Below are 144179 nucleotides of genomic sequence, written 5' to 3' on the forward strand. Positions count from 1 at the left end.
CAGTTTCCAGGAGTACTGGTTACATATTTTGTAGAATGTCCCTGATATGGTTTGGCTGTGTCCCCACCCAAATTTCATCTTGAATTGTAGCTCCCATAATTCCCATGTGTTGTGGGAGGAGCCCAGTGGGAGATAATTGAATCATGGGGGCGGTTTCCCCCAGGCTGTTCTCATGGTAGTGAACAAGTCTTGTGAGATCTGATGCTTTTATAAGGGGAAACCCCTTTCACTTACTCTCATATCCTCTCTTGCCTATTGCCATGTAAGACATGGCTTTTGCCTTCCGCCATGATTGTGAGGCCTCCCAGCCATGTGGAACTGTGAGTCCATTAAACCTCTTTTTCTTTATAAATTATCCAATCTCAGATGTGTGTTTATCAACAGTGTGAAAATGGACTAATACAGTACCTTAATTGGGATTCACCTGAATTTTTTTTTTTAATATGATTAGACTGGTATCATGAGTTTTTGAGAGCAAGACCACAAAGACGCAATGCCATTCTCATCGCATGTTACTAAGGGACATGACTTAACACGGTTGATGTTGACCTTGATCAGCTGGCTGAGGTGGTGTTTGTCAGGTTGTTCCGCTATAAATGTGCCTTTTTTTCCCTCTCTCCCCGCTGGACTCTTAGGAAGGAAACCACTATGTGTGGCCTGCAGTTGAGTAATGGGGAATTATGCTCTACCTCCTGGAGCGTGGAGTGTCTACACAAATTATTTGGAATTCTGCTGTAGGGAGATTTGGCTATTCTCCCCCGTAACTTATTTATTTTGTCATTTATTTGTATCAGCATAGTCTCTTGGATACGTACTTTATACTTTGGGGTATAATCCAATACTACTTTATTTATGTTGCTCAAATTGCTCTAGCTTTGGCCATGAGAAGCTCTTTCCATTGGCCAATTGCAATTTTAACCCAAACAAATGTTCTGATATCTTTCTACCTAAGAGTATGAACCAGAGTCAGGAGAACTGCGGGTCGTTTGTCACGCCATCTCTACCACAAATTTTTGTGTCACTTTGGTAAAAGCTCAATTTGTCTTCCCTTTTCTTCACCTGTATAGTGAACTTAACACCATCTGCTTCCCTTCGCCTCTGCTGTGGCTGTGAAAGTGTAGTGAGATGACAAGTAGGACAGGACTCTGGAAAATTAAAAACAAAAACCAAGAAACATGCAAATCCAAAGCCTCACTTAAAATCTCCACTTCTTTTTCTCACTTGCATCTATAGAGCTTCACAATTCAAGCACACAATAAATATTTTCATATTTTCTGAGTAAATGAATGAGTGAAAATGCATACAGGCTTCTGAGCTGTAACAGCAGATAAGTAAGGGGGAAGAAGGGCCACAGGCCAGGTATGCTGGAGCATACTGGCTCCAGCTCAACTCATTTCAGAGTGATTTTGCAAACTTTGCAGGTAGGCCTGTGATGGGTATATTAGGCCATTTTCTTTTCGTTTCGTTTCTTTTCTTTTTTGAGACAGAGTCTCGCTCTGTCTCCCAGGTTGGAGTACAATGGCGCAATCTCTGCTCACTGCAACCTCTGCCTCCCGGGTTCAAGCAATTCTTCACCCCAGCCTCCTGAGTAGCTGGGATTACAGGCGCTCACCAGCATGCCTGGCTAATTTTTTTGTATTTTTAATGGAGATGGGGTTTCACCATCTTGGCCAGGCTGGTCTTGAACTCCTGACCTCGTGATCCACCCACTTCGGCCTCCCAAAGTGCTGGGATTACAGGCGTGAGCCACCGCACCCGGCTGTATTAGTCCATTTTCACACTGCTATGAAGAAATACCTGAGACTGGGTAATTTATACAGAAAAAGAGGTTTAATGGAGTCACAGTGCCACATGCCTGTGGAGGCCTCACAATCATGGTGGAAGGCGAAGGAGAATGTAGTAGTTTGTTTTCACACTGCTGATAAAGACATACCTGAGACTAGGCAATTTATACGAGAGAGGTTTAATGGACTTACTGTTCCACGTGGCTGGGGAGGCCTCACAATCAAGGCAGAAGGCAAGGAGGAATAGATCACTTCTTACACAGATGACAGCAGGGCAGAAGAGCTTGTGCAGGGAAACTCTCATTTTTAAAACCACCAGATCTCCTGAGACTTATTCACTACCATGAGAACAGCATGGGAAAGATCCACCCCCATGATTCAGTTATCTTCCACTGGGTCCCTCCCACAACGCATGGGAATTATGGGAGCTACAAGATGAGATTTAGGTGGGGACACAGAGCCAAACCATACCATTCTGTCCCTGGCCCCTCCCAAATCTCATGTCTCACATTTCAAAATCAATTATGCCTTCCCAGTAGTCCCCCAAAGTATTAACTCATTTCAGCATTAACTCAACAGTCCACAGTCCAAAGTCCCATCTGAGACAAAGCAAGTCCCTTCTGCCTATGAGCCTGTAAAATCAAAAGCAAGTTAGTCACTTCCTAGATACAATGGGGGTAGAGGCATTGGGTAAATACAGCCGTTCCGAATGAGAGAAATTGGCCAAAATGAAGGAGATACAGGCCCCATGCAAGTCTGAAATCCAGCATGGCAGTCAAATCTTAAAGCTCTGAAATGATCTCCTTTGACTCCATGTCTCACATCCACGCAATGCTGATGCAAGAAGTGGGCTCCCACAGCCTTGGGTAGCTCTGCCCCTGTTGCTTAGCAGGGTACAGCTTCCCTCCTGGCTGCTTTCACGGACTGGCATTGAGCGTCTGCAGCTTTTCCAGGCGCACGGTGTAAGCTGTCAGTGGATCTACGATTCTGGGGTCTGGAAGACATGGCCCTCTTCTCACAGCTCCACTAGGTGGTGCCCCAGTAGGGACTCTGCGTGGGTGCTCCGACCCCACATTTTCCTTTTGCACTGTCCTAGCAGAGGTTCTCCATGACAGCCTGCCCCTGAAGCAAACTACTGCTTGGACATCCGGGCATTTCCATACATCCTCTGAAATCTAGGTGGAGGATCACAAGACCCAATTCTTGATTTCTGTGCTCTCACAGGCTCAACGCCATGTGGAAGCTGCCAGTGTTTGAGGCTTGAACCCTCTGAAGCCATGGCCTGAGCTCTATGTTGGCCTTTTTCAGCCATGGCTGGAGCAGCTATGATGCAGGGCACCAAGTCCCTAGGCTGCACACAGCACTGAGACCCTGGGCCTGGCCCAAGAAACCCCTTTTTCCTCCTGGGCCTCCAGGCCTGTAATGAGAGGGGCTGATGTGAAGACCTCTGACATGCTCTGAAGACATTTTCCCCAATGTCTTGGGGACTAACGTTTGGCTCCTCATTCATTAGCCAATTTTCTGCAGCTGGCTTGAAATTCTCCTCAAAAAATAAGATTTTCTTTTCCATTGCATTGTCAGGCTGCAAATTTTCCCAACTTTTGTGCTCTGTTTCTCTTTTAAAACTGAATGCCTTTAACAGCACCCAAGTCACATCTTGAATTCTTTACTACTTAGTAATTTCTTCCACCACATACCCTAAATCATCTCTCTCAAGTTCAAAGTTCCACAAGTCTCTAGGGCAGGGGCAAAATGCTGCCAGTCTCTTTGCTAAAACATACCAAGAGTCACATTTGCTCCAGTTCCAATCAAGTTCCTCATCTCCATCTGGATGCCCTCAGCCTGGATTTCATTGTCCATATTCATTATCAGCATTTTGGTCAAAGCCATTCAGCAAGTTTCTAGGGAGTTCCAAACTTTCCCACATTTTCCTCTCTTCTTCTGAGCCCACCAAACCATTCCAACCTCTGCCTGTGACCCAGTTCCAAAGTTGCTTCCTCATTTTTGGGTATCTTTTCAGCAGCGCCCACTCTGCTGGTACCAATTTACTGTAGGAGTACATTTTCACACTGCTGATAAAGACATACCTGAGAGTGGGCAATTTACAAAAGAAAGAGGTTTAATGAACTTCCAGTTCCATGTGGCTGGGGAGGCCTCACAATAATGGCAGAAGGCAAGGAGGAGCAAGTCACATCTTACACAGATGGCAGCAGGCAAAAAGAGCATGTACAGGGAAACTCTCATTTTTAAAACCATTATATCTCTTGAGACTTATTCACTATCATGAGAACAGCATGGGAAAGACACGCCCTCATGATTCAGTTGTCTCCCACTGGGTCCCTCCCTTAGCACATAGGACTTATGGGAGCTACAAGATGAGATTTGGGTAGAAACAGAGCCAAACCATATCAGAGGCACAAAGGAACATGTTACATGGCGACAAGTGAGAGAGCATGTGCAGGAGAACTGCCCTTTATAAAACCATCAGATCTTGTAACACTTATTAACTATCATGAGAACAGGAGGGGGAAGCCGCCTCCATGATTCAGTTATCTCCACCTGGTTCCTCCCATGACACGTGGTGATTATGGGAACTACAATTCAAGATGAGATTTGGGTAGAGACATAGACAGACCATACCAATGGGCAAACCCTAGGCTTGTGGACAGCAGTAATGCATAAGCTACACAATTTACAATCTAGCAGGGATCCAGACACACAAACAACTGTTCATAGAGAGTGATATTTCTTATGGGTACCAGAAATGCGTGTCTACTTGGTTATTTTTCCATAACTTAAATCTCTATAAATGTCTCCATCCCCACTCCTGACCGATCACTTAGTCAAGCCAATTCCAGGTTGCCTCAGTTAAGCCTTCTCCTTTGATTCGGGTCTTTCTCCCTCCCAAAACACTCCTCCTGAGGACTGCATCTGAATTCTAAACAACATACACTGAATAGGCATTAGAGATGGGGAGGCATCTGATACCTGGGTGTCACCTGGCACCATTGTGCTGGCCTCTACCTGATGCCCAAGTATGGTTACCTGGGGTGGGGCTTACCTGTCCCTCTCCTTTGCCATGGTGCTGGTGCCATCAGGATCTGCCTGCTGGCTGTCTTTGTCTTTAGTGGAGATACAGGGAAAGTTGGAATTCTTTCACACCGCTTTGGAGCCTCAGGAAAGTGAGGGTGGCTACTTCAGATCCTTTCTGTTGTCAGCTTGTCTCATAACAGTCTTTGCCTTCTGCTTTTAGGCCACAGGGGTATGAGGAACACCTGCATGATGCCTGGGTCCCAGTCAAGAATTAGGGCACAGTTCCTGAACTCTTCAATACCCACACTTATCAGGGGACACTATCATCCCGCCCTCTTTGAAGCTGACTCTGGGGAAGAGGGCCCCTTCTCAGGTGCATTCACCATTCACCATCTGCTTTCATTCTAACCCTCTCATGTTCTTCCTCCTAGGAGATGGACATGGGTGGAGGGGAGCCTAGCTCAGCAAATTTTCTGTTAAATCAATACTGCTTAGACCTGGGCTAGGATGTTTATCTTAAGATGCAATAATTTGACAAAGTTCTTCCTGCTTTTTATTCTCATCTTGGACTCCAGAGACTTTTCATTGAGCCACCTGTATGCAGAAAGATCTCAAGAGGATGAAAGAGCCAGATGCAGTAATTGGGTGACACATCATAACCAATGAGCATAAAAGCAGCATCTTTTCCTTTCAGGAACATAATACAATGTGGAAAACAGGACAGAGGGGCAGTCGATGTCTTCATCAGGGACCACATTCTTGCAACGGAGTTAAGCGCATGATCCTTCAAAAAGAGCTGATCATTCTCTTCTAGTCTGTGCTGGTTACCTTCTGAGATTAAATAATAATAGGAGCTTAGGTTTGCCTAACTCTTCACAATTTACCAAGCAGGGCCCTATAAGGCAAGCACTTTATCTCCCTTACTGCATTTGATTACTACACCCTCGTGAGCAGGGAGGTCTAATGATCCTTATTTCACAGATGAGGAGACCAGGGTTCAGAGAAGTTAAGGGACTTGGCCCAGGCAAACCATAGAATGACAACAGTTGTTAGAACTGACCATCTCCAGTTTCTGTATTCTTCATGGTGGGTGTACTCAAAAGTGTGGCTCATCACCTTTGGAGAAGGAAGAAAATGGCAAGGCAGAAAGCCCATCTCACTGCTAGGGCTTCAGGGAAATTGCAATTATGTTACAATCAAGACAAAAGCACTAATTCTTCAGTGCTGGTAAACTGCTGCCCTTCAGGTCCATGGAGGGGACGGGAGTGTGTATGTCATAGCAAAAAGGGTTTACGTTTAGGTATTATTTATTCATTCAACAAACATGAATTAAATGTCTACTAGTGCTGGGTGCTGTTTGGGGTGCTAGGGGTACAAAGGATGAGTACCACAAGATTTGAGCAGCTTATCTCTAGTGAGGGAGATATGTGAACAAGTAAGTGAAATCTGATCTTACCAGAATCTTAGAGGTTGACACAGAGCTCGATTTGGCTCAAAGGAGGGATTTTTTTTTTTTTTTTTTTTGAGACGTAGTCTCGCTCTGTCGCCCAGGCTGGAGTGCAGTGGCACGATCTTGGCTCACTACAACCTCCGCCTCCCGGGTTTATGCCATTCTCCTGCCTCAGCCTCCCAAGTAGCTGGGACTACAGGCGCCCGCCACCACACCTGGCTAATTTTTTGTTGTTGTTGTTTGTTTGTATTTTTAGTAGAGACTGGGTTTCACCATGTTAGCCAGGAGGGTCTCGATCTCCTGACCTCGTGATCTGCCTGCCTCGGCCTCCCAAAGTGCTAGGATTACAGGCATGAGCCACCGTGCCTGGGGGCTCAAAGGAGGGATTGAACAGTCCTGGGTATCTGCACCATGACAGAAGTAGGAGGTATCATAGAGGAGGTGCCTCTTGAGCCAAGACTAAAGATGAGTGGGTTTTTTTAGGAGTGCAAAAGGCTAAAAAACACATAAATAAGTAAAAATAAATCAGTGAGTTTTCCCCAAGTGAATAGGGAGATGAGGGGAAGGGACCCCACCTTATTTCTCCTAAATCAGACTCTCTGGGGGTGAGGCCGGGGAATCTGCATCTTAAGCCCGGCCTCTATGTTATGGGGGAAGTCCAGAGGCATGAAGTGACGTGAAATATCTTGAGAAATGCACTTCCATGAAACTGAATCCTTATGTGCAGCAGGGAATTAAATGGAGATAAGACTGAAGAACTTGGAAAGAAGCTAGGTCCTCGATAGCCTTGTAAGCCATGCTGAGAGGTTAGAATTTTCCCTGTAAGCGCATGCTGACCAGAACAGCAGCTACAAGCCACATGGGTTGATAGAGCGTTTGAAACGTAGTTAGTGTGAGTGAGGAATTTAATTTTTAACTTTAATTAATTTAAATGTAAAAACTGATACTCAATTCAGTTCTTGGAAAGCTTTTTGTTTTATTTTATTTTTGAGATAGGGTCTCCCTCTGTCACCAAGGCTGGAGTGCAGTAGTGTGCCACCATGCTTGAGACAGGGTCCTGCTGTGTTGCCCAGACTGGTCTCAAACTCCTGGGCTCAAGTGATCCACCCACCTTGGCCTCCCAAAATCCTGGGAGTATAGGTGTGAGCCACCGTGACTGGCCAGAAAACTTTTAAGTATGTTCGGAACAGCTTGGATAAGTACATCTACTCTGTCAGTTATGAAATCTAAAGACAAATCGAGTCACTTCAGTGAAAATATAGCATCTGAATTGAGGTGTGCTGTAAGTGAAGAAATATACGCCAGATTTCAAACATCTGGCATGAAATATTAATGACTTTTGTATTGGTTACAGGTTGAAATAATACTTTTGATACATTGGGTTCAATAACATACATTTTTATGTGAATTTGACATTTCTTTTTACTTTTTAAATTTTCTAGTAGCCATATAATATTACATATGTGGTCCACATTATATTTCTATTAAACATTACAGATAAGGACAATAAGGACAATAAGAGCATGCATCAGATTCCCTGGAGGGCTTAAGATGCAGATTCCCCGGACTCATCCCCAGAGAGTCTGATTTAGGAGAAAGAGGGTGGGTCCCAAACATTTTCATTACTAACTAGTTTCCAGATCTTGCCGCTGCTGGTGGTGGCGGTTTGGATACCTCACCCTGAAAACCTTTCCTTATGATACTTGGTGACCAATTGGATATATCAAGAGAGGGAGAAGAAGTCTATGAAGACGTCCAGATTCCTGCTATGACTATCTGAGTAGACAGGGACTAAAAAGAGGAGAAGCTTATTCGAGAAAGAGTAGGATAGGTTTAGTTTGGGATATATTGAGTTTGAGGTCCCTTTGGAGCTCCTAGGAGGAGATATCTCAAGAGTAATTGTATATCTATGGATCTGGAACTCAAGGAAGAGATCGCACTGTAATTAAAGATTTAAAAGTCATCAGAATTTAGTTGGCCCTAAGTATGAGCAATATTGCCCAGAGAATCAGTGCAGTACGAGAAGGAAACAAGCCCCAGGATAGATTCCCATAGTGAAGCTATGTTTTGATAAAAATCATTAGTGTTCAAGAAAAAGAAGATAGGCATAAATTTCCACTTGTCGTTTTTAACCATCTGCCTTTTGTGTTTGATCACAGTGACCAGGGTTTAGGGAACAGTTTCATAGGACTTCAAGATCCTTCTTAAGATTCAAATCAATGGTTAGCTGCTTCATCAATGACACAGAGGAAGTTAAACAAAGGCTTTATTTATAAATTTGATTATTAATAAAATAGGCTTGACCAAATAACAGAAACCCCAGAGCTTCAATGTCTTCATCTATAAAATTGGAACACTGATACTTCTCTCACAGAGTTGCTAGGAAAATGGCAATAATGTATGTGGAGCATGGCACCTGATCTACCCAGAATAGCAGCATCTCAATAAAGGTAATCATTATTGCTGTGAGACCAGCTTCCAGGTGAGTCTGCTTCCCTAACTAAACCTTATGGGAGATGCGCCAAGGAAAGACTTCATTTACATGGAATTCCACCCCATGCAAAAGAGTGATTTAAAGCACTGAAAATAGCAATAATAATTTCTGTACTATTGTAATAGTAATTTTATAATTCAGAGGGGGAGAAACCCAATTACTTAGGACAATGTGTATTGTACATGGTTTCACTGTGTTTTTGTAGCAATTGAAGTAGAAGGAAAATAGCCTTCCTATATGCTAGACAGTCTGGATATATTATTGCATTAAATTTCAATATAATACCTTTAAAATAAGGTCACAGTGAATGGCTCCAAGTGTTTCCTGGGATGAACTGGGTCTCTTTGATCCCAAGAAATGACATCGCTAAGGCAGTCAAAAGCTGGGTCATTGCAAGTGGCTTGTTGTCATGTATTCAGAGTAGCAGATGGCTGGCCACAGTTCTGATTCAATTGATGGGCATAGCCAGACCTGGTAGACAAGCACAATCTTTCTTTTGTTCATTTAAGCCATTTTCTCTATCACCCTCTTCTGTTCTTATTTTCTTTGGGAGCTGCAGCACTTTCTTTGATTTGCCTGCTATTTTTTCCCAAACAAAACCCTTCTCCACCTGAGACAGAAAGTCTTCCTCACATTACCTTTAATCTGAATATCACTTTCAGCGTCTTAACTAGAGAGGCTTATCAAGTACAGCTGCTTTGATTTAGATGCGGTCTGGAAAGAAGAACAAATTGAATTTGTGGGACATGACTGACGTCTCTCCTAGTCCTCCTCTACTTTTCTTTCCAGAGGATTCATCCTTCCCCAGGTCTTGGTGTGCTAATGAAATAGACATTTTGTTTGTTTGTTTCTGCTAGGCACAAAAGGAGACCCAAATGTATTTATGAACGGTTTGTTTTTGAGGTGGGCTGAACAGAATCAAAGCCACAAATTCCACCAACGAGGGCCCAAGATGTATAAAAGAACAAAGGAAACCATTAAAAATGACAAAAATAAAATCAGAGGGCCATGAGATTCTCTGTAGTTATTTTATTAAGGAGTGGAAGGAGATTATTTTATATATATATAAATGTATGTCATTAACAAATTTTATATTATTTACCAAATGACCAGGTAGGCTGTGCTGTTTAAAAAAAAAGTGTATCTAACTAACCCTGTTCCATACCTCCTTCCTAACCTCTACCACTCGGCCACAGAGAACCTACCAAGTGATCAGCAAACTCACTTTTATGTGTAAACGCTTCTCTGAATATTACCTATACCTCCAGGCCTTAGTTGAAATCCAAGGTAATTGTGTGCCCTCTGTTATAGTGTTAATGTTTGTTTTACCCCCAAATTCATATGTTGAGATCCTAATCCCCAAGGAAAGATAGTTTATAGTTTTTTGTTTTTGTTTTTGTTTTTGTTTTTTTGAGATGTAGTCTCCCTCTGTCGCCCAGGCTGGAGTGCAGTGATGCAGTCTCACTCACTGCAACCTCCTCTTCGCAGGTTCAAGTGATTCTCCTGCCTCAGCCTCCCGAGTAGGTGGGACTACAGGCATGCACCATCATGCCCAGCCAATTTTTGTGTTTTTAGTAGAGACCAGGTTTCACCATATTGGTCAGGCTGGTCTCGAACTCCTGAACTCATGATCTACCCTTGTAGGCCTCCCAAAGTGTTGGGATTACAGGCGTGAGCCACGGTGCCTGGCCAGAAAGATAGTATTAAGAGCTGGAGCCTTTCAAAGGTGATTAGATCATGAGAGCAGAGCCTTCATGCATGGGATGGGGATGCTTACAATAGAGGCCTGAGGAGCTTGTCTGTCTCTTCCACCACCTGAGGACATAGCAAGACAGTGCCATCTATGAGGAATGGGGTCTCTACAGACACTGAATCTGTTGGCACCTTGATCTTGGATTTCCCAGTCTCTAGAATTATGAGAAATAAATATCTGCTGCTTATAAGCCACTCAGTTCATGGTGTTTTGTTACAGCAGCCTGAATGGACTAAGGCATCCTCTTACTCTCCTACAGCTTAGGGCCAGATGGTAGGACATGGATTCTCCTTGTTTGCCATTGTTACATCCAGACAATTATTTCTCTATCCTCTTATTAAAGCAAAACTAAAACAAAAACACACAACAACAACAACAATAAACCTAGCTCCTTTGAAGCTCATGATGTTATACCTTATCTTCATCTCCCCTTTCTCGTCTGATTTCTTTTCCTCATTCGCTGAAGTATTAAGGACCTGGTTCAGGGTCTTTGTGTCTTGCAACCCATGCCATTAATCTTCATAACTTTTGCAAGCAGGCATGCAGCTTGTTCCAAATCTTATGCATCGACTCATCGGCCATCTCAACTCCACATCAGCCCACAAACTCATGACCCCACCCTGAATGTTGCTGTATCAACATATCTTAACCCTTCCAAAATCATGATTTTACAGATCCATATTTTAGACCACATTTTCCTACCTTGCCAAGACTTCTTCAGCCTCATGGAGGCCGCCAATCAATTAATCTACTTATTTTTTTCCTTTGTCCTTCTGCCCTCTCTTGACATCACTTATGTCTTTATGACTTGTATTTCATGATTTGTCCATATCATCATCCTTTGCCACCACCTTTGTTTATATTTATTTATTTATTTATTTAGAGATGGAGTCTTGCTCTGTCACCTGGGCTGGAGTTCAGTGGTGCAATCTTGGCTGACTGCAACCTCTGCCTCCCAGGTTCAAGCAATTCTCCTTCCTCAGCCTCCGGAGTAGCTGGAACTACAGGTATGCGCCAACACCCCGGGCTAATTTTTATATTTTTAGTAGAGACGGGATTTCACCCTGTTGGCCAGGCTGGTCTCAAACTTCTGACCTCAAGTGATCTGCCTGCCTTGGCCTCCCAAAGTACTGGAATTTCAGGTGTGAGCCACTGTGCCCGGCCACCACCTTTAACTATTTTGCCTTTCTCTCCTTTCATCACATTTACCTTACGCACAGAACAGTTTCTGTACCAGTACCTCTGGGAATGGATATAGAAAAACCACACAATGGAGCAAATTACCATCACTTTAAATGAAAGATAACTCACTTCCAACGCATACAGCACGATGCCTAGGATTTCTACTGTAACTCTCTAGTAAACTTGATCTCTATTATGGTTAATTTTATGTGTCAACTTGACTGGGTTAAGAGACACCCAGATAGCTGGTAAAACATGACGCTGGGTATATCTCTGAGGGTGTTTCTGGAAGAGATTAGCACTGGATCAGTAGTCTGAGTAAAGAAGATCTACCCTCACTAATGTGGTCAGGGATCATTCAATCCCTCAATGGCCCAAATAGAACAAAGAGGCAGAGGAAGGCCAAATTCTCTCTCCTTGAGCTGGGACATTCATCTTCTCCTGCTCTTGGACATCAGAACTCCTGGTTCTTGGGCCATTGTACTCTGGGACTTACACTAACTAGCACTATCTTTCTCTCCAGGTTTTACCCCTGGCTCTATGGAGTCTTATTCTTAGAGCCTGTGTTGATAGTTGTGTGTGTGTGTGTGTGTGTGTGTGTGTGTGTGTATGCACATGTGCATGTACACAAATCCACTCTCTGGCCTTCTCCATCCTGCTCTGTGCCTCTGTTCCCTGGCAGTGCTGGCCCATATGCATCTGTGAGCTCATTTGCCCCTTGTGCTCCTGTTGGACCCAGCCAATGGGATGTTTCTGCAGGAAATCAAAGGGTAAGAGGAGAATGAGGACGTCATATGTAAGTCCCAGCTTTAGCCCAGCTGGATTGCTGTGGGTTGACTATGTCCCTCTATCAAAAGGCTGCCACTCCCATTGGGAGCCTTCTATGTTCAGCTCTCCTCTCAGGGTTCTGGAACTGCTCCTTCCTCTGGCTTCTTCAGCCCTAGGGATAGTAAACCTCCAACTGTTTTTAACCCTGGCAGAATTACGCTGTCTTTTTCTGTTTCTCTAAACCTTGCCCACACCTTTGTAAATAGTCTCTTTATAAAATTCCGTTCAAACAACTTAGTTCGAATGTGCCATCAGATTCCTGCCGGGTTCCTATAGTTTCTCCTCTACCTGAACTATAAATATTTAAATTCCTCAGGCTTTGGTCTTAGACCCTTTTCTTTCTATATTTTTCCTAGTTTACTTCAATCACTTCTACTGTTGTACACTGACACTCTAATAAACTATATCCCTGACTGAGAACTCTCCTTTGATTTTGAGACTTGTATAGCCAGCTGTCTATTTGGAAGTCCTGTGGACAGTAACCATTCTAAAAGAGCATGCTCCATTCCCTAGTGTAAGTGTTACTGTCTGCCTAGCATCTGCTTATTACTATTGTCATTTCTGAGAGTCTGTTGTTACAGCAGGACTCCAGCTATTCCACTCTAGGTCATTCCCCTTACCCCCAATCGTTTGTATTGTCTCTTCTTCTAAATTGGCCTCTACCCAAAGGCAGTAGGGACAGTTTATTCAAAGTACAAGGTATTCTCAATTAAAAGAGGACTTTGTTCTGAAAGCTTATCAGGAGTTTAGAATTCTTAATGCTTTTCCCCATAGAACTTATGCTATAGCTTATGCCTTGATTTTTAGTTTACCTCACAAAGATTGCTGAAGGCATATTGTACTCATAAGCTTCTCAAGGACAATGATTGTATCTAATTTATCTTTAAAAACAGCTTTATTGAGGTAAGATTCAGACATCATGCAATTTGTCCACTAAAAATAAATAACTCAATGTTTTTTAGTATATTCATAGTATACCATCATCACAATCTAATTTTAGAATATTTTCATTCCTTCCTGCAAAACAAATCCCACACCCATTAGCAGTCATTTTCTCATCCTACCACACCCCATTTCTAGGCAACCACGAATCTACTCTCAGTCTCTATAGGTTTGCCTATTTTGGACATTTCATATAAGTAGATTTATACAATGTGTGGTCTTTTGTGACTGGTGTCTCTCACTTAGCATCATGTTTTTAAGGTTTATCATGTTGTAGTATATATTAGTATTTCATTTCTTTTTATTGCCAAATACTATTCTATCGTATAGATATATGACTTTTGTGTATTCATTCATTGATGGATGTTTAGCTTGTTTCCATTTTTTGGCTATAAGGAATAATGCTGCCATGAACATTATGTATTTTGTATAGAAATAAGTTTTCATTTATCTTAGGTATATAGCTAGGAGTGGAATTTTCAGGTCATGTAGTAACACTATGCTTAACTTTTTGAATAACTGTCAAATAATTTTCCAAAATAGTTGTACCATTTTACATCCTTGATTAATAGATATTTATTTCAGCACTTTATGTCTTCTTCCTGCTTTCTGGCCTCCTCTGTTTCTGATAAGAAGCTAGTTTAAATTTTACTGGGTTTCTTTTCATGTGATGAGGTGTTCTTCTTACTGTTTTTCAAGATTATCTGTGGCCACGCGCGGCGCCTCACGCCTGTAATCCCAGCACTTTGGGAGGCCGAGACAGGTGGATCACGAGGTCAGGAGATCAAGACCATCCTGGCTAACATGGTGAAACCCCATCTCTACTAAAAATAATAATTAAAAAAATTAGCCAGGCGTGGTGGCGGGCGCCTGTAGTACCAGCTACTCAGGAGGCTGAGGCAGGAGAATGGTGTGAACCCGGGAGGCGGAGCTTGCAGTGAGCCGAGATGGTGCCACTGTACTCCAGCCTGGGCGACAGAGTGAGACTCTGTGTAAAAAAAAAAAAAAAAAAAAGATCATTTGTCCCTCAGTATTTAACTAGGAAGTGTCTGAGTGTGGGTCTTTTTGTGTTTATCTTATTTAGCATTTGTTGAGCTTCTTGAATGGATAGATCAATATTTTTCACCAATGTTGGGAAATTTTTAGCCATAATTTCTTCCATTTTTTTATCCCTTTTTCTCTCTCCTCTCCTTTCGGTGCTCTCATTACGTGTATGTTGGTGTGTTTCATGGCATTCCACATGTCTGTGAGGCTCTGTTTTTCTTAATTCTTTTTCCTCTCTCTTTATCAGATTGCATAATCTTTATCACTCTATCTTCAAGTTTGCCAATTCTTTCTTCTGACAGTTCAAGTCTGCTGTTGGGCCCTCTAGTGAATAATTCATTTTCACTACTGTACTTTTTGACTCCAGAACTTCCTTTCAGCTGTGTGTGTGTGTGTGTGTGTAATTTATCTTTACTGATCTTCTGTATTTGATGAGATATTTTTACCATATGAGAGCTCTTCAAAAAATTCATAGAAAATGCATACTATAAAAAACTATGCATGAATTTCAAACTTCTTTGCACCAAATTAAACTCACACTAACTTGTTATGTCTGAACAGGATCTAGTTTGAGACAATAGGAAGGATAAGACATCAGCTGGAAAAGAGTTGCATTAGAGAAATATAAATTCTGCTAAATTGAAGCTGGAACAAACATCAAATTTATGGTGAATCTTCGGTGGAAGAATGGTGAAATCATTGATGCTTTACAAAAAGTTTATGGGGACAATGCCCCAAAGAAATCAGTAGTTTACAAATAAATAAATACAGAAATCAGCAGTTTACAAATGAATAATTCTTTTTAAGAAGGAATGAGACTACGTTGAAGATGAAGCCTGCAGCAGCAGGCCATAAACATCAATTTGTAAAGAAAAAAATTAATATTGTTAATGCCCTAATTAAAGAGGACTGATAATTAACAGCAGAAACAATAGCCAACACCAACACCACAGATACCTCAATTAGTTTATCTTAAAAACTTCTGACTGAAAATTTAAAATTAAGCAAATTTTCTACTTTATGGGTGCCAGAACCGTTGCACCCAGGTTAGCTGCAGACAAGAGCAGAGCTTTCAATGGAAATTTTAAATAAGTGGGATCAAGATCCTAAAGCATTTCTTCGAAGAACTGTAGAAGGAGATAAAACATGGCTTTACCAGTATGATCTTGAAGACAAAGCAGAATTAAAGCAATGGCTACCAAGAGGTGGAAGTGGTCCAGTTGAAGAAAACATGGGGGTTGGGCGCAGAGCCTCACTCCTGCAATTCCAGCACTTTGGGAGGCCAAGGTGGACAGATCACCTGAGGTCAGGAGTTCGAGACCAGCCTGGCCAACGTGGCAAAACCCTGTTTCTACTAAAAATGCAAAAATTAGCCAGGCGTGGTTACAGGTGGTGGGCACCTGTAACCCCAGCTACTTGGGAGGCTGAAGCAGGAGAACTGCTTGAACCCAGGAGGTGGAGGTTGCAGTGAGCCAAGATCACGCCACTGCACTCCAGCCTGAGCGTCAGAGCAAGACTCCATCTAAAAAAAAAAAAAAAGAAAAAAAAAAAAGAAAAGAAAATGTGTGCTAGTTAAGAGCAAAGATTATGGCAAAAGTTTTTTTGGGATACTTGAGGCATTTTGCTTCTTGGCTTTCTGTAAAATTAAAGAAAAATAACATCTACCTATTACGAGAGTGTTTTGAGAAAGTTAGCCAAAGGTTTGGCAGAAAAATGCCTAGGAAATCTTCATCATAGAGTCCTCCTCTGCCACAAAGCTCCGCTTATTCCTCTCAATAAACAAGGGCAATTTTGTAAGTTTAAATGGGAAATCTTTAAGCATACACCCTCCAGTCCTGATTTAGCTACTTCTGACTTCTTTTCCCCACCTAATCTTAAACAATCTTTAAAGGACACCCATTTTTATTCAGTTAATAATATAAAAAAGACTGCACCGACATGGTTAAATTCGCAGGACCCTCAGTTCTTTAGTGATGGACTAAACTGCTGGTATCATCACTTACAAAATTGTCTTGACCTTGATGGAATTTATGTTGGGAAATAAAGTTTATATTTCTTATTTTTACCGTTTGTTGCTTCCACTTCCCAAGAACTTTTTGAAGTCCTCTCATACCTTTATTTTTATGCATGTTTTCTTAGAACGTATTTACAATAACTACTTTGAAGTCTTTGTCTGCTAAGTACAACATCTGGGCCCTCTCTAAGGCTATTTCTGTTGCCTACTTTTTTCCATGTATGGGTCATATTTCCCTGTTTCTTTTAATGTCTCACAACTTTTTACTGAAAACTGGCCATTTTAGTTCATATATCATAGCAATTCTGAATACTGATTATCTGGGGCTCGTTGTTTCCTTGGTCATTTGTTTAATAGCTAAGCTTAAGTACTTCTTCAAAGTCTATTGCAGTGTGCAGCTTCTAAGGTTCCTGCTTAGATTTTTTCCCCTTATTTTCATCGTTTTTTGTTTTGTTTTGTTTTTGTTTTTGTTTGACAGAGTCTTGCTCTTTCTTGCCCAGGCTGGAGTGCAATGGCACTATCTTGGCTCACTGCAACCTCTGCCTCCCATGTTCAAGTGATTCTTCTGGCTCAGCCTCCTGAGTAGCTGGGATTACAGCCACCCACCATCGTGCCCAGCTAATTTTTGTACTTTTGTAGAGACAGGGTTTCACCATGTTGGCCATGCTGGTCTCGAACTCGTGACCTCAGGTGATCCCCTCCCTCCAGCCCTTGGCCTCCCAAAGTGCTGGGATTACAAGTGTGAGCCACCACACCTGGCCCCCTTATTTTTATCTTTTAGCCTGGCTACACAGGGGTTTTCTCTAGGTCAGCATAAGCCATTTATTAGTCAAAGGTTATGTCTCAGTGTCCTTAGTCTGTTAGGTTTTTTTACCCTTTACTGTTGGAAATTATATGTGTAATGTGGAGGCTCTTATCACAGTTCAGGGAGCTTCCTGCTTTTCTCCCTTGTTCACCTAGGAACTAGCAGCCTGGTGGTTCTCTCTCTGATTGCTTCTTGGAGGATGCAGCCTTGGGTATGCACACAGTCTTCCAGACTTTCAGGGATGACTACGATTTTATTTTTAAGCTTAGCTGTCTTGGAGTCACTCCTGAGTCAGAATAACATATTGTTCCGTCAGTTGTTAATCAGAAATTGTGCTTATGCCCTTTTTACCAATAAAATTTCCACCTCTATGTTGATGGCCTGTGGGTGACTTGAGAAATGCTATGAAATCTGCCCCACATCCTTCTCTGATTTTTCCCAAGTGAGTGCAGTCTCGCACAGTCTTTCTTCTTCCCAGACTCGACTGTACTCATAGAAGGGCTCTTCTTGACTGTCTCTTTCCATGGACTCCCTATTAAACTTCTGAATACTCTGCCATTTTGTTTGTACATGCACATACCAGCTGCCTCTTCATTCCCCTCCCAACAAGATTACCTTTTTTTTTTTTAAGAATGCCCTTACATATGGAGTTCACCCTTTTTTCCAAATAAAGTCAGTCTCCTCAGGCAGAGCTATGATGCTTTTGCTCTTTGTGGCTTGCCTTTCCCCCTAGGTAGAACCCCTGTGCCACTGCACTGAAGCTGGGACAGAGATCCTCTTTCCCCAGAGTGACATCCCTGCTCCATGAGTAGGTACTGGGGGAGGGGAGTGTGGAGACCCCTTGTCTTCTCATCTTACCTCTCCCAGCATGTAACCTCTCGCTTGCAAGTGAACTGAGGTGTAGGAAACCAGTCCCCCAGTATTCTTGACTTGCTGTGCCTACAACAGAGCTTCTACCTTATAACTGGGGGCTGGATGACACTTCTTGGCTTGCTTATGTGGAATAGAACTTCTGCAGACTGGGGCTTACTGGGGTGAGAAATACTAGCATCCTGTCTCTTCTAGGGTGAAACCACAGCCTCAAACTAGGATGTAGAGAGAGATGGGGCCCTGTCTTGGCTGCTCATATACTGGGTAGGGTTTTCATAATAGGGAGGAAGATTAATGGGCAAATCGCAGCTCAAATGCCACAGACTCTTGCTATTATGATTGAAATTTTATAGATTTTCTTGAATTAACGTTTCTTATTTGCTGCATGGCCCTTATAACACTTTCCAGAGACTTTAAATGATGGATAATTTAAATAATTTTCTCTAATTCAATTGTTGTTTTTCTGGGGAGAGAGTCCACCAAGCTTGTTATTCCATTCTCCCAGAAGTCCCACCTCTTAATTCCTCTTTATATATTCACCATAATATCTCTTTGCACCTAACATAGAAGTGAAAAGCACACGCTCCAGTGTAACCAGCCTGAATTCAAGTCTCTAGTCTGACCCTTGTTAGCTGTGTTACTTAGCGCATGTTGTTAAACTAATAGTAGCTACCTCAGGGTATTGTGGTGAGAGTAAATGAGCTAATCCATGGAAAATGCCTAGCATGGTATTTGTCTCAGAATTAGCCATCCCCTAAAGGATCGCTGTCATGTTCATCTTGGTAACCCTGCATGATGACAGATTGCCACAAGGGGGCACCAAGAACCAGGTGTAATGATGAAGGACTAGCGGGATTCAGTTAGGTTGCCCCAACAGTTACATTTGTAGGCTCACGTTTACATTTGTAAGCTAACCAGAGGTAGGTATTTTCCCAGAAAATAAAAGATGGAGGTTGAAGGCACGTTATAAACATTGCCATACCATTTCCCACAGAAGATGGAAATTCAGGATCCTTCCTAAACATCACCAGGCCATTTCTCCAACTTGGAAACTTAGCTATGCAAAAGGACCTACGCTGTGAAAGGGGGAGTGCCTCTTTTGATTTGCAAGGTACTTTCCTGTGTACAAGATACTGTTCCATGAGTTGAGGGGATTCAAAAGTTCCCTTAAGGAGCAATCAACTGTAGTAATTTGGCATTTACTTATTGAGTGTCTGCCATATGCTAAAGATTCTCAATAGCTTAAGGCATCATCCTGCCATTCCTTTTGTTTTTATTGAAGAGTTCCCCAGAGGCTTGGCTGAGGATTTAGCCCATGTCCAGATGATGACAAAAAGTCAACAGACAATCTGGAGCAGGGAGAGGGCAACTTAATGAAGAATTAATTTAGTATGATTGATTGATTTTTCTTTCTTTTTTTTTTTTTTTTGAGACAAGGTCTCACTCTGTCACCTAGGCTGGAGTGCAGTCGTGCGATCTCAGCTCACAGCAACCTGTTTCCCAGGTTCAAGAAATTCTCCTGTCTCAGCCACCTGAATAGCTGGTATTACAGGCACACACCACCACACCTGGCTAATTTTTGCATTTTTAGTAGAGACGGGGTTTTGCCATGGTGACTAAGCTGGTCTCGAACTCCTGACTCAAGTGATCCACCTGCCATGGACTCCCAAAGTGCTGGGATTGCAGGTATGAGCCACCGCACCCAACCAGAATGAATTTAGCTCTATTTATTTAGAGTGGCGTGCAGGAAAGAAGAGCGTCAAAGGCCAGGGATGTCCCTGGCCATGTTGAAACAGATTGATGCGAAGTCAAACACTGTTAAAGCAGAAATTCCTAATATAACTAAATTTTAAGAGAAATCACAATAGTTAACAGAAATAAAAATGAAGCTGCTGTTCTGGCTGAAACAAGAGTAGCAAGCCTGGGTCTCCACTTACTAAGCTGCTTTCTCACCTTCTAACAGTCCAGAAAATGGTAGTTTTTGAAAACAAAATTCAATGTTGGAAGAATCTTGCGTGCATCTCTGTGTAATACAGTTTGAAACCGGCTCTAACGGTTCAAACAGTAAGGTGAATGGATGAAGACCCAGGATAAAGGATGGTTGTGAGGATGGAGAAAATGAGGCAGAAGGATGGTCCAACGCCTTCACCCCGGCTGCCTCAGGGCACCCTTTCTGTGTCACAGCTGCATCCTTTTCACTTTGCATCCTTCTTCTTTGCACTATTTCTCCTGTTTTTCTTCTCATTCTGTCCATTGCTTCATGCTAGTCTAGATTGGTCTGAGCCTAATCTGTGGTATTAACCTTGTTTCTTGTCTTTAGTTATAATTCACATTTGCATCTTACCTCCCAGAAATAACCTAGTCTTCTCACGGACCTGGGAAGCCACTGTGTTGTTAGAATTTTTTAGCTTTTGTGAAAATGAGAAAAAAAAAAAAAAAAAGAAGGAAGAGCATCTAGCAACCGATTATATATATCAGTTTGAAATACATATATGTTTGTTTATGCACACATGCACGTGCGTGTGCCCGCACACGCACACACACACACACACATTACTTGCCTGGGATTAAATAGCTAACTAGGAAGTGGCAGAGCCAGGGCTTAAACCCACATCTGTCTGACTCCAAAGCTCTCATGCTTGGTATTTATGGATTCTAAGCTGCTTTGCCTGTTTTCCAGACCATCCATATTTGAGGTCCCTCCAACAATCCTACCCTGTTTCACATTCTAGTCAAAAGACATCTACCAACTTGAACGCAGTTAGGAAGGCTTTTGTACACAGCATTATCGTACATTCTCACGTCAATATCTTAGTTTGAGGATTACACTTTATTCCATTAAATTGAACAAATATTTATTGGGTGATTACTGTCTATCAGGTACTGAATAATAGAAAAAAACATATAGAGAGAGATTAACTGATCTCAAACCACTTTCATACTTTATCTCATTCAATCTGCATAGAAACCTCATAAAGTAGTTATAGTAGGTAAAATTATCCCAATATTCCAGATAAGCACACTAAGGTTCAGACAGTTTGATTGTTTGTCTAATGTCACACAAATCTTACCAATTCACCAAGGTCCAGCTAAGAATCTCCTGCACTAAGTCTTCTTTCAGGATGTATGGCAGTGATGTGGCTCTACAGTTAGCAGCTTCCTGATTTGGTTTCTGGCAGTAGCATCAGCAGCTCTCCTAAGCAGAGTGATCTTAGGGGCTGGGAGCTGTTCCTAGAAACTTAACTAGGAACCTGATCCTTGGACCTTCCCAACTATTAGTAATTCATTTAATACCTGGTAATAATTTCTTAGTTTTTAAAACCATCTGGAGTGGTTTCTAAAGTCTATAATTGGACCCTAACTGGTAAAATTACTAGCTAAAAATAATGAAGAAAAAAAAGAAAGAAAAATAATCATTATCAAGGTCATTCTTCCCTCATTCAAAAGCAAAAGAACTGCAGGAGAGGAAAGATAGCTGTGTAGTTAAATACCATTTCTACTCAGTGACTTGAGCAGAATAGTGTTGACTTTGTATCCTGTAATCTACCCATCTCATCGAGTTTCTATCTGGAGTTTCTCTGATAAAGAACCTTTTGCACAATCCCAAGAACAGTCACTTCTTTCATTTATAGGCAGTTGTATATTAAGCCAAAATGTGTCTGTCTGTCACTTGTACCCATGGGTACTACCTACCTCCATCTTTGAGAGCTAGATAAAATTGCACTGATTTTTATAGAAGCCCTTTCAAAAACATTTTTGACCCCTATTAGACCAGTTAAAATTTTTCTTTCCAACCGGGCATGGTGACTCATACCTGTAACCTCAGCACTTTGGGAGTACGTGATATATCTTTTTCTATCTTTTTACTTTCAATTTGTTTATGTCTTTGAATCTGCAGTTTGCCTCTTGTAGACAGCAAGTAGTTGGATCCTGTGATTTTTAGTTTTTTTAAATTCATTCTGCCAATCTCTGTCTTTTGATTGGAGTGTTTAATCTACTTATATTTAATATAATTACTGATAAGACAGAATTTACTTAGGCCATTTTGCTATTTGTTTTCTATATGGCCTATCTTTTTTACTTTTTCTGTTTTTCAGTTGTTGCCTTATTTTGTGTTACATAGATATTTTCTAGTGTACCATTTATATTTCCCATGTCATGTCTTATACTATATATATTTTTAGTTATTTTCTTAGTGGGTGCTCTGGAGATTACATTTAACACTTTAATTTTTAACAATCTAATTTGGATTAATCCCAATTTAATTTCAATAGTATACAAAAACTGTGCCTATATATCTCCATTTTCTCCCCCGTCCTTGGTGCTATTACTGTTACAATTATACAAGTCCATCAACACAGTTTTATAATCATTGCTTTATAGAGATGTCCTATAAATCACATAGAAAAAGAAAAGAATTACAAACAAAATACATTCATACTACATTTTGTATTTATCTACGTAGTTACTTTTACTTATGTTCCTTATTTTTTCTTCATGAGTGTTTGAGCAAGTCTTCTTTCCTGTCAGCCTGAAGGACTCTTAGTAGTATTTCTTACAGGGCAGGTCTGCTGGTAATACATTCTTTTTTTAAAAAAAACCTGTCAATGTGTGGTTTTCTCCTTTATTTTTGAAGGATAGTTTTTTTGGTGAATACATAATTCATTTTTTTTTTTTTTAAGAGAGAGGGTTTTGCTTCATTGCCAAGGCTGGAGTGCAGCATCATGATCATAGCTCCTTGTAAACTTGAATCACTTCCTGGACTAAAGTGATTCTCCTGCCCCAGTTTCCCAAGTAGCTTAGGACTACGGGCATGCATCACCACCCCTGGCTAATTAAAAAAAGAAAAATAGAGATAGGGCTTCACTATGTTTTCCAGGCTAGTCTCGAGCTCCTGGCCTCAAGCAATCCTCTTGCCTCAGTCTCCCAAAGCATTGCGGTTACAGGCATGAGTCACTGTACCCGGCCCAGATACAGAATTCCTTATTGACAGTCTTTTTCTTTCTGTACTCTGAATAAGGCCTCCATGGTTCCTGATGAGAAATCAGTTGTTAATATTATTGAAGATCACTTGTACATAATGAGTTGCTTCTCTTTTGCTGCTTTCAAAATTCTCCCTGTCTTTGGCATTTGACAGGTTGATTATAATGTGTCTAGGTGTAGCTCTCTTACATTTATCCTACTTAGAGTTCATTGAGCTTCTTAGATGTGCAGATAAATCTTTTTCATCAAATTTGGGAAGTTTTTGGCCATTATTTCCTCAGATATTCTTTCTTCCCCTTTTTTCTCTTGTCTGTTCTGGAACTATCATTATATGTATGCTGGTGGGCTTGATGGTGTCTCACAGGTCTCTGAGGCTTTGCTTTTCTCAATTCTTTTTACTTTCTGTTCTCAGACTGGATAATTGCAAGCAGCCCATCTTCAGATTCTTTGATTTGTTATTTCTGCTCACTCAAGTCTGCCATTGGATTTCTCATTTCAGCTATTGTACTTTTCAACTCTACAGCCTCTATTTTATTATCTTTTTATAAATTCTATAGCTTTATTGATATTCTACATTTGCTGAAGCATGTTCTCATTTACAATGATACTTTGATTTTATTTTTATTTATTTATTTATTTATTTAAGACAGGATCTTACTCTGTTACCCAGGCTGGAGTGCAATGGTGCGATCATAACTCATTGCAGCCTTGACCTCCTGGGCTCAAGTGACCCTTCCATCTCAGCCTCACCGGTAGCTGGGACCACAGGTGTGTACCACCACGCCTGGCTAATTTTTGTATTTTTTTGTAAAGACATGGTCTTGCTATGTTGCCCAGGCTGGTCTCAAACTGCCAAGCTCAAGTGATCCTCCTTCCTTGGTCTCCCAAAGTGCTGGGATTACAGGCATAAGCCACCATGTCCGGCTTTTATTTTATTCTTTACACCTGGTTTTCTTTAGTTCTGTAAGCATATTGATAGTAGTTGATTTAAATCCTTTGTCTAGTAAATCTAATATCTGGGTTTCCTCAGAGAAAGTTTCCATGAAGTACTATTTTCTCTGTATATGGGCCATGCTGTCCTTTTCTTCTATGTCTCATAATTTTTTATTGAAGACTGGATATTTTAAATGATATAATGTGGTAACCCTGGAAATCAGATTCCTTTCTTCTCGAGAGTTTGTTATTGTTGCTGTTTGTTGTTGTTGTTGTTGTTGTGTTGTTTGCTTATATAGTGATTTTTATAAATTAACCCTGTGAAGTCTCCACTCAGTTACTCTAGTGGCTAGTAATGGTTGAACAGAAATTTTCCTAAGTGCCTGGCATTAATAAGTTTCTTAGCTTTTGCCAAGAGGCTCCCTCTATGTGTTGCAATGTGTATTCAGTGCTCTGGCAGGCAGTCTATAATGCTGCCTTAGCCTTCACTTCCTATTTGTGCAGAGCCTCAAGGTCCACCAAAGGCAAGAGAGTAGGACCTTCTCAGATCTTTCCTGGGCTGGCCTTCTAGATTCCCAGAAACACGCTGGAACTTTTAAAAGTCCTTTGTGCGCAGTTTATGGCTCAGGTTTTCCTTTAAAGACTTCTCTGTCAGCCTCTTGTTTTTCCCAAATGTTTTCTTTGCTTCAGGCAGCTGTAATGTTTAACAATTACTGGTGATTGTTTTCAACAAATGTTCCAGGCCATTTACATGGAGCCAGCTCTGAGTCTGGTTAAATAAAGACAAGCTCTGAGAGTAGAGATTTCCAGGGAGTTACCAGACAGGTCAAATAGTGACAATCTCTAAAGATGAGACTTTTGGTGTGCTCCAAACATGTTCTGCTTTCTCTGGCGGCTGCTAAGATGCTGATTTTCACCACTACCATGGTTGTGAGGCTGCTGGTGTTCAAGGCTATTGTGATGCTAAGGAGACGGGGATGGGAGTAGGACAAGTTAAAACGCCACAGGGCTCTTTGTTCTTACTGAGATTCAATCATTTTCCCTGAATAATTACTCCTTGTATTGTTGAAAATCGTTGGTTAATTTCCAGAGTTCCGAGAAGTTGATTATAACAATTTTTGGCCAATGTCTCACTGCTTTTATGGAGAAACAGATTTTGCAGAGGTTCTTACTCTGCCATTGTGAAGGTCAGAACCCTCAGTTGCAGTATTTTCTAAGTAACCACATCACATTACTCACTCATACTTCACTTGTAGTCACCAAAATCTCTGAGTTTTTTGTTATCAACCACTGGTTACTCCTTCTTGTAGTTGATTGTTTTAAGTAGATTTAAGACATTTCATTTTTGCTAATTAAGTTTCATTTTCTTAACATTTGTTATAGTTTCAGGATAAATTATTTTGAACCCTGACATCAATAAGATTTTTTTTTTAACTTTCTTTTAAGTCATAGATAACATTACTGGTCAAATCAGTGCATAGATCAGCTTTTTTATTTATTTATTTGTTTATTTTTTTAAGACAGAATCTTGCTCTTTCACCCAGATGGGAGTGCAGCGGTGTGATCTTGGCTCACTGTAGGCTCTGCCTCCCAGGCTCAAGTGATTCTTGTGCCTCAGCCTCTCAAGTAGCTAGGACTATGGACGCACACTACCATTCCCGGCTAAGTTTTGTATTTTTAATAGAGACAGGGTTTCACCATTTTGGCCTGGCTGATCTCGAATTCCTCCTCCACTGGATATCCCCTCTAGGGGCACATTTGTTTTCCATTAACTAGTTTTGAAATATGTGTCTATTTTCAAATAGTATCTCTAACATGACAAAGTCTTACCAGTAAGACAACTTTTTCTTAAAAGGAAAGTTAGTTTCTAATGATTTATTCATAGTGAATTTTCCCAACTCTTCTTGTTTACTATTTCTTTACTCTTCACATATCATTGGTTTCTACAAAATATTATACTAACTGAAGTATCAGGGATCCATCATTGTTTTTGAAAAGTGGGGCAGACATCTTTCTATCCTCAATTTTCTAGGCTCTGTTTCATTTCCCCACACATTTCTCAATGGGCAATTACTATTGTGCAAGAATTCAATCTGCAACCTTAGCAATCTTGTCCCTGGTAAAGGAAAGGCCAGGAAGAACATAGTCTGGGAAAAAAACAGCTACACTAGTGGGTTCCAATATGGGCAGCCTGGGCAACTAACAGATAGCTGTTGGTGAGATGTGAGAAATCAACCACATCGGAGTTCCAGACCATGCTCAGAGGGATATGGGGTGGTTCAGGGCTGGCTGTTTTTGTAATCATGACAGCACCCAGTCAGTAACTAGCGGATGGAGTAGAGAGGATCCAGCACTCCCCACCCCCCAGGCGAGGGAACTGGGTGAGAGTGCTGTAGGATAATAAAGCCCAGCCAAGGTGACTGAAATTCAGAGCTGGAGCTTCAGATCCAGTCCCTAAGACAGGAGTCCTGCCCAGTGAACTAGACCAACTATGCTGGAACAGAGGGCACTAACCCTCTTGAGACCCCCTGCTGACTCGTTTCCTGTCTGTCTCAGGACGGCTCCAATAAAGCGTGGAGCAGCTGTGATTCCAATCCTGAGGGGTAAAAGAAGGCAGGAGCTACCCAGAAATACGATTTTTGAGAGTTTGCACAATATAATGGAAATAAAGATTTAGGGAGGCTAAGTAGTCAAATCCCTTGGCAAGTTACTTAATATCTTTGAGTTTTAAGTTCCTCATTGATAAAATAAAGATAATAATATCTCTCTCGCAGGATTTGTATGAAGGAAAAAGTTATACCTCAAGTACTCAACACACAAGAGGCCCAGGAGGGGAATTTCATTTCTCACTTCATTTTTTTCTCAGAGCAATTTCCGATCTGTACTGCCAGATGGCGCCCGTGAGCAGTGCCGCCCTTCCCTAAGGCTTTTCTTTCCACGCTTCGGGCGCTAGGTAATCTTCCTCTCTCTTAGTACTCAGGCTGGCATTTAAAATCCAGTGTTGCACACAGACTTTGTGTTTCTAATCCATCTGCTCCATGAAGAACTGTGAAACCCAGAAATACCTATTTCTAGTCAGACACCCATTTCTCCAATAGGATTTGTCAGATGATAAGGCTTTGTGATATAACCATGCAGCTGGGCATTCAAAAGAAGTCAAACAACCCTTAATTAGGAATCTGGTTTTTTGCACATTTACCCCCACTATAAGCGTGTAAAGACTTAACGGTCACGCCGTGTAGGTTTGAATCTCAATGTTAGCATTAGGTGAGTGACCTTGGACAAACTATTTGACCTCTCTAAATCTCACTTTCTTCATCTATGAAATGGTTGTAATAATAGTAGCTGCTTCATAGGGTTGTTGTGAGGTTAAATGAGATAACATACATAGGATACTCAACACAAAACCGGGCTCACAGTAAGTGCTCACTAAGTGTAAGCAATTATACTAACAAGAGCATAAGCTTTGAAGTCAGATGGAAATAGATTTGACTCCTAGCTCTTCGACTTAAAAATTGCATGATCTTAAATAACTTATGTAACCTCTCTGAGCCCCACTTGCCTCGACAGTGCAAGATTATTATGAATATTGCAGTGACATATATGCTATGCCTTTTACTTTTTTTTGTATTATGAGCTATTTCAAACAGGATTTGTGCTTACCTACCACAAACAAACAAACAGAAATAGCCCAATGATTTTCATGAAAGCAAATAATAGAATCAGGTTGAAGAAAAAGCAAAGGCAGGAAAAGTAAGAAAAAGACAGAGATAAGACTAGGCTCTTAGATAACATCATAAGATTAGGTCAGAAATTTAGCTTTGAGCTTCTTAGCATCCAAGGCAATAAAGAAGGGAAATATGGTTCGTTAGATGATTCACAGTGCCAAGATAAATGCAGAGGAGTTCTGAAGAAGAAACCCAGCTATTCCTAGTTCTGAGACTTAAGAGACTATAGCACATGGTGGATACACAATAGATATATAAATGTTAGCTGTTCTCATCTACAGCACAGAGGAAAGAGTGAGTCTAAGAATAAGGGCAACATGGGAGAGGTAACTTTCGAGGCGAATAAGACTGAAGAAAGATCTTCCAAGTGCCTGGGGGGCTGGAGAGGAGTGGGAGCCTGTATGTAGGGGAAGCGGGTGACAGCATCTGGACTGTCCCCACACATCAACAGCAAGGCAGCTTTAAATGTGGTTTCACACCGGGGTGAAGGTGTTTCCCTCTGGCTGAAAGGCCCAGGAACTTTGTGGTATGAGGAGGCTGGAGGGAAAGGATGCCTTGCAAGCATTGTCCAAGCAGCTGTTTTGGTTTAGAGGCTATCCCTACTGGACATCTGGTGTTTAATGACAATCCTTTTTTTTTTTTAGTGTGTTTTCTTTTGTTCTGTTTTCCTGAGGACCCAGACTTACGGTTCTCAAGGAAAGAAAATGGTCAAGATAGCTGTAGGAAATGCTACCCTTTTTCTTTAATGTAATGACCTTCTCAGCCATTAGAACCAGTGGAGAAATTGTCACGTGGCGAAAGGGATGGAGCTTGGAGGTGCAAGTGAAGAAGGAAAGATTCTGGTATCATTTAAACAGTAGGGAAAACAAAAACATAGGAATATTGCTTTAACAGGACACGCACATTCCTTTTCTCTGTGGCGTCTCAGAGAGGAGACTCTCAGAGCTGAAATTTTTACTTCTAGCTCTTCAGTTTGCAGATGAAGACTCTGAGGCCCAGAGGGCTCAAATAAATGTGTTTACATCATTTAGATCCCACAGACAGTTCATATTAGAGCCAGGTCTGGGACCTATGCCTATGGATTCCTAGGCCACAGGGCATGTAGAAGAAAGTAGTCTTCTATAACATGTGTTACCATCTAGAGAAGAGACCTGAGGAGTAAGTTTGGGTGTCAGTCCGCAAGGCAGTAAAGCACATGTGAAACAGCTGTGGAGATATGGTCAGGGGCCTTTCTGCATTGTGATGGCTGTGTTTGCCTCCTGGTGCTTCAGTGGCCACAACCCAACAGCTGTAATCCTCATGGAGCTCTCCCTGCTGGCCTGCTGTGGGAGATCCCACATTGCCGTCGACCCACCTGGTACCTATGATGCTTCTTTGCTCAGTAAATAAGCATCTGTTCAATCATACATTGACTCTCCGGTAGGGGCCAGGAACTGTACTAGGCACTTGAGTTAAAAATACAGAATACCTCTCTTAATGGGCTTCACAGTCTAGGTTAAATAGACAAGGGTAAGTGTGATAATCATTATATTAAAGGGTTCTATGGGAGAGAGCATTTTGCCCCACCTGGGAGTGGGAAGGGGTCAGGGAAGGTCTCTGAAAGAGAGGCTACTTGAACTTAGACTGAAGTAGGAGTAGGAATGGACAGGAGGGGAGGGAAGAGGGCATAGTAAGCAGAGGGAGTCACCAGGGAAGGACACTGTGGCATGAGAAGGCATAAAATGTTCAGAAAATGGAAAGTGGTTTGATTTCCCAGAGTTGGGTATGGAGAGGACATATTTATTATGCAAAAACTGCAATTACTTTTGTACCAACCTAATAGTACCATACTCATTGCTTTCCTTTTTTTTTTTTTCTTTAGACAGAGTCTGGCTCTGTTGCCTAGGCTGGAGTGCAGTGGTGCCATCTTGGCTCACTGCAACCTCTGCCTCCTGGGTTCAAGTGATCCTCCTGCCTCAGCCTCCTGAGTAGCTGGGACTACAGGTGCCTGCCACCACGCCCAGCTAATTTTTGTATTTTTAGTAGAGATGGGGTTTCACCATGTTGGTCAGGCTAGTCTCAATCTCCGGACCTCAGGTGATCTGCCTGCCTCAGCCTCTCAAAGTGCAGGGATTATAGGCGTGAGCCACCGCTCCCAGTCTATACTCGTTTCTTAGAGCTGCTGTAACAATACACTGTAAACTGCTTAAAACAACAAAAAATGTGGTCTCTCACAATTCTGGAGGCCGGAAGTCTGAAATCAACATGTCAGCGGAGCCACTATCCCTCTGAAGGCTTCAAGGGGGAATCTTTCCTTCCCTCTTGCTAGATTCCGGTGACCTCCAGGACTCCTTGGCATTCTTTGCGTTGTAGCTGCCTTACTCCAGTCTGTCTCTATCTTCACACGGCGTTCTTCTCTCTCTGTGTATCTATCTCTTCTGTGTCTGCGTGTCTTCTCCTCTTCTTATAGGGGCATCGGTCATTGGATTCAGGGCCCATCCTAATCCAGTATGACCTCATCTTAACAAATTACATCTCCAAAGAGTTTATTTTCAAGTAAGGTCACATTCTGAGGTTCTGGATGGACATGGATTGTGGGAGGACATGATTCAACCCACTCTAAGTACTTTACTGAAGAGAGAGTAGCCATCACCGTTTAGATTCTCAAAAAAAGACCCCTAATCCAAATACCTTGATTCACTACCTAGGTGAATTTTGAATTGGGAAAGTAGAAGAGAGAGAAGAAGCAGGTTACTCAGGCTTATCATGACCCTGTCACCCGGTTCCTAACCCCACAACCCAATCACCCGAACGAGCTGTTGACAGCCCTTCATAATGACTTCTTTGTGTACCTCCTAGTGCTCTTCACCTAAAAGATGCCCAACCAACCAAAGGGAATGAGAAACAGGATGTTACTGGGAACAAGTATCTCTTTGCTCATCTCAAGTTCCTTTGGCCATAAAATGGGGGTAGAAATCATTGCCCAGCCCACCTTCGAGGGTTGCTGGAGGATTTTAAAAGATAACTGATTGAAGAAGTATATTGCAAGCTGTAGAGACCACAGACTTGTTAGAGAATGGTGTTCTGATACCTTCTCTTCTCATACCACACTCCCCTCGACACCCTCTCCCCAACCCTCTGTCAGAAAATAAGCAGGGGTAGTGGGATATACCTAGCCGAAATCCGTGTTTTCTCCTGCTTTAGACACACAAGGAAGGCAGGCTCTGAGAGGAGCATCCAAGTCCCTCCTCTTCTTGGGACTTGGCCCTAAATAACCTTTGCATAGACAGAGTGTTGTTGCTTCCAAGTGTTCATGCCCAGGACGTTAAAAATGAGCTAATTAGAGATTACAATTAGGTTTGAATTCCTGAACGCAACACTTGCGTTTTTGCTGCCCTCTCAGAGACAATTGAATAGTCACTAATTTTTAGGACTTCAATACCTTTAGGGCTTCCTGGCCTGCCTAGGACAGGCATAGCATGATCTCATCAGCCCAGGGTAGTAGCTTATTATCTCAGCAATCATCTGTTTTCTAAGAATTCTCCGCAGGACCAGTTCCTGGTAGAGTTCTGATTGTTATCTTTGTACCCTCTATATGACATTCTAGCTCACCCTGCCCAGGCATAGTAGAAGGGGACAGGATTGGAGATCAGGACATCTGGGTTCCAGGCATGACTGTTACATATAAAGTTGGTGGCTTTGGTTAAGTCACTGCTGTCTTCTGGTCTTCAATGTTCGTATCTATAAAAAAAAGTATTAAAATGTTTTCATATGTGAGTTGTTCCTGTGAAAAGTGTCCCTGAATGTCATCATTTTCTCAAAAGTGTCTATGACCAATAAAGATTAAGAATCCTTGGACTGGTTGATTTATAATCTTTTTTTTTTTTTGAGACAAGAGTCTCGCTCTGTCGCCCAGGCCAGAGTGCAGTGATACGATCTTGGTTCACTGCAAGCTCCGCCTCCCGGGTTCACGCCATTCTCCTGCCTCACCTCCCAAATAGCCAGGACTACAGGCGCCCGCCACCACACCTGGCTAATTTTTGTATTTTTAGTAGAGATGGGGTTTCATCGTATTAGCCAGGATGGTCTCGATCTCCTGACCTTGTGATCCGCCCGCCTAGGCCTCCCAAAGAGCTGGGATTACAGGCATGAGCCACCACACCCGGCCATTTGATTTGTAATCTAATTTATCTTCTTCTTCTTTTTTTTAGAGACAGAATCTCACTCTGTTGCTCAGGCTGGAGTGCAGTGGGGTGATCTCGGCTCACCTCTACCTCCCAGGGTTAAGTGATTCTCCTGCCTCAGCCTCCTAAGTAACTGGGATTACAGGTGTGTGCCACCACACCCAGCTAATTTTTGTATTTTTAGTAGAGACCAGGTTTGCCCTTGTTGGCCAGACTGCTCTCAAACTCCTGGCCTCAAGTGATTCGCCAGCCTTGGCCTCCCAGAATGCTGGGATTACAGGTAAAAGCCACTGCGCTCAGCCTTGTAATCTAATTTAGGATGATTCTTTGGTTCTGTGCATGTAGGGATATCATACATCTAACTGTTGAGCAAGTTTTTGACTGCCAACTGTATGCTAGGTCCTTTGATGTGGCCCAAGGATGCAAAAGCAATGAAGACACCTTCCAAGGAAGCCACTCTCCCATGGAGGAGACAGACAGACAGACACACACACACACACACACACACACACACACACACACACACACAAAAGCCGTAAAATAAGACGTCCAAAATACAATGATGGAGAAACACAGGCATTTGAGGAACGCAGAATACCTGGAAATGTTTGTAACTTCTCCTCCTCACATGAAAGTCACAAACTGCTGAAAAGAGAGGGGTTTTAAGAGTTTTCTTGCAAGTTTAAAAAACAGAGGGCGCTTTCCCTCTCGGTCAATCTGAAGATCCAGGCTCCCACCGACCTCCTTTCTCCAAGACCCTCCAACGACGGCCTCTCTCCTTGTGCTGCTAGCAAGCTTGTTGAACTTAAGCGGGAATGGGCCTCTTCCTTTCTGGATATAACCCCAAGATGTATTCCTCAGACCTCCTCCTTCTGGGATGAGAAGTCCCACACCTTCTATTAGCCCTGGAGTCCTACTAACATTCCTTTTCCTGCCCTTGTTGGGGGGACTCCCTTGGGCCCCTTTCGCGTCTAGCACTCCTGGAGTGGACTGAGGAATGCTGATGAATGCATTATCACACAGGCATGTTATTCTTGCTTGGGTGTCGATCTGAGCAGTTTCCAGTGAACTTATGGCTCTGCAGAAAGCATTGTTAAATGGGAAATTTATTTTAAAAAAGAAAAGCAAGAATATTTATATGGTGCATGGCAAGTCAGAGAGGCAGATGTTATAGAGGTCTGGGTTCTAGTCCTGGTTTCCTTACATGCACCCTGGGTCCAAGCCTTTCCATGTGTCTCTACCCCGTAGTCCCGGCTACCATCACTTCTGCCTTCATCTGTTCCACTTAACTTCCACGTATACCTCATCATAATTTATTCTCCATATGGCAGCCAGAGGGATCTTTTTAAAATGTAAATCAGAGCATGCCACTCCCCTGCTAAAATATTTCAGATAGTTTTGCTGCACTTAGGATGAAATCCAAACTCCTTGACAAATCTTGTGATACCTTCCATATTCCGACATCTGCCTACCTCTCTAGCCCTATGCTGAAGCCCTCTCCTCACTGTCTAAGCTCTCTGACCTTCTGTCTGTCCCTTCATCACAGGAATGTCATTTCTGCCTCAGGACGTTTGCACCTGCAGTTTTTGTTGACTGAACTGTATTTCCCCAAGACCTAGGCATGGCTTCTTCTTATGAGTCAGGGTTTAGTTTCAAAGAGACCTTTGTTTTTTCTTCTTCTTTTTAAAGAAGTCTTTTCTGATCGTTTCATCTAAAACTTCCCTATCACAGCTTTTTCATTCTGCTTTCTTTTATTCTTTTCATGGTATTTATTTATTGTAATTTGAAATCATTTTGTTTGTTAAATGTCTTCCCTGTTCCCCTCATTGACTGTCCCAGTCACTAGAGCATCTAGAATAGGGTGTAAGCATAATAGATAATCAATAAGTTGTTGAATGTTCGAGTGAGTGACTATGCTAAAAGTCATTTAATATACCTGAGCCCCAAGTTCTTTAACAATAAAATGGGGAAGAATGTCTCCTTAGGTACATATTGGATTTATTTTTATTTATTTTTATTTTTTGAGATGGAGTCTTGCTCTGTTGCCCAGGCTGGAGTGCAGTGGTGCGATCTCAGCTCACTGCAAGCTCCTCCTCCCGGGTTCACGCCATTCTCCTGCCTCACCTCCCAAATAGCCAGGATTACAGGTGCCTGCCACCACACCCGGCTAATTTTTGTATTTTTAGTAGAGACAGGGTTTCACTGTGTTAACCAGGATGGTCTCGATCTCCTGACCTGGTGGTCCGCCCACCTCGGCCTTCCGAAGTGCTGGGATTACAGGCTTGAGCCACTGCGCCCGGCCTATGTATTGGATCTTCAATCATTGTTAGAAAACTCTCTGTGGTAGATATGGATGTTATAGCCACAGAAGAAATGGAAATCCAGAAATTATTTAGGCTAAATAATTTGCCTAAAATCATAGTTGTGCCCTGAAAGTTTATCCTCATTGAGATGCCAGTGAAGATCTGGGAGAGAGAAGCAAGGGAGAGAAATTTTCTATGTTCTTCCAAGTTTTAAATCTCACCAAAAAGCCACTCATTGGAGAATGGAGTCATATACTATCTATCTAGTACTCCTGACAGCAAGGTCTGTGGCTAGGACTCTATATGCCCACACAGAATTCTTCTGCATCTGATTCATTCTGAGCACACCCACCACATTCAGTCATTCATTTGCTTGTATAGGTTGGTGTGAAAGTAATCGCGGTTTTTGCTATTACTTTCAAAGGCAAAAACCGCAATTACTTTCGCACCAACCTAATACATCAATTCATTGCATACATGCTGTTAGCAGCCAGTCGCTATTGTAGGTACATGGCAGCTTCAGGGAGGAACCCCTGATTCATAATAAGGGTATGTCCCTGGAATCCCATAAAAATGGATAGTCCCCAATGGGGTCTATTCGTCAAACTCGAATTCTTGAGGCTAATTAAAGTAATACATTTAAAATGATTGTTAGACCAGGTGAGGTGGCTCATGCTTGTAATCTCAGCACTTTGGTAGGCCGTGGTGGGCAGATCACTTGAAGCCAGGAGTTCGAGACCAGTCTGGCCAACATGGCAAAACCCTGTCTCTACTAAAAATACAAAAATTTGTAGGGCAAGGTGGCACAGGCCTGTAATCCCAGCTGAGGCTTAGGCAGGAGAATCACCTGAACTCTGGAGGTGGAGGTTCCAGTGAGCTGAGATTGCGCCACTGCACTCCAGCCTGGGTGTCAGAGCGAGACTCTGTCTCAAAAAAAATAAAAACAAAAAATAAACAAATAAATAAAATGCTTGTTACCCAGGATTCTGGCATGGAGTAGGCACTCAAGAGATGTTAGTGATAATGATGTTAGAACATGTACCTTTTTCCTCAGCCAGGTTGTCTAGAAGAGGAGAAAGAGATTTAAAATGCCCTTGGCGATTTTTCCCTCCCAGAGTCATCCTGTTAGAGAAATCCAGCTCACATGATTCCCATTGCCTTTTCCGAAATCCACAGCCTATACAAGCAACTGAAAGTAATAAGCATAATTTAAATGCTGTGTCTTTCCTAATTAAAATCCATCCAGAAAGGGATGCCAGGGTTATTTTTGTCTATGTGGCAGAGGAAGTTTTATTACATAAATCCAGCCTTCTCAACAGAGTCCAAGAGGAGGTGTGTCCATGTGTGCTTGTGTGTGTCCCTGTGTGTGCACACATGCACCCGTATGCGTGTAGCATGAGTTTGGGGGTGTGGCCAAGAACGCATGGTTGGCACTGAACAGGTTGAAGGGTCTGAATTTTCAAAGGGAGCTATTGATATAGCCTCTGGCAATTGCTTCCCAAGGCATCTTAGGCTGGTGAAGAACCTTGGAGTCTGCCTTGGCCCTCTTCGCTAGTTCTCAAGAAACACACTGGGATGGCTTTTCCATGAGGGGATGTTGACCTAGCTCTCTCAGCAGAGGCTCCGCATGCTTGGTGGCTCTTCTTGGAAACACTGGTTGCCAGAGCAGCTGTGTCAGCCTGGTTCTCCAGAAAAGATGGGAAAGCAGTCAGGGAGCCCTCTGCTAACCCAAGGGCTTCTTTCCAGGGGACAGCTCCCAAGAGCAATCCACACAGGAAACCCAGTCCAGATAGAAAAGAGATGACAATGGAAAAACAAGGAGGAAAAGAAGAGAAGGAAGGAAAAGGAAGAAGGGCAAGGAGATTTAAAAGGCTTAATTAAGAGACATTCTGAGGATGGGTTTTCTTTTCAAGGGCAAGAGTTCATTTCTGTGTGGGAGGCCAGCTGGCTGAAGTATGAAGATAGTTTGGGGCACACGTTTCATTTTCAAGGGACTCTTCCTTCCCTTCACCTGGCCCTGAACTGTTGCTGTAACTCTACTAATACTTGTGAGATGAATCTCAATGTATTTTCTCATGTTGATAAATTTGTTTCTTCTCCAGCAGCCCCTCTGCCACATTGCTACTGGGAAGGAGAATGTCCTAGAGTAGGCAAGAAGGCAGATATGATGCTAAGGGGACTTCCTACCCAACAGGAAAGAGGGGGGAAAATGCATCTGCAGGTCTGATGAGGGGGCTCAGAAGAGAGAAAAGACAGGGCAAGAGACAAGAGATGGGATGTTTTCACCCCTCAACTCAAACCCAGGGTCATTGTGGGTAGGAAGGGAGGAAAGATATTGGGCAGGAGTCTCAAAACTTCCAGATAGGGAAATAGGATAACGTACACCTGGGAAATAGAAAGGTCTTGGAGACAGCCCATGGTTAGCCGCCACAGCATCCAGCATGGCACAATAGCAGCAGGCTAGCAGGGCTGAGGAAGGTCCATGTGAATGGGCTGGAGGCCCAACTGGCCGAGATTTGCGGACTCCAGCTTGGTGCAGGGAACACATCAGAGGCCCCTAGGGAGATGCAGAGGCTGAAAGAAATGAAGGACCAAACCAGCCCCCAGGCTGTAGATAAGAGGGTAGGGATCTCACCTCTGGAGTCCAGGTCAGGGATCACACACAAGGCTCTGAAGGACAAGGTGGGATTTGCCTTCCCAGGCAAATAGGCGCAAACCAGACTAGAACAACCCACAGATCAGCACAGACCTGAGGCCAGCATGGGAACCTGAGACTCCCCACCTCATCGCCATAGAATCTGTGAGTTCTACCTGCACCCAGTCACAATCTCAAGAAATAGAAGAAGGTGAAAAGATCTTGAAAGAAACTGTCCTGGATATTTGTACTTTGAATGAATTGAATTCTTAACCCAAAGATATCAAATTGAGTGAAAAATCCTGCTTTAAACTGGAAAAGAAGAAATTATATGTAACTGGCCAATTAAGTTTTTAATGAACTCAAATAAGGATGAAATCAAGTATAGGTCATTTTAAGAGCTGCGTTTTTTTCACAACTCAGTTATAGTGTAAAGTTTTTGACCACTCGGTAATAAGGACCTTGCACATTTGCAAATAAATTTAGAGTGTACGAGTCATTTTCACATATGTTATTTTTTTTGAACTTCACATTGAATCAAGATGGATGTTAGTCTGACTTTACAGATGCAGAAAATGGAGGCTCAGCAGTAGTAGGACACTTGCCAAAGTTCAATGTAGATGAAGGCCTGCTCTAGGGCCATTTCAACTACAAACTGCAGAGTCTCAGTCTAATACAGTGATGCTCAACTGGGGCGAATTTTTTGGCAATTTCAGTTGTCACAACAGAGGAGAAGGTGTGCTATTGGCATTTAGTTGGTATTTAGTAATGATATTTAGGGGTATTGTTAAACATCCCACAACGCACAGGACAGCCCCCACAACAAAGACTTATGTGGCCCAAAATATCAAGACTGCTGAGATGGAGAAACCCTCTATGATATTACAGAGGATTCCCAGGGTGGAAAATGACTGTCTCCTTTCACACTTGTAGAAATGGACAAGAACTCAGAGCTGAGACAATTGCAACTTAACAAGAAAGCCCCAACTAACAAACTTATTTGCTGGAAACATAGACTTATCGGAGCTTCATATCTAAAATGCTGTTGGCCATGGGTGAGTGAGAGGTCTTGCAGAGGATTAAGAAGAAATTGTGTTCACTTTGGACAGGGGAGTACCCAGAGGTATACTGAAAGCAGATAGTATTTAATCTCCCCTCCTTTGACAACACAATTATCTTCAGCAACTATCATAAAATAAAACAAATAATAGTAACTGACAGAAAACCATGCTTTTTAAAATTTTTGTTGAATGTCATGTTAATAATCATGTCATAAAGATGGCAACAATAGACACTGGGGACTACTAGAGGTGGGGAGGGAGGGAGCAGGGGGCAAGGGTTGAAAAATTATTGGGTGCTTGCTCACCATCTGGGTGACAAGATCATTTGTATCTCAAACCTTAACATCACACAATATATCTAGTATGGTTTGGCTGTGTCCCCACCCAAATCTCATCTTGAATTGTAGCTCCCATAATTCTCTGAGGGAGAGACCCGATGGGAGATAATTGAATCACTGGGGGCGGTTTCCCCCATACTGTTCTCATGGTAGTGAAAAAAATCTCAGGAGCTCTGATGGTTTTATAAGGGGAAACCCCTTTTAGCTTGGCCCTCATTCTCTTTTGTCTGCCACCATGTAAGACATGCCTTCTGCCATGATTGTGAGGCCTCCCCAGCCATGTGGAACTGTGAGTCCATTAAACATCTTTTTCTTTATAAACTACAGTGTCTTGGTATGTCTTTATCAGCAGCATGAAAGCAGACTAATACAATATCCGTGCATATATGTCCCCTGAATCTAAAAAAATTGAAATTATTAAATAGCAATGATGTTAGTAAAATAAATAAGTAAATATAGCAAAACAGGAAAAGAGCAGTAGACAACTCATACTTTTTAATTACATTAGTGTATCTTCTTTTAAAAGAAAAAAACATATACCCACATATCAGGCTGTGGCAATAATGCATAATAATATTACAGATTTTGTGTTTGTGCCTGAACTTCTGTAAATTTGTTAATAACTTTGTCAAAATTGGTCTTCTAGGCATATTTGACTGGGTAACCAGATTTATCAAGCTATTTTCACTCACAGTTGATCAGAGAACTTTTAATTAATTTTAATTTTGAAATGTGCTTTCACACCGAGGAACAGATTTGCATATAGTAATTTTAATACTGACTTGAGGGCAAGTTTAGAAGAGATTCATAAAAATCCTATTCCCCAACAGGTTTCAGAAATTGCAATACTGCCCATGTCTTTGTTTCCTTTCAGGATTTATCCTAGCAGCTTTCCAAAGTCTTTGTATTTGAAAATTCCACCAAAATACCTTCAGCAGAAATTTCATAATTTCTATTGTAGTTGATAAAAACTTGAAAAACTTTTCTTTTGCAAAAGAGAAAAATTGCTGAATAATATAGAACATTGATGTCATCCCTTTTAAAATCGCTCCAGACGAGGTACCCTGAACTGCCTACACCATGGGCTGACCCGCCCTGCTGCTCAGCCCTTGGATGCTTCCTGGAGGAGGAATGCTTCATGGTTTAGGGGAAGGATCTAGGTGGTAAGGCAGGCTTCATTGCATCACAATATTCCAAGATTAGATTTTTTCTTTTTTATGTTTTTTTAACTTTGCAAAAAGAATATGAAAATACAGAGACACATTAAGGAATAAATATCACACATTGAATTAGTTAGGATTAGGTTTGTTTGCAATCCATAACGTCATCTCTGTCCTCAAAAATGCTGGCAGCTTTGCAGAAGGGGCTCAGCTGTGGACAAGTGTATTGAAATTGCACTGCAGAAAGTTAGCCACGGCAAGAGAGGGACATGTGGAGCGCTTGGGTTGGAAGTGGGTGGGTTCAGAGGAAGGAGTGACTGCTTCCAACTGGGAAACTAAGGAACATTTCATGGGAAAAGTGATGACATTCATCATGAAGAATGGGTAGGATTTAGATACTTAAAGCCTGCTTAGGCCTAGAAGACAGCAGACTGAAGAAATGAGGCTCTTGTGCCTCCATATTTCCACCTGCAAAACAAGAATCAGATCATCTTTGCCCTTAGGATCCTGCATAGAAAATAGCCAAAGAGGAGACAGGGTGCTGTATTGAACAGCCTGGCCTGGGGAGCAGGGATTGCATTTAGCTGTGTGTAACACTTGGCAGGTCACTTTCCTTCTCTAGACCCCAAGGCTCTCATCTAGAAAATGAACAGATTCACCAGATGGAATATATCAAAAGCATCCTCTGACCCAAACATTATCTTGTGATCCTTACAGTGCCTTGGGGAAGGTTTCTGAGAATGGGTAATGGGCTTCTTGCTCGCATAGACACTTTAGTGAATGGGTATCACAACTGTGGCATGGTTACAAGGTCACGGTCAGGGGGCCAGGACTACTAGGGTCCTGTCTGGGCTTTTTCTGTTTTCATCTACCTGCCTGGGCCCTCAAATCTTCATCCCTACTTTGCCTATAGTCATTTCCACCTCCCATCCACGTGCACCCATTCACACCCCCTCCTCCACCACCGCTGCACACAGGGGAGAAAAGTAAGAAGGGAAGGAACAGAGGAAAGAGGGAGAGACAGAGAGAGAAGGAGGGAGATAGAGCGGGGTGGGGGGAAATGGAGGGGGAGAGAGACAGAAAAGGAGGGAGGGAGTGGAGGAGTAAGGTAGAGAGAGTGAGAGAAACAATGACAGAGATGGAGACAGAATGAGAGATGAGGGGAAGGGAGAGAGAGGGAGAACGAGGGGAGGGGAGGGAGCGAAGGAGGGGGGAGGAGAAAAAGAGGGAGAGAGCGAGCGAGAGAGAAAAAGAATGAAAGATTGAGAGAGGGAGAACGACCAGCTCGGTACACAAATAGCTCAAATCCAAGGTTCCCACTGACAACCTTGAGGCTGGGGGACGTCTCCCCTGTGTCTCCTCTTTCAAATGATGTTTCCTCTATTTCCGAGATTCATCTTCATTCAAAAGAAAAGAAAGGCACTTTGGTCTTTTAAGGGTTCCTTTTCATGAAGCCTTTCTTGTGTCAGCTTCCCTCTGTAGTTCTGGGGAGGCAGCAGGGGGGTTGGGACCTGAGAGCAGGGTGAAGGAGTTTCTGCAATGCTGCCCAGGGAAGAGGCGGATGGGCTGGAGACAGGGAGGGGCATCGCAGGACAGGCACAGAAAGCCTGTCAAAGCACACTCATTTTTTGGCTTCAAAGCTATGAACAGAAAAGTTAGCAAGAGGAGAATGAGGTTACAGGTGGGGGAGGCTCGTTTTAGGAAAGACAGCCCTATCTCAGATGGAATAAACTGAGCCCTGGCTTCTCCCTCCCAAATCACAGGGAGTGGGCAGAGGAGCACCAGGAGGCAGGCTGGGGAGCCAGCGAACTGTCAGAGGCATTTACTTCTTTCCGTGTATTCAAAATTAATTAATTATAGCTGAGGACATTGGGGTATATTTGCAGGGGGTTGAGGTGGCACACAAGAGGTCTTCCCAGCCCATACTCCCTTGGGGATTTGGGATGTCGAAACACTCAGCAGCACGGACCTCCCGGCTCCCCTCTGACCCTGGGTAAGGTTTGCCATCACCAAATCTGTCTCCTTGTTTATTGTAGCCTGAGTCCCTCACAGGGTTGCTGAAAGGGCCAAAATGAAAAACAGATGAGGGACTGTTAAACTGTACAACGGTGTTCAGACGTGGTGGAATCCTGATCCCATGGGCAGGAATCATTTTTCCTTCCCTGAGTGCATCCTCTTCACAGGCAAAGTTCATGAGGGACCCTCCTTTTTCTTTTCTTCCTCTCACCCTCTTCCAAGGTCACAGGATGCTGGGAAGAGGAGGGACAGAAATGATGACTGGGGAAGAAACCTGGATTAGAGCTGGGCCTTGTGACTCATGCTGGAGCCTATTGTATCTACTTCCAAGGAAAATCACAGAATCCTCAATTGGCTGTGGATGTGGGGTCAACTAACGGGCACTGCCTTCCAGTCTTTTATACCCTGGGACTCATTTTCAGTAGTGGCTTCAGAATTTCTACAGAGAATTAACTCAAGAGCTGTGGTCTATTTAAGGGGTAGAAGGTGCTGCCACAGGAATTGGAAGCCATGTTAGCAAAGCAAGGATCCTGGTTTTACTTGAGTGTGTGCAAATTTGGGGTGGCTTTTGGAAATGAGTGGTGATCATGCGGGACAAAAGTCCATGATGCTTGCACTATCAATTTACCTTGGGGACGGACGATAAAGATGTGATGAGGATTGCTAGGGGTAAGATTGATGTCATGGCACGAGCATCAGATGGGAAGTTTGCAAACCTAGGATAGAATCCAGTCTCCAACATCAACTATTTGACTTCTCATCTTGAAATAGGATAGTAGATGAGAGATTCTCTAAGTCTCCTTTCTTAATCCATCCTCTGCCTCTAGTAGGTTAGGATAGAAACCTTACAAGTAAATCTAGCCTACAAGGGACAAATGTCTCAAATGGTGTCATTAGTTTTCTCATGTCCCTTGTGTTATTCATTTAATTTTCAAAGGTCAGAGAGAGAACACTAATCCTGAGCCACTTCCTTCAAGAGGCTCCTTGTCCATCTCCTGCAAGGTCCAGGGAGAAGAGAGGGGATTGGGCAGTACAAAGGAAGAAACTCATTCTTGTTGAATGTTTACTGTTCCAGGCCTCCAGATGCTTCATATTTGTTATCTTGCCGAGTCAAATAATATGAAGATGGCACTAATGACTGTGAGGTTCGGAAAGATTAAGTATAACGTTACCAGCTAAAAAGGCCTTCTCCATAGTGGACGCTCCATAAATACCTGTTTCTGAAATAAATGGACGCCAGAGACAGGGTTCGAACCCAGTTTTAATTCAGCTCCAAAGCCTGTGTGTTTCTCACGCTACATCTTCAAGCCCAGCTTGGAAAGGAAGATGGTGATTGAACTTCTTCAAATGCTGCCCATCTCTGGCAAGCTTTGTCCAAAATGTCATTCAGGAGAAACTCTTTTGAGGCCATGCACCAAATAATCAGTGATGACCTCACTTTCCCTCTCCACTGACGAAGGATTCTGCAAGGCACGTTGGTTGATTCAAACAGAAGGAAATTTAAAAAGCAAGTATGTTGTGGTACTTGTGGTTGTGTTACAGTAGGTAATTAGTGAGACATGAGCAGGGCAGAAGAGGACCCCCCACCCCGCCGCCCCGACCACCAGGAATGTCAGGCGACCATCAGGTGTTGGTCAGGTGGTTGTTAAACTGTCTCTTTAAAATAATAATTGACCTCAGCCAGCACAAGGAAAAGGCCAGTCTCCCAATAGATAAAAACATCTGAAACTGGTGATGAGCAACTTCTCTATGCAATCTCAGGAGTTGGGCGAGTGGGCTTGAGCATGTGCACTAAGAGGCAAAATGGTGGCATTTAATTGGCATATGACCTTCTAGGAACATTTGACTAGTAAGGGAAGAAGGCCTCAAGTGAACATGCATACAACTTCAGAGAACACTGACAGTGCGGCTCCTCCCAAGTTGCAAGAGATAGAAGCCTACTCAAACTAGCCTTAAAAAAAGGTGGGGCAGAGAGGGTAATTATAATGCTAGATATTGTTCAGAATTCAAGGGAAGCACAACAGTTAATCAGGAAGGGCAAGAATCAAGGAAATCCAAGGACTTTGAAGGATTGCAAAGACATGTACTAACCTGCTATTCACTCCTCCACTGACTCATTTTGTCCCTCTGTGATTTTTGGTGGTGGTGTTTTTGTTTGTTTGTTTGTTTGTTTGTTTTGTTTTGTTTTTTTGAGGCGGAGTCTCACTCTGTGGCCCAGGCTGGAGTGCAGTGGCGCGATCTCGGCTCACTGCAAGCTCCGCCTCCCGAGTTCACGCCATTCTCCTGCCTCAGCCTCCCGAGTAGCTGGGACCACAAGTGCCTGCCACCGCGCCTGGCTAATTTTTTGTATTTTTAGTAGAGACGGGGTTTCACCGTGTTAGCCAGGATGGTCTCGATCTCCTGACCTCGTGATCTGCCCGCCTCGGCTTGAGACAATGTTTTGCTCTTGTTCCCCAGGCTGGAGTGCAATGGAGCAGTCTCGGCTCACTGCAACCTCCGCCTCCTGGGTTCAAGGGATTCTCCTGCCTCAGTCTCCCAAATAGCTGGGATTACAAGCACCCGCCACCACGCCCAGCTAATTTTTTGTATTTTTTTGAGACCAAGTTTTGTTCTTGTTGCCCAGGCCACACAATGGCGTGATCTCGGCTCACTGCAACCTCCACCTCCTGGGTTCAAGTGATTCTCCTGCCTCAGCCTCCCAAGTAGCTGGGATTACAGGCACCTGCCACCACACCCAGCTAATTTTTGTATATTTAGTAGAGACGGGGGTTTCACCATGTTGACCAGGCTGGTCTTGAACTTCTGATGACCTCAGGTGGTCTAACCGCCTTCGCCTCCCAAAGTGCTGGGATTACAGGCGTGAGCCCCTGTACTCTGTGTTGTTTAGGGGAGAACTTTGCAATCTTCAGTGTGCATAGGAATCATCTGGAGATCTTGTTAAACTAGAGATTGTGATTCAGGAGTCTAAGACAGGACCAAAGAGGCTACGCTCCTGAAAAGCTTCCAGTTGATGCTGATGTTGCTAATTTGTGGGCCACATTTGGAGAAGAACTTTGATCATGAGCTCACAAGCTCCAAGTGTAATCACCTGGGAAAAAAATTTTAAACTATGCCTGAGTTCCACCCCTACCCCATTCCCACCCCTCCCATTTTGACTCAGTTGAATGCAAGTATGACCTGGGATTCGCCTTGTTAAAGTTTCCCAGGTGATTCTAATGAGCAGTAAAGTTTGAGAGCCACTATCTTAGACTTCAGTTGATGCAGTGGAGTGGCTCCTCTGGGCCCAGGTGTCCCTCCTAGTCAGGCAGCCGTGGATGGAGGTAGTGCTCAAATTATAAACACATCAGCCACACTCAGGAATATATAGGACAGGTGGTCAAACAGGAAGCAGGAGTGGGCAGGCAGGCAAAGATCAGCACATCTGGAACAGGAAGGGGCTTGGAGTTCAAATAACTTGGGTTCAAATCCTGGCATTACCGTTTCCCTAGTTACATGCTTTGCTCCAGGAATTCTGATTTCAGAACTCTTTGAACTTTGGTTTCTTTAATGGAAAGATGAAAGCTACAATTCCTGACCCATATTCCTCTCAACCAGAAAGTGCAGAGTAGAATGAACCGAGAGAGCTTTCTAAGGAAAATGGGCCGGCGTTCCACACCAGAATCTGCAAATTCAACAAGTTGCAGGGTGGTGCCAGGCATGAGTGTTTTTGCAAACTCCTGAGAGGATCCTTATGCGCATCCCTGACAGTGAACCATGGATCGACTGAGATCATGGAACTTAGAGCTGTCCTTGACTCCTTCTACTAACCCCTGCAGGCTCAACCTTCCTAGATAGCTCTTGAATCTATGCATCCACCTCATCCCTAGAGACTTAGAGACTAAAGTAGAAATCTCCCTCACTCTTCCTAATTCTGTGCAATCCGTCTTCCTCATAATTGCCAGTATAATCTTTCTAACATAGACACCTGCTCATGTCATTCTCCTGGTCAGGCTGAAGTCCAAAGGTCTTAGAGCAGCATGTAAGGAAATTCATGGTCTGGTCATACCTCATTTTTTACCACTCATCTTATACCCTTTGCACCAACCATGCTGTTGCCTGTAGGAGTGTTCTGTTCTCTTCTCTTACCTCTGTGCTGCCACCTGGGATATCCCTCTCCATCTCTTCCTGACAAGATCCGGCTCATATTCACTCACCTCAACCATCACCTTCTTTCTGGGGACTCTCCAGACCCATCCTGTGCCCCATCAGAGCTTATGGGAGGCATGGGGTCAATTCTATTTTAGGGGCTATAAGAGACATTTCAAAAGATATAGAAATGCCAGAAGAAAGTTACAAAAAAAGTTGTTATTCTATCTTTAGGAATATGTATATTCACTTGGAAACAAATCAAACATTCTAATTTGAGCCCCTTCAAAAATATTAGAACTGGCCAAATAACCCTTCTGCTCTTTCACCTCCATCAGCCCCATTCTAACGCCCTGCCTCAAGCCAGCAGGACACACATCTAGTGGTGCATAAAGTATATCCAAGGGATATGTTTGCATAGGCAAATCCTAAGGGAATTTCTAGGTCCTCAAATTCTATATGTATTTTTTCTTAAGATTGACCTACCTGAGATAGTGGTTGCTGATGAGGCCTCATGCTGGTTGGTTTTTTTCCTTTCTTCTCCTTTTGCAATCACATTTCCCCTCGTTTTACAAAACATAGGCATACTTCCTACCTATCCTAAACCTTACTCTAGCTCTGGGCTCCAGTTCCAGGCATAAAAATGTCTGGGGCAACAGACAAAGGGACAACAAGGAAGTTTGTTGTCTGTGAAGTCTTTTTCTTTATCTGTAATCCAGCACCACTCCCATCCATCTTCCTAGATTTGTAGTTCTGTTAAAGTTTTGTTTTTCATGGATAATAATTATTTAAAAATTTACCATAGATGTGGTTTTGATCATGCATATGCTAGTAATGAAGGTAACCATAAGTCATACCTAAAGAAAAAAAATTTTTGCTTTATGAGCCTTGTTTTATTTTCTCTGAAAATAATAAGAATCTCAGTCTACAGCTGTTGTTTTACGACTGAGAAATATGATGGGGGGCAATATAAGACTTTCAGGCATAAAAATATATTACATAAGAAACAAACTCAGTGAGGAAACAGAATGTAAATAATGATTTCAATAAAAAAAGTGGTATACAAATTCCAACTCTACTTTTCAAATGGATGTTGGTTGGTATTAAATCACTAGGGTTTTAATAGTTCATCAGATATATTAAAAAGAGTCATGAAGTAGCTTATTTTTAAATGCCAGTACTTAAAGCAGCTATTACATCCTTTGCAACTATTTAAACTTGTGATAAAAAAATTTTAGTTGTCAACTTTATAATGTGCAATGTGGATGCATGGTTTAAAGAGAATTTTAGGGAGCATGTGAACAAAAAAACTGAAAGACCGGTGCTCTAAAAAATGGTAGGCCTTATCTTGAAGTGAGTATCTGAATAACTGGGGCTGGGGATGAAGAGGGCACGCGTGGCCAGGGAGAGAATTTGGACTCAGGAGAGTATAATGAGTAGAAAAGCTGATCTGGAAGTAGAGGCTAGTTCCCCTGTGATATGGTTTGGCTGTGTCCCCCCCCCAAATCTCATCTTGAATTGTAGCTTTCACAATCCCATGTCATGGGAGGGACTTGGTGGGAGGTAACTGAATCATGGGGGCAGGTTTTTCCCATGCTGTTCTTGTGATAGTGAATAAGTATCACAAGATCTGATAGTTTTATAAAGGGCAGTTCCCCTATACATGCTCTCTCTTGCCTGCTGCCATGTAAGATGTGCCTTTACTCCTCCTTCACCTTCCACTAGGATTGTGAGGCCTCCCCAGCCACGTGGAACTGTGAGTCCATCAAACCTCTTTTTCTTTATACATGACCTAGTCTCAGGTATTTCTTCATAGCAGCATGAAAATGGACTAATACACCCTGAGAGCAACTGAACAATTCTGGACAGTGTTCAAATGCAGGATAAATGGAGGGAAGAGGTAGGCAGTGATGTTCTGAAGGTCCAACCCAGCAGGCTTAGCCTAACCAGGGTGGGAGGTCTGTCCAGAAGGTGGAAAAACCTCAAAGTCATGTATGTGAGGGGTGATAAGCCTAGGTTGCAGTTGGGAACCTGGCAAAGATGTCAAGACCTCAAATTAAGGACACTGGGCTTCAGAAGAAGGTTCTCATATTAGCGTTAGGCTAAACAGCAGTTAGGCCATGCAACAAGCAACCCCAGTATCTCAATGGTTTAATACAGGGAAGCTTTTTCCTCCCTTGTGTTACAGTTTGATGACTCAGTGTCATGCCAGACCCCTATTAATCTCAACAAGCAAGGTACCATGTTTGAGAGGCAGAAGAAGAAACCAAGAGCTACCAAATGAGACATAAATTATTATCAGAGGAAATTTACACACAGGGATGGTCCAGTGGCAGTGGGCCAGACAGGAGAACCACAACCACTTGCAAATAGCATGTAGTTTATAATATAGCATTTCCACTTCGCACCCTCCCCTTAACAATCTCCACCTGACAACCTTCATTTAACCCAAAACAAAGGGCTTTGATCCCCTGTATGGCTCGTGGTCCTTGGGACAGGCTGGGGGTTCAGATGTTCATCATAGATAAAAAATGAACCTCCAGGCTGGCCACTCCCAGATTCCTGAGCTTGGAACTCTGAGCACATATTCCGCTGTGTCTGCCCTACAGGGTCATTCTCAGAGTATGCTTAAGCGGTTGCTGTCAGGTGTGTTTGCCATACACTCAGGATCAGGGTCCCGTCCTTCTTAGTCTCCATCTTCTCCAGGAGCCAGAAAAAAGGAGAGAGAGGGGATCAGGTGGCACTGTTTATGGGCCTTTCATGGAAGTGACACCTGGGGTTACTTCTGCTTATGTTCCTTTGGACAGAATTCAGTTGAATGGTCATACTAGAGGCAAGGGAGCCTGGAAAAAGTGGTCTAGTTGCATGTCCAGAAGGTGAATAAAGAGGTTTGGTCAACTCCTGATGTTTCCCACCCCTGTCAAACTCTGGAGTCAGGCTTTGGTCTGGGTTAAAATGCTGATTACTGGCCAGGCGCGGTGGCTCACGCCTGTAATCCAGCACTTTGGGAGGCAAAGATGGGCAGATCACAAGGTCAGGAGATCGAGACCATCCTGGCTAACACGGTGAAACCCCGTCTGGAGATCGAGACTATCCTGGCTAACACGGTGAAACCCCGTCTCTACTAAAAAATACAAAAAACTAGCTGGGCGAGGTGGCGGGCACCTGTAGTCCCAGCTACTTGGGAGGCTGAGGCAGGAGAATGGCATAAACCTCGGAGGCGGAGCTTGCAGTGAGCTGAGATCCGGCCACTGCACTCCAGTCTGGGTGACAGAGCGAGACTCCGTCTCAAAAAAAAAAAAAAAAAAAAAAAAAATGCTGATTACCTAATTTCCATAAGCCTATTTCTTTATCTGCAAAACAGGGATAATAATAGTACCTGTTTTGTAGTGTGAGGATTAAATGAGATGTGGAAGGCACAGGTTTAGGACTCAATAACTGTTATCTCTCTGTACCGTTTCCAGGCATCGTGCCAGGCTTTGCAGGATAAAAAGAAGTTAGAGACAGGGACTTTGGATCCAAGTCCTCCCTGACTCAAAACCCAGAGAGGCAGAGGATGCTTGCCACCTTTGACTAGTCCTATCTCCTCTAAAGGGTCTTTTTGATTTATTACCAAGAAGCCATCTTCTGACCACAAAGACAAGATTTCAATAATTCTCACCCGGTTCCTAGCTGAAGATGTCCGAAGAGACTTCTAGGCCAATGATTTTCAATGAGGAAGTTGAATTTGTATGCTTTGAAGAGAGGGGCTTGATTGGGTGGTGTGTTATGTTTAAGCGTGCATGGAAGAGCCATCCTACATGCAGCATGTGACGGTCCCCCAGGGACTGAGGACTTGTGTATGACTGGGAGTCTATGCAGCTTGGCTTTGTATCAATTCTTGCCATTACGGAGTCCAAATCTCTTCAGGCAGGAAGTCATTTCCTCCAAAAGATTTGAAGATGCCAAATATAAAATCAGTTGCCCCAGAAGAATCTTAAGCTAAGGTCACTATTCTTATTCCTGTGAGAAAGGTGACAGGTGGGCTGGGTGCGGTGGCTCACGCCTCTAATCCCAGCACTTTAGGAGGCTGAGGCGGGCGGATCACGAGGTCAAGAGATGGAGACCATCCTGACCAACATAGTGAAACCCTGCCTCTACTAAAAACACAAAACTTAGCTGGGCATGGTGGCACACACCTGTAGTCCCAGCTACTCGGGAGGCTGAGGCAGGAGAGTCGTTTGAATCCAGGAGGCAGAGGTTGCAGTGAGCCGAGATCACGCCAGTGCACTCCAGTCTGGTGACAGAGTGAGATGCCACCTCAACAACAACAAAAAGATGAAAGGTGTTTGATGGGTGAAAATAGAGCTGAACCTAACTTGTAACCACTCAGTTTTAACTGGAGGTTGTCACCAAGTAAGAGATGCCCATCGACCTTGTGCACAAAGCTGGTGCTAGTCTATGAACTGTTGATGAAGTCATACTATGAAAGAACATTTCTAATGGTGTACCATCCGTTCTCACACCATCAGCCATCCTGCTCCAGCATGTGAGCAGGGAAATGGTTTTCTGTCCTCTGTGAAGGAACACACAGAGAAAAATGCTCAAGGCATACATTCTACTCCCGTGGGCCCCATGCAGTTATCTATTGAAGGCCTCGGATGTGCCAGAGACAATTCATTTGTTGTCATTAGTTCCCCCTACTATCCTCAGAAGTGAGTATACCTTCATTTTACAGATGAGATTTACGTTCAAAACTGTTTAGAAGCTGCTCAAGGTCACATACCCACTAGGTGACAGATTTGAATCCAGAATTTTACTCCTCAACACAGAGTCCCCTTCTCACTATGCCAGAGATGCTGAGTTTCTTGGCCTGGGCTGCAACCCCACGCAGCCGGTTTTGAGCTCCCCAGGTGAATCTATGGGCTTCGTGGCTGAGAACCACTGCTCCACGTCAGCCTTCTTATAGGAATCAGGGGTTTTACTCCCCCTTGCATCACAGGTTCCTTCAGGGAAGTTAAAAAAAAAAAAAAAAGCGACGTCTTCTCTACAGCAAAATAAATGTGTTTATACACAAAAAAATTGCATACAATTTCAGATAATTATGGAATCTCTGAAGCTTCTGCATGGATCCCCCAAGGGGCATGAACTTGAATTAAGAGCCAAGTCTATAAATCCTTGACACCAATTATTTGGCTGCACATGGGAGTTGGCTGGGATCACTTTAAAAATTCAGATTTCCGGGCCCCATCCAAGAACTACTGATTGAGAATCTTTGGATTTATACTCCTAGATGTTTGCTGAATTATTTTTTATATATTAGAGAACGAGACAGTCTGTGGACTGGCTTTTGGGAACCACCCCTCTAAATGATGCTCATTCCAGGGATCAGAATTCATCTCAGCCGCTTTTACCTCTGTAACATTAGGTAAGCTACTTAACTCTCCTTTCAATTTTGTCTTCTGTAAATGGGGATAATAATTGTCCCTACCTCATAGAGCTAATATGGAATAAAATACTCCATCTAAGTGTTTAGCACAGTGTCTGGCACATAACTACCCAATAAATGTTAATTTATTACTAATTATATAGTATTGTCATTTTATTATCTAGGTAATAATCTATAAATGGTCTCTTTGCTACTGAGGTGAGAACAGAATACCATTGCTAGCCAACTGTTAATAAAAATACATGAAAGAAAGGAAAAAATTCAAAGTTTATTCAACATTAAGAATAACAGACAGATAAAGGTTTGGACTTAACAGCATAAATACCACCAATATCATGGTGTACAATTAAACTAACCTCATGTCAACTTGTACCTGTTTAACAGATGCAATCTTTGTGGTGTTGCCAAAAGGATAATGGATTATTGTTATGTTTGGTAAGGTGCTTAAAATTAAAGACTTTATGTCGACTTATTCACACACACACACACACACACGCGCGTGCACACACGCACACTTACACTTGGCCTCCTGCAAAATGTATTGACTTTAGTTGCTATATCCGATTCGGATAAGGCTTTGCTCATTTTTTAAATGACATTAATAATTGCAGAAAAAACCTGGAGGAGACCTTGGCCTTGCCAGTGGGAGTACCTAGAAGCAGGTGATCGCCACCTGGACGGCAGAACACTTAGTCTCAGACATCTGCAGGGTGCCGAGACCCCAGTGCTAAATCCAGATCTCCAACTGCCATCACACACAGGCAAGCAGGCCCGGTCCCCTGCCTTGGGATCGCTCTAATTAACTGTGATAAAGATTAAGTTTTCCTTAAAGGAAGATTAGGGTAAAATGAGATAAACTACTAGAAAAACCAAAGTATAGCTTTGCATTTCACAGAATGTCTATTGTTTTACCCTGGGACAGTGGGGAAGGTGCCACTGATAATTCTTCTTGCTTCTTCTGAAAACAGACCCTAGACCTTCGAATGTACATTTGGAATTACCGTGAGTTCCCCACCAAACCAGTGGGTTAGAAGGAACCTCTGGGTTATCTAGTACAGGTTCCCACCCACCCCACTGTGGAATCCCATCTGTATTCTCCTCAAACAAAGGGTCCTTCTGCTTCGAGGGATGGGTCCATGGAGGCCTGCAGTATTTGAAGACAAAAGGCCTATCACAGTCTTGCCAATAATGTGATAGTTGAGTGGTTCCAAGTGGCCACTTTCTGAAGAGAAAGAAGTAATGATTTACAGCCCTCCCCTCCACTAACTACCTCCTTAAGGCAGCACCAGCAGAAAGATAGGCTGGTCAATGTTTGCCTCTCTTTGCCAAGTCTAGTCAAAAGAAACAACAATGTGACCTCATCATGAGGTCCTAAGCTGCTCCATCCAAATCATCTCTAGATGATGTCAGTGTGATATGATTTGGATTCACTGTTAATGGCCAAATAATTAATCTCTGAAAGATGCTTAGGATGAAAAGGTGAAAAATGACAAAGGGACTCTCATAATAGCTGCAGTGTGCAGACATGTGTCTGACCCTGGTTGACCCAAATCACTCAGAGTCAAGCCATGAGCCCCCCGCTCCATGGAGCAGATCCGCCTTGTTTGCTAGTTAACTGCCCTGGATGGAGAGGCAGCCAGTCCAGAGGGAGTGTTCGTGTGTGTGTATCGTGACAATGACTTACATATAAGGCACCTGTACAGACTCCAAACTGTTTAAATGTTTAAGACGAGGTAGGTTTCTGAAACCTCTCCTGGCACACAAGAGAATACATTTGATTAGAATCTTTTTATTTTTTTCTGCAGAAAACATTTCAGATGCTCATTTGAGATAAACATCTAATTCCAAGAAAGACCAGTGCTCAAATATAGTTTTTTCAGCTACCATTTGATATGGCCATAAATTTGGATGGTTCATGTTGCAATCCTTCCACAATTCTCCACTTAAAGACATCATGTTTCTTTGTTTTTAATGACTATTGCCATTTAACAATTCTACAATTCGCCTCTTTGCCTGTAAAAAGGCCAACTCTACGTCCACTTGTGTCTCATATTGATATCTTTTATTTAGCTCTGCTTAAGATTGCAAAGGTTTTTGATTTTATTATTCACCTGAACAATGTATTGCAACTCCAACTGTACTGCAATTCTGCTACACCCCCACCTCTTGCTGTTATCTATAGCTTGTGGCAAAATGAACACCTAGTGGAAATATCCTACTGGTTGGGTTTCCCAAGTCTACGACACTATGAGAGAAGCATTGCTGATGGACTGACAGGAAGACCACCAGATCATTAAAGAATTAGATATTCTGAAGGCAGGAAACTAGAAAATCCCATTGATGAAAGGATATTTTAATCTAGCATAAAATGTTTCTTTGTCGTAACAGCAGAATTTCTTGACATTTTACAACTTAATGAAACAAAAGAACAATCGTCTTTAAAGTCAAACATCTATCAAATTATAAACCAAACACATAGCACCAATATCGATCTCATAAAACGTGCGGGCCCGCAGGGTAGAACAGAACTGTCTGGGGCACTGGTAGCAACGTGCCATTCCAGGAACTCAGAATTTCGAAGTGAACATTTTTGTGGCAGATGCTTTTCCTAAAAAACACTGTATCATCCAATAAATATTTGACTAAAATCCATTTTGTGCTTTTGGGTGACGTTAACTGACTTCTTTCTGAGGCCTAATAAGAAACAAGAAAGCTCCTTGTGTATTTTAGAGCAGGATTCGTCATCACAAGCCTCGATACTGTCATACAGTTTTAATGTAAATCAGAAAACGTGCTGATGTGTCAGTGATAGGGCTTAAAATATTAAAGATTTCAAAAACCTCCAAGCGCTTCTTCTCTGTACAACATTGGTGAATATATATCTTTGCTATATAATTTTAAAACATGGAATAGTTTTCCTCTCCTCTTTTCTATATATAATATATGTCTTCCAAAATACATTGTCAGTATTTATATCTGAAAAATACTGTACAAAAAAGAACTTCCTATAATTACTCTGTATAAACATTAAACGATTTAATAATCTCTCCTTTTGGTCTATAGTAAACATTTAAATTGATTGGATTAACCACAGTTTGTGACAACACCATCCCCTTCTGAGATACACCAGTGTCTTTTACATTCATTTTTCAGAAGTCCACTTTATAAGAGCACATACGTTCAAAAGCAAACAGAGAATAAGAAACATAAGCTTCAGAATCATTAATTTATGAGGCATTCAAAAAGGACACCACTGGGAAAAAGGGCCTTAGAAAACATCAACTTATTAACTTAATCAACTGATTTTCTTTTTAAAAACAGCAAAGTATAATTCACAAAAATATATATATTACCAAAAAATGGGAAAACTGAATCTTAAGTAACTGTTTTGAATATCAAGAGGGATATGGAAAAAGTTAACTAGAAAATCGGGGGGCGAGGCAGCGTGTCAGGGAAGGGAAACAACAAAACCGAACACATCAATGTCAAAGGCTAATCCAAGACGCAGTTTTTGGCTCGTGTACTGATAAATTAACCCCTCATCCTTAGACCTCCCATTTCCCTCTGCTTCCTTGTCCTAGGGAATAGTCTGGCCATGCTCAAATGCATTACTTTACTTTTTGTGTTTTAAAAGACAGTGAAATTCTTAGGTAGGGAAAATATCCTACGTCCACTAGTAATACTCAGGCAGCATGCTCTAGCGTACAATAGGATTATTGCTTTAGGTACAGACAGTGCAAAAACACACTCTGTGTTCTATTAATAGTACTCTTACTTATCTGGGGTTGGTAGAATGAAAAGGAAACTTAGTAGATAGCGGGAAGTAAATATGGGATCTAATAAATCTAAACAGCACTTTCATTTGAAGACGATTATCACCAAAACTGAAAGTCAGAGAAAAGCAACCTGTGAAGGACTAGAGCTGCGGTGTAGTGCTAAGTTATTGTGTGCACCTCATTAGCATGGTAACTTATGGACTAAACAGAAACAAGAGCTTGTACTCTTAAAAAAACTGAGATCCACTATTTTACCAGGGCCCTTTTTAGTGAATCCAAGCAGAGAGTCCTGGAAGAGTAGGTAAGCTCGAACATGAAGCAACGCTGAACAGGCAGGAGTGAAGGAGGGAGGGGATGGGAGACCCGCGAGAGGGCTCCTCAGTCTAGTAAAAACATGGCACCTTTCTTTGTTGGAACTAAAAGACGATGAGAGGGCTATCTTAAAATGGCAAGAGCAAAGGAACACGCACACGCACATACCGCTGACCACACGCATAAGCACAAGCACATATACACGCACACACACACAGATGCACACCAAAATGGGAGCCAGTTGTGTTTATGCCTCTGGTAAAGTGCTGATGTCAGAAAGGTTGGTTTGGGTGTGGTGCTATCAGACAGGAAACAAACCGTCCATCTATTCCAAAGCCAGCCTGCAAAAATGCCATCCTACAGGGGCCCGTGCCTGGCCTCATACTTGGCAAGTATGTTCTTGCATTTGCCCAGCTCCTTCCTCAAGTCAGCCACCTCCTGGCGGAGGGCCGAGTTCTCCTTCTCCAGGAACGAGGCCCGGATGGCGATCTGGTTCTCCTTCAGCCTCCGGGCGTCGCGGGAGCGCTTGGCTGCCATGTTGTTCTTTCTGCGCCTTGCCCAGTACTTGTCATCCTGCTCATTAGTTACAGAAGGGAAAAAAAAACAAGATATTAGATTTCAGCAAAGTCCAGTGCCAGCCAGGGCACGGGCAGGCTCCAGGACTGTGCAGAGGCGCCAACCCGGGTTTCTTAGCTTGTGTCTCCTTCCTTGACAGTTTCTGCATGTCTGAGAGCGTGGCCCACGAGCCACACTTCCTTCCTGGAGCAAGGACCCACTAATCTGTCCCAACAGGCTCCTACTCTTTGCCCAGCAGAGGTGTGCTCAATGAAGCAGAGATTAGAGGCTGAATGGAAAGCAGGTGGCTCACCTCACCCTTAAATGACCTTCCAACTTTCTTTACTCTCCCTGCTTAACATTTTATTTTAAGAACCCTTTTCCTCCATGAGCACTCATATGCTTTTTTGGGTATGAGTTGGCGCAAAAATTTTAGAAGGCAATTTGGCAATATCTATCAACTATTTAAACGCATATACTATTGATCTAGCAACTCCACCTCCAGGATTTTGTCCTGTAGCAATCTTCATACATGTGCATATACACACAAGCATACACTGTTCACTGCAGCATTATGTGCAGTAGAAAAAATGAGGAAAAACTACGCCTAGGAGATTTAATAACCATGTTATGATAGAGTCATACAAAGGAATACTTGGCAGCTGTTACAAACAATGACCCACCTGCACCAGAAAGATGTTCATGATATGCCACTGTGTGACTATGTGGGTGGAAACAATGACAGTTTACACACAAATATGTATGGTCTCATCCCAGTCTGATTAAAAATCATATAACATATCCATAGAAAGAGGCGCAGAACGATTTATACTAATCTATAAAAGCAGGGCCTCTAGAAGGGGGATTGGCAGAAGCAAAGGAAAGAGGTAAGACTTTCTACCTTTTATATTATTCTGAACCATTACAGTATCATATAATGGATACATACACTTTGGTAATTAAAAATAGAAATGAAAAAAAAGCCTTCAACCTGCCACTAATCAATGTACTCATATTGGCGGCCAGAATTTACATAATTTACTCTAATTTCCTGTTTAACTGTTCTCCGGGCCCTAATTAGCCTGAGTAATATTTTACTGTGGTCAGTGAAAAAACAATCCCTCCTTCCCTGCCCTCCACCCCCGCTGCTGCCTCCCTGACAGAAAGGAAAACTTCTTAAGAAGACTCAGAAACAGGGATCTTCTTTTAGATCATCCCAATTCATTGATGGTGCCACCCGGTGAATTTTACAACTCCCCTTTTTCAACAATTTGCAACAGCAAATCCCTCAGTCCTAGCAATTCTACTACCTGCAGTTACATGACACCCAGAATAAGTGGATCAGGCCAGTGTTTGCCCCCTCAGAATTCCAAGGGGCAGCTGGCATTGGGGGAGGTCACATGGGTTGGGGCCAAGGCTGCAAGGAAAGTCTAAGGTCAGCGGTCCACCCCCAAAACTGCCCATTACCCTCAACAGGCATTTGCCCTGCACAAATACAGAAAATGTGGGATAGGAACTGTGTAGATACCTCCTATCTGCCATCCACAAACCAGTACTATCATCTTAAACAAAGCACCCCCAGCTTTTTATACACTTCATAACTATATGTAACAGGGTAAAAAAAAAAAACAATTTTCATAATAGATGATACCAGAATTCTTCTGGGTAGAGGGAGGCGGCTGCTCTTTGAAGAATACCTGGGTAAGCAAGCTAGGGCAGGTGTGCAACGGCTGTTGGCCATATTTGTTGTCTGTGCTTCTGAAAGTGAGCAGGGGAGCTGGAGGCAGGGGAGAGGCTGGGAGGGGCCAGGAGAGTCCATGACATCATGGTGGTGAGGGGGCCCAAAGGCATATTAACAATAGTAGTAAAGCCTCCAGTTCTGACGGAAGTTATTTGTGTTTTGATGGAAGCCTGGGTTCTACTCCCTTCACAGTATCAGTAAATCTATACCCAACAATGTGCCCGGGAGTGTGGTTTCCAAGAACATTCAAAAGAGGACTTGATTTAGGATGTATCAGAGTCTGCACACAGGGGAACAGCAGCCCAGGAAGTGAAGGAGTACATAAGAACGAGCCCCTGGAACACTGTAGAAACTGCATGTATGTGATAGGGGAGGAATGAGGAGGTCACACCATAGGCCACAGGCTTGGTGTGGTCTAAGACAATTCCGACCAGGTCTTAAAGCCCAGGGAGTCACCAGCTGACTTCAGGGTAACAACCAACTTCTCTCTAACTTATTAGTGCTCTTCTTACTTCTAAAGTGCTTTCGTTTCCCAGCCTCACCTGTCCACACATGCAGATGAGCCAGCCAAGGTGCGGAATGCAAAACAAACCTTTCAGGTGGGAGGGAGGCGAGCTGGGAACCGGGTCAAGAAGAGGATACAGAAGGCAGGAATGACAAAAGGAGTGTCCTGGACTAGAAAAACCAGCTCGCCTCCCTTTGTTATCGCAGAATGGTTGTGGGCAGGGGGAAGAGGGATTTTGAGCAGGGCTGATAAACTAAACTTGGCACTCCATCCCCTGCCCCCTTTCCCTCTGTCTCCCAGGTGCTGATGCCATCTGGCTACTCAGTTACCTCCATGCAACAAGGGACCCACTTAGCCCTGCTGCAGCCAACAGGTCAACACTCCCTGTTTCTCACCAGTCTAGAAGTTCCATGAAAGCAGGAACAGTATCAGTATTGGCTCACCTCAGTATTCCCAGCCCCTGATACCGGGTTAGAGGGTTGGCACACACTAGCATTTGGAAAATATTCATCGAGTGAATGAATGGACCCTTAAAAGCATCAAGAAATCCAGGTGATTAAATGGATTTTCAGCTAGGTACCCCAGCATGTCAACCTCAATTCTCCCTTCATTCTCCAGGGCATGCCTGCTAACCCTAAGGACTGGCTCAAGAGAAGAAGTTCAGGCAGCTGCAGGGTAGATCATTTTTGGTGGGGGCTGTTTCATTCAATTGGTTTCCTTGCCCAATGCTGGGGGCCAGAAACACCTTCTCCCCCACCCACCCTTAGCTCAGACCTTTCGCCAGAAGGAGAAACATGCTACAGCTCTGCTTCCTGCTTTATATTAGCTCATGGTCTTTAGCTTGAGACTTCATCCACAACTAAAAAATATCCAAGGACACCGGGCAAGACAATGTGCCAGCCCATTCCCCCGCTGCTATGTGAAAAGGTCAGGCCTGACCATGACAGCAGCAATATGTGTAATTCCAGCACAGATAGTTTTTGCCTGGCCTCCTGTTGCCAAGGTTACCTGGGTTATTAACTAATCTTGCTCTTTGGTGAATGTGGAGACCTTGTGAAGGTCTAGCTAGAAGTTCTATCTATCACTCATAGCAGCATCCTTTCAAACTACCCTCCATTCAAGAGGAAATCCGTGTTGAACAGGATCCCTGGCTTTAGTTTAAGATATGAGGCTTTAAAATACACAAAAAATTGGATCACTAAGAAGCCAAGACTAGGAAAGGCATCTCATTGAAATAAGGTACCTAACTGCCCAAGACCTGAGCCCATGGTGCCCCTTTCTTACCCCATCTCGGTCTAACCATCAATGTCCTGACTACTTTAGATTTTCTGGTGTTTTTACCATGTGATTTCCTTTTTTGATTCTCAGGGTGACAGCCACTGATTTGTCACCCACGGGCCCCTGTTATAGCCCTTGTCAGGGCCAACATGCTGCTGTGATCTTTTGTGAAGCTACATAACCTGGGAGCCAGGCTAAGCCTTCCTTTAACAGGTAGTGATCTGCTGACCTCAGCTTTCCATTTTCTGTATTTTCTCAACTGCAAGGTGATAACTTTAGACAAATGAATCTCTAAGGTCCCCTTCAGCCCTGACGTTTTCCTATTCTGCATCAATTAAGGTAATCTCAGGAATGTGGATGACAGCAGTGATTTAAATTGGCCAGGTACTTCTGCTTCCAGCATTTTTTCTAGATATGTAAAGCAGGAACAACTGGTCTAAGCCAGTTCAGATGATGTCTCAAATTCCTATTTCCCAGCCTAGGAGTGTCTCTACACAGGAACCCTAGTTAGGTTTGAGAGATGGGGGGCAGACAGTAAAAAAGGGCTAATTATGTCTGGTTCCAAGGCCTTGACTATGTAATACTCATATCTCTAGTACCCATATGATTGGAAAGAAGCATGAAAGTTCTAAGCAATGGTTAATAAGAAATGGTTCTTTTTTGGCATTAGCAGACATGGCATAATTTTGGAAAGAATTTTCATCCTAAGGTATCATTAAGTGTGTCTGGTTAATTTTCTTTTAAGCTGTATTTGACTTCCAAGGTAAATCTATTTCCCTTTACAAATAATGTGTCCCTTCAACACTTCAGAGAAAACCTACTCAGAATTAACCTAGCAGTGAGATATTCAAGTGATCATTACTTAAGATACAAAGTGAACAGTACATATAAATGGTGTCAGGGAATTACCAGTTTCCCTCACAAAATCCGACCCTGGTCATCCAAGGTTGGCAATATGGAGGAAGGACCTGTCTCTGGCTGTTATTCCCCGCAGCCTACAGGGAAATGGCAGCACCAAATTATCACAAATTCCCTAAAAGGAAGGTAACCCTTCGAGGGCGATGAGGTTCAGATGCCCTTCTCAAATGATTTCCTTTCTCTTTCCAACCTTGAAAGATTTGGGGTTTGATTGTATTAGACTTTTATGGGTTTGCATGCAGACAAGAGCACATTTGCTTCCTTTGTGGGCTTAAAATCACTCCATTGTGGACTTTAAATCCATTTTACCACTTCTCCTTGTTTCTGTTCAGCATCAAGACATAAAAGTGTATTTCAAAAAATACCCAGACAGGAAACAACTTGCCTAGAAGTCACATGCCAAGAAACAGGAAGAGAAATCAGAAATCCTTCATGCACTAGCTTCTGGGATCTTCCTGGGGTCACCCTTTTAATTTGTCTGCAGATACCACTCTCCATTTGCCCAAAGACTGATTACCAGTTCCAATTTACCTTCAGGTCATCAGGGATGAAGACTTTGCGAGCTTTCTTGATCATGGGCTGCGGCTTCAGTTCTTCCTCAGAGAACTTGCGTTTGCGAGGGTCAAACATTTCCTGGCCAGGGATGCTGGAGAGGGCAAGATCTGCTGGGTCTGGTTCATAACCCACTGGGACCTGGATGGTGTCAGGATCAATGGGACTCGGTGTATTGCGGTTTGCTGGCAACAGCTGACCTGGAACAACACAGGAGTTTTAATTCATGAACACCCTGGAGAGTCCCAGTAGGCAGCTACTTAATGATGGTCTGAGATGAGTGGTAAGAGTCTTCAGCTCACTTATATATGGTCCTAACATGATTTATCTTACTCATCCTCACTGCATTTCTGAGAACACAGCAGGTTGAGTATGACTTGACTCACGTCACATCAGGCAAAACAGAAACCCACATACACATGTTCAAAAACTAGAGAGGGAGAAGCCCAATTTAAAGATACACGTTCATTCTTTCCTATCACACATTTGCCAGGCACTCTGCAAGATGCAATGAACAGAACTACGGATTTTTCACCTTAAGGGTGTTTTCCAGGTGAGTTAGGGAGACAGATCAATAACTAGTCAGTTAGCGGAGAGTGTAGATGTTGGGATGGAAGTAAATCTCATGTGCTTCCACAGTGTGAGGAAATGGTACGAAACACAAAGGAGGTTAGGCAGCATTTCCTAGAGATGACACTTGGTACAGCTGCATCTTGAGACAAAGAGTAATTAGTCAAAAAAAAAAAAAAAAAAAAAAAAGGGTTTTCTAGGCTCCAAGACAAGACAGAGGTTTGCATTTTTGCAGAACCACATAAAGTCTTGGGTAGCTGTCACATTGAATCAGAAGAAACCATGGAGTAGGGAGAGGTGCGAGCACAAGAGACGTGGCCAAGAAGGTGGGCAGTGGGGATATAATTTTTAAAAATCCAAATGTCACCGAGGGATGCTGAGCAATGAAGTGACAAACAGCTGATGTTTGGAAGGAACACTCAGGCAGCATGATGAACGGATTGCATGGGGCACGGCTGCGGATTGATCAGATACAAGGCTGTTGTGATAAACAGTGCACATATTGACAGTAGCAATGGAGATAGTGAGAAGGGGATTAGTTCAAGAAATATTTAACAAATTAGAAAGAACATAATAGAGACAATCTAACTTCCACTTGAGGGTCCTATAGGCAAGACCACTGAAATGCACGAACATCCACAGAACAATGGATTTCTTGTGTTTCTCAATGTGTGTTACTGGTGAAAGTGAACTTCATACCAGACCCAAATGTGTATGCTGGGAGCTCTGAATTTTAACTTCTAGTTTTCATCTGAATTTTACAATCGCTCCTCTCGCACCCCATGAATAAATGAGAGGATGTAGTTCAGCTGTGTTTGGCGCATCTCCTCCTCTTCCTCACTGCCAATGGTAGGTCAATGTGTGAAGTATTCTTTAGGTTTCATTAAAACCTACCCCAGGTTGAAGCATGAAGCCACTGGCTTGCATTCTAGCAAAACTGTAAAACTGTGCTCATCTGCCTTCTGGAAAGGCCTGGTGGGGAGTTTGCAAAATGAATGCTCTGGGTGACCTTCTAGGTCCCCACTCTGCTTTGCGCTCTCTTTGTATCCTGCTTGCCAAAGAGGAAGAGATGGGCCCTGAGGCACTGGCAGAGGATGGAGATTTCTCATTAGCCAATCTGTCACTCAGCTCCAGCTTCTAGAGACTGCTGAGTTCTGTACTGGATGGTGTCAAGCTAGATTTGATCTTGTGCCTCTTGAGATTACCTCAGAAAATGAACCACATGTGATTCAAATGGGGATTGTATTTTCCCTTTAGAAACTCTTTGAACTTAATAACAAAGCTACCCAGTGCCATCACTGCAACGTCCCCACCTCCCCATACTTACACAGGCATATGCACCCATCTCCTATCATCATGAAACACCTCTTAATACTTCCCAAATCTAATTGCTCCAAGATCCTCCTTAGTACTCCAATATTGTTTATTATGCTGTATCAAAATGTTCTCCTTTATTGCTTTATAAATGTTCTTAAGCTGTACACACACACACACACACACACACACACACACACACACAACCTCCTCTACCATACCACATGGTCTTTTACATTTTATTCATGTATCCCCACCTGACTCCTCACCATGACGCATACTTCAGAGTTCAGCTTCTACAAAGAGTACTCCTCATTTAATGGTGGCCTCTGAGATGCTGGACTCTGACATTCATTCGTGGACATTCTAACAATAACACTTCCCATTCAGGTGGAACCTTTCTTGGCATTCTTTCTCTCTAGGATTTTCCTCCAATGGAAGTAGGTCAGCCCTACCTGCAGAGCGGAGGAAACCTAACTGGACCACAGACGAGGTACGTGGCTTCCTCAGTATCAAACAGCAAATGGCAAAGGACCTGAGAAACAAAACCAGGTCCCGTTTCTCCCCAGAGATACCTTAGTGCCATCTTATTTATTTATATTTTCTGCTGAATTAACTCAGCTAAACTCATCTTTTCCTTTCATTTCAAAATGTCAATAGCATCACGAGTAAGGGGTATTTTTTTCTCTCTCCTGTGGGATTTTCAAAATTTTAGTATAAGAATTGTCAATATAAGAATGCATGATTAATTTTTTAAATGATCAAAGATGTTCACTGCGAAATGTCAACAAATACAGAAAAGCGTCAAGAAAGTAAAAGTCCTGGTTCTTGCTACTCTCCTCTTCCCCCCAGTCCCACTCACTGTCTTCCCAGAGGTGATCACTCTTAACATCTTGATGTGAATCTCTTATATGTTGGTTTTTACACATAAGTGATTTAACCCAAATGGTATTATACTACCCACTATCTTAAATTACTTTTTAAATCTATCAATATACCAAATGCAATTTCCAATGTTAGTACAAATAAAACTACTTTTTAAAGGGTATCCCATAGTTTGGATATATAACAATGTATAATTCCTCAACTGATGGATTTTTAGGTATATATTTTTGTAGAAGTGATTTCTAGAAGTGAGACTGCTCACACGAAAGGCATGTACATTTTTTATTTTTAAACATACTGCCAGGATGGCTATTAAAAAGTCAAAAAATAACAGATGTTGGTGAGGTTGCAGAGAAAAGGGAACATTCTTATACTGTTGGTGGGAATATAAATTAGTTCAGCCCCTGTGGAAAGCAGTTTGGAGAGTTCTCAAGGAACTAAAAATAGACTTACCACTTGGCCCAGCAATCCCATTACTGGGTTTACACACAAAGGAACATAAATCCTTCAACCAAAAAGACACCTGCATTCGCATGTTCATCGCAGCGCTATTCACAATAGCAAAGACACGGAATCAACCTAGGTGCCACCTACAGTGGGTTGGATAAAGAAAATGTGATACATCTACACCATGGAATACTATGTATCCATTAAAAAGAATCAAATCATGTCCCCTGCAGCAACACAGATGCAGCTGGAGGCCGTCATCCTAAATGAATTAACACAGAAAACCAAATACTGCATGTTTTCACTTGTAAGTAGGAGCCAAACACAGACATAATGCTGGGAACAATAGACACTGAGGGTTCCAAAAAGGTGGAGGGAGTGGGGCAAGGTTGGAAAATGATCTATTAGGTACTATGTTCACTATCTGCATGGAGGGTTCAATCAAAGCCCAAATCTCAGCATCACATAGTATATTCATGTAACAAACCTGCACACGTACCCACTGAATCTAAAATTAAAAAAAAAAAAAAAATTTTAAAAACCTACTGCCAAACTGTCCTCCAAAAAATGTCATATTTACACTTGCACCACCATTTGTAAGAATGCACATGTCCCACAATTTGACTTTTTAAATGTTGCCAATCTGATATGCACAACTATTACTATTGTTTTGTTTTGTTTTGTTTTGTTGAGACAGAGTCTTGCTCTGTCACCCAGGCTGGAGTGTAGTGGCGCAACCTTGGCTCACTGCAACCTCTGCCTCCTCGGTTCAAACGACTCTCCTGCCTCAGCCTCCTGAGTAGCTGGGTCTACAGGCGCCCAGCACCACACCCAAGTAATTTTTTGGATTTTAAGTAGAGACGAAAATTGTTTTGTATTTTTTAGTAGAGGCTATTTTTAGGAGAGGGTTTCACCATGTTGGCCAGGCTGGTCTTACTATTGTTTTAATTTCCATTTCCCTGGTTACTGGCGACACTGAACATCTCGCATGTTTATTGGTTATTTGTTCTTTTTAGAAAATTTTCTAAAGTATTTTTATACATATACTCTTCTAGGTGAGTTTCAGAATACATTGGTTAAGTTATATTTGAAGTTACCATTTTAAATATAACAATATTTGGCATTTCATAGGTTAATTTGAGGACAACTATCTTCAAAATATTGAATACACCCACAGTATGCTCTCCATTTTTATTTTTTGTGGGCTTTCGTAAAAACATGTATCAGTTCAGTTATAGTTTTCTTTATTTTAGCCTCTCACATTTCAGTTTATTCCTTAAATGTCTTATGAGAGTTGTTACTAGCGTAAATTATCCTATTATATTTCCTAAGTGGCTACTGCTGCTATATAGTAAGCTACTAGTTTTAAAAGCTATTGGTTTATATCCAGCCACTTTACTTTCTTATCAGTTCTAATAGTTCTAACAGTTCTAACTTCTCTTAGTTTTTAGGTGAACAATCTCATCTTCTGCCTCTATAGACAGAGGTGGCATCCTTTCTATGTTTATAATTCCTACTTTCTTTTAAATAATTTTCAATTTCACTGCATTAGCCGGGTTCTACAAGACAATGAGAAGAGAGACTGAGACGAATGATCACTGCTTGTCCCAGACTTTAAAGGAATATATGCTTTTAATTCTTCAGGTCCTTCAATATAAAGGCTTGTTCTAGTGTCTTAGTAGATACAACCTGACAAGGTAAGGCAGTTCCAACTCTTTCAACCTTTGTTAATAATTTTTAAAATCAGAAATAACGTATTAAGTTCTCTTAAATGCCTTTTGGTATTTATTTATTGAGATAATCATGCCATTTTTCTCCTGTATTTGTTAAGTCTGAGCTTGGTATTTCCAAAGCTTTATTTAAAAGATCCATAGTGGACAAGATCAACCCCATTACATAGCCTCTGCAGTTACAGGAACATTTTTTTTTCTTTTTCTTTCTAAAAGCATCTTGCTGAAACTCACTTCCAGAAGAACCAAGGAGGGTTTCTAGAGGAAAGGGTGGAACAAAGGGCTTAAAGAAATCTGGAAAGAGAATAGAAGTGACCTTCAAACCCAAAGTTGGCCTCTACTTTTGTCACAGACTGGGCATGGCTAAACCTCCAAATAGTATAACTGGAAATAGGATATTTCATATTCTTATATATTTTAGCAAGAATTTAGCAGCTTGTGTTTAATTAGCTGATGAGCAAGCAGTCGTCAGTGAAGGGAACAGCAGCACTCTATGTCCTTATCTCTTCTCTAGTCAATGGTTTATTTTTTAAATTTATGACTGCATCAAAGTCACAAATCATAGTGTTTGTGTTACTTATTATTTAATCCTCAAGGCTAATTGCAACACCTGCAATCGTTCTGATGTGCTCCTCATTCAGGCAGTTAAGTAAATAAAGCAGGAGATTTGCAGCAGTAACATCAAAACACAATAGTCTAATGTTGATCACTGATGAGCATTAGCCAGCTGATAACATTATCCTCCATCAATTAAGGCTGAGGAAAGAGAAGACAATTTTTATTTTGGCCAAAGTGTTTCCTTTAGAGCAGATGGGTGAAACTCCTAGTGATTCAAAATTTGGTGCCAAATCTTTCCCTCCTGCTCACCTCTGCCCTCCTCCTCATCACCAGTTTAGGGTCTGTTCACTTGTCGAATTCCTGGATCCCATGTGGTCATAACCTGAAATAGCATATTTTACCCTCTTGCCATCCCCTGATGATGGTATCTGTCAGGGATTACAGCTGACTTTGCTACAAACCACGGCTGCCTCTGAAAATCCTTTTAGATACAGGGAGCCAATTGACTTAGGAGACGATAGCAACACCGTAAGGCCAACGAAGAGTGCTCACAATATATACAGAGATTAAATTAAAACCTCACAAATACAGCCTAAGGATACAGGCTTTCTGGACTCTGAGGCCACAGTAGCTGGTCTCCATTCCCACAGCAAGAATCTGTTATTTGTCCAACAAGTCCTCTCTGCAAAAGCACTCATGTCCTAATGGCCAAAGGCTCATTCCCAACCCATTCATGTCCTATTCCATGTGACTTGCACTTCCAGGCAGAGCCTATTTCCCTACCCCTCACATCTGGGCTGGTCTCCAACTTGCACTGGCCAACAGAATGTGGCAGAAATGACAGTGTTAGTTCTGATGCTGGGCCTGAAGAGGCTTTGCATGTTTTTGCCTCTTTTCTGTAGCACTTCTGTCATCACCATAAACATGCCCAGTCTAGCCTGCTGGAAAATGAAAGAACGGGCCAGCCTAGATCAACTTAAATCACCTGAACTCTAGATATGTGAGTCCAGCCAAGATCAGCAGAGCCACCTGACCAACCCACAGCAATTACAGATGAGTGAACAACAAGCCTTTGTTTGTGTACGGTGAGCTTTTGTGATTGTCTGGTAAACATTCTCATGGAAATGGAGACTCACCGACAAGCTGAGTTATTGTGTAGGCAGAGAGTGTTTACACCCACATTAACATTATAGCAGGATTTAAATTTGTACAGGACAGTGGTTAGACCTGAGTCAGACCTGGGTTTGAATGCTGATTCTGTCACCTGTATGTTATAAACTTGAGCCTTTGTAAATAAATGACCCCCCAAAATGCCCCTCTAAATCCTAATAAGGTCTGTATTGGGGAAAGGGACTACTGTTGACCTTTTCCCCCTTCTTTTTTTAACCTACCTGAGTTTCAATTTCCTCAAAGGAGATTACTATGCCTGATTCTCAGGGGTATGTGAAAAATGAATTAGATAACATACACAAACAAAGTGCTTAGCACAATCTGTAGTACCTGGAAAGTGTGCAATAAATGGTCTGCATATAAACACATATACAAAACACAGATAATAGATCACAGATACTTGAAAGTAAATCAAATAAACAGACTACTTCCCTTGTCTAAGCCAGCACTGTCTGTCCCTTGAACTACTGCAACTTTTAACCATTCTCCCTTTTCTATCTCCCATGTCCCCACAGTGGTACACAGCACCAGAAAATAACTCTAAACATGCAGACCCATGCAGGTCACATCCCCGTATCAAACCCTCCCAAGGCTTCCCATTGCCACATATGATCAGATCCACGGCTCTACCTCACTCATACACTTGGCCACACCGGCCTTCCTTCTGCTCCTTGTGTACCCTGAATGTGATTCCACCCAGGCCTTTGTATTTAGTTTCCTCTCTACCTAAAACATTCTTCCTCTGCTCTCTGCCTGCCTAGTCCTCTTGCATCATTTAGACATTAGCACAAATGCCAATTCCTCGAACCCTCTGACTTTCCTCTACCCCTGCTCGATATCCATTAAACCACCCTATTTGATTTTTTTTTTTACAATATTTATCTCCATCTCAAACGATCTTTTCTATTTGTTTGATGTTCCCTCCACTCCCATGTAAGCCCCACGGAACGGTGACCTGGCCTTAACTGCTGCTGCCCCAGATTCTAGATGGAACCTGCATGGAGGGGACAGCACAAGCTACTGAGCAACTGGACATAACGCCCCCCTCAGATACTAACAGGGACTTTTGGAAGGAACACGGGCTAATTTTAATTCTTATTTTCAATATTTTGCAAATTGTCTATAATGAGTACCTTCACTTTCAAAATCAGAAATTAAAAATGTTATTTTTTCACTTTGCGCATGTATGTTCCAGGAGCCTGTGTTAAATGCTACTGAGAGAAGGCTGGGCATGGTGGCTCATGCTTGTAATGTCAGCACTTTGGGAGGCCAAGGCAGGCAGATTGCTTGAGGCCAGGTGTTTGAGACCACCCTGGGTAACATGGCGAATCCCTGTCTCTACTAAATAATAATAATAATAATAATAATAATAATAATAATAATTAGCAGCGCATGGTGGCACATGCTTGTAATACCAGCTACTTGGGAGGCTGAGGCAGGAGAATCACCTGAACCTGTGAGGCGGAGGCTACAGTGAGCCGAGATTGCGCCACTGCACTCCATCCTGGGTGACAGAACCAGACTCCGTCTCAAAAAAAAAAAAAAAAAAAAAAATGCCACTGAGAGGAGACCATTCAACCCCCTAGAAAGGAAGAAGAAACCAGAGAGAGGGAGGAAATGTGATGAAGAAAAAAAAAAAACAGAGGAGGTAAAAGCATGTTGCTCTGCTGCAGGCTGTTTTACTAAATCGAGGAATATATTATAGTTGATAAACCAACCTAGCTGAGACCTAGAGGGTTCCCATCCAAAAGGCCACAGCAGCAGATGCCCTTCAATGCATCTGCGACCTGAGGGCAGAAGTGTACTAGGAAAGGAAGAGAAAGAAAGAGAAATTAAGAAACCAAGGAAGAAATACAAGAATGACTCAAAGAAGAAATAAAGAAAGAATAAAGAAAGGTAATATGGAAGGTAAGAAAGGCATCAAAAGGGAGGGGGAGAAATAAAGAAGAAGAACAAAGAGAGTGTCCCGGATCCCAGTAGCTGGGAAACTGTCATGGCTCTGACGTTTTTTAAATGTCCTACACATTACACAGTTGATGTACTAATTTTAAGGTAAAAACAAATCATGCATACACACACACATACACATACAAAACAAATCATGCATACACATACACATACACATACGCGCACACACACACACACACTTCCTTTTTGCCTCATTCAGACAGCAAGTGCTCAGTAAGTTTTCAGTCCATGATTATAGAACAAATATACTGAAAGGCCCACTGTAAAGATCCTTTGATCTTAGTGGCTCTTATCCAGCAATTCTCTCCACACAGTAACAGGCTGTCAACAGAAATATGGGTAAAGCATGATGCTAAAAAGCCAGTTCAATCCATTATGTGTAAACATTAGGAAGAGAGTCTGTCTGTTACCATTTACTGAGCAGGCGAACACGACGACGTCCTGCAGGTTGGTAGACAGGCTTCCCTGGCCTACTGAATAATCAATATCAGTAATTTTTTTAAAAACAGGGTCCTGCTCTGTCTCCCAGGCTGCAGTGTAGTGGCGTGATCATAGTTCACTGCAACCTTGAACTCTTGGGCTCAAACAATGCTACCACCTTGGCCTCCCAAAGTGCTGGGATTACAAACATGAGCCACCTCTCTGGTAATATCAGTAATACAGATAGTAAGGTTCTTCACAGGTATTATTTCTTTTAGTCCTCACAATAGCTATATGAAGGTAGAATGGTTCAGATACTCATTTTCCAGATGTGGAAATAAAGGAATAGAAAACAGAAAGTTTAAGACAAGTTCAGATATGCTAAATAATTTGCCCTTGTAAATGGAAAAACAGAGACTCACTTCCCCATCCTTCTCACTCTAAAACCCATGTTCTTTTTCATGCAAATGCCCCAGGAATGCAGCCAGGAAGCCTAACCATGCCCCAAGGAAAGCCAGGCACCTGGACTTCCAGAATGAGAGTCCTGCATCAGGACCTGGGCTGGAGCCTCGTGCAGAACACCCCACAGAACCGTCAGCCTCTGCAAGGAGGGCACTGTGTCCCACATTTTAAGGAGGAAAAAGTGGAGAGGCAGAGGGGGTGAAACCACCTGCTGAAAGTCACACAGCTAGAAAGCCAGGGGGAGGCCGGGTAGAGTACAGACTCCAGTGGGCTCAAACCATAGCCATGCTCTTTCTGCTCCTCTTCACTTCCTCCTCATGGGGGCAGAAGAGAAAAAAAGGGGAGACTCTGCAGTTTCCCTCCTCTCTAGCCCAACAGGTTCCTGGACAAGAGTTGGCAAACCCCAAAGAGGTAGGTATGGCTGTCTCTCATGGACAAGAGCCCAAGGAAGCTCCAGGCAGCCAGGCATCCTGCTTCCTTTCCCTCCCTTCTTCTTTTACCTCCCTCTCTCTCGTCCACTCCCTCCATCCTCCTGAATGGCGAGCTGTGCCAAGAGCAAGATTGCATTTGACAAAGCAACTGCCGTCCCACAGGCCAGGGCTCCTGTCAATGCCACATCTCATGCACTGTATTTGTAAGGAGCTTCTGGATAGGCCAGAGAGCATGGCTCACTAGGAGAAGGGTAAGGATTCCCAGCAGACAGGGTGTCTGATGTATTCCGTCACATGAAGAAGAAGTTGGCTTCAAAGGTCACTTCTTGGGGGAGGTCTGTATTATATCTATGCCCTTAAAGTATTAGTATGCAAATTAATGTTTGGTTTGGGCAAAGACGGACAGTTTGAACCCTGTTTCAACGCTCCCACTCTGGCCTGAGCCCCTTCCCTTGGGCCTGTCCTACACGAGGTAGCTCAGTTCATCAGAAGTTGTAGATAAACAGGATTCATCATGACTCTGACACTACATAGTTGTGTAAGGCCTGGGGCCAGTTACTCTGCCTCAGGGTCTGGTTCACTCATCTATCAAGTGGGAGAAATGATGCCCACCTCAGGGCGCTGGATGGGATGGACAGTATGTGGGAAGGCCCCTTGGTAGGTGGAGAGTCCACACTTCCCTCCTGTCACACTCCCCAGCTCCCATTTCCCTCTCACTGCAGCCCAAGCAAAGCCTGTGAGATGTCACCCAGTGTGATCCTGTGCCCAGGACAGCACATTGCCCTGCGATCATGCATCAGTACTCAAAGTGGCCCTGACTAGACTCGTCAGTTTCTAACTTGGCAGGAGCTTAGCCTGGATTAACAAGGCCTCTCATTCCAGTGGTGTTTATCATCACGCTTCCTTGCCTATGATGTCAGCAAAACCTGCCTCCTTGAACCAACTGAGAGGTGAGACCAGTGGAACTCATAACCACAGCCTGTTAGAAGTTAGTTAAGTTGGCGTACAACAGATATGACAACTAGTGGCCAAGGCATGTGGCCCACGAGCCTTCTCGCCATTGCCCCCCGTGATGGTATGACACAGCAACTTCCACCTCCTCTTCCCTGGGCCGGGAGCCTCTCCCCAGACATGTGGGGTCACCATGTGGCAGAAGGTGAGGCAGGAATGGCTCTGTGTCTTCTACCTTGGCCTCCTCCTACCTGATAGCTGTGCCAGCACCTTAGGGCAAGGAAATATCATAGAGTGACCAGAAATGAACCCACGGTACCAGAGGCAAACATCCGCATGAGGTATATTTCAGGTCTGGGCCCACTGAAGTGGGTAGGGATGGTCACGAATGGGAAACGAGAGACAACAACCTCTTCCTTCCCACATTCATATTGAAACAATGCCCCAAAGACTTAAACCAGTGACTCAGGAATTAAATAGAAATTCTTGAGCTTACCGAATGGCAGATAAGAAAAAAAAAAAAAAAAAAAAAGAAGCTTGTGGAAACACTAAAACTCCCTCTACCTGAAAGATGGTAAAGCTGGCTAAAATTGGTTGGGACCAATACGGCCAACTGGAGTCTGCGCAGAACGAGCTTACTGACGTCACAGCCAGAATTTCCACCACATGTTTCACATTCACCCCGCTCGCTGAATTTGCACAAACCTTCCATAAGGATGCAGAGAGAGATAACTGTGCATGCCCAAGGACTTTCCAGACCTCACCCTTCCTGCCACCAATCACCTGCTAATCCCAAAATCCATCCCCTAAGCCTCTTCTACTACAAATGCTGCCTGAAAGCCAGCAAGCACAGGGAGACAGATTTGAGTTGGATCCTGTCTCCTTATTGGTCGATATGAAATAAAAGCTTTTCTTTTCTTAAAAACCCAGTGCCATAGTACTGGCTTCTAGTGCCCTGGACAATGAGCCCTATCACCTGGTAACAATGCCATGCTTCTCACTCCACCCCAAAGTTACGGAACTATGGTGGGAGAAGGGTAGCTTTCTAATTTCCTCTGTACTTGTAGGGAATGGATGGTAGGTTAAGATCTGGAAAACGGGAGGTTAGGTCAGCTGGTCAGCTGCTGGCTAGCTCAAAATCTGCAGTGTTTTGTGTAACAGTTATCCCTTCTTGAGAGAGTAGCAGTCAGTCCCTCCTCCCAGGGCTGCCATGGTGATGGTCGGTGTGATGACCATTTCAAGCCACACTGCAACTCTACACACTAGAGGACAGGCAACAAGAGACAGCTGGAGGAGCCCCCAGTCCAATGCTCACCTCAGCCCCTTCTCATATCCCTGCTATGGTGTGCAGAGTGGCGATGCTGGTCAAGGCCACCAGCTTTCCTCAGAGGAGTCTGAGGGGAGGGGACTTTGGCTTTTGTCAATATTCTGCATCTGGTAGAACTAGCCCAATGACGTGCTGCCTACCTATAGCCTCATTCTGCCCTCCTAACAACTCTGTGAAGTAGGTAGGGCCAAATGGACCCATTTTAACTATGTAGAAATTGAGCCACTAAGCAATTTATCTCGGTCCCCCTAGGATGGGCTACCCAGGGGGCAGAGAAACAAGTTCTCCCATACCTGGAGTCTATTTTCAGAAACAGACTTTCCATTTTGAATGACAATATGCACCACTTGAATCAGCGCCACCTAGGTCCCTGGAGTCTCTTTAATTGTCTCACTTGGTGAAAATGTGCAGGCCTAGTTATTTGAAACCTGCAGTTTCCAAAGAGCTGCCATGGCTAGTTACTAAACTGACTATTCTCCTTTGGGCTACATTAAATTTTTTGTTTTGATTTAGAAGAGAGAGTGAAGCAGGAGATGAAATCAGCGACAATATTCACTGATGTTCACTGAGAAACCATGTGAACTGCAAACAAATGACCCATATGCTTCCCAGGTGACACCCTCCCCTCCCCTCCAACCCCCTAAAACCAAGCTAAACAAAACAAAGGAAGAAAAACAAGGTTGTTCTAAAGTCTGCATTTCTGGATGAACATGAATAGGATTCAGGTGTGTCTGTGGTTCTGCAACTTCTCAAAGAGATCCACAGATTCTTTCCCACATGAGTCTGTAAGTTAAGCACTCAAAAGTAAACATGCCTTTCCAAAGCCTTCTTGCCTTGGCTCCTACCCAGTGTTCTCTGTAATCTCTTCTACTAAAGTTCACAGAGTCCTAAACTGATCTGTGGACTGCTGGTCATTGCCTCCAATCCCTCTGTTATTTCTAAATCAACATGTTTAAGCCAAACTCATCCACCAATCTCCTATAGACCATCAGCCTCTCCTGCAGGTCACCTCATGCCTGTGAACTATTTCCTCTGTTCTTCCAGGCTTTAAACGTTAACCACCCATTTCCCAGACAGGTTGGGAAAATGAGCCAAGGATTGGAATCCAAAGACCCCATCAATTATGGCAACCTTGAGATTAGTCCTCAGTTTGCCCACCTGTTAAATAATAGGATGAGACGTTTGGGATGATAGCAAAGGCTCCTTCCAGATCTAGCAATAAATTATTCTTGGAGTGCAGTGGAAGCTTTCCTTTGTGTTTCAGATCCCTGTCACAAGACAGGTGCAGTCATGAGGGACTTGGACAACTGCAAAATCTTCCTAACTGGTCTTTGCCACCTGCAATCCCATCTGCCAACACAGCCACTAGATTACTCTTCCTAGAGTATCTCCATCATGATCAAAGGAAGCCAATGGCTTCCCGTTGACTCCTACTCTGAAATCTTTGTCTGTTGGGGAGAGACCTCCACAGCCAGGCATATTGTTCCTATCTCGTGCTCTCTGCTCAAGCCACTGGTCTGCTTTGTTTCTAGACACTCTTGCTTCATATCTTCTCCACTTCTACTTGTCCTAACATCCATATCAAGGTCTAATTCAAGCCCTCTGACTCCTGACTATACCAGTGTTGGTGACAGTTCCTCCTAACTTCTTTCACAATGTCTATACTGAGAATTTATCAGATCAAGTGACTCTATAATTTTTAATCAACGAGATTGAAAATCTTTCCAGGCAAATGACATGCCACTGCCTTACACAGAAAATGATAAACTATGTCTTTGTTGATTAAGACACTCATTTGCTGAAAACACTTTCACTGAGCACCTACTATGGGCCAGGCTTTGAGAATATATAAATAAAACCCAAACTTTAAAAGCATGCAGTCTGGAGGTGCAGACAGGTAAGTAAAAAGGTTATTAGATTGCACAATAATATGTGCTATAAAAGGGCTTTGCCCAGGGAGTCACAGGTTGGAGTTCAAAGGTTGATCAGAAATCCCTAACTTTGGAGGGAGTGCAGGAACAACAGGAAGTGTCCTTCAGAGGGAGTTGCCATCCCGGCCAAGTCTTGAAATTGGCCAGACAAGTAAATGGGATAAAGGGTAACCAAGGCAGAAGGAACAAAATATGTGAAGGCACGAAGATATGAGAGAATTCACGGGCCAGTCGGGGAACTGAGAGTAGCTGGTGTAACTGGAGCTCAGGGGGTAAGAAGAGTGGTAAAGGCTGAGACAGACAGAGAAGGGTCTTAGATGTTCAGGTTCTGTCTTCAAGGGAACAGGGAACTATCGATGCAATTAGAGCAAAGGACTCCCTTGTCCGGATGACTCATTCCAGAAAGATTGTTGTGGCAACCTGGCAGAGCTTGGATTACAGGGGAACCCGGAATGGTGACAGCTCCCCTACATCAACAGCCAAGAACTAGGTGGATTCAAGAGTTGGATGGGAGCAACATGAATTGTGGCTAACTGAACATGGGGAAAGAGGAGGAGAGAGCAAGATTCACTTTTAGGTTTCTGGCCTGGACACCTGGAAAGGAGGTGTTGACATTCACTGAAATAGGGAATATTGTGGAGGGAGCACATTTAAGGGAAAATAAAATGTCTCATTGCGGATCCATTGAGTTTCAGGTGCCCAGATGAAGAAGCCTAGAGCATGTGGATCTCAGTTTCATATACCAATGTAGGCTATAGAAAGGCAATGTAAATTGGAGATGCAGATGTTATAATCTTGATATCTCCCCAGACAAGAATACAGAGCAAGAAAACCAAAGAAAAAGTCCTGGGGAACACTGACAGTTTAGGTACAGCTGGAAGAGGAGGACTCTGTAAAAGGTACTTAGGAAAAGTCACACAGGTAGGAGGTAAATCAGTTCCTGAACAGGCTAGTGAAATGGGACTGACCAGAGATGTTTCCCTAGTTACACTGTTGATCCCTCAAGAGCAATCACTGTGCCTCCTAATCAAGTGGCTGCATTATTATATTGGTTAAACAAATGAGGAAGGCCAAGCACTCACACCTGTAGTCCCAGCACTTTGGGAGGCTGAGGAGGGATGATAATCTGAAGCTTGGACTTCAAGACCAGCCTGGGCAATGTAGCAAGATCTTATCTCTAAAACATATTTTTCAAAAATTAGCTGGGCCTGGTGGCGGCATGTGCCTGTAGTCCTAGCTACTTGGGAAACTGAGGCAGGAGGATTGCTTGAGCCCAGGAGTTCGAGGCTGCAGTGAGCTAGATGGTGCCACCGCACTCCAGCCTAGGCAACAGGACAAGACCCTGTCTCTTAACAAAGAAGAAAAAGAAAACAAAGCAAATGAGGAACAATATGACTAGGAGTTCAAAACCAGCCTGGGCAACACAGCAAAATCTCATCTCTAAAAAATATTTTTCAAAAAATTAGCGAGCCATGGTGGCACATGCTTGTAGTCCTGGCTACTTGGGAGGCTGAGGTGGGAAGATCGCTTGAGACCAGGAGTTCAAGGCTGCAGTGCGCTAGACGTGTGGCAGGCATGCTGAGGTGATGACATGCATCTTGGATGTTAGGTGTCTGCCTTCTACTCTCCTTGGGAACATTTTGTTAGAAGTGTTTGTAAGAGCACCTTGGTATGTTAAGAACCACGGCTAACATAGGTGCTTCCTTTTGCTGTCTATTGCATCTAGTGTCTGAAGTTCCTGCATCAACTTTCATTATTTTTAGATTTCATGTCTGGAGAATGTATGTTTTGGGGGGCATGGGTTATGGAAGTAGGAAGGATAGCAGGCGAAATAGCCTCAACAGTCTATGATTGGCACCACAGGCTGTCTTCCTATTAGTTAATGATCATTCTGAGAGGTTACTAAGTGTTGCTAAGCAATAAGAGTTGCCTGAAAGTGTATGCTAAAGAATATGGATTATTGGGCACAAATCAGCTAATTCCACAGAGTCATCTGGTACCTAAATGAAATGGACTTTATGCCTCTGGCATCTCATTTGGGGTACGGTGAGCAATCACCTAATACCGTCAGCCTTTGCAGTTCTTGCTGGGCACTTCAGCGTCTGCTTCATGTAAGTATTCACTGCACAAGTCCTGTTATTGACCAACTGATATATACCTTTGTGATGAGGTATTCTCAGAAGAACTAGATTAGAAGGAGGTGACAGTTTGATCTTCAGTCACGCAGGGAGAGGGAAAGAAAAGACCACAGAGCAGCCTATATAGTTTACAGCTATCTATAATCTGAATTAACATTCATTGAGCATGCATCTGATTTTTACATTCAGATGCAAGCCAAGACTTGGAAAAAGGCATACACTCAGGTTTTCTCATATAAATTCAAGTCCCACATAGGAGAAAAATGGCTGAACAGCCACTGATTTACACACGTAATAAAAACGGGGTTTATTAAACCTACTTCTTTCCACCTCCATGTTGGTAGGGAGAAGTAGGTAAATTTTCACACATATTTATAGGCCTGCAGTAATTCAGCCTTGCTTTATAGTCATACAGCTCCCTAACATACACTAGAATAATATTCTAGACCAGACAATTTCTTAGAAATATGTTGTTTCGGAAAAACTGAAATTTTCCAGCTTGCACTAAGATTAGCCAAGCTAAACCCATCTGTCTCCTGCTTAATGTAGTCTACGGAGAAACCTTCATGGGACAAAAATCTGCCTTTATATTTCACAGGCATAAGGTAAGATTTGTGTGCCTCTTGGGTAAACAGACCACAGATATGAAGTCATCATCAAAAGATCAGATTCTGAGTTCTATGCGTTTTCTTTCGGCTTCTCAACCCCGAGCCTACCAGGACCTATGTAAGAAGGAAATTCCACCGTGATCTGCAACCTTTGGGTAGACCAAGAATATTCCAACATCTCTGAAGTCCTTTGTCATTCGAGTATGTTGACAAACTCCCATCCCAAGCAGTATGCAGTTCCCCACATAAACCCCCTTAACAGGGGACCTAATCTGACCTCATCATGGGAGTCAGTTGGTTGATAAGGAGATCACCCGTGAAGATATGCCAGGCAAATGCTGGGTGGGAATAGACAGGACTCAGTTTCTTCAAACAGGAAAAGAAAGAAGTGCTGGCCAGGCACAGTGGGCCATGCCTGTAATCCCAGCACTCTGGGAGGCCAAGGCGCGCAGATCACCTGAGGTCAGGGAGGCCTGAGACCTCAGCCCAACCACATGGTAAACCCTGGCCTCCTAAAAAACACAAAGAGTAGCCGGGCATGGTGGGGGGCACCTGTAATCTCAACTACTTGGGAGGCTGAGACAGGAGAATCACTTGAACCCGGGAGGCTGAGGCTGCAAGTGGAGCCTCAGGATTGCACAGACCCAGCCTGGGGTGACAGGAGTGAGATCCCATCAAAAAAAAAAAAAAAAAAAAAAAGAAAGAAAGAAAGAAAGAAAGAAAAGAAAGAAAAAGAAAGAAAGAAAGAAAGAAAGAAAGAAAGAAAGAAAGAAATGCTGTTAGATGAAGACACACGGTCTTCAGGTTGGTAGGAGTGTAAGGGGTGAGAGTAGGTGCCTCTCACCCCTTAGAACTGCTCAGGGGACAGAGGAACACAGCAGAGGGTGACAAGTCATGACCTCAAAGGAAAGGATCAAATAAATGAGGGCTGGGAAATTTTTTTCAGGCAGGCAGTAAAGAAGAGCAATAACCAAAGTAGTGTCCTAAGATGGATAATTCTTAGAACAGGTTTTCTGAAGAAGAGATGTCCATTTTCTTTCAATCTATTGAGGCTACCTAAGCAAGGGAAAGAGACACTTCCAGTTCCCAAAGCTATGTGATAACCAGGGGACATTTCAAACTGAAATAAGAGAAAGACTTTCAGTATCTACAAACTCTGCCTACTGCTAAGGAAATCTGAGGCCACACCAAAAGCAATTAGATAATTCTTCCTTGAAAGCCTATAAAAAGAAAAAATGGTTTATGAACACATAACTATAGAATAACAAGAAAAGGATCGAACAGAACCTAGGTGGCACCTCTCTGGCTCTTGTTGCTTTAATCATACATTATCTTAATAAAGATGGATTAATGTTTACATTTGTCAAAATAAAGAACTCCAGTTTAACAGAAATTTCAGAGGAAGTGGGTCATTCAATTTCTCCCAATTAACCACATTAAAGGAGATCTTGCAATTTGGATCCGAAAGGACATGACCCAGGCATCATCAGGAGGAACCGCGTCTCCTAATTTTACACCCTCTATCTAAGACCATAGATGAGAACATATATAAGTTCTCAACCTCGGTTACAGATCAGCCTCACCTGTCGAGCTCTGTAAAAGTACAGATACTCAGCTCCCCTCCCACCTCACCCAGAAGATCTGAAAATGGGGCCTGGGCTCTGTAAAAAAAAAAAATTTTTTTTGAATGAAAGAGGAAACAGCTTTCTCACACACTTTTAGTGGGAGTGTGAACTAGTTCAATTCTTTTGGAGCCTACACACTTTGATCCAGCAATTCCACATCTAGGAATGAAAACTTTAGATATACCACAGAAGTGTACGAAGACTGGAATCCAAGGATGAAAACAATCTAAATCCCTAGAGGCATTGTTAAGTAAATTATGGCATATCCAGACCATAGGCTCTATGCAGCCAGCAGATTTATATGAATTAATATGGAAAAATCTCCAAAAAATATCAAATGAAAAAGGCAAGATGCACAACACTATGTATTGTATGCATATACATATATTTCCATATTCCCATACACACAATATACACCCACCCACCCACATATATGTATATTAATGCTTATAAACACAAAGGGAACGTCTGGAAGAGTATGCAGAAACTGTGGACAGTTAAATCTGGAAATGGAATATGGGAACTCAAGGTACACTTTGTACAGTCTTATTTTACAACAATCGTATATTACTTTTGTAATAAAATGTCCAATTTCTTTAAAAAAAATCACTGGTTATTATCATGTGAGGCCAAGATTGAGAACCACTGGTCCAGAGGAAAACAGTCCCTGTGGATGTTAAGGAGCTTGCAAACCCTACCTTGTAATGAAACCAACCACCCACACCTCAGGAAGATTTGCACCATGTCATACCCATGATTCACCAGAAGGTGGTGCTCCAGAGGCAACCACTCAGGCCTCCAACCAAAACCTGTCCAACCAATTTTGCATTAACCTGTCTTTTTGCTACTCTAAGGACTATTTATGCCCCAAAGCATTCTACACTACTGCTTCTATAAAGGGCATTTTAGAAACACAGATGTCATATGCATTTTTCCCCATAAAAATCTACCAGTTAGTCAAAACATTCTAATATAACTCTAGGAAACGTTGACCTGAAAGGAGCTGACACTGCTTGCTCTGGCCTCCCCCTCCTCTTCCACACTATTTCCCTGTTGTCTTTTCTCTGATTTACTCATCTTCTTATCTTATTCCAGGGTCAGTTCCACAAAGGCAGGCAGCCATCAGCTATGCGAGGCATTTGTCCTTTTGAATTTGTTCATACCTTTGGCGTAGAACAGGTGGTACGGGACATAGGGCAACCCAGGGCAAGTACCACGAGTTTGCCTCCCCTCCCACTAACACTCATGTTCTGGAAGTGGGTGTGTTGCCACAGCAACTGTCAAATCCCATCCATTACACCGCCTCTAACCTCCCAACGTCTTCTTTAAACACGTTTGAGATGTGTGGTTCTGTTGCCCTGGCAGTGCACAGCCGCAGGTCCCTTGCCAGGTGGCAAAGTTCTCCTTATCTGGGCAGGAGGGATTTAGCCCCGCCGAGTATTAGCCATCATATACATACATTTTAAATTTTCTCTTTTTTCCCCCTCTCATTATATCTCAAACCCATGTCCCGTAACATTCTGACCTGATCATTTCCTGTGAATTACTGGTGCATATTTAATGAAAATTCATTCTTAATATCAGCCAAGAAAAACTCAACAAGTCACTTATATTGTATCCTTTCTTTCCGTGAATATAATTTTTGCTCATTCTTCAAGACACAATTCAAGGATCATCTCCGATCTTCCCTCCTCACTCTATTCAGAGCTGGCCATTCTTGCCTTCCTGATTCTACCTCATATATAATCTGACGCCATCTACCACACTCCATGCATAATTAATTATATCTCTTTGCCATTTATAAGCTTCTCAAGTTTAAAGGATGACATCTTCCTTATCTCTGAATTACCAGCACCTTGCCAGGCCCTCAGTAAATGATTAAAAATAATCGTAAATAATGATGAATAAATGCACTCCAAAAAAAATCCATGGGCTTGTGGTTTTCCATAAATTTTTATTATGTTATTAAATCACTGAATAACAGATGACAGCTGTGTATCCGACTTGACAGCAAGACGTAAAAAACATACACACAAATGCTTTTTAAAAGGGAGAATACAGAAAGGTCCATTTCCTGAGACTTTAGAGCCATCCTCTTTCTTGTTCTTGTTTTTCAGATCCAGGAAGTGCATGGAAAGGGAGCCTTCTCCATATGGAGAGAAGCAGTGAAGTCCTGAAGAAGGAAGCCGTAACATTCCTTGAGTACTCACAAGGCGGCCTGACATCTGGTCCACACTTGGGGAAAAGAGGCCACATCCCCACATGGAGATCTATTTTTGCATTCTGAGCTGCTGATGCTTTGCTCGTACAACTTGCCTTACACACAGAAAGGGGAAGGAAACTAATATTTACCAAGTGCCAGCTACATGCCCTGTGCTGCTTCACGTGCGTATCTCTCCCCCTATATTGTGTATCTTCAGAGAGCTCACCAGGTATGTCTCTGAAAAGCACATGGAAGTGAACACTGAATACTTCCAACTTTCTCCACTCACCCGGCTGATGGCCACATGCACAGCTGATGCCCAACACATCCATATATTCATGTATACTTCTTTATAAGGACTTCTCACCATGGTCGAAGGAGAAAATCTATTCGTGAAAGACAGATTCTCTTGACCATATGCGTCTCCCTGTTGCACTGGGGCAGATCAGCTTAATGTGGGCACAAGGAGAATGAAGCTTTGACTTATATGAACTGTGCTGTGGGTTTAGAACCAGCACCCTCAGGGACACAGCCAGACTCAGTGTTTCCAATCCCCCTCTACTAGGCTGTCCCTAAATATTCCTGGGCTGCTGTGTTTATCACTTCATGGTGCTTCTTTTTTAAGATCATATCAGAAGAAACTGTAGCTTAGAAAGTCATCCCTCATGACTTAAAAGTAAAACCTGCATTAAAAACTACCCTCTCTGTGTCCTTTAAAGTTAAATTCCCTAGGAATTGGCTGAGGAGACCTTAGGGCCTCCCCAGAGGTGCATACGTTGCTCCTTTCCTCCTCACTCCCTCCACGTCTAGGTCCCTGGTACATATCTGCCACCGCATTGTGCCATCCACACAGGTGTTCTGATGGTTTTAGACATTCTACTACCTTGCACAAGGCAAAGTCTTCTACTGAGAAGTAGACCATTGAGTTGGGGCTCCATGAATGGGCTCTGGTGCCAGACTGCAGCTTCATGTTCCAGCCCTGCCACCTATTAATTGCCCCCAGCACCATTTTGCTCACTTTCTCTGGGCCTCAGTTTTCTCATCTGTAAAATGACAATAATAATAGTATACCTACCGAGTACTAACAGTCGTTCCCAGAGATTGAGTTTTAATGATATAACACATATAAACCACTCAGCCCAGTGCCCAGACTATAAGCAGCACTAAAGAAGGGTTAGCTATTATTACACCATTCTTTTTCTACCCATTCATTTGATAGGAGCTCTGTAGTCAGAGAAAACTTGGTGCATAGTTGACTGCCCAGTTCTCAGGATTTCACCAGCCAGGAGATAAAGGGGGAAGCTCTGCCTTCTCTCCTCAGAGCACAATGGCAATCGGCCGCTGCCCTGTCCAGCTGCCACATGTAATGGTCATTCCACCGGCATCCCCTATAACTCCTCAGGCACACACAGCACCTCAAATCTTAATACATAATAAATGTACATATTAATATAGTACATGTGATCTTTTGATACATGCGTATAATGTGTAATGATCAAATCAGGGTAACTGGGATCATTGATCATTTCTTTGTGATGGGACCATTTCAAATCTTCCATTATTTTGAAATATACAATAAATCCTTGTTAACCATAGTCACCCTACTATTAGTAGGGTGCGTATCTGTGTGTACAAATAAGTTCGAGATACAAATCTGTGTTTTAGTACCTCTTAACTAATCTCTCTAAATCCCACCTCCCAGCCCCCGCTAACCCTCCCAGCCTCTCTACCTCCACGAGATCAACCTTTTTAGCTCCACATTTGAATAAGAACATACAATACTTGTCCTCCTGTGAATGGCTTATTTCACTTAACATAAATGACCTCCAATTCCATCTATGTTGCTGCAAGTGACAGAATTTCAGTCTTTTTTTTATGGTGGAATAGTATTCCATTGTGTATGTATGCCATATTTTCTTTGTCCATTCACCCACTGATGGACACTTAGGTTGATTCCATTCCTCGGCTACCATGAATAGTGCTGCAATAAACATGGGAATGCCGGTATCTCTTTGATATACTGATTTCCATTCCTTTGGATATAAAGGCGTACCTCAGAGATATTGCAGGACCAGTTCTAGACCACTGCAATAAAGCTAAGAATCCAATAAAGCAAGTCACATGAATTTTTTTGGTTTCCCAGTGGATGTAAGTTATGTTTATGCTATATTGTAATCTATCAAGTGTGCAATACCATTGTGACTAAAAACAATGTACATGCCTTAAGAACACTTTATTGCTAAACAATGGTAATGATCCCCTGAGCCTTTAGTGAGTCATTTTTACTGGTGATGGGCCTTGCCTTAATGTTGATGGCTACTAATTGATCAGGGTAGTGTTTGCTGAAGGTTGGGGTGGTTGTGGCAGTTTCTTAAAACAAGACAATAATGAAGTTTGCCCCATCAATGGACTCTTCCTTTCAGGAAACATTTTTCTGTAGCACACGGTGCTATTTGATAGCATTTTACTCACAGTAGAACTGATTTCAAAATTGGAGTCAATCCTCTCAAACCCTGCCACTGCTATACCAACTAAGTTTATGTAATATTCTAAATTCTTTGCTGGCATTTCAACAATGTTCACAGCATCATCACTAGGAGTAGATTCCATCTCAGGAAAGCACTTCCTTTGTTCATCTGCAAGAAACAATCCCTCATCCATTCAAGTTTTATCATGAGATTGCAGCAATTCAGTCGCATCTTCAAGTTCTACTTCTAATTCTAGGTCTCTCGCTATTTCCGCCACATCTAAAGTTATTTCCTCCACTGAAATCTCGAAGTCCTCCAAGTCATCTACCATAAGGGTTGCAATCAACTTCTACTAACTTCAATTAATGTTGGAGTTAGTTAATGTCCCTTCCCAAGAACCATGAATGTTTTTAATGGCATCTAGAGTGGTGAATCCTTTCAGAAGGCTTTTGATTTACTTTGCCTAGATCTATCAAAGGAATCACTATCAATGGCAGCTATAGTCTTACAAAGTAAATTTCTTAAGTAATGAGATTTGACAGTCAAAATTATTCCTTGATCCATAGGCTGAAGAATAAATGTGTTAGCCGGCATGAAAGTAACATTAATCTTCTTGTACATCTCCATCAGAGTTTTTGGATAACCAGGTAAACTGCCAATGAGCGGTAATATTTTGAAAGAGCTTTTTTTTTTTTCTTTTTTTCCTGAGCAGTAGGTCTTAACAGTGGGCTCAAAATATTCAGTAAACCATGCTGTAAACAGATGTGCTCTTATCCAGGCTTTGCTATTCCATTTATAGAGCACAGGAAGAGTAGATTTAGTATAATTCTCAAAGACCCTAGGATTTTTGGAATGGTGAATGAGCACTGGCTTCAATTTAAAGTCACCCACTACATTGCCCACTAACAAAAGTCAGCCTGTCCTTTGATGCCAGGTGTGGATTTCTCTCTAGCTATGTTTTACATGGTGTCTTCTTTCAATACAAGGCTGTTTAGTCTATACTGAAACTCTGTTGTTTAGTACAGTCACCTTCATCAATGAGCTGAGCTAGATCTTTTGGATAATTTGCTGCAGTGTCTACACCATCTCTTGCTGCTTTGCCTTGTACTTTTTTGTTATGGAGATGGCTTCTTTCCTTAAACCTCATGAACCAACCTCTGCTAGCTTCAAATTTTTCTTCTACAGCTTCCTTACCTCTCTCAGCCTTCATAGAATTGAAGAGAGTTAGGCCCTTGCTCTGGATTAGGCTTTGGCTTAAGGGAATGTTGTGGATGGTTTAATCTTCTATCCAGGACACTCAAACTTTCTTTATAACAGCAATACGGCTGTTTCACTACTTTCTAATCATTTGTGTGTTCACTGGGGTAGTGCTTTGAATTTCCTTCAAGAACTTTTCCTTTGCATTCACAACATAGCTAACTGTTTGGCTCAAGAAGCCTAGCTTTTGGCCTGTCTTGGCTTTTGACCTACCTTCCAAATTAAGCTTACTCATTTCTAGCTTTTGACTTAAAGTCAGAGACCTGCGACTCTTCTGTTCACTTGAGTGCTTAGAGGCCATTGTAGGGTTATTAACTGGCCTACTTTCATCCTTAGTGTTGTGTCTCAGGGAACAGGAATCCCAAGGAGAGGGAGAGAAATGGGGGAACGGCCAGTTGGTGAAGCAGCCAGAAGAACATACGTAACATGTATTAAGTTCACCATCTTATATGGGTGTGGCTCACGGTGCCCCCAAACAATAACAATAGTAACATCAAAGATCACTAACCACAGATCACCATAACAAATATAATAATAGTGGAAAACTTGAAATATTGCTAGAACCACCACAATATGACAGAGACATCAAGTGAACACATGCTGTTGGAAAAATGGTGCCAACAGGCTTGTGCAATGCAGGGTTACCACAAACCTTCCATTTTTAATAAACACACTATCGGCAAAGTGCAATACAGTGAAGTCCAATAAAATGAAGTACGGCTGTATACCCAGCGGTGGCACTGCCGGGTCATATGGTAGATCTATTTCTAGTTTTCTGAGGAACCTCCACACTGTTTTCCATAGAGTACAGCACTTTAATTCTTGAGGCTGCACCAAGGCCTTCTGTTAATGTTGGTTGTGCTTATTTGTCTGGTTTTCTTTTTCAGCACTGAGGAAGAAAGATCATTTTGAGGCAGGTTCTCCTTGGGTTGTCAAGAGAGACTCCTTTCACATTCCAAAGCAAAATATCTTGGAATTCTGTACCAGTGAGCCCCTGCTCTCCAACAAAGAATAACCAAAGGGAATGCAGAATTCTAATGAATGAGGCTGGCCTTTTTTTTTTTCCTAACTAGGCTCAAAACAGGCTTATTTATTAATACAATGAATGCAAAGTGCTAGGAAAGATTAAGAGCTGAGCAAACAGACTTAGAATTAACTCAATCAGGCCTTATGAACGAAATGCATTTCTTTTTATAAAAAGTTCCCTGAGACCCCCAAGTGAATCTGCAATATCTAGAATCACATATGAATATATAGGTAAATTTATATATGAATATATGGCAACTATACTGAATTGTTAATTCTGGGTGATAAGAATAAGGATGTTTGCCACATTTAAAAAAAATTGTTCTATATTTTAAGTCATTCTCAAAGTAATTTTTCAAATGCCTCGTCATATGAATAACTTTATGCACTATTTTATGCAGAGAACTTTGCTATCTCATCTTGGCAAAGGGGGTGTTATTTTCCCCAGCATATTAGTAAACTGAGGCACACTAAACTGAACAGAAGCAGCAAATGTGAGGAGGCTCAGGCAACTCTGGATATTGCCAGAGGCTCACACTGTATTTCCTGCTGTGGGCACACAGGGTCTGGGGTCCACAGAATGAATTCTGTGCAGGGATACTGAGGGCACTGCAAATCCAGGGATCACTCTGTTCTAACTCTTGAGTCAGTGAACCAGAAGGGCAGCTTCCTGCCAGCTGCACATACCTCTGTGGTGGGGTCAACTACTCATGGCGTGGTGCTTGGAAGCCTTTAGCAAGGCCAAGTCTGTTTCAGCGCCACTTATCACTGGCTGGCATAGGGAGACATGCCATTCTGTAAACCAATCAAATCCTGTGCTCAAAGAAGCTATACCCTGACATACCACATGGAGAGGAGGGGCATTCTCCTGCATCTATTAACCAAAGAAACATAAGCTGATGTTTTTTCAAAATATTTATATCCATCTGCATCCTCCCTTCCCCACACCCAACATGGAGCTTCTCTACTTACCCAGTTAAAAATCCCAATTAAGAACCTGTGGGATGAGTTTTAAGAACTCTTACAGGTGATCTGGGAACATGCAGGCTGGAGCTGCTGACTTCCAATCATGTCTCTGTGATTAAAGGGTGGAAAATTGGGGGGTCAATATCCACTTTTATTTGTAAGCATCTAAATCCTCTTCTCTGAAAACACTCTTCATTCTTGAATCTTTTTTTTTTAATTTAAATTTATTTATTTATTTATTTATTTGAGACAGGGTGTGGCTCTGCTGCCCAGGCTGGAGTGCAGTGGTGCAATCTCAGCTCACTGCAACCTCTGCCTCCTGGGCTCAAGCAATCCTCCCACCTCAGCCTCCCTAGTAGTTGGGACTACAGGTGAGCACACCACACCTGGCTAATTTTTTTCTATTTTTGGTAGAGATGGGGTTTCATTACATTGCTCAGGCTGGTCTCAAACTCCTGAGCTCAAGCGATCCACCTGCCTTGGCCTCCCAAAGTGTTGGGATTACAGGTGTGAGCCATGGCATCTGGCCTTGAATGTTTACCAATCAGAAAACAGTAAAACTGGCCAGGTGCGGTATGTTTACCAATCAGAAAACAGTGAAACTGGATGGGTGCGGTTTGTTTACCAATCAGAAAACAGTAAAACTGGCCGGGCACGGCGGCTCATACCTGCAATCCCAGCACTTTGGGAGGCCAAGGAGGGCGGATCACTTGAGGTCAGGAGTTCGAGACCGGCCTAGCCACCATGGTGAAACCCCCTCTCTTCTAAAAATACAAAAATTAGATGGGCACTGTGGTGCATGTCTGTAATCCCAACTACTCGGGAGGCTGAGGCAGGAGAATCCCTTGAGCCCAGGAGGCAGAGGTTGCCGTGAGCTGAGATTGCGTCACTGCACTCCAGCCTGGGTGACAGAGTAAGATTCCATCTCAGAAAAAAAAAAAAAAAAAGAAAAGAAAAGAAAAGAAAATAGTGAAATCTTCATGAGAAAAACAGCTCACTGAAGTATTATGAGGAGCCTATCAGCAGGGGTGTATCTGCACTTCGCCTCCTCCAAGACCATCCTGAGTCATGTCTGGCCCAAAGGCGTGCATCATGCTATCATGACCCTTTGCAAAGACTCACCATGTTGAACAAAATTCTGCCAACATACACACTCATTTCAAACCACTTCCAATGAAATTAGTGTATCCGTTACTTCAATCATTCAACAAATGTTTCCTGTATATCACCTCTGGGACAAAGCAGCTGCCTAGGTGCTGGAGATAAAAGCCAGTCCCCACCTCTGGGAAACTTGCAAGTCAACTACAGGGAGTCCACAGGGACCTACCAAGGTATCTAGAGTGCTTTGGGAGTTGGGAAGATGGACTTCAAAAAACCTTCACCTGTTTTATGCAAAATGAGAAAATCTTGCAGGATTAAAGTATTTACACTGGTATGAGGATAGGCCAAACACAGGTCCAACAACAAATTACTGATTCTCAAAGTAGTCCAGACACAGTCCTTTCTGAATAATAACTGTCCTGTTAGAATGCACCACGGAAATGCACGGTGCATTGTTTCAATTAATTATAAAATGAAATCACATTCCCTGAACACTTCCCAAGTGCGGGCAGAGGGTAGATGCCTTATGGTGTGTTGTTTTGCTGGGTGGCAAATGGCAACTGGCCAGGGCTTACACATTGACTATGGCTAGTACACCAAAGAGATAATCTACACATGAGTAATGCAGAACTGACTCTTGATACTGGCTGTAGATGACTCTCAATCATGAACTATGAGAGCGTTCATCGATCAAAAAAAGAAAACGTGGCTTTTAAAAAATACCGGTCTTATTTATAAAGGGAAGGGGGAGATAGCTCCAAATAAATGTCTCAACTTCAACTCTTTCTCAACACTTTCAGAAGACCTCTTTCAATGTACAGGGTGACTTCACCTTTTCAATAACCTTGTCTAACCTCCCCTGGAATGACTAATATGATTGCAACAGTATTACTCTTTGAAGCAGCATGCTTCTCCCCTGCCTCCCCTCTGATTGAGCTAATGCATCTACCAGCCATGTGAGAACTTGGCATTATTTTTAAAGTTAATTACCAGCAGGTTTTTGAGACAGGTGGAATGGGTTTCTGTCACCTCCCTTCTGCAGAGTAAGTAAAGACTGCACCTGCAGACTGGCAGGAGGCTGTATCCCAGTCCCTGAGATTTGGGGCATCCTCTGTGACAAGGGAGGCCTTCCAACATGGTAGGAAGCAGCAACCTGGCACGTGCATCTAGCTGGACAAGTTTCTGTAAGTCTTGATTGGTTGTTGCTTGGCTGGATGATACTGATGGCAAAAGCAACATTCCAAAGCAGTAAATATAAGACTCTGAATAAGGCTTGGCACTTGGGAAATCCTTATGGAATTTCTGGCTTCGTGTGATGGGGAAAAAGAGTTTATTTTGAAGCATTTGTTATGAGAGGGGTCTATTCCATTCAGAAGAGAAACGTCAGTTATTATTCCAATAAATCTTTGTTTTCTAACCATTCAGATCTTTCCTAAGGAAGGTTTAAAATTCTAAAACCGACTTTATTTTCAAACGCAGTCAAGCTTCAGGTGGCCACTTATAAGAACAAACAATAGAGGAGCTTGGGGAAGCGAGATTACCCCAAAAATGAATTATACCACCTCTTTCTCCTAATTCCTCTTTTTGAAATTAGATACTTGTTTTACTGAAGGCAAAACAGCCAGCTTGGCCCCTGAGAAAAGTGAGATGAGAATGGCAGTAGGGGTGGAAAAAGGAGGGTACTATCGAGAGGTAAAGTACAAGGGTGGGTAAAAGAAATAAAAATAGACAAGTCAGGGAAAACCAAATGGCAAAGGTCCATTTGTTTGTTTTAACAGTGTTTGCCATTCCAGGCGGCTTGCTGAAGTTCCTTCCTTCCATGGCTGGCCTTGGACCAACATTAGAAAAGTCTTAGATCTTTGGAAAGAAGGTTTGGACAACAAAGTTGTTTTATCTGGGAGGGTAACTAGCTTACTCAAGAGTTCCAGGACTTTGGTTTTGATGTTATTACCTTGGCCTCAGTTTCTGTGTCCCAGGCGGTCCTGGCTCTGTTTACTGATTTTGCAAGAGAAAAGGGTAGCCCGAGGAAGGAAGGGGCTTCTCACAGGCACCACTGCCACATTTAGCTGGATCACCTTAGTACCTGGGCACCGCAAAGAAGATGAAGGCGGGGGAAAAGTAAAACATTTTCTAAAGGTCCTATCTCTCGACACTCATAAGAGGGAAACAACACTTCTCTAACTTACTCCCCAAATAGACACCGCCGTGGATGTTCTGCCAAGGAGTGATGTGAAAGTGTGTTCCGAAGTGAAATGTAAGCTTGGCCCCGTGCCCAGCTCTCTGCTGTATTTTGCACAGAGTGCTGCAGGCTGAAGGACCAAAGGAACACATTTCTCTCCACGTGACTGCAAGAGCCAGGCAGCCCAAGCAGATTTCTTTGTGTTAATAAAATGTGATCTCTAGACTGTACACACCAACAGCCCTGGAAAACGTGAGCCAGAGAGAAGGACCCAAGGAAACCCATGGCCCTGGCTGAAAAGGGACTGCAGCTGCCGGCACACTGTGTTGTATCGAGGCAGGGGCATTGCAGGCCTGGCAAATGCAAGTGAGAACACAGCCAGAGATGGAAAGACATGTCAAAGGCTCAGGGGAATGCTGCTTAAGAAATGAAAACAATCCATGGAATCCCATCAAATATGATCCCGCGCAAATGTTTACTCTTTCTTGGTGGGCCACAGACCAAAGTCCTCAATGGACACTCTCAAGACTTTGGATATACCTGGGATCCAAGGTACCATGTCTCAAAACTGAGATCATTCCAAATATGGCAGGAGCTTGACTCCTAGGTTAAACTGTGTATATTCTGGTCTGGTGTAAGGTGTGACAAATACACGTATTTCCATACTCTCACCCCACAGGGACCCAGGCAAATGCGGTCAACTCTCTATGAACCAGGGCAGCCATGGGAGGCAATCACAAGGATCCCAAACAATCACCATGGGGTGGCCTGGACTCTGGGGAGCTTTGCTGTTGTGGGCAGCCCCTGACTCCTTGCTTCAGTGGTCATGGTCTCCACTGGCCAAGAGACCACTGCTCAAGGTCTCAATCTATTCTATATTTATCTGTATCTTGGGAAGGGAGGAGGTTCCTAGGCTGAGGAAGAAAGGGGATTAGTGGCCCCTGCTCACTGGGTCCCTTTCAACGTATTACTTAATCTCCGGACTTTCAAATTCACTGTGCCCTGTGGTCAACTTGTTCCCAATTTGAACAGGGTGTTGGGGGCAGGAGCTGAAAGGTAGCAGGAGCAGAGCACCAGGACCCAGAGAATTTCTGAACCTCTCAGGTACTGCACTGGAGAATGCAGAAGTTTATAGGCTAGAGGGCACCTCTGGTTGGAGAGAGTAGAAGGTTCTGGAAGAAGTCATCCCGTGGTCCCCCTCCCCTGCAGTCCCCTAGTGCCCAGGTTTCCCAACCCTGGGGCAGGCAATTAGCCATCACCAGCTAATTATGGAGCAGCTGAGTTGATGAGCGACTCCCAGGTCCAGGTGAGCCTTCACCTTGGTTAATCTGCAAACCAGTTAATCAGCCTCAGGATAATTGAAAGTTAATCGTATGCAGAGCTCAAGTGCAGTTACTGGAAACAACAGGAAACAGCAGTAGCAGAGGAAGTCAGGCCCACTCTCAGTGAACGCTTTTGCAAATCCCTATAGCCAATGTTTAACCTGCAGCCCACTTCACCCTATTGCCCAACACACTCTTGGATCAAGTCCTTGTCACACAACCTCCCAAAGTGCTGGGATTACAGGCGTGAGCCACCGCGCCTGGCTGTGACTCAGAGATATTTGATGGGATACAAAAATATGCTGAGAGAGCTTTAGCTGAAATTGAACATCCCTCTCAAGAGGCTAAAATCTTGCCTAGTTTCATGCCGATGTACTTTGTAATCCCTCAAGACTGCTGTACCTGGATCCCAGGGAGCACACAGTAAGTGCTCAACAAACTGCAGCTAGTTGATTATTTCCCTGGTGCAGTTCATGGATTTAAAGTTAGGAGGCTGGGAGGGCTCAGAGACATTTGGCTGGCTATGTTAGAAACATACTGGGGGAGCTGCAAAAAGCACTACACTCCCCCTCAACCGTTCTTTATAGAAAGAAAAATCTGAAGAGTTCAAACCTTACCAGGAAAGCAGATCAACAGCACAAAAACATAAAGCACGTTCCACAGCTGAGGAGAAATGAACTTCAGTTTATCTGTTCCATCAGCATGGATAACTGAGAATCACCTTCAATCCTAAACAGACTGGCAAGTTCTCTAAAGCTTCCTTAAAGAAAAGTGGCTGCACTTTGATTTCAAATATCAAGAATCGCAATATGGAGTGTACGGTTGACTGCCTACCAAGGATGCAGTCTCCCTGGAATTTGCAGCCATGACCTCTGGCCACAGGCAGCTTACCAGGGCCTGCAGTTTGTGGCTGCCTCTGCTGGATCAGTGGCACCTACACCTGTGCTTTATCGGAGTATCCACGGAATTACATGTTGGAATTCCAGCTTCCCTCCACCTTGCAATTCCTGTCTCGTGACCAAGGAGCTGAATCAATAGACTTCCTTTCTTCCATTCTCTCTGTTAAGCTAATCAGAATAAGCCTCCTTCAGAGAGTAAAACATTATGTGCTGGAGGCTCGGAAAACACTTTTCCAGGACATCGGAAGCAACATTGGCCCGAGTCCTTGATCTGCTGCCCAGTAGAAGGACAAGTACTAAAGGATCTTCCCAACCTGCTCTGGCAGGACAGCAAACACCAGGCACCAGTACTGCCCCACCCAAGCCAATGGCAGACATCACTAGTTAATCACAGAACTCTTCACTGAGCCCAGACCAAGCCTCGGAATCTTTCAAAATGACTTTCCAGGTACCTACTAATCCATCAGAGTCAGCTGCAAGATGAAACCTACTATCACAGGCAGGTCCTACAAACCTGACTCCAGCCACCCAGAAAAGCCAAAGGCCCCCTCTGGCCACTGCCCTTCTGGAAAAGTTGTCATCAAAAGAGCTAGCAGTGGGCCCTGGGGTTTTTCCTTCTGCGGGCTTTCCTTTTTTTTCTTTTTCTTTATAAAAAAATTATTTTGTCTGGCTAATAAACTACTGCTAAGAAATCCAACTGTTGGAGCAATGATTCCAGCCGGATAATTTATTTTCAGGGTTGCTCTGGAATGCTGAACACCAGAGAGAATCTGGTGGTTCCCATTCAGCATGAAGACCATTTTTTAAGGAATTCACTAGCTTCACTGTTGTTGTTGTTGGTTCTCCAAAAGGTGTCAAATGTCTTCTGCTTTTCAGCTTTAGTTTTTAAACTCTGTCATCCTTTATGAGTGGCAGAATGTCAGATTCTTAATCCATCTACTACTTGGCTCGGGAGCAGCTCCATTACCCCCAAGGGGGTTTAAATTTTTTTAGACATTCACCAAAATGTGAATGTTAGTCGTCTTCCAGCACATAGTAGTCTTTGAACATGGGAGTCACAAAGCTAGAAACAGCGCCTACATTTTATAGACAAGAAAAATTAGGTTTTGAGAGATGTGGTGACCTGTCCAGAGACACCTAATGCTGACAGATTGGCTTTAGAACCTAGATTGGCTGACTCCAAGTTCAGTGCTCTTTGGAACTGGCCTACCTTTGAAATTGTTGCTATGTGTTTTCCATCTCTTGCCACCTAAAACCCAACGGAAATAATAATGGACATTGATGTAAACTGTTCGGTCAGTTTTCTATTATGACATACTTGTAAGTTAGAAGGACGCAGATTATTCCCATTTTACAGATGAAGAAGTAAAAGCCAGAGAAGCTGAACACCTAAGGTTATACTCGCAATTAAGAGCATAGCCAGGACTACAGATTAAATCTCCTGTGTTCCCAAAGCAGCATCACGGAGCTTACAAAGACCCAGTCCAGCAACTCAAAATCCTGGAAGCAAGACTCCAAAGACATTAACTACAAGTGCATTTTAGAACGTGGTCTTTAAATACCAGATTTGGACTCTGAATTAAAACTCGCTGGGTGACAATCCGAGTAGGCACAGTCCCACATCCTTTTACTGATAGCTTGTTTAATGTAATTTAACGTGCATGACAATCCTACAAAATAGGCCACCATGTTCTGGATGAGGAAATGGGGGCTCAGAATTCAAGTGACTTGCTCAAAGTTTCCTGGCTTTTCAGCAGACCCCTGATTCCAAATTGAATTTAGCTTGGTGACTAAAGGGCTCCACAGTCACGTGCTGATGCTATTAGGACTGTGTTTCTCTGAATATCTTTATCAACGCTTGTTATTTCTGCCTTGAAAATGATTTCATCCTGATCTCCATGGTTTTTGGCCACTGAGATATGCCCAAATTTATTTTTAAGCTGCCTGTAGTCAGAATGGAAGGGCTGATGGAGAAAAAAAGAAAACATACTTTGGCAATGTATTCACAACATTCAGTCCTCTTGGGAACAGACTAAATTCCAGGGACCAATATCATTTCTAATATGAGTTGATTTCCTACAACCACTTACAGTAAGTATTTAGGACAATCCTGGTTTTAACACATAATGGCTATTGCTATGATTTCATACTGAATTGACCTGATTTAAACTTAGGAGCATTGTGTCCACTCTTTTATAAAAGCAGGGAGGGACTCAGAGATATTTTTTGTTTTGTTTTGTTTGAGATGGAGTTTCGCTCCTGTTGCCCAGGCTGGAGTGCAATGGCACGATCTTGGCTCACTGCAACCTCCACCTCCCAGGTTCAAGTGATTCTCCTGCCTCAGCCTCCTAAGTAGCTGGGATTACAGGCACCCGCCACCACACCTGGCTAATTTTGTATTTTTCGTAGAGACGGGGTTTCACTGTGTTGGTCAGGCTGGTCTCAAGCTCCTGACCTCAAGTGATCCACCCTCCTCAACCTCCCAAAGTTCTGGGATTATAGGCGTGAGCCACCACACCTGGCCGCAACTCAGAGATATTTGATGGGATACAAAAATATGCTGAGGGAGCTTTAGCTGAAATTGAACATCCCTCTCAAGAGGCTAAAATCTTGCCTAGTTTCATGCTGATGTACTTTGCAATCTCTTGAGACTGCTGTACCTTTAAAAGTCTTATCCTGCCACACCCATATGTATAGTGCACAACCTACTGTGTCGAGCGAGACGCATGTCAAAGGCCAAGAACCCCACAGCTGTAATCTAGTTGGAAACCAAAGTCATACCAGGTTAAACTCAATTCTTAAATCAATCAACTTCTAGCTGTCCCCTTTGTGTAAAAACTGTTTTTAGACGTTTCTTCCAAATAATCTACTTTTGTTTTTACAATTTCCTTATATTTCCATTCCACTTCAGAAAAGCCCATTCTTTCCTAGCTGGACCCCTCCCTGCCATGTTTCCCTCTGGTACAGAGAAAGGAGAGTTAAGAAGTGTGTATTTGAGAGACTCACACTAAGGAAAGCAGAAGGTCAGGGAGTTTTGTGACCATTGAAAACCCAATTTCCTGCCTCCACGTCACTCAAGAGCCCATCAACAACAACTAGAGGACAGCCGGTTCACTACTTTATGGCCCAGAAGTGCCACCAAGGGTAAAAAGAAGAAACAGAAAACACAGATCTGGCAGCATGTTGGAAAGGCTCTAGAGCACCAAAGGAAATGTATTCTAAATTCCCTTTCACCCTTACCCACTCAAGATCTTCCAGCCATAGCACCAGAAGACATATGCAGGCACAGCAGGGCATATGGAGATGGAAGACGCAGACTAGTTGGAAACCAAAGTTTCTGCAGAGCATACATCTATTACAAGAGCTATCCAAGAAAGCAGGCAGTTACACTGTGACATGCTAGGGTGATAGGACCACAAATGGTGTTTGAGGTGGGATGTATCTTCTCACAGGTGTAAATACACAGGGTGCTCACCTGCTTTATTATCTCTTCACGATCCTTTCTTCCCTGCAATAACTCAAAAGCAGTTTCCAGGCCATCACTGCTATAGCATTGCTGTAACACAAGATGTGTTCCCACTTAAGTGTCCATAAAATAGCCATGGAGGTGGAAGAAGAGAAGGAATAGTAATTGTAGAATAAAAATAAAACTGCTGAAAGCTGCCATTTATATACTGAGCACTGTTCTAAGTGCTGTACATGTATCATCTCATTTACTTCTCCAGGAATCCTCTGAAGCAGGTATTAGCACCCTCACTTACAATGGAGGGAACAAATGCAGAAGAGTTATATGGCTGGTAGATCCCACACCATCTTTGGGGGTTGGCCGATGACATCCTCTCTGATGGCAGGTAAATGAATGAAAATAATATTTCGGTTCCATATACTTATATGAAAATTTAAAGATATGAAAATTTACTGGTGGGGGGAATGGAGAAGTGGACAGATGGAGATAACTGGCAACAATTTGGTGGGAATGCTAATCTCAATTACTGAAATGTCTGAATGACAAAAATTATTTTGCTATTCACTAATATGCACTTGTCGTTCAGAATATTAATTTATATATACACAGTTAAAATCTTTAAAAACTCTTTTGTACTCAAGTTAACTCTGTGTCCCAAAATTATGTTTGCATAATTAATCTGTTTGGTAATATTTTTGCTTTTTAAATTAAAAAAATATACAATGTAGAGATGGGGTCTCATCAGGTTGGTCTTGAACTCTTGGCCTCAAGTGATCTTCCCACCTTGGCCACCCAAAGCATTGGGATTACAGGCATGAGCCACTGTGCCTAGCTAGTAATATATTTCTTTATAAAGAAGACAAAGATATAAATTTTAGTTTAAGCAATTCAAGATAAAATGATCATAAAATCTGAGTCAATGCAATGTTACTGCCACGCAAGTGAGAGGGTCAAAGAAGAAATAAAATAAGCAGACCTAAATTGCTTCTTTATACCTAGTTTGTGTAATACTGAATCTTCCTGTCATTAGTTGTTTAGGAAGTCAGTAACTAAATATCATTATCTGGCCTACTATGTTTAGATACATTTCACTTATAATGTTAAAAATAACTTCTTTGACATGAATATAAATATTATTTTAAAATCATTTAGTTGCCACTGCCCATTTGAAACAAACATGCTTTAGATTCTATGAGGAAAAAAGATACTCACTTCCCCAGGAAGGTGTATTAATACAAAGAAATCAATCATAATGAAATGAATTTTATGCAATTCTTACGAGGCCAGTTCTGCAAATTTCTCTCTTCTTGTCTTCAGAGACTCTTTCAAGGCTTTATTTCCATCTTTACAGTTTGTATTACCTACTATTTCCTCTATAAATCTTTCAATGGCCTTTGACCTTTTAAAAGCAATACTATTTTGATTGGATCTGAGATCTCTGTCCTGTTTTCATAGTTCTCTAGTAAAAGCCTGCATGGTCTCCTTCAGTGATACTAATTCAGCCCACATCATAATGACTCCATCCTAAGGTGAATTAAGTCTTCTGTTCAATCTTCAGAGCAAGTTGAGTTTAACTGTTTGCCACTATCCTTAAAATAACCCTTCATATCTTGGGGTATTGAGATTTCTGTTCTGGGTAATCTGATTACTGAATATCTAGATGATCTTGTTCATCTGGTTTGCCGCATTGACTCCCACTGGTCAGGGCCTGGTGGCATCCGTCCCCCAAACAAACCTTTGCTTTTCCCATTCAATTCAATTCAAGTGGCATTTCTTGTGTATGAACGGACAGGCGTGCTTAACTCTTTCCATTAAGTGGAGAAGCACTTAGAGAGCAGTGATGAGACTTTCCTGCTCCACTGTCCATGCCTGGGTTCCACAGCAAAGACATCACAGCAGACTGTTACCCAGAGCTAATTAGAAAAGAAAGCATTGCTCTTCCCCACTCAAGGAATTTCTGCCAAAGCATTTATTTCTGCTGATCCGTTTATGCAATTCCACTTTCTAAGAGAACATTTTGTCACAGATGATTTAGTGTTGTAGCTCCCTGAAGCATCTTTCTGTAGCATGCACTCATTGTTTTTAGGAATATAGGGTCTCCCAGGCAAAATTTGAGAGGCAACAGGGTTTAACAGCCACAAGCCACGTCTCATGATAAGACCTCAAATTCCAAAGCATTCTTCCAAAGATCATTAAGGAAACAAATCCCAGATTAAACTTCTAAAAACAAAACTTTTACGAACCCTGTGTGACAGGGGAGCTGCGTAGTTTTTCAGGAAAGAAAATGAGATTGGATGGGTAGTGAGTTAAGAGAGTAACATCAGTTTGTTAAAGTCAGAAAAGAAGGAAAACTAACATTTTAGGAATTTCCACATTCAGTCATGGCGTCTGTACCCACCACACAAGCCAATTTAACAGAAACAAATACTATAGTTTCTCCCCCAGCAGACACTCGATTCTGCCAACACTCCTGTAATTATCCCAACTGTATGTAGCTGGAGGTGAAATGCCCACATTGACAGCTATTTTCTATGTAAGTGAACTAGATTGGGTTATGGCAACTCTTTGAGCCTTCTGAAATCTTGGCTTGATATCAGGGCACACTTTAGAGGGTGCTTGAGCAAGTCATTTCATGCACGTGACATTCAGCCGTCCAACCCCCTACAATCCGATCCCCTCCCACAATGTATGTCCCTTTCCTTTACTAGTACTCCCAATGTGAAACACACACACACATCCCATATCTAAGCATGATGTACAATTCTGTTTTCAGGAAAGAAGGGAGCCACAAATACAAGGTCAGGATTCAAGAATGCAAAACTGTAATAATGACTCCTTTGTTTCCCAGGAGTAAAATTAATAAGCTAGCCAGAAACTTGGCTTAGTATTTTTAGCTTGATATTACTGCTCCAGGTAATCCTTATAATCAGGTACCACTTGTATCACTGAGACATTAACCTTCCCACCCCCACCCACAAACCCAAACGCATGCATGTCCACGCACACGCACACACAAACATATACATAACATCTGGTTCAATACATTTATTTGCAAACCTAGTAAGCTGTATAAAATAGAGGCATTTAAAAGTGATGAACGTTAATGAGTTGGGTTTATTAAAATCTATTTTTCTACTCCTATGAGACCAGGCCTGCTTTTGGACTTTTAAATTCTGAACCAGTCAAATCCCTCAAACTATTTCCTTGCCAAACAGTGTTTCCCCCAATCACCAAAATTATGGGTTTTATAAATGAAACCTAAACCCTGTGTTTTTGAATTACTTTCTCTAGATCATTAGAACATCGTGTTTTGAAAAGCTGTTTGATGTTCAAGGGAGAGTATTTATTTTCAAAATAATAAAAATAAGGAAATCCTGGTTTGCCAGAGGAAACTATTGTCAAGTTTCTAAAAATGTTTCCAATCCAACCTTGAACTCAAGTGGAAATGTTCACATGCCACTTCCCTGCTCAAAAACCTTCAATGGCTCCCTATTGCCTACTGGATAAAGTTCAAGCGCTGCAGCCTGGTACTCATAAAGCTGTCAGCCTGACTGGCACCAACCTCTCTGACTCATCTCCTTGACTCCTTGATATGAATTTTCTGCACCAGCCAAACTGGATCTACACCCTGTTGCTTAAAACACCCTGTGGGCATTCCTGCCCCTGTAACTTTGTGGGGCATGAACCTCTCCAATCTGGCTCTCTCACCCCTCCTTCCAGGCCCATCACAGGCTACAACTCTTCTAAGAAGCTTCCCCCAGCACCTTTGCCTTGAGCAAAGGCTGCTTCCTGTGAGGTCTGGCAGCTCTTATTGGCTATACTGCTCTGTTATTTATTTTTAAAATTTTTATTCATTTTCTTGATTAATCTTTCAACCTCCTCTTTTCAACAGATATTGGAAGCCTCTATATACCAATCATTTGACACTGAGAACATGCTCGTTTGTCCTGTCACTCATCACTTTGCCTAAAAGTCTTATCTTCCCTACTAAATCACTGTCTCTGGAAACGAGCAGCCAAATTGTACTCTTGTCTCTCTTCCTCAGGGTGCACAAACCAAAACACCAAAGCACAAAACGAAAACAGATGCTATTTCTGGGACCGTGCACATTGCTCTTCGCCTCCTAAAACCTCCTCTGTTGCTTTCTCTTTTATTTTTCATTTTAGATACAGGTTCTCACTCTGTCACCCAGGTTGGAGTGCAGCGATGCAGTCAAGGCTCACTGCAGCCTCGAACTCCTAGGCTCAGGCGATCCTCTTGCCTCAGCCTCCCAAGTAGCCAAGACTACAGGCACGTGCCACCATATCCAGCTAATATTTTTAAAAATATATTCTGTAGAGATGGGTCTTGCTATGTTGCCCAGGCTGCTCTCAAACTCCTGGTTTCAAGCAATCCTCCCGCCTCAGCCTCCCAAAGTCCTCTGTTCTTTTCTAATCACTGTATCACTTCATAGAGAAAAGTAACTGAACCGATTTATGGTAAAGGCTTGTCTACTACGTACAGGGCACCAAGCTGGATCTTTCCTACATGGTAGCTTTAGAAAGCTCACAGAAACCCAACAAGGATGTTGCTTTGCAGAAAAGACTATCAAGGTTCAGAAAGATTAAGGATTTACTCATCAAAGAACCCCTTGGGGAGAGGAGGAATTATTATTCTGGAATGCTTGTGTAAAGTCTTGCTTGCAAGCAGGAGAATAAACTGAACCCTTCTCCTTTTGAAACACCGTAACATACCTTTATGGCTTCCTTACCCCCAAGGTCACTATATTGCCTTTAAATATAAGTATTAATGTTTATCGTTAAACATTCAATGGTAGCAGTAACTGATTGACCTATTACCAAATATGACACGGAAGAAATCTATTATCAAGAACTTCTTTGGGCAGGGCACAGTGGTTTCCACCTGTAATCCCAGCACTTTGGGAGGCCAAGATAGGTGGATCGCTTAAGCTCAGAGTTCAAGACCAGCCTGGGCAACATGATAAAACCTTGTATCTATAGAAAATACAAAAAGTAGCCAGGTGTGGTGGTGCATGCCTGTAGTCCCAGCTACTTGGGAGGCTGAGGTAGGAGGATCTCTTGAGCCTGGGAGGTTGAGGTTGTGGTAAGCCATGATCATGCCACTGCTTTCTAACCTGGACAACAGAGCATGACCCTGTCTCAAAAAACAAACAGACAAACAAAAAAAACTTCTTCAAAATGCATTTTGTTTATTTAATCCCGTGAGCCAGGAAGAATGAGTAAAGGGTACAGTCAGCTACTCAAGGTCACCTAAAATTCAGAGGCTAAGAGAAGGGCAAGCAAGACTTGGCAGAGAAGCAGGAGAGAAATCCAAATTTCTTGACCAGTGTTCTTAATTAGCTAGGAAGGGAAAAGTATCAAGACTCTCTCTGAGCCCCATGCTTGGTCCTCCCATGGGAAATGCGATTCGATGGTGGTGAAGGTGCTGCTTGCAGCAGCTGTTATTAAGCACTTGCTGTGTGCGACGCAGGGTGACAATTACTCTGCGTGCATTGGCTCATATGACCTTCAACAGTGCTATGAGGCAGGTCCAATGATTGTTCCAAAGTTCCAGATGAGAAGCTGAAAGCTCAGAGCATTTAAATGACTTGCCTGAGATCGTGAGCAGCTAATGAGTGGCAAAGTCAGGATTCACACTCAGGTTGGTTTGTTTACTGGATTCTGTGCTCTAAAAAACATTACTGCTATATTGCCCATATAGACTGGTGTCTCAAACACAGGACATTCTGACAGACATTGTGCCTGGTGAGACAGAGGCACCTAAGTCTGAGGGAAATTGAAATTTACAGGAAAACGGTGGTGTAGTATCTTTAGGACAAGACATTTGCTGGGGGAGGGCCTATTATTATAATCACTATTAGCTGTGACCAATATTCTCACCCACTACCGTTACAGAATCAAACACAGGCCCTGTACCTCTCTAATATATTATTTTCTAATTTTTTTCATCTTATTACTTTCTCTACTACCTCCCCTCTTCCCTCCATTTTCATTGCTGAGACATAAAAAATGATTCCTGGGTAAAAGTGATTAGTGCTAGTTGGAAGAGAGGTTTCTGAGAAACCTAATAAATCACGGCTGTCTTCCCCTTCTCTGGCTTTCTACATGAGAATGTTATCAAGGGTTTTTTCTTCCCACCTCCCCCACCCCCTTTCCTTCTCCTCCACCTAATTCTGTCTTTATACTGCTATTTTTCTAGTCTGGTAGGCACAGTGCTGAACTGGAAAGACTCTGCCAAGACCCTTGGCAGGAGCTGGCCTCCAGGAATCTTGCCCACCACAGCAGCGCAGAGAAGACAGGGCCTCTGGGCAGACAGGCAGGAGAGAGGGCCGGGTTTGGGGTCTGGCTAGAATGTTGGACAGAACAGGTTTCCCTGGCATCTGAGCTGCCCTCCAGAGCTCAGCTTTCTCATGCCAGGGTCAGGATTACAATTGCTTGCTGGCACTTGCTGTCATTCTCCTGGGAAGGGAAGCGAGAGGGAGGAGGGAAAGAAAAAAAAAAAAAAAAAAGCAAGCCAGCACACCACACAGCGTTGGGCAAGCTCCACAGGGCACAGCCACGTGTCTGGAGCACACGGTCATGCAGGCAGGCAGCCAGGGTTGCCAGGGCTCACACGAGAGCTCGGGGGCTGGGCACCTAGACAGTGGCTGTTTCCACATTGGCAGAACAGGAGTTGGTAACCCAGAAGCCATGCTGCTGGGTTAACATCAGGGAAGTGACTTGTCCTAACCCAGAAGGAAGAGAAAGGTCAGGCTGGCTGCACAGAGTAAGTGTTGGACATGATGGGAAAGAAAAAAAAATGCATGAAAGTATGTCCTATTTTTGCAGAGGGAAGGGGACTGGGTAAATAAACCCCGAAATAGAAAACAGGGGTTGGGAATCCAGTCATTCCTTTCTGTACCTCCATGCCACTGACACCATAACGGCTGAATGCACTGAGTACTCATGCAGTACACACCAGCCGGACTTGTCAAGTGCGATCTTATTTAAACCTGCCAAAACTCCAAGGGAGAGGGGCCATTTGTAATTTCCATTCTACTGATGAGTAAACTGAGGCTTAAAGAGGTTAAGAAATTGACACAAAGTTACATGGCAAGCCAGGGGTGGGTCCGGGATGTAAACCCAAGCCCCTGAGCCCACAGCCTACACTCCTAACCACCAAGTTGCCTTGCTTTCCAGACATACCCCAAAATACCTCTTGCCACAGGCTTGGGATTACTATCCTGTGAATGTCAGCAAGCCCGTCCTCTACAGGGCTCCGTGGAGAAGATAAACTCTCCAAGAAACAGAGCAATGTCTGCCTGCCTCCAGAACCATGCAGACTCCCTCCCCTTCAGGATCCCCTAGCCCCTGATGAATGAACAGCACTTTCAAGATGCTTGAGACACCGGGCACAGCCACTATCAGTCATGGCGCTCCCAACTTGCAGATGTTATCAGTCTGCCGGATTAGAAAGATATGTGAACTGCACGCCCTTAAGGGGAGCTTCACTATTGGGAAAAGAAAGAGAATCCTCCGACCTTCCATAAACGCAGAATCACCTGCACAGAACTTCCCTCCATCATTATTCAGATTCCCAGGCCAGCATTTTCTTTCCATACCCAAACTTTCTCACAAGGAAGGTCGGCAGAAACAGAACACAAACTCCATATTGCAAAGGTACAATGGGTTCTCCCCCACCCCCGCTCCTTTTGTGCCACCCACTTATGCCATCCTTTTCCCACACACGACCACATGGAAGGGTTTTCACTGTACTCTGTAACCAGCCTTCATCATAACCCGGTCTCCATGCTCAGAATTAGAAAGACAGCCTTCTTAATTCTCAGCGGAATATGGGCCTAACAGTGGTAGGACACCCCCCAGCTATTCAAAGAAAAACCACCAGAGGAAACAATTTCAAATCTGGCTTTACAAGCATGTGATATAAAAATAACTCTGCCTTTGTCTGCTATAGATGACTTTCCCTAAAGGGATGGCTGTCCTTAAAGCTATCGCTCAATTCTCAGGGCAAACAGATTCTTCTTTTTCCAGTACCCGGCATATATTCATACCTCCAGGAGAGCACCCCCACATCCCACCTCTGAAAGTATCTACAATGCAAACATTGAAGTCATCAGAATGACTCCTGCCATCTCTGCTGGCCTAGGAACATTCAGGACACTGCGCCTTGGATGACCGAGGAGCCCCTGCAGTTAGCTCCAGCCTCCAAGAACTACTACTCTTCCCTTCATTAAGATGTCAGCCCAGAAAGCTTGGTGACCATACAATAGCCACAACAGGTTTTAATGAATCCCTGGATTGTTTCTTGAAAGAAAACGGGATTTCTTCAGGTATTTGATTCATTCTTTGGTCAGTTAGACTAATAGAGATGGGGTGCCCAAGATAAGAAAGGGGGTGGGGCAGTCATGGTAAATAGTATGAGAATTCACAAGAATGGGCCAGGTGTGGTGGCTCACACCTGTAATCCCAGCACTTTGGGAGGCCGAGGTGGGCGGATCACTTGAGGTCAAGAGTTTGAGACCAGCCTGGCCAACAGACCCCGTCTCTACTAAAAATACAAAAATCAGCCGAGAGTGGTGGTGCATGCCTGTAATTCCACCTACTAGGGAGGCTGAGGCAGGAGAAGAGCTTGGACCTGGAAGGTGGAGGTTGCAGTGAGCCAAGACTGTGCCACTGCACTCCAGCCTGGGTGACAGAGCGAGACTCCATCTCAAATAAATAAATAAATAAATATTCACAAGACTGCTCACCTTGTCATTCCAAGAAATCCTTGGGGTAGACCTAGAAATGCAGACTTTATCAGCTCATGGTTTCATTGCCCTTCAACCAAACAGGCAGCACTAACACCACAACAGAGCATAGCTCAAAAGATGCATGCTGAGTGAATAGCCAGAAACAACGGTTTGGTAAACTACTCTGCAGTTATCTCCTGATTAGCCTGATGGCTTAGTTTTATCAACTAAGTGTATAATTATGCTCTTATTAATATTCTATTTCTTCTTGGCAACCCAACGTCCCCTGACCTTCTTAAAAGTTTTGCCATAAAGCATTGCAGGTGGTTTATCCATTCGTGTGACAGGATCCTAAAGTAAGTCTAGATTTTGCTGTCCAAGTTGAAGTTCTAGACCAGTGGTTCTCCACTGGGAGTGATTTTATTATGCCCAGGGGACATTTGGCAGTGATTGAAGACACTTTTACTTGTCACATCTGGGGCAATGAGGGTCCTACTTGCAACTAGGAGGTAGGGGCAGGGATGCTGCCAAGCATCCTAGAAAGCATAGGACACAAGATTTACCCAAAACATTAACAGTGCCAAGGTTGACAAACACCAATCAAGACTGAAATTATACAATTCCCAGAATGCCCAAGGCTACATCAGCACTCTTCCCTTCTGAGGACTTGTTTTCCTCAAGAGTAACTTGGTACTTCTATTCTGGTCCCTCCTGTGAGCCACACAGAATAATCAAGAACTTTCTCCTGTTTCTGGTTTGCTTGCAATATCCATCCATCAAGCCAACATCTCTTAGAAGTTTATTTTGCGTTGTAATCTTTATCATGATCAACAATCTATGAGCAGCAGAGCATTATTTTACCTGAGTTTGGTATTTGAAGACAAGGTTTAACTTTTTTCCTTTTCTGTGAGGACTATTGAGTTTTCAATTCCAAGAAGGAAATTATGTTAAAATGTGTTTCCATTATTTAAAATAAGACATTTAAATGGAGAACTTATTTCTAGATCCTCAGTGCCCTTTGATCCCAGTGTCTTTTCACCAGAACCTTACGAAATGATATCCCCTGAAACTCAGGAGTTCTTTGCTATGGATTGCAACTCTGATTGGGCATTCCAAGCTTCTGAGAGTCACTGATCAATACTGACTCCAATGAGCTCTGACAAATGAGTTTTCAAGCTGCTTCACTTTCCAAAACCCCAATTTTTGACTCTCAGTAGGAACCAAGGTGCGAACACCCAACATGTGCAGGTCTCCTGGGGAAAAATACAGTATTCCTAACATGGTACACATCCTAAATTTGGTAGGGGACTGAGAAATACTTATCAATTGATTCCAAGTGTGAGGGTCAAAATACCCCAATCCAGTAACTACTGGGCAAAATCTCCTGACATTTCTCTCCAGAGGAAGGGTTATGTACAGTACCTAGTTACCTTACGAAGATATTTCCGAAGACAGGGATTGAAGAAAGTAACAACAGTTGACACATATAACAATGATCACAATTGCTTCCACAAATAGAACACTCATTGCTAATCATTTGACCCTTTATACATATTACCTCTAATTTTCACAATAACTCAATCAAATAGAAATTGTATCCTTCTACAAAAAGGGAAACTGAGGCTCCAAGAAATGATGTGGCTTTCTAAGGTCACACAGCTACGAAGTGGTGATTCTCAGTCTACAGAGCACAATGACCGAGGCACAACTGTGTCTCTCACTGGAGCTCTGTTCCCTTCTCTCCTCGCTGTTTTCCCACTTTGAAGGGTTATTCATTTTGTTGGCTGTTCCTACAAATAAATTGAAGATCGTGGCACCGCACATTCTAAGTAGCAGGGGCTCAGGATCCCATAAAGGAGTGTTTTCCCAAGCCCCCGCAGCCTCCAGGGGTGGCTGGAGACTAAGAATTAATTCCATTCCAGCCAGTGGCCTTGAGTTATAATTCAAAGTGAATTTTGGAGAAGGGGCCAGCACGCAGAGATTTGAAAGGAAGAACTTTAACTCTAATATGAATATATCAAGGCAGGGGTATTCTCTTCCTCCTTTGCATCATTTCCTTCCATTTAAATCTTGCTCTGTGTGCCACAGAAACTTCTACAAGGGTCGAGGACACGGAGTTCAGTAACAATCTCTAGCACAAGTTTCGCATTGTCCTGCTTTCTGTCTTCCCCCACAGCTAAGGCCCTCAGCTCTGTGACCTTCCGGACGATTTATCTGGATGAATCTTTGTTCCTGGTTACCTGTGCACATGAAATTGTCTTTCTTCCTGTTCATTTTGTACTACAGGGTGCTAAAGGCATGAATTCAAAGCTGCTTCAATCTGTGTTTATATCTGAGCATTAGCAGTGGGTTTTGAAGTACTGGTCATTTCAGGTGATATTTTTGTGTACTATTTCAAGATCATTTACAGCTGACCTTGCAGCCTTGTGGGCTCTGATACAGGTAGATTGAGTGTGATGGACAGATGAAAATGAAAAAAAAAAAAAAAAGTAAGAACAGTTGGGTTTATGGGAATAGCAACGAGAGAGATGGAGTCTGGTCCTGAAGAAGCCTCAGAAGCACAACATGAGAGCCTGGATTTAGATTCTATATCTCAGCTAATGACAAAACAAGATGAAAAGGATGGAAAAAATATACCTGCCCCACATCCCTACTCATATTTTTTTTTTCCTTCAGGACAGAGAAGAGTGAATGTAGGTAAACCAACCCCTATTGAGAGGCTACCTATTATCTATGTGTTTAGGGAATGAGGAAAAGAGATAGGAGATGTGATGGAGGTTTAAATTAGCCAAATCATTAACTGTAAGTTGTTACTTCTTAAACCTGCAACCCTTGGATCGGCCGCATCACAATCCCATGGGGGAGCTGGTTAAAATGCATATGCCCGGGCCCTCACTCTAGACTTGCAAAATCAGAATTTCTGGGGGTAGACACAAAGAGTCTGTATTTACCAGACCCTCCGGATGAGTGACATGGACGCTCATTAAAGTGGGAGAGCCTCTGCCAGGAGTGGAGCAGAAGAAGGTTCCTCTCTTAGGATATTTGCCAAAACCTGAGTGTTAAGATGTTTACGCTAACTCTACCTCGCCTGTCCCGTTCACCCTCCTCCTCCCTTTCTGAAGGGAGCATCTTCAGGGCACTTACCTGGTCTGATGGGGCTCTGCATACAGTTTGGAGATGGGATGCCAGGGTGAAGGGGTGCAGAGGCCCGGCTGCTGAGGTCCATGACCGAGGGGGCAGCCGAGGAGGCTGGCTGCAGCCCGGGAGGGTGAGGGCTGTGGTCATGCTGAGATGGGCTGGGGGGAATGCCATTTTCTGACAAAAACTCCTCCAGGTCCATGTATTCCAACTGGAAAGTATCTCCGTCATAGGGAAGGGTTTTGTCCCATAAGGTAGGCCCCAGGAATGCCGACTGGGGGACCGTCGGGCTGTTACTCTCATCATCCAGCTTCTTTTCCTTGTCTTTATCTTTACTAAATGCTGCAGAAGAAGGGAAAGTTGGACTTAAAAAAAAAAAAAAAAAGAAAGAAAGAAAGAAAAGAAAAACAATACCGCTCTTTTACCACTCTTCCTGGCCTGTTATAAAACTACTTCCCACGAATGGCAGGATCCTTCTCTGGCTGCTGTCTTTTGTAGATCTAGAGTTAAAAGTTCAGGCAGGACGTGGATCTCTGCCTGTTTTTCAACATCTTCCTATTTACTTTGGAAAGAAGGCACTAGCCCTTGGGGCAGGGCTACAGGCTGATCTAGGATAAAAACCAGCGAACAGCCTCAGCACCTTATTTGAGAAGAGTAATAACTTAAATTTAAAATAGTAAAATAACACCTGCGATTATATGCAACTGCTGTCATTTTTAACAAAACAACAGCCAATAACCAGGCTTGAATTATCTTCCAGAAATTCAACACAGCAACAATATGAGGTCATTTAGACTTACAAAGCCAGTGAGTTAGTGGTCTTAATTTTGGTAAGGCAGGGACCTTCCACCCTTCTTTAATATCATGTTTAGAGCACCTACTGGATATCTGGTTCTTTCCATATATTATCTCAAAAATCTCACAATAAACTTGCTAAATAGCAATTACCTCCATTTACAACAAAGACTTGGAGGCTCTGAGACTTGAAGGAACTTGACCAATGCCTCATGTTGGCAGAGGAGAAAAATGAGAACTTTCTGAGCTCACATGTGTTAGCTTCTAAAGCCACTGGGGCACACTGATTTTTACGAAAGGAGTTTAAAAAAATACAAAGTGTTTTCTTCCTTCTCTTCCCAAACATTTGAGTATGATCCAATTTATAAACAGTATGCATTTACAAAACCTTTCAAAAGCACAGATATTGGAAAAGGTGAGTTATTCTATACACTTATGTTGGAAGTATGCAGCTATTTTCTACCTGGAAATACTGCTCGCCCATTAGGTCTTTAACAAGCATTCTGGATCTTGCCAATTCTAGTATTCAGTCGTGGGTGGAATCTGGGATTAAGGAATTTGCTTCTGAGTTTCATCTTCAGAGAAACACAGCCTCCACTGCCATCCATTCTAACCCTCTACCGTCTCATCTGAAAATCTGACTTAAAACACCCACATATGCAAAAGCCTGCAGCAGGCAGCCCCTTCCTCCCAAATGCTCTTCCTTAAAGCATAGTTAAGGAGGGGTCCGTGGCTATCATCTGCAGATTGCAAACTCTTGCAATGCAACAGGTTGTCCTTTCCTAGGAAAGAAGGTGCAAGTACTCCCAAGCTATTTGTAGCCAAATAACCTTTCAAGACTTTACACTGTGAGTCGCACGGTTCGCATTTGCTACTGTGATACCGAAGACATGAAACCGCATCAACCCAAATCCGTGGTATCACTAGCTGGGTTTGGGGCCCTCATCACACGTACCCCTCCTCTACCGCTATGGCCAAGGTTGTCTTGGGAAGGTTTGGGACTTACCAAGAAAGGGCTCAAGCCAGAGGAGGCTCCTGCGCGATTACACGTGAGCCTGCTCCGCTCTCCCCTCCCACCAGAAAAAGTGCACCGGGAAAGTGTCAGCGCTGGAGGCGTGCACCGCTTCCCGCCGAGAGACCACTCCCCCCACCGGTCCCAACCCCCACCCCGCTTTCTCAGCTACCCTTCACCAGGAGAAAAGGCGTCTTCTCTCACACCTCGTGGGTTACAAATACTAACCAGTAACAGAAGCTGTAACACAACCCCAAAACCCAGGCTACGCAGTGAGACCCCCTCCCTCAAGCCAACCCCCGCCCCCTGCCCCGCACAGAACCAGGCCCCAGGGTTTCTTCTCTCCAGCCCGGGAGGCTCTGCCCTCCGCAGGCGGGCTCGCTCTGCGTGCGGGTGTACCTCGTTCTAGGGAACGATCCTGACCTGTCAAGTTACACCTCCCACCCGCGCCGCAGGAGCGGGACCCAGGGAGGCCGGGTGCCCGAAGCTCTTTAAATGTAGCTCAGGAGGGGTTCCTCCCCTTTCATGGAGGAGGAGGAGGAGGAAGGGGAGGAAGGGTGCTGGGTGAGCTCCTCAATTTCATCAGAGCGGGGCCGGGGCGCCGCGGGACAGGGCGGGAGCGGGGTGGGGGGATGCTCCAGCGGGCGTGCCCGGCCGCGGAGGGGGACCCCCGGAGCGTCGTCCCTTCCCGGAGCGGGGCCGCGGCAGCGCTCACCGTCTTCGTGGTGAAGGGGGAGCTTCAGCGGGTTCTCCAGCAGGGACCTGAGCACGCCGTAGGGAGGCGGGATAAAGGTGGGATTCAGGGGGAGCGGTCGGGACATTTTCTCCATCGCGATGCACTCAAAATTTTTCCCCTTAAAAAAAGAAATAAGAAAGAAAGAAACAACCGCCCCCTAAAATGTTGCTGAGCTTTTCCTCCGTCCTTTGCCAAAAGTACTCGCTCTCAAGGCGGTGGAGAAAAGGGAAGAAAAAAATTACTTATATTTTTATAAATACATCTGCATAAAAATATATATTAAAAAAAAACTTTCGGGTTTCCAGTGCAGACGGTCCCAGGAGAGCGCGCCAAGTGCCCGCGGGCTCCCCGGCGACGCGCAGGATGCTCTCACCTGCCTCGAACCCCTCGTCTTGCAAAATGTTCAAAATTGAAAAAAAAGAAAGAAAAAAAATATGTCGACGGCTGCAGAAGGGCAGAAGGCACCGCGCCGACCCCAGCCCCTAGTGCCAGCACCGGAGGCGGCGCGCCGTCCCACCCCACCCCCCTCCCCGCGCCGGCGGCCGCTGCTCCCCAGCGCTCCGCGGCCCCGCAGCGCCGGGCTCAGCGCATCCGGCCACCCATGTGCCGCGGCCCTGACAAGAGTGACGTCAGGGCCCGCACCTCGCGCCCATAGGCGTGCGGGGGCGGGGCCACGCGCGGCCCCGCCCGCCTGGCCCGCTTGCCCCGCCACCGTGTGTTTAGCGTCGCCGCGCGCGCCGATTTTCCGGGACTTTGCAGCGCTGGATGGTTACAGGGGAGCAGGTGCCAGATTCCCTGGGCCATCAACTTACGCTCCGGTATTTTTATTTTATTTTATTTTATTTTGGTCTGGATGGGAAGAGGAATGAGAAATTTATATCCATAGTTTTCAGGCTGGGAATAACCTGAGGAGTTTAAAAAAAATCCCGATGCCCAGGCCACATCCCAGATCAATTAGAACAGAACCTCCGGGGTGCTATCCGGGCGTCCATAGTTTTTAAAGCTCACCAGGTGGTTCCAAAGAGTAGCCAAGTTTGAGATGATTGGTTTAGATCGGATTGAAGGTAATGACTCTTCTCAATATTTCTCCTGGCCCCAGCCAAGCTTAGCGTCTTCTTTCTTGCCCGGTTTCCACCACCACCAAAAAATAACTACTTCCTACAAGTCCGAATGGGATGCGAAAAGCAGAACGGGGAGCAGAGGGCTGAGCTGCTGGGCACTGTTGCCCACGCTGCCCAGAGGTGTTAACGGTGGGGGGGGCGAGAGGGGTAGACATTTGCCTGAAACGGAAAGAGGCGGGAGAGACACAGACACACTGAATGGGATTTTAGGAATATTTACTCTGGGTGAGTACAGGTGACTGTGCTTGGGTCAAGTTATTAGGTCTGCACGGTGATTCAAATAATTTTGTAAAGTATCCCCTACGGGGGTTTCGGCTTTCCTTGCTGTCACAGCAGCTGCGACGTCTCCCTCTGCCAGTTTGACCCCGCGGCGCCCACGGTCCCCGAGAGCTGCGTGCGACCCCTGTGTGGTAGCTCCGTCCCCGCGTGGGGTGGTGCGGGCGCTGGCGTGGCGTGCAGCCGCGGCGCCCCCTGGAGAGCTCCGCGGGGGTCCAGGCAGCTTCTCCCCCTCCCTCCTTACCTCTGCTTACTAAGACTAGGGTAGTTCGATCTGGGGAAGGGGCTGCAAGAACGAATGGGCACGAATTAAAGAACACCGGTTTTCAGTGAGACGTAAAGGCCTCTGTGACCCCAGGCTGAGTCGCTGGGGAAGGATGTGGTGGAGTCTTGATGGGGTTTACTTCCCCAGGAAGGGGTTGTAAGAGAGGAGGCGCCTGAAACCCCAGAGATCAGGAGCGGCGGCGCAAGGGGATTCAGGGTACCCTGGCAGGATGATTGTGGCAAGTGCCTTTCTGCCCTGAGCTGCAGGTTCCTCATAAAAGGACACGTAATCCAGTGACCTCAACCTCTTCACTCTAAAATCATGGCAAAAGGGTAAGGCGACGTTCTAAGTGAGACGTTGTTGCAGTGTTTCAGATTTCAGACAAATTCCAGAAACAGCAAACTTTTAGTTAATGCCACATGCATTTATTGAGCACCACGGTATGTATGCCAGCGACTATGCGGGGGCTAGTGAAAAAAGATGAAAAAGACATAATTTTAACCTTCAAGAACTCATCGTTTAGGGTTTGGCATATAAACAAACAATGTAAAATAGTATTAAAAGAACAAAAATGGAAAGATGGAGGTGGCAGGGGCACTTACATTATTAGGAGAGGGATTCTAGAGAAGGTGCCTAAGCTGGGCGTGGAGCTAATAGTCTTTCGTGAATGGTCTGAATCCATTAATTCTATTATATATATTTTTTTTAATAAAAAAGGGAATCCATCTCCACTATCCTTTTGGAGAGAGAGGCTATTTCCCTGTCTTGAGTTCCTTACATCCCTGTAAGTTCATAAACTGGGAGGACTGAGAGCATCCTCTCAGCCTGGTTAGAAATCTGTTAGATTGCAGATTCCAGGTGCACAAAAGATGCGTTACCTAAGCTTTGTGTAACAGTCCACTGACATTACTCAGCACACCCAAAGCGCTCCACCTGCTCATGGTTCTCTGCATGTCCTCACTTCCCCATGTTTGCAGACATGAAACTCTTATCAGGTCAAGTAATCTGGTTTCCCAGAGTAATCTTCTCCTTACCACCTGACACAGCTAAATACTGTGGCTTGGAAATTGCATTTCTCATTGCACGTGGATGAACTGGCATTGGTTGATCAAGCAGTTTCTTGGGAAATCGGTTCATTTAATTTAATTCCCCTGAGCCTGATCAACTTGTCACAGACCAGATTGAGGACCAGCCCTTTAGACCATGGTGACTCCCTCTCACTTCTCTCCATCCTTCTCTAACTTCAAAGGTATTTCTTAGAGTCTTAAAAATTATAAGCACTGGCTAATCTTCAATCTAGCCCCATTCCTTAACAAGATAAATGAAATTGATGCATCTTTTCTGCTCTGGCCATTTGTAAATGTTATTTTCTTCTTCTTTTTTTTTTAACACTTTATTTTAACCATGAATATTTTATTCATGGTTATTTTAACCATGAATAACTTTCTTTCTCTTTCTCTCTCTCTCTCTCTTCCCCAGAAGCAGTTGCGGATGGCTGCTCAAGAGAAACGAGCAGGATAGAAGAAATCAAAGGTTATATTGGTTGGGTAGTAAGACCCTCTGAATTCTACAGGCTAATTCTCAAATGGACATATCCCTAATGAACACTAACCCCAATCTGCACATATGCCCAGAGATGACTGCCACTCACAAGTGCTTAGCACTTGTCCACTTACAGAGCCCTTCCATGAGTGTCATATCATGTAGCCTGACAATTCCATGAGGAAAGCAATGATTCTGATTTTTGATTGCTGTGTAACAGATCACTCCAAAACCTAGTGGCTTAAAACAACCACCATTTTATTATTTCTCATTATTCTGCAATCTGGGTTAGTCTCAGCTGGGACACTGGGGTGGCTGGTCTTCTCTTTCTCTTCACCTGGCCTCCTTATACTATAGATTCATTTTGCTTGTTTTACAATTTCATGCAAGTGAAATCATACTGTATGTACTCTCTTGTGTGTAGCTTCTTTCACTCTGCACAATATTTTTGACATTCACCAATGTTGCATGTAGTTCATTTCTTTGTATTAGTGAGTAGTATTCCGTTGTATGAATATACAAAAGTTCATCTGTTGTATTGGTGGACATTTGGGTTGTTTCCAGTTTTTAGGCATGAATAAAATGTTTATGAGTATTCTTGTCTGAGTTCTTTTGTGAACACATGCTTTCATTTCTCTTGGATAAACAAATAGGAGCAGGATTGCTGAATCATAGAAGAGATGTGTGTTTTACTTTAGAAGAAGCTCTTCCATAGTCTTCTGAAGCAGGTAAATTGTCCTGCATTTCCAGCAACAGTATATGTGAGTTCTGGTTGTTCTAGCTCCTCATCAATATTTGGTGGTGTCAGTTTCTCTTAAAACTTGTAGCCATTCTAGTGGATGGATAGTCAGTTCTCAATGGACCTTTCATCTGAATTTTCCTGATGACAAATGATGGCATCTGCTACTTCATGTGCTTCTTAGCAACTTGCACATCTTCCTGTTCAAGTCTCTTGCCCATTTTTGAATTTGGTTATCTTTTGATTAATGAATTTTAGGAGTTCTTTTATATACTTTGGTTATAATCTCTTTGTCAGATGTTTGTGTGTTGTGAATATTTTCTTCCCATCTGTGGCTTGCTGATTAGTTTTTATAATAACGTCTTTCCATGAGCAGTTTTTAATTTTGACAAAGCTCAATTTGTCAATTTGTTTTTCATGATTATTACTTACTGTGAACTAGGAAACTTTTGACTACTCCTGAGTCCTGGAGATATTCTCCTATACTTTCCTTTATAACTTTTATAGTTTAAGCTTTTTCATTTAGGCCTATGACCCATTTCAAATTAATTTTTGTGTATACTATGAGGTAAGAATTAAGGTTGGTTTTACTCATGGGGATAGCCAATTGTTTTAGACTTTCATTTCCCCCTTGAATTTTTTTTTTCTTTTTTTTTTTTGAGTTGGAGTCTCACTCTTGTTGCCCAGGCTGGAGTGCGATGGCATGATCTCGGCTCACTGCAACCTCCGCCTCCTGGGTTCAAGTGATTCTCCCGCCTCAGCCTCCTGAGTAGCTGGCATTACAGGCACGAGCCACCACATCTGGCTAATTTTTGTATTTTTAGTAAGAGACGGGGTTTCTCCATGTTGGCCAGGCTGGTCTCGAACTCCCGACCTCAGGTGAGCCACAGGCCTCGGCCTCCCAGAATGCTGGGATTACAGACATGAGCCACTGCACCCAGCCCCCTCTTGAATTGTTTTGATGTTATTGCTGACAATTATTTGACTGTGTATTTGCAGGTGACCCAAACTTTTGACCCCAAGGAAAAATAGGTGTTTTATCACTAAGGACAGAATAATGCTATTTCTATGTTCTTTCTAAGTTTCCTGGGGTCTGATTCATATCTAGCAACAGAAAAAAGTTCATCAAAGTTTACGGCTAAAATGAATGCCTCACTTTCCGTGGCTCATTCAGTTTGTTGACAAGACCTCTGCAAAGTTGTCCACATTAAGTTAGATAAGAGCTAAAAGCAGAGGCATTATCCAATTTGCTTTTTTGTGTATGAGCAAATAATTAAGCCTATTGGCTAGCAATGCCTCAGTGCTCCTGTCTTAACCTGCATGTGCTTAAACAGTAAGTCAAAACTAAACCTCTTTGTTAGAAAAATTCAAACAAATACTAGATAAAGAACATTTGACAAGCCACTGAAAAACCCTTCAGTTGGCCCTTCAAGGAGAAACGGATAGCAGAGGCTCTGGAGGTTTAAAACTGTCCTAAAAATAGGAATGACCATAGAAGAAACGTTCTTCAGAATCAACTTCTTAAAAGATGCCAGCACAGCTCTCCTCTGAAGTTCTGGAAATTAGCCTTTTGCCCAGCCAGTGGTTGCCACCTGTCCTGTCATTTCAGAAGTTTTGATAGTGAGGTTGGGTGGGGAGTCCTTGGTGCAGCCCGGTGGGGGCAGACGTGAGGCAGCCATTTTGGCACCAGCCTTGCGGGTCTGCAGAGAGAGCTTTGCAGTGTAAGCAGTGTTTATGTTTCAGATCCCCAGTGGGTGTGAAACGTTGTTGAGCACACAATGCCTGCCACTGTAGCCTACTTGGGGCTAGGAACCTGGGGTGGATGGAGACAAGCACTGTGGTTACGAAGGGCTTTATACTCCAGTGAGCCAAACCTCTAGATGAACCTGTTTATCTCGTTGTCAGAAGGGCACTTTATCCAGGGAATTAATTCAGAAGTGAAAGGCATCACGTGGGAGTTAGGCTAGATATGCCTAACCCAGGCTTGTTCCTTCTCTCCTTCCCGAAACCTCTAACTCAGCTAAAGCACCAAAAAGGAAAATTATATCTAATTAGCTTAACTACTGGAGACCCCCAAATCTCTTTACTTGATGTAGGATCATGGAAACCAAAACAATAAAACATTTGTTGGGAATGCCAAGCTCTCCTCCGAGGCTGACTCATGTAAAGGAGCATGAGTCCTTCCCTATCCTTTCCTTGAGGCTTCCCTGTCCTTTCCCTGAGCCCTGTATTGTTTGAGTAAATCTGAGTAGGAAAGACTAAGATAGGTAGATAGATAGAAGAGACACTAAATCAGGCATGTGTGTGTATGTGTGTTTCACATCAGAGGATGGTAGGATTTCTATACATGTGATAGGAAGGAGGATGAAAGAAAATTGTATAAAAGAGAAAGAAAAGAATGTGTGTGGCAAAAGGAGAAGAAAAAAAATCAATGCAGTGTATTGCATAGAATGAACACAGGATTTGGGGCTAGATATACATTCACACCTGCCACTATTACTTCTTCTACTACTACAACAAATGCCAACAACAGCATAAAGAAGGCATAAACTATTGTGTGTTTGTGTTCTGGAGCAACGTTAGACCTGTTAAATATATTATCTCATGTATTACTTGTGACAATGATATATATTTCATTATTCCCATTTTTCAGATGATGACACTGAGGCCCAGAGAAATGAGTGACTGGTCATGATCCTACGGCTAGCTAATACATGGAGAAGCTATGAGTTGAAAATAGGTCTGCTTGACTCCAATGCTTGCACTCTTAACCTTGCTCCAGTAAATAAATGACAAACACTCATTCAATAAACTTACTCTGTTTTTACTGGTTCAAGTTCTGCCTCTGTCCTGTGACCTTGGATAACCTCTCTGATCTTAAGTTTCTTTGTATGAAATATGAACTAATGCCTGTGCCTCCCAGCTTGCAGAGTTGCTAGGAGGATTAAATGAGATAATTTATGTGGAGGTGCTTGGTACATTGTGAAGCGCTAAACAAATGTGAGGGCTTGCTATTTGGGGCTTTTTTTGCATTTTCTGGTTTCTCTGCTCCTTTGCAGAGATGCTCCCACTTATGAATCTGCAAAACTGTTGATGTAGTCCATGATATTAGAAGCTACTTTTCATCCAAACACACATCCCTTTTTCTTCTCACCCTTTTCTCCCTCTCACCAGGGGCAGCTAAATTCTATTGCTCTCAGTCTCCAAAAGAGACACAAGTTTGAAGTTCAATAAAAAAAATCAAATATAGCAGATTCCAAATAGCCACTCAGCCAGAGTCGGGAAAGAATAGCTATTTCCTATATCTTCGTAAGGGGTGAAGGAATAGAAGTTTGTGGACTAACTAACACTTTAAAATTATTTCAAGTCTAGTAAATGCAACTGCAGGTAGAGACGGTTGAGCTGTAGAGGCAGAAAATCACCATGACTCAGAAGCTAGTCTTTAATTTGCTCAGTATCCAGTGTCAATTAGACTGAGTGAAATTGACTGACATCGACCACATTCTAAAATGTAACTTGAAAATCAAAATAAAAAATTATATATAATTTCTAAGCTGCACTTCGGGCTCTTTTATGTGCATGGAAAATATAAGACCAGGTATCCTCAGGTGATCAGAGTTTATTTTTAAGCTAAATAAGTGGAGAGCAAGACTACAAAACTGTGCTGAGTGTATGCATGCTCTGGTGGACCAAGTATTTTCATGACCAATGCAACCTGAAAACCTGCGGAGAACTTGAACTACGGCCTATCATCATGTAGGGTATCAGGACCAACTTCCCTCCCTTTATTGCGTATTAATCCCAAAACAAAGGTTCTGATTCATAGACATTGTCACCATCTTCTTTGAAGTTTCTGCACCGGGTGGAGTCTCACGTGAGCCATCTCATAAGTGATTGGCTAACCTTACACCTATAAATGAGTGTCTCTGTTGGGACATTGGTAATTGGTCCAATTATAGAGCCCAAGGCAGCTGGTTTAACTCAGACACTGGCAAAGTACCATGTGCAGCCAGATTAGCCTGGCATAGCTTTCCTTGAAAAAGGAGCTCTTTCTAGGGAGCATGCCAGGTGTGTTGAACTTCAAGCAATACTTAAAAATTTGTGTCAGCTGGAAAATGTGTTCCCTGCCCTATAGGGATACTCTCCATGGGAGCTTTCTTGCTGAGCATGGAATCGGAGCAAGGGGAGTGAATTGGATGACCTTAATGACATCAGGCAGTGCCAGCCGGGTGCGCACAGCCTTGCCGAGTCCTTCTTTCCAATTGAGCATGTGGATGTGAATGTTTCCATCCCAGGGACTTGGAGCCAGGGTGAGAGAAGCAGGAGGAAGCATCCTGAAGGGTCTTGCTTGGCCCACTGTGGTTTTAGATCTTACACATCAATAGACACATTCTAGGGTTACTTTCTTCCTACTCATTATGCCTCAAAGGCATTGCATCTGCTGGTCTTTGTACAGCGCTGGAGGCAGCATTCCTGACTCTTTGGACTTCACTTTTACTAGGTTCCAAGCACACTATTCCCCATCTGTTAATGCACTTTTGGTGTCAGGCAGGGAACATTAAGATTGATGAGCTTTCAGCAGGTCTGCTTTCCTGAGACGACAACTTAGTCTTCTGCTTCTCGATGCACACAACACTGGTAGAGGGCTCTCCTAGGCCAGGTACTGTGCTGGGCACTGAGGACTAAAGCAAGGAGGAGAAATGTGGTCACAAAGGCCTTACAGTCGGGTGGGGATATAGCAGCTTAACCAAATACCTATCTCGGTATGACAGGTATCATTGATAAATAAGGAAAAAGGGAGTATGAGTGGGAAAGTGATTAACTCTGTCTGAATGGCTCAAGGCAGTCTTTATAGATGAGCTTCAAGTAAGGTTTTGTAGATAGAATAAGAGTACATCAGGGAGGCAGGGAATGGGAGAGGAATGCCAGTACGGTCTACACAGGCAGGAATACCACAGTCTGAATACAAGCTGTTCAGTTTTCTGGAATGCAAAGCTTACTAGAGGAAGAATGACACTGATTATTTTAACAGTAAGAACTATTATTTGCTGACCACTGACTGGGCTAGGCATTGTGCTAAATTCTTTGCATGCATCATGGTAACCCATCTTTAAAACAACCCTAGGAAATGGGTACTACTATTTCTTACTGATGAAATTTCTTGCCTATGTCATAAACCCAAGTCAAACTGGCTTAGGCAAATGGAGGGGTTTTGAAAACCTTTTCAGTCTCTTCCTTCTCTTTTTGTGTTGTTTTTATTCTCTGCAAACTTAACCTCTACCACACACTGGAGCATGTGATTTCTGAGTTTTACATATTTGCCTTTCCTCCACCAGAGAGGAACCAATTTTCTTTCTCAATTTTAGTTTAAAAAATCCCAGAGAGGCCAGGCACGGTGACTCACACCTATAATCCCAGTACTTTGGGAGGCAGAGGTGGACAGATCACTTGAGGCTGAATTTGAGACCAGTCTGGCCAACATGGCAAACGCCTGTCTCTACTGAAAATACCAAAATTATCCAAGTGTAGTGGTGCACACCTGTAATCACAGCTACTCAGGAGGCCAAGGCACAAGAATCTCTTGAATCTGGGAGGTGGAGTTTGCAGTGAGCCAAGATTGCACCAATGCACTTCAGCCTGGGGGAAAAAAAAATTCTCAGAGAAGGGTTTAGATAGGCCCAGCTTAGATCAGCTGTCCATTCTTGGATTAATTAGTAATGGGACTGTTAGGAACGTGACCATTCCAACCGGCACTGATGGTTAGAGGGAAAGGAGGAGCAATATCCAAGAGGAAGGAATCCCAGGCAGATGGAAGTACATATGCCCACTGAATTCTTCATTTTGTAGATGAGGATATTGAAGCTTTGAGAGGTTGAGCAACATGTTGAGGTCACACAGCTAGTAAGGAGCAGAAACTAAAATTCAGTCTATCTCAGTGGTTCTCAAAAAGGAGCTCTGGAATAAGACCACCGGAGCTCAATGCTGGTTCCACCATGAATTAGCTGAATGGGTGACTCTGGGTACATCACTGAGCTTCTGCGTGCTTCAGTTTTCCCAACTGTAAAATGAGCAGGGTAATTGTACCAAGCTCACAGATGAGGATTAGATGCATTAATACCTAGGGAGAACTTAAGACTAGTGCCTGGCACAAAGGATAAGCTCAATAAATATGAGTTGGCATGCTCTCATGCTTCATGCTAGCTTCTTGTCCTGGTTGGATGAATGGCTGTTTCAATCTTCAGGGTTCCGCTCAGCTGCCTTCCTTGGTGAAACCTTCCTGATGCCCCCAGAAAAAGTTAGTCCTCCTTTGTGCTCCTGACACTTCTGCTTTCGTGTCCATCTTCCCAACTGCTCCTTGAGGATGTGGTTCTTTCCTCTTGACACGTGTCATTCCACCAAACAGTATACCCACTACATAGAAGACATTCAGTAACTGTTTGAAGGCATAAATATGCAGATTTCACCGGGGCAACACCAACATTGTGGGTCATTGAAAGGTGGGTCATCTGAACTGATCAGTTTGCCAAGCATTGTTTTTTCCAGCTCTCACATTTCAACTCTTCTTATTTGCCTGCCCCTGAAGGAGTGAAAAATATCATTTACAGAGTTCAGGAAAGTGGTTCTTCCTCCTTTGCTGTCAGCTTTTATCCAAATCTGAATGTCGGTCGTGTTTGTTATCAATGCTTCCCAGAGTCTCCATTACCTCCCCAGCGTGGGTTTCTGTTTACCTACTGTGACTTAACCCTGACCACTCAGCTGTCCTTCCTTATGAGTTTCTGTACACCCTGAGTCAGAATGGCTGCCTGTCCAAGTGAGACCTACTGTCAGGTTTGTAGGCTTGTGGGTCCAGTTGCTACTCAGTCAGTGCTTAAGAGTTACAAGCCGCCGATAACTAGTAATCTGGGTATCTCATACCATTGCCTAATCATTCTGGTTCTTTGTTAAGAAGATGGCAGGCAGCCTGTGGGATTTTCTGTCTTTCTTTTCCTTTTTCCTTTTTCCTTTTTTTTTTCTTTTTTTGAGACAGAGTTTCACTCTTGTTGCCCAGCCTAGAGTCCAATGGTGCGATCTCAGCTCACGGCAACCCCGCCTCCTGGGTTCAATTGATTATCCTGCCTCAGTCTCCCGAGTAGCTGGGATTACAGGCATGCGCCACCACCACGCCAGGCTAATTTTTGTATTTTTAGTAGAGACAGGGTTTCTCCATGTTGGTTAGGCTGGTCTCAAACTCCCAACCTCAGGTGATCCTCCTGCCTTGGCCTCCCAAAGTGCTGGAATTACAGGCACGAGCCACAGCGCCCAGCCTGGATTTTCTTTTTTTTCTTATTTTAAAATTAAAAAAACATAAACCTTACAATTCAGGGTCATTGCAGCACTGAAAGACAAAAGCCACACTCAGTTGTTCTTTATCAGTAGCTGTCAAACTTTATAATACCACAGTTTAGAGGAGCTGGCTAGAATGCAGATTCTTGGTCCTGCTGCTAAAGATTCCTGTTGAATAGTCTGGAATGGGGTTGAAGTATCTGCCTTTTTAACAAGGTAGGTAGTTTTCTATGGCTGCCCTAACAAATTACCGTAAACTCAGTGTCTGAAAACAACAGAAACTTTTCTGTCACAGTTCTGGAGGCCAGAAGTGTGAAGTTGAAGTGTCAGCAAGGCCATGCTCCCTCCAAAGGCACCAGGGCAGAATCTTCCCTTGCCTCTTGCAGCTTCTGTTGGCTGCAGGCATTTGTTGGCTTGTGGCTGCATCACTCCAGTCTCTGCACATGGCCCTTTTCTCTGTGTCTGTGTGTCTGAAATATCCCTCTCCTTTCTCTTATGGAAAAACACCAGTCACTGGATTTATGGTATACCCTAAATACAAGATGATTTCATCTTGACATCCTTAACTTAATTACACCTATAAAGACCCTATTTCCAAATAAGGTCACATTCATAGCCACTAGGGGTTAGGATTTGGACATACCTTTTTGAAGGGACACAACCCACTACAAAAGGTTATTCCGACATATGCGGTTCTGGCATCATACTGCAAAAACACTGTCCTAGTTTCTAGACGAGTATTAGAGATTATCCTGACTAGTTCTCATGCAATCTAGACAGTTCTACAGCTGAGTACTAGTCAGTTGAAAAAATTAGAAATGGACCAGGCCCAGTGGCTCATGCCTGTAATCCTAGCACTTTGGGAGGCCAAGGCGGATGGATCACTGGAGCTCAGGAGTTCGAGACCAGCCTGGGCAATATGGTGAAAACTCGTCTCTACAAAAAAAATTAGCTGAGCATGGTGGCTTGCACCTGTACTCCCAGTTACTTGGGGGGCTGAGGCAGGAGGATTGCTTGAGTCCAGGAGGTGGAGGTTGCAGTGAGCTGAGATCACACCACTGCAGATCATACCACTGCACTCTAGCCTGAGTGACAGAGTGAAACCCTGTCTCAAAAAAGAAGAAAGAAAGAGAGACAGAGAGACAGAAAGAAAGAAAGAAAGAAAGAAAGAAAGAAAGAAAGAAAGAAAGAAAGAAAGAAAGAAAGAAAGAAAGAAAGAAAGATGGAAAGAAAGAAAGAAAGAAAGAAGGAAAGAAAGAAAGAAAGAAAGAAAAAGTATGCTTTTCCCTGGCTCATCTTCCTGCCAGTACTTGCTGAGGTGGTTGGCAGGGAGGGCAGGGGAGGAAAACCAGAGGGGCTAGCTTCTTTCCCCGGCTCCATGTTTCTCTCTGTCTCTCTCTGGCTCTCTCTCTATCTGTCTCTCAACTCCTCCACCTGCCTCTGCTCTGAAATGCCTGGTCTTTTCCTCTCCAGCTACCACTTTTAGAGACGTTGGCTGCAAAAGCAAAATTCTAGACTCAGACATTGCCTCTTGGTCAATTGCACTGAGTTTGAATGAGTCCAAAACATAAATATCAAATATATAAATGAATAAACACACACACACACACACACACAAAAGAATGGAAGCATTTTCTCTTTTTTTAATTCATTCAGGATTTTGTATATTGAACCTTGAAAAAAATCAACTCCTTTATCCCCTATAATCCTCATCCTGGTTTTCCCCTCCCAATATTTTATCAGTATAATTTTACCATTGAGATAAGATTCCTCCTCTTTCTCTTCCTGTGTGTTAATCATGTTTCTCATTCAATTTCAAACCAAAGAAGGCTTTGAAACCAAGGACCTACAATAATGCCTGTTTTTCTGCAAAAGTATAGGCATCTTAATGTCGTGGCTGCAATCTGCCTTGTCTACAAGAGCCTCATCTCCTTTACCACGTGTTCATTTCCTGAACACCTAATCCTCCAATGATCAGTTACAAATCCTGTAGCCAGTGCCCCCTCCTAAGACCAGACATAGTTCACCTTTTATACAGTCCTCAGTCTTTTCTCCTCCAAAGCGATACCAGGTCCTAGAACCCTTCCCAGAAGCTGTAACTCCTCTTTGACATCAGAAATCTGGTCCATTTGCCTTGGGTTCCAGCCCAAAGCTGTCCCTCCCCCTGCATTATCAGGTATTTACTGCATTATCAGGTATTTTCCTGGTAGCAGAATCTAGCTAAATGAACCTCTTGACTGAGATCCACCTGTTTCATTTTTGTAGCCCTGCTATTCGTTTAACCCTCAGTGAATCCACCTCGCACAACAACACGGCTGATGAATCCCACAAATGTAATGTGGAGAGGGCCAAAGAAACCAGATGTAAAAGGGTATGTGCTGTACATAAATTTCCTATGGGATTAGAAGCCATCATACTCTTGAAGGTGGGTGGGGGCCTGATAAACATTTAATGACTGGCTCTCCTCCGAGCAAGAAAACCATAATTGAAGTGCTGGCTAATGTCCATGGTGTAAATACTCCTAACCATTGCCAATTCAACCTACTAACATGATGTCACTTAACATGGAGCAGGAGAAGTGTGTGCTATAGCATAGCATTATGTGGTATTTCCACTAGACAGATACGATAGATAAATAACCTTAAGAGCATAAATAAGTGAATATTTATTACCTATTACTGTGTGCCAAATGATCTTTCTAGCATCTCACTCTCCTACGAATGTAAAATCCCTACAGCTAATGTCACCTGAGATCACAGGACTAAAATGACTGCAAATATCCATGATACTCTCGATTTCCACCATCTTTGAACACTCCTAATCTAGTCTATATTTATTTGTCTTTTCAACAAATGCTTACCCAGCTATATTTCAGGCACTTTTTTCTCTTTGATAGTTTTATTGAGGTATAATTGACATACAACAAACTATACATGGTTAAGTACACAATTTGATAAATTTTGAAGCCATTACCTATGAAGCCATTACCATAATCAAGATAATGTCCATATTTATGATAACTGGCACTCAAAAGCCACAGGAGCTAGCTTCAGCACAGGACTGGGTTGGGTAAGTGAACAGAATGGAACATGATGGGAGATTCTGGAGTTGGGATGATGTTCTATTTCTCGATCTCCGTGATAGTTAAATAGGGATTTCTGCGTGCTTAAAATGTATTGAGCTGAACACTTACAATATGTGGACTTTTCCCAATGTGTGTTAAACATCAATAAATTTCACCCCAAAAATGGAGTAGGATTAAAGAGGGAAAAGGGTCAATTACTTCTTCTGAACTTAAAATTCTCTGGTTTTCTGTTGCATTTCAGTTAAAATGTCAGCTCCTTCCCACAGCTTTCAAGCCTTGCCCTGCAGCTTCTAACCCCTAACTATATTTCTAGCTTGACTAGCTTAGGCCTTAGTTTCTCAAAGCTATCAAGTTCCTTCCAGCCTCAGGGCCTTTACATATGCTGTTCCCTCTGCCTCAAGCTCTTTCTGCCACTGTGTTAGTCCACTTTTGCACTGCTATAAAGGAATACCTGAGACTGTGTAATTTATAAAGCGGTTTGTTTTAGCTTACAGTTCTGCAGGCTGTGCAGGAAGTGTGGTGCCAGGATCTATTTCTAGTGAAGGCCTCAGGGAGCTTACAATTATGGTGAAAGGCAAAGGGGGCGCCAGCGCATCTTACAGCAAGAGAGGAAGCAAGAGACAGACAGAGAGAAAAAGAGAGAGAGAGAACGAGGGGGGGAGAGAGAGAGAGAGAGAGAGAGAGAGAGAGAAAGAGGTTGCCAGGCTCTTTTTAACAACCATATCTCCTGTGAACTCATAGAGTAAGAACTTACTGATTATAGCAAGAACAGCTCCAAGCCATTCATGAGGGATCCGCCCCCATGACTCAAACACCTCCCACCAGGCCCCACCTCCAGCATTGGGGATCACATTTCAACATGAGATTTGGAGGGGACAAATACATACACAAACCATATCGGCCACTTTTCCTAAAGCAGCTACTTCCTTCTCATCCTTTAGAGCTCAGCCTAATCATCACCTTCCCAAGTGGCTGCCTTCTCTAAAGTAGTGTTACTCTTTTTCTCAAAGCCTTATTGGTTTCTTTCTGCAGGCTTTTTAAAGTGTGTAACTGTTTCTTCATCTGTTTGCTTTTGACCTTTGGCCTACTTAACTGTAAACTCCATGAGGTCTGGGATCACAGGTTGTGTCTTGTTTACCAGTGTAACCCAGACACAATGTAAGGGGCCCAGGAAATCTTTAATAAAAATGTAATGAATGGGCCCGGGTGCGGAGGCTGTAATCCCAGCACTTTGGGAGGCTGAGGCGGGCAGATCATGAAGTCAGGAGATCGAGACTGTCCTGGCTAGCACAGTGAAATCCTGTCTCTACTAAAAATAACAAAAAATTTAGCCAGGCGTGGTTGCAGGCGCCTGTAGTCCCAGCTTGTCGGGAGGCTGAGGCAAGAGAATCGCTTGAACCCTGGAGGCGGAGGTTGTAGTAAGCCGAGAGCGCACCATTGCACTCCAGCCTGGGTGACAGAGTAAGACTCCATCTCAAACAAAACAAAACAAAACAAAACAAATATAATGAACAAAGCAGTTAATTCTTGGTTGTCTTGGGGAATGCAAGGAAGCTGTGCCCCAGAGGATGTCTGTAGATGTAAGGAGTGGGAGCAGAGGAGTCAGTCTACTACGCTGATTACAAAGCCGCTTAGGTCACTCCTCACCAACTGCAGATTCCATGTCCTGCTTCCTGCAAGAGTCTGAAGGTTCACATCAGATGAGGAGACTGAAGCCCTGAGTGCCTAACGTCATGAGCAGAGGTGGAACTGGAATTGCCATCTCCTGATTCCCAAACTAGAGTTCGCCTCTCTTTGTCATATTTTCAGAGGCTGGAATTGGGGAGTGGGGAAGGAATGAGGAAGGGGGAGAGAAGGAGCATGAGCTTTAATACATGCAGAGATGGAAGAGAATCTGGCTTTATAACTGCCTGGTTCAGCATTCTTAGGCAAATAGCCAAGTCTCCCAAGCCTCAGTTGTCTCATCACTAAAACAGGGATCATAATGACCATTTTATAAGAATCTTGCAAGAAATGGAGGAAACAATATATATATAGTGCCTATCTCATCCTTGGTGTTTTGTGAAAGCCCAGTTGGTTCCTTTTGTTTCCTGTAGTAGCAGCAGCCTCTAGGGGCTGGGCAAGATGAGGCCTCCCCTCGCTATTCCACGAATGTCTTAATCATGGCTTTGATTGTTGCCCAATTTAATTAATGCCCTAGCAGTGGGTTGACATTCTCAGGCTTTAACTGTCTAACAAAAGCACTGGTCCCACAATGCTATGCCAACACATCAAGCTTCTCCTCTTGAATGTCTAATGAATTCATTCCTGTAGGCACTCTGAGAAGAGTGAGAAAATTAAGGCATAGATTGGATGTAAAACGATGACAGTTGTGAGGCATAAAATCAATAATGTCCCACTTTCCCAAAAACCTGGAACCTCTGTCATGTCGAAAATATAGTGAGACATCTTCTGACATACTTGTATAGTGATGCTATTCTTCTAAGAACAATCTTTTTTAATTACAGGTATTTAACTTCTCATTAAAACTTGGTTACACTGATTTTAGGGTTCCAGGCATTAAAATGATGTATGGAGTGAAGTGCGTGCAGAGGAAGGAAAGTGATATATTTTTAGTATTTACTTTCTTGCAGACACTATGCTAGCTGTTCACCTCCTTATCAGATAGGCATACCCTTCTTCATGTTAAGAACTTCAGATTTCACTTAATTTGAATGTAAAACATGCCAGTTGGGTAGAATTTAAGATGCTGTAGCAGAGACTGGGAAAGCAGAGGGGTTCCAATAGGTTAGAAGTTTGTTTCTTTCTCATATAACTGTCCAGAGATAGGCAGCCCGGGATTGTAGGGTTGTTCTGTTCTCCTTCAAGATGGTGCTTCCATTTCTGAAACTAAGATGGTGGCCCCCTGCTGTCACTGTGTTTGCATCCCACACAGCAGAGACAGGGAAGGGCAAGGCAATCTTTTCTTTCAAGGGCATGATTCGGAAGTGCCAGACATCATCTTTGTTCACGTCCCTAAAGAGCTTAGATGATTTAAATAATACAGAAGTTCATTCCTCTCACATGTGACAGTCTAAGGGTAAGCAGTCTGAGGGCTTCCACAGTATCAGGAGCCACATTTCTTGTTTTTCCACCATCCCCCAGGGTTTGTCATCTATACAACAGAGGGCAGCTTACCACCACATGGGTCCACGTCCCAGCCAAAAGAACTGAGAGAAAGAAAGAGAGGACAATCCTTTTCCTCTTGAGGGCACAACCTGGAAATTGTTCACTTCACTTCTGCTCATACCCCATTGGCCAGAATATGGTCACATGGCCAAAACTAGCTGCAAGGGAAGCTGGGAAATGTGCCTAGCTAAAACGGGATAATTTTGTTACTAAAGGAAGAAAGAATAAATGGTTTCTGCCAGAAAATAACTCCTCTGCCATAGGAAACCATTATAGGGATTTGTCCACATGATACAATTTATTTGTCAGAAATTGCATGACTGTTGGATATAAAGTGCACTGTGGAGGGTAGGCACAAGCATGGAAGCAGGAAGAGTAGCTGAGGAATAAAGTGGCCTGGTCTAGGGTGTAGCAGCTGAGATGATAAGTGGTCTGATTCAAGATATATTTTGAAATGTACTTTCAAATGCCCTCAGGACACACACACACAATAATAATAGTATTAACACAAATATTTAAAATAAAAAAAAAACCTAAGCAGGATTTTCTGTGGGGTGGATATGGACTGTGATGGAGAAAGAGGGGATGAGGATCTTTGGATGAAAGGCTTCTTCAAGTCACTCAGGGTTCAGCTCAATGAAGTTTCCTTAATCCACTGGTTCATGGCAGTCATGCTATCACATCATCCTGGTTTTTCTTGCTAAACCATATCTCTATCTGAAATTATCTTGCTCAGTTTTCTGTTTGCTTATTTTCTCTTCCCACTAAAAGCTATGCTCCACGGAGTAGAAATGCTTTCTATCCTGTTCATTATTCCAGTGTTGGCACCTAGAACAATGCCTGGCACACAGTAATATTAAGAGCCAACATTTGTAAGCCAACATTTACTTAACACTTGTTGAAGGGATGAATCAGTTAGATAACAGTTGGTGTTTCTGAAGATGATAAATGAATAGAAAGAAAAATTAAATGATATAATAAGGAAATAGAATGACAGGAGCCAGAAATCTACACATTGAAGAGGCTACAATGTTCTTTAAAAATGGTTAAATATTGACCAATGCTGTCACATTAGTGATGTTGGTTATCTAAAGTTTACAGTCCTAGTAAAAAAAAAGTCAGGTTACTTTAAAAGAAGAAATGTTCAGGCTGCTCTCAAATATCTCAACTCTCTCTTTAGCCCAGTAGATTTTTTTTTAAAGGAATCCCTAGAGATTTAGAGGGAAAAGAGTATGACTCAAGAATTCTAAAACAATCAAATTGTCATTCAAGCATGTAAGAACTGTGGAAACATATCACCTGTCCATTTTTCCTGGAATGGAAAGATATCATTAGGGGCCCTGCACATGATTATGATGTTGAGGCATGTAAGCATTATTGGTGAGCATTAAAATATATTCAACATAAAGTCTGAGTGTTTTTAATAATTACAGTTGTAAAACATAATGTAAACATTACATTTCTTGTAAGAAAAGCTACACAATGTAAAATAATAACTGAAGATTAATTTGGCTGCTTTAATAGGTACCAAATTAACACAGTTTGAACAAGATGAAGTTTATTTCTCCCTCCACAACTGTCTGATGATAAACAGACCACAGCTGCTCTGGGGCTCAATGATACACAGGTTTACTCTCTCTTGTTAGTCTGCATTCCCTGAAGGGTGGCTGTCTTCAGCTTTGATGAATAGGGTTCATGACCATGTTCACTGGGTTCATGTTCTAGCAGCAAGAAAGGTTAAAAGATGGAGAGGGAGCAGAAATTGAACACATCTCTTTTGACCTATGACCTATGACCACACTTAGGAAGGAAGGCTGGGAAATGTGGTCTTCAACTGGATGGCACATGTCCACCTAAATCCTCTATGATTATAGAAGTAGTAGAGAAAAGACATGTGTGGGGAGGGAAACTGTCAATCTTTGACATTCTACTTCAGGGGCTGTTGTGAGAATGAAATGAAGGATATCAGGACACATGCTTAATATTTGCCCCTAAACGTAGTAAGTGTTCAGGAATAGCAGGTATTCTTTTTAAATGAAAAGAACCTTATTTTTCCTTATAGAAATGATAATGTTTGTTATAAAATATTCAAACTATATAAAGGAACACAAAAAAGTCAAGATCACTCTGAACCTCATCTTCAGAGTCAACCACTGCTAACACTATGCCCATATATGATAATTTACCAAATGTGTATTTGAGTCCCAATATGTGATATTAGGGACATAATAAGACAAAGAGGTAAATATGAGCCTTCCAAATTTAGTCGATTTCCTTTTGAATTTATCTCATTGATATAAAACTATGAAAAAAAGATGAACTCTTATAAATGTTTCAGCACTTAAACAAAATGTATTCTCTATAGAGTAAATAACTGGTATATATACCTACTATTTCAACTATATTAGTTGCGTTATGTGTTTATGTTATGTTATTTGGTGCAAAAAATTTATGATCGTTTTATCTTCTTTGGGGACCGGACCATTCATAATTATAAGGTCTCCCCTTGAGTTTGAACATCTGATCTTAATATCACAGCCCATCCTTCCTTTCTTCTTCCACTTGTCTGGATTCTTAGGTTGATATGTGAGTTTGTCCCCAAGCAGGTTCAGAACCCGAATAGGTTAATCTTTTTAAGGACTCAATTTTCTTCTCCCATTCCCTTACAACAACTAGGGTATAGTTTACAGCCACCTGCTTTGTACTTACTAATCTTAGGTTCTATAAGAACTTGAGATATTTTAAACACTGCATATCCTATTTGGATACATTTCCCCCACATTGAAAAAGATTGTGCCAAGTTGTAGCAGCAACTCAAATCTAGAGTTTGAGTTTTCATTAGATTTCAAGTGAAGCCATCAATTCACAGCTAATGTGTAGTTCAAAGGCATTGTACAGGGTTCCTTTGATGCCTTTGAAAATGTCACACATACCTTAACATTTTGTGCTTCATCTATAGAGAAGGAACCACTTCAGAGCTGGCATCTCTATTTACAAAGAGGCAAATATGAACCTTCCAAATTTAGTCAAATTCCTTTTGAATTTATCTCATTAATATAAAACCCTGAAAAAAAAAAAAAAGGGTAAATCCTGGCTTGTTTGTGTCTATTTTTTTCCTAAGAAAATAATAAAATTGATGCCTGCAACTATTTGAGGGTACCCATTACGTGCCAAGCATTTCACATGTATCGTCTTTACTCTGATCTTCATGGCCGCTTGCCATATGAGTGTGATTACCACCATTGCGCAGGTAAGAGTACTGAAGGGAAAGTCACAAGTACAGCTGCACATGTAGACTACCAGTGGCAAGAGGGAGCTGGGGGTCAAGCCTGTTCTGTTTAACGGCAAAACCTCTGTTTGTTCCATTGCTTTAAGAGCTGGACTTCTGAAGCAAATGGGCAATTCTTTGTTTTTCTACGTTTTGTGTTCTGATTAATGTTTCCTCTTTTTCTCTCCCTGGATGCTCTTTACTAGAGTCTAATAAGAACAAATTCCATATGCAGCTACAGAAATGCAAGTCTGAAGGAATGGAAGGCTAGAACCTGTTTTATTTACAGTTCAGCAAACAAATACAATTTGCTTAAATAAACCCACCAGGAGGGTTGGTGGAATCAAGTCTCTTGTTATTTTAGTGCTGTAATTCCAGAATGTACCTCAGTGATTTAACAAAGAACACTGATATCAAATATTACTCTCTATTTATTGCAAATACCACATGAAGATTTTGTTCCTGTTTACAATATGTAAGCTCTGTAGCAAAACATTATATCTAGTTTCAGAAATGCTAACTGCATTTGGATCGCAAAACAGGTAAAATTTTCTGGGGTACTTATTTGTGCTTCTTACAACCAACTAAAACAGTTAACATGTAACTTGGGGAAAGAAAGAGTTGTTTTTGTTTGTTTCCTTTTGTTTTCTTTATTGAGATGGAGTCTCACTCTGTCGCCCAGGCTGGAGTGCAGTGGCATGATCTTGGCTCACTGCAACCTCCACCTCCTGGGTTCAAGCAATTCTGGTCTCTTAGCCTCCCGAGCAGCTGGGATTACAGGCACCTGCCACCACGTCCAACTAATTTTTGTATTTTTAGTAGAGATGGGGTTTCACTATGTTGGCCAGGCTGGTCTTGAACTCCTGACCTCAGGTGATCCACCCACCTCGGCCTCCCAAAGTGCTGGGATTACAGGCGTGAGCCACTGCACCCAGCCGAATTGTTCCTTTTAAATGCAGGTATATTTCCAATAATATGCAATACAAGGTGTTTTGGTATAACTGACTAAAAGGACCTGGGAATGATTTAATGAAATGAGGAAATGATTAGGCCAAACCCATAGCATTATAGTTGTAGGTCTTTTCCACAGATTCAGGCCCTTCTTCAGACTTATTGATTCAAAATTTTGAGAAGTAGAGTTACAGACATGTGCTTTTAGAAATTTCATGGGTAATTCTGATGTGCATCCCTGGTTATAGACCTCTGGGCTGGAGCCAGGTGTGTATCTTTAGTACACTGAGTAGCAACAATAAAATATTTTCTTGCCAATGCTGGCTGCTACTACAAACAGTTATTCTTCCCTGTCCCTTTCCTCATTCCAAGAAAAAGGAATTTATGCAGTGAAATAAAGATGGGCAGATGTTCTCAACAAAGGGCGATATGGATCATCTCATTCTCAAAGAAATCTACCTTACTTGTCTGCCATGAATACCTGACACAGATGGAGTTTAATAGACACTTGCATACTAGGAAAGGGTTTTGGGAATGATAAAGTTTCAGGAATGATAAATGCAGTGTTTTTTTTTTTTTTTTTTTTTTTTTTTTGCAGGGCGGGGTGGGGGGACAGAGTCTCGCTCCGTCACCCAGGCTGGAGTGCAGTGGCGTGGTCTTCGCTCACTGCAACCTCTGCCTCCCAGGTTCAATCAGTTCTCATGCCTCAGCCTCCCAAACAGCTGGGATTACAGGCGTGTGCCACCACGCCCAGCTAATTTTTGTATTTTTAGTAGAGACGGGGTTTCACCACATTGGCCAGGCTGGTCTCGAACTCCTGACCTCAGGTGATCCGCCCCCCTTTGCCTTCCAAATTACTGAGATTACAGGCGTGAGCCACTGTGCCTGGCCTCAGTTTTTACTAACAAAGAAACAAAATACTTTTTTCCATTCAATCATATGGTGAATAGATGGACACAACACTGGAAATCATGGAGTCCAACTGTCTTATTTTATATTAAGAGAAACTGAGCCCAAAGTGGGGAAGTGACTTCTATGTCACACAGCTTTTTCCTACAGTACAAACCATTCAATTCAATGGCCAACCTAAGAATGCAAACCAAGCTTTCTGTTCGTTTTTGGAACCTTGCCTCACTGAAATTAGAAAGAACACAGAAACAGCTGTTCAACCATGTCCAGAAATGAGATTCCATTCTTCAATAAAGCACCAAAACTTTAGCTAAGAAGTGTTAACGGAGAAAAAAAGATCAGCCTGAAACAGATTCTTGAGCAAAGTTGCCCATCCTCACAGAGGCTCACAAAGAGTGAAATAACCAAACTTACTTTTCTATTAGCTTTCCTCTCATCAATGTGAATTATCCTTCCAGGACATATATTTGAGAGTGGGCTTAGCCAAATCTTCATTACATGCTGTTTTTCTGGATCTATTCTCAGAGAGGAGCTTTCCTATTCTCAATCTATCTTCCTTTCCTAGCACCTAAACAAAAACCTGGAGAAGACCATTTGTAGCAGTGTAAAGATCTGGTATCAAGTAATCCATATAATATTATTAATGCCTTGTTGGATGTTATGGACCGAATTGTGTCCCCTCCCCTACCCCATTCATATGTTGAAGTCCTAGCTCCCAGTACTCAGAATGTGGTTATATTTGGAAATAAGGTCATTGAAGAGATAATTTAGTTAAAATGAGGTCATTGGGGCAGGCTGTAATCCAATATGACTGGTATCCTCACAAGAAAAGGAAATTAGGACAAAGACACATGAAGAGGGAAGACCATGTGAAGAAACAGGAAGAAGATGGCCGTCTACAAGGCCAGGAGAGACTCAGAAGAAACCTACCCTGTTGACACATTGATCTTGGACTTCTAGACTCCAGAACTGTAAGACTATAAATTTCTGTTTAAACCACCCAGTCAGTGGGATTTTGTTATGTCAGCTCTAGCAAACTAATACATTGGATGTTTTATTCATTTGTTATGGATGTGAAATTTAATTCCATTCTTTAACAAGTGCATGCTCAAAATGGAGTATCCGTACCACCATTTTTATCCTCTAGTTAAAATGAAAACCTGGGCTAGGCGTGGTGGCACATGCCTATAATCCCAGCACTTTGGGAGGCCAAGGTGGGTGAACTGCTTGAGCCCAGGAGTTCAAGACCCACTTGGGCAAGATGGCAAAACTCCATCTACAAAAAAACTTAACTGGGTGTGGTGGTACACGCCTGTAGTCCCAGCTACTTGGGAGGCTGAGGTGAGAGGATTGCTTTAGCCTGGGAGATCAAGGCTGCAGTGGGCCGAGATCATGCCATTTCACTCTATCCTGGGTGACAGAGTGACACCCTGTCTAAAACTAAATACATAAAATAAAATGAAGACCTAGACATGGTGTCAGGATGTTTGCATTGACAAACACCCAAAAACCCAATTCTGATGATTAAAGTAACAATGGGATGCATTTAGCTCAAACAGCTCAAAGGTCAAGAGGTAGTGCAGGCTTCAAGTGTAGTTTGATCAGGGTGTGGCTTCCTCTGCTTCTCCCTATTTATCAGGTGTGTGGTTGGGTTGGTTCCTCTCAAGGTGGAAAGATGGCATCAGTAGTTATACATGCTCCTCCGTTCCTATCCAAGAAGAAAGGATGGCATCGAGTAACTATAACAAGTTAAGGCTTTCCTCTGATTGAACCAGTCATTGTTACACTGATAATAACAACAGTAACAACAACTAATACTTAATGTACTCTTAATATGTGCCAGGCACTTTTCTAAGTGCATCTGCTGCATGAACTCTTTCAATCCTTATAAAAAGAGGAACGGTGGAAACAAACTACATGTCCATCAGCAGATGAATGGATAAAGCAAATATGGTATAGACGTACAATGGAATTCTATTCAACCATAATAAGAAGGCAATTCTGCAATATAAAACAAGATAGATGAACCTTGCATACGTTATGCTAAGTGAAATAAGCCAGTCACAGAAAGACAAACACTGTATGATTCCACTTATCTGAGGAATTTAAAATAGTCCAATTCAAAGACTCAAAGAGTGGAATGGTGGTTTCCAGGGGCTGGGAAGAGGAGGAAATGGGAAGTTACCAATTAGTGGGCATAAAGTTTCAGTCAAGCAAGATGAATAAGTTCTAGAGATCTGCTGTACAACATTGTACCTATGACCAACAATAATGTTTTACACTTAAAAAAATTGTAGAAGAGTAGATCTCATGTTAAATGTTATTATAATACAACTTTAAAGCAAATAAATAAACATAAAACCCAAGCAAAATGAAACAAAAAACAATGGGATCACCCTGATTTGTTAATCTGGTCAAGCCCATCCCCTGAACTGAGAGAGGAGGTAAGGCCCCCCACCAGCCGAAATTGGAAGATTGATACACAAGGTGAAGGATAGATATTAGGAAAATAACCACAGTATGAACTACAACCATGTGTTTGAAAAGTTATAACTCTGTTCCATGCTTCAGATTTCCTTAGTGACCTAGCTTAACACAGGCAAAAACAAGATATGTTCTCTTGTCATTGTCCACATTACTTACATTACCTTTTGTCACAAAAGTTCTTTCTAATGTCACAGTATTGTTTTCTTCTTGCAGATACAGATGCCAACAGAAATTGAGTTAGGAAGCTTGCAGGCTTCCAGAAATTCACCAACACCTGACCAGCTTTTCTCTTGCAAGTTAAAGTGACCTCTTAAGAGGGTCAAACCCTGGGTCCCTTTGATTCTGCTACTGTTCTGACATTTGCAGAGGGGTGTGAAAACCTCTTTGCTTGTTCTGGCTTGTGTGAGCTGCTTTCTCTTTTACCCTAGATGTACAGTAAGAAACGAGCAATCAGAGACAGGCATTTGGTGAGGCTTTAGTTTGTCCCACTTTCACTCTTGCCCCCAACTCCTACCTTGTGCATGTTAGATGTTCCCTGTAAGAATGAAATGTACTGATCTGATATTTTCCCATTTTAAAACTTGAATTCAATTAGACTTTTATCATGGGTCGTATAAAGCAGAAATGCATGTGTATTATGATTTCTGGCATTCTAGTGAATCCAGTGTTAATTTCATAAGGCTTCATTGATTTGAAATAAATAATGGGCAATTTACTGACTGAAGGCTAAATATTTGCACAAATTAGTACGACCTTTTTTGAAAATAATTTGACAATATTTTATCAAAAGTTACAAACTATTTGTATCTTTTATATAGCAATCCCACTCCTAGGGGTTATTAAAAGTGGAGGGGGGAAGCCTCATGCACAACAATGTTCATTCAAGACTGTCTTAGAAAAATATAAATGTAAACAATACATATTCCAACCATATGCATGGCTAAGACAATTATAGTAAAAACTTCTTATGGGAAAATATTATGTAACTATTAGTAATTTCCTTTGTTTGGAACACTTTCCACCCCCTCTGCCTTATTTCTCTGCCAGCTAACTCCCACTTAGTCTTCAAGACTCAGGGTACCCACCACTGTGCTTATATAACACCTGGGCACACCTCTATTAAAACATGTGTAGCCCACTGCATTGTAACCCATTGATTTTGCCTGTTAGTGTCCCCCACTGGATTGCAACTCACTGAGGCAGAGTCTGTCATTTGTGCAACAAGTTAAAAATCAGAAAGCAATGGGGCAAGAAATAAAATTATTTCTGATATATAGAATTTAGCTTCAGCTAATTCAGACCTGCCTTCATTCCCTGCTCCCAACCCCCTCCAGCCTCCAGCAGCAGCAGCAGCAGCAGCAGCAGCAGCAGCAGCAGCAGTGGCAGCAGCAGCGCCCCTGAAGTCTCTTGCGGAAGGTGAGAAATCTGCCGATAAGCTTTCTAGTAGGAGTGTCTTTGGGGAGGGAGTGAGTGGGAGATTAGAAATGGGGCCGGTGGAATATTCCTGCAAAACTCCAGGAACCATTAGCATTTCACTTCTTACAAAGTTTGTTTTCATGTCTGAGTTGCTCTACGTAGTGCACAAATTGGGAATGCAAACGTGCAAACGATCGGTGTGATCTACTGAAAGACGATGCGCGTTCCCTTCTTGCAGGCAGAACTGCCTTAGGAAGCATGAAAGTGGACGCAGCCCTGTGCCAGGTGTCAACTATTTGAGCTCGCTTCCCGGCCCCATTGATTTCCAGCTCCGCTCCCAGATACTTCGCGAGGCGCTCCCTTTTGCCCGCCCGACTTCTGAGCGGAGCGCTCGGGTGGGAGGAGAACCGGCAAATCCTCGCGGGCGCCGGGCGCTCGCGGAGCCGCCCGCGCCCAGCCCCGTCACGTTGGCTGCCGAGCGCATCCCGGCTGCGCCCCGGCGGGGAGGCGCAGAGGGTAGCTAAGGGGAGCAGGTCACGTGAGAGGAGGAGTCTGACCTACTTTCCAGGCGGCAGGCGCATGCGCACTTCCTATCTGCGCGCTGGCCGGGAGGCTCACGTGGAATCGCACGTGCCTGGTTCTCCAGCTAGGGGCTCCTGGCCGGGCGCGCGCAGTGGCAGGTCCGCGGTGGGACCGGCGGAGGAGGGCGCGGCAGGGCGGAGCGCTTGGAGACTTAATCTGCGGGTCCCGCAATCATCATCCGTGACAACCGCAGCCTCTGGAGAGCTGCTTAGGCGCCCTGCGGGGCTTCCCACGAATTCATCACATTCAACATTCGTGAATTCAGAAATTAAGACACAGACTGCCCCTCTGCCCTGTAAATCACCAGTTCTGCAACTCAGAATTTATCCTGCAATGGGCTTCTGCTCCTGTGAAATTAAGTCCCTGAAAGGATAATCATTACATCATTGTTGGACATCACAGACGGCCGAACCAGTCAAAATGTCCAACGATAAAACCGGTTAAATTCGTAGAAACATAAATTATGGTTGGACCACACTTGAAGTTGTCTGCAGCTCTTAAAAACAAATAGACTCTGCTCTCTAGACACTAATATGGAAAGACCTTCAAGATACATTATGTGATTTGTAAAAAATGATGCAGAACAGTGTATGGGATGCTGACATTTGTGAGGAAAAAAAGTATATATGTATATATGTTATGAACAGACTAGTTCTGAAAAAATATATTGGATGACTGGGGGTGGGGGTCAGGGAAGACGCAAAACTCCACACTTATGTAACTTTTAAATTTTGTAGCATGGATGATTAATCTTTTTTTTTTTTTTTCCAAATAACATTTAAAAACAGAGTTATTTAGCACTTACCCTGTGCTGGGTACCAGCTTTTATGTAAATCATTTCCTTCTAGAAAGTTTGTCATGTACAGTATCTGCCGCATTTCCTGTTCTGTTCGGCTTGAATCTTAATGTCTTGAGCTTTCTGATAAACTGTTGAGACATTTTTTAAAAATCCCGATATGAACAACCCGAGTCCTCCACATCTTTAAGATTCTTTTCAAGTTCTGTCTCTTGAGGGAAGGTATCTTAACCAAGAGGCTCTCAGCAACAAATACTTGCATAATAAAGCCGACACAGCAGTTTTACACATGTGATTAGCTTTTACTCTCCCGATTACTCTGTGAGTTTGTAGTGCAGATATTATTATCGTTGTGGTTATTACGTATGTGCCGGTTATATTTGGTTGCAAGTTAACTGAAAGTCCAACTCTAAGAGGCTTGAATGGTACAGCTTATTTAACTTTAGGTTGGATGTTGGATTTCAGGGATACATCGATGTGCCTGCTAAACAATGCCATCAGGAACTTGTTTCTTTCTAATCTTCTACCAAGGTTTCCATAGTGTCAGCTTCATCTAAAGCACGGTTGCTCACGCCTGGAGTCCTAGCACTTAGGGACCCCCAGGCCGGCAGATTGCCTGAGCTCAGGAGTTCGAGACCAGACTAGGCAACATGGCGAAACCCGATCTCTACTAAAAAATACAAAAATTAGCCGGGCGTGGTGGCTCACGCCTGTAGTCCCAGCTACTCGGGAGGGAGGCTGAGGCACGAAAATCACTTGAGCCTGGGAGGCAGGGGTTGCAGTGAGCTGGGATCCCGACACTATACTCAAGCTTTGGGGATAGTGTGAGACCCTGTCTCAAAAAAAAAAAAAAAAAAAACAAAAACAAAAACAAAACCAGTAAAGCTTTGGGAAAGTCTCATTAATAAAAATGCTTCTTCCCAGTAGCAGCCAGCAAACATCCTCCCTATACTCCTTGGCCTCAAGTTGGGGCAAGTGCCCAGACTTGAACTAGTAACAGTAGCCAATTCAACTAACACAAATGAATTGTTAGTCCATGTGCTTTGAGGGGAGCTAAAGAAAAAAAAAACAAACAAACAAAAAAAACAGACAAACAGCCTATGGATGGTGCGAAGGGACCACAATGCCTCTTAATCATTACTATCACTCCTACTGCTATTATTTCCCTCTTTCTGGTGTGGCAAACTGGATGAAGTGATAGCTCTTGACTTCCTGAAGATTATGTAGGCAGTATACTTGCATTTCCCCGCTACTGTATACCTTCTCAGTGATGGAGTGAGAGCATGAACACATCAGAAAAGTCTATCTCCAATCTAGCAAAACAACTTGAGTTGTAATGAGAAATCAGTGATACCATTATGGCAGAATTATATATAAGGAAGTGTGCAAACACCACATTTACATTCTAGCTCCTCATCCACCCATCCAATAAGTATCAAACTTCTACTGTATGTGGAAGCATAAAGGCTCATACAGAAAAAACAGCCCATATTCATGACCAAGCCCCTGAACTCAGAGGGAAGACAATCAAGTTAGGCAGGCAAGATAAATACTTGGGAAACGCTGAAATAATGATATGAGACAGCGTGCAATTAAATGTCTAAGTGGATGATAATACACTGTGGCAGATGTTGAGAGCAGAGGCAGGGATTGGTTGAAAGAAATATAGCAAATAGGAGTGAGCCTTGAAAGATTGCTAAGGTAAGATACAGTAAGCATTGGAGAAGGGAAGGGTGTATAGATAGTTGGACAATATGAGCAAAAGAATACAGGTGGAGGCTGGGTGTGGTGGCTCATGCCTGTAATTCCAGCACTTTGGGAGGCCGAGGTGGGTGGATCACGAGGTCAGGAGCTGGAGACCAGTCTGGCCAACATGGTGAAACCCTATCTCTACTAAAAATACAAAAATTAGCCAGGCGTGGTGGCGTGCACCTGTAATCTCAGCTCCTTGAGGAGGCTGAGGCAGGAGAATTGCTTGAACCGGGGAGGCGGAGGTTGCAGTGAGCCGAGACCGCACCACTTCACTCCAGCCTGGGTGACAGAGCAAGACTCCATCTCGGGGGCTGGGGTGGGGGGGAAGAGTACAGGTGGAAATGAATAGGGTGTTCTCAAGATTAAAGACCTATCAGCATGGCGGGGGGTGTTTGTGTTGGAGGAGTGAGAAATGATGCTGAAAATGTAAGCAACCAGGTGCCCCAGGCCCCACCATCCTGTGGATATAGATGCGTTGTAAGTATTTAAATTGCCCTGGCTCTATTCCCACCTGCTCATTGTTTCCAAGTCTCAACCAGTTGTATCAGAGTACCCGAGGGTCTTTCACATGTGTTCACAGATCAATCAGCCAGTTACTGTGACCCCACAGCATCTGCCATGCTCTCCCTCTCCTGTTCTGCTCCCTCTAACTTCACCTTTTCCTAGAAAAGCAGGATGGAGGATGTCTCACCACCACTTGGCTAGTTACATGAGGAGGGGGAAGAGTCAAGAGTGATTCCAAGCATATCCACATTTGCTGCCTGGTATGTCAAAATGAAACACATTACGCACAGAGCACGCCTGTAATTGGCATGGTCAGACCAGACAGAGGAGGGACCTCATCGAACACATTCGGTTTTAAAATATTTAAGTAGTTAACAACGATCAATTCAAGATTGAGACATTCTCTTAAGGGCAGCCTGAGGCCAGTGCAGCTGCCAGGGTGGAAAATTTAAGGAGGTGCTCACTTTTGGGGTGGTGCAAGGGTGAACTCACAGGAATAATGTGCCATCGTATTTGTCTTGTGGTCTGGACAGGCCAAAAGTAGAGACTTTAAAGTGTCCATCTGAAACTCTAAGGCCCACAGCTTATCAGTCTTAACAGCAGGCAGAGATAGATTCATACCCCGATATTTATTTGTCTGTGCTTCTCTTTTTTTCCTTGTAAAAGTCTTTCTTACTTATCCTTCTTACTATAGCTCAAATCATACTTTAAACTTTGAGTTTTTAACTAGATGTATGGATTTATGTGGACATATGTGCTGTATATTCATTTGACAATTGAACAAACATACATTAAGGATCTGAAAGGATAGACCAGGAGATTCATTAGTTGTTGGGTCTATGAAGAAAATAAACAAAAATCAACAAAAGTCCTACTTTCCAGGAGATCCCAGCCTAGTAGGGGAGGTAGTCTATAAGGAGAAGACAGCCAGGTATGAATGTTTATCAGGATGGGTGGGGGTTGAGGACCTGAAAGAGTGAAGGGCTGTCTTTACTATAGTTGGTGGTAGATGGGAGGTAGCATCCTACCTTCATTAGCATGTGATACCTGAACTAGGTCTTCAGAGGTGAGACCCCATAAGTCAGGCATTGTACAGGCATTTGGGGTGGAGAAAGGAGGAGTATTTAAATTCCAGATATTAAAAAACCTCTCACAGTTGGAGACAGGCCTGAAGATAGAAAAATGGTGAAGGTCCTGAGAAATGGTCAATAAAAGATTCTACTCACTGTTATGAAGGGACAGGAGAATGGTCAAGGTGCCTGATGTGTGGAACTGGGAGAAAGTTTTGGGCGTGACGAAGCCATCCATTCCATAACTCTTGTTATAGGAAATGTAAACATTACCAGGCAGAGTGGAGCATATTTGCATAAGGAGACAAGTTTTTACAGGCCTGGAAACTCCCTTTCTCTTTCCCTTTTGATGCTCAACATTATTTGAAAATCTCTGATGATGGAGATAGTATGCACTGAGACCAGTAGATAGAAAAAGATACCAAAATGTCATAGTGATAGAGGAAGGGTGTGATTGGTATCAGGTTCTCAACTGTCAATTGAGGATGAAGCATGTGTTTGATGGTGGGATCATTTTATCATCAAGGGAGTATTGGCCAGAAATGTCCATAACATTGGGAGCTCATAGATGAGCATAAGGGACCCTTCCTTGTTTTCCCTTCCCCCACATTTTCTGGAAAACAAAACTTTGTGAAATGCTGTGGCAGGAACATCCACTGGTGAAGAATCTTTTGGAATATTAGCCCAGGCCTCCTGCTTTGGCAGTGCACTTGTAATGCAGTAGCTTGTTCTTAGATAACCAAGCTACTGGTATGTGTCAGTCAGCATAGGCTGGCGTGGGTCATTGTAACAAAAAAAATCCAAATACCAGTGACTTGAAAGGGTAAAGATTTTATTTCTTTTTAAAGTTAAATTATTTATTTTGAAGCGGGTTCTTGCTCTGTGGCCCAGGCTGGAATGCAATGGCATGATCATGGCTCACTGCAGCCTCAAACTCCTGGGCTCAAGTGATCCTCCTGTCTCAGCCTCCTAAGTAGCTGGGACTACAGGCATGCACCACCACACCTGGCTACTTTTTAAGATTTTTTGTAGATATGGAGGTTGTATTAGTCTGTTTTCATACTGCTATGAAGAATACCTGAGACTGGGTAATTTATAAAGGAAAGAGGTTTAATTGACTCACAGTTCCTCATGGCTAGGGAGGCCTCAGGAAACTTACAATCATGGTGGAAGGCAAAGGGGAAACAAGGCACATCTTACATGGCAGCAGGCAAGAGAGAGAGCATGTGAAGGAGGAACTGTCAAACATAAAACCATCAGATTTATCACACAGTGAGTGTGAGAACTCATTATCACAAGAACTGCATGGGGGAATCTTCCCCCATGATCCAATTATCTCCCACCAGGTGCCTCCCTTGACACCTGGAGATTATGGGGATTACAATTCGAGATGAGATTTTGGTGGGGACAGAGAGCCAAACCATATCAGGGGTCTCACAGTGTTGCCCAGGTTGGTCTTGAACTCCTGACCTCAAGCAGTCCTCCCTCCTCAGCCTCCCAAGGTGCTGGGATTACAGGCATGAGCCACCACACCAGGCCAAAGGTTTGTTTCTTCATACTCATACCCATTGCAGGTTGGTACTCCATCTCATCGTTGTTCTTACTTGAGGACTGAGATACAAGCTACAACCATTATCTGAGACATTGCTGGTCTCTTTGGCAGAGTGAAAATAGAGCACTGGAGGGTCCTACATTAGTGCTTGGAGGTAACACTCATTGCTTCCACTCACAACCCATTGGCTAGAACTTGTCATGTAGTTCTTCCACACAACCACGGTGGTTGAGTAAGTCAGTTCTCCCGATGCCAGGAAGGAAAAGGTGCTGGAATATTTGTGAGCAGCTTCAACAACTACTATGCACGTGGCATCTTTGGCCTCAGGTTGGCTCACCAAATTCTGAGTCCAACAGGCAAGTTGAAATACCAGGAATGATATTGATGGTAGGAATACTAATAATAAATAATTTTTATTGAGGGCTTTCTATTCTATTAGAATAAAGCTAGACATTAGTCTAAGCATTTTCCCTATAGAAGCTTCTTTAATTTTCACAACCATTTTGGAGACAGAGGTGATCACAGAAAAGATCATTCTAGCATAGGGAGGAATGTAGTCTCTCAATAGGGAGTGTAGCCTTAGAGTCAGATTTCATTAACAGAAAAATAAACTTATTTTATATAAACTAGGAGTAGGAAGTGGTAGCTATCAGTTTCATATATATTTCCACTTTCACTGCATAAAGAATTGATTCAGTGTGTAACAAAATCACGAAAATATAAATTCAAGGGCATGAATAAATTAACTAGGACATTGTTTCTTGTACTTCACTTCCACAGTAATAATAGTTACTTTATTAATTGTTGCA

General features: G+C 42.9%; 2 protein-coding genes across 7 annotated transcripts; one reads left to right on the forward strand and one right to left on the reverse strand.

The window, feature by feature from the left end:
• Positions 1-51320: 51320 nt before the first annotated feature.
• On the reverse strand, positions 51321-111184 carry HLF (HLF transcription factor, PAR bZIP family member). Of its 3 annotated transcripts, none has more exons than XM_003912776.4 (4): positions 110544-111184; positions 108028-108363; positions 60689-60909; positions 51321-55733 (listed from the first exon to the last, which is right to left on the reverse strand). In XM_003912776.4, exons 1-4 carry the CDS (start codon positions 110656-110658, stop codon positions 55518-55520), a joined length of 888 nt encoding a protein of 295 aa, XP_003912825.1. In that variant the 5' UTR covers positions 110659-111184; the 3' UTR covers positions 51321-55517. The 3 variants fall into 3 exon arrangements, with proteins under 3 accessions (XP_003912825.1, XP_021784761.1, XP_009188563.1); XM_021929069.2 differs by lacking the exon at positions 110544-111184 and adding an exon at positions 109823-109911; XM_009190299.3 differs by having other exon boundaries at positions 55057-55736; positions 110544-110689.
• Positions 110984-117343, forward strand: LOC108582540 (predicted GPI-anchored protein 58). Of its 4 annotated transcripts, none has more exons than XR_004179425.1 (4): positions 111280-111382; positions 113706-113759; positions 114422-114496; positions 117161-117343. XR_004179425.1 is itself a non-coding variant. In XM_031657543.1 (2 exons), exons 1-2 carry the CDS (start codon positions 110999-111001, stop codon positions 117200-117202), a joined length of 426 nt encoding a protein of 141 aa, XP_031513403.1. In that variant the 5' UTR covers positions 110984-110998; the 3' UTR covers positions 117203-117343. The 4 variants fall into 4 exon arrangements, 2 of the variants coding, with proteins under 2 accessions (XP_031513403.1, XP_031513402.1); XR_001896152.3 differs by lacking the exon at positions 111280-111382 and adding an exon at positions 111504-111628; XM_031657543.1 differs by lacking the exons at positions 113706-113759; positions 114422-114496 and having other exon boundaries at positions 110984-111382.
• Positions 117344-144179: the final 26836 nt, after the last annotated feature.

The sequence above is a fragment of the Papio anubis genome, chromosome 17 (assembly GCF_008728515.1).
Source record: "Papio anubis isolate 15944 chromosome 17, Panubis1.0, whole genome shotgun sequence".
NCBI lineage: Eukaryota > Metazoa > Chordata > Mammalia > Primates > Cercopithecidae > Papio > Papio anubis.

Bases quoted from the DNA above. Each gene is read 5' to 3' on its own strand.
- HLF (XM_009190299.3), bottom strand. From the start codon at position 110,658: ATGGAGAAAATGTCCCGACCGCTCCCCCTGAATCCCACCTTTATCCCG. The intron at 60,910-108,027 runs GTAAGTGCCCTG...GTGTTGTTCCAG, and splicing joins GCAGAGCCCCATCAGACCAG to GTCAGCTGTTGCCAGCAAAC. The intron at 55,737-60,688 runs GTAAATTGGAAC...GTAACTAATGAG, and splicing joins TCATCCCTGATGACCTGAAG to CAGGATGACAAGTACTGGGC.
- LOC108582540 (XM_031657543.1), top strand. From the start codon at position 110,999: ATGTCGACGGCTGCAGAAGGGCAGAAGGCACCGCGCCGACCCCAGCCC. The intron at 111,383-117,160 runs GTATTTTTATTT...CCCATTTTTCAG, and splicing joins GGCCATCAACTTACGCTCCG to ATGATGACACTGAGGCCCAG.